This window comes from Papilio machaon, chromosome 27, assembly GCF_912999745.1.
Source record: "Papilio machaon chromosome 27, ilPapMach1.1, whole genome shotgun sequence".
Taxonomy (NCBI): domain Eukaryota; kingdom Metazoa; phylum Arthropoda; class Insecta; order Lepidoptera; family Papilionidae; genus Papilio; species Papilio machaon.
In genome coordinates, this window is record NC_060012.1 from 1,948,368 (window position 1) to 2,092,546 (window position 144,179).

Below are 144,179 nucleotides of genomic sequence, written 5' to 3' on the forward strand. Positions count from 1 at the left end.
GAGTCTGTACAAGAAAAGGTAGGACAGTGGTAAACGACTAATTGCTTTTTACTATTATGCCGTGGATTACGCAACTCACAGCTACCTAATTGAATTTTTTTTTAAGGAGTAGAGTTTGTCTTGTTCCAAGGAACAATTCAATTATTCTGTAAGTGAAACACCACGATTGGTCCTGACTGTACAATGGTTTGTTTTTTTTGCAAACAAACTCTTCAATTAAATTTAATTATTATGATAGAAATTTTTGATTTTAACTAAAAATTGACTTAGCTATCGCTGAGAACAAAGTAAGTGTGTTAGTAAGTGGGGATTTCTAGTCTTGAATATAAATTGCGTATTAAAACTTGTCTGTAAGATTAAAGGATTATATGAATTAAGGATTTAGTATTATATATGCAGGAGAATTCATATAATAGGATGGAATTTACATTGGGAAAGTTATGTTATCAATATTTTTAGATGTTGTCTACAGAGGTTGCCTGAATAAATTAATCTACGACGACATAGATTGACCGTTACACGACTGGTCACTTTTTAAGTCAATTAATTTTAAATACATATTAAAATTAATAAATGTCCAAAACTAGTAAATGTGGAAATATTATCAAAATTTATAGGGCAAAATAGAGTTAATGATAGGGTCAATGTTGTCTTTTTAGTGCAAATTAGAGCTTAACTTGGATCAAGTCACTAAAAATGATTAGAAATCTCATATCACTTTTATTAAACCTAAATACATTAAAATAAAGAATCCGAGTAAATCAGAGAATTAAAAAAAAAAAACTTATTTCGTAGCCTATGTATTCTTCCAGACTACGTTCTACATTTGTACCATCTGTCGTTCTGAAGATACTTTCTAGCAAACATCCGTCCATCCATCTATACATTTACATTTATATTTGTAAGATTGTATTTCGATAAAATGTTTTCATGTTTACTGTAAGGTATTTGTCGGGTATGCGCTTGCACTCAATAAATCAGTTCGTTACCTACCGCGTGGTTTTATTGACGTCTCACTGGCGACGAGTACGGGATTAATATATATATTTTTTCTTTTGTGGTAATAAGTTTGTGTGCAAAATGCCGATAGGTAAAATTGAAGCATTTTCGTTAAGTTCAAAACAGTGGCCGGCATATATACGCCGCGTTAATCAATATATTTTGCTGAATGAAATACGCGACGAGTTGAAGGTGCCTACTTTAATAACGGTTGTTGGTGAAGAAACTTATGCTTTAATGTGCGATTTGTGTGCGCCGGCTTTCCCAGAAGACAAGACGTACGAGCAATTAGTACGGCTAGTGACAGAGCACTTGGAGCCGCAGCGCTCTGAGATCGCGGAGCGACACGTGTTCCGGCTGCGACGTCAACGGCCCGGCGAGTCGCTCACCGACTATTTACAAGCGCTGAAACATCTCGCGGCCACCTGCAATTTCGGCAAGTGCAACACATGCTCGACCATCGAGGAGAACTTACGCGACCAGTTCGTATCAGGTCTGGCTAGTGATGCGATGCGTGCAAGAATATTTGCTGAAAAGAAGATTCAGTACAAGGAGGCGGTGGAGCTCGCACTGGCACTCGAGGCAGCAGAACGGCATGCTGAGGTCAGTGGCAGCACAGGAGCTTCGGTGACGGACTCATCTCCAGCAGCGGCCGATGGGAGCTCGGCCGAGGGGCTGCATTACACGCGCCCGGGCAGCGGGGGACGCGGCGTGCGGGGCACGCAATCTCTGCGGTCGGCCCGGGCGGGGAGTACGGCGGGAGGCTCGGCGAACGACGCGCCGAGCGGAACGGCAACAGGACCGAGCGGAGCGGCAACGGGGCCGAGCGGAGCGGCAACGAGTGTCCGCGCGTGTTGGCGTTGCGGGAAAGCTCACGCGGCGGCTGGGTGCCGATTCAAAACATACACTTGTGATAAGTGCGGCCAGCGAGGCCATATTAAAGTGATGTGTAAAGTGCGGGGCAGTGTTGGCCTACAGAATTACGTGAGTGAGGAGTCGGACGACGGTCTATATGAGATCGACGAAGACGAGAGTTTGTACGAGGTAGCAGCGAAAGGTACCAAACCATACTTTATTAATTTATTGATCGATAACAAGATTTTGAAATGTGAAATAGACACCGGTAGTCGTATCTCGGCGATCGCGGAGGAGTGCTACCGTAGCATGTTTTCGCATAAAAAAATTAATAAAGATAATATTTGTCTACGTTCGTACTCTGGTTCACGGATTGAGTCTCTCGGTTACATCGAGGTGAATGTTAAGTTAGGGAATAAGCATTGTGACTCATTGCATTTGTATGTTATAAAAGGCGGCGCACGGCCGTTATTAGGTCGAGAGTGGATGCAGGCTTTAAATTTAAAACAAATATCACTCAATGTAATCCGAGACGACGATTTTGTGAATCAGTTATGTAAAGAATTTCCGGAAGTATTTAGTGATAAGCTAGGCACATGCAAGCGGACCATTCGATTACAGCTCGTTGACAAGGAACCGGTTTATTTGCGCGCGCGGCCACTACCGCTTGCGCTGCGGGCGCGGGTTGAGCGGGAGCTCGCTCGTCTTGAGGCGGACGGCGCCATCTATCGCGTCGAATATTCAGACTACGGCACGCCCATTGTGCCGGTCGTTAAGAGTAACGGGGACATAAGAATTTGTGGGGATTATAAAATGACAATTAACCCCAAATTAAAAAGAGATTTTTATCCGTTACCTCGTATTGAGGAATTGTTTGCGAGTCTGAGGGGAGGTGAAAAATTTACAAAAATTGATTTAAGGCACGCTTATGAGCAGTGTCTTCTTTCCGAGGACTCGCAGCCATGCACCGCCATCACCACGCACATGGGGACTTTTGCCTATCGACGCACTCCGTATGGTCTGTCCTGTATACCTGAGAAGTTTCAAAAATTAATGGAGGAGACATTACGCGGGGTGGCGGGGTGTGTTGTATTTTTAGATGACATATGTGTAACGGGGTCGAATCAAAGTGAACACATAAGAAATGTAAGAGCTGTACTCGAACGGTTACGCGACATGGGACTTACAGTGAAGTTTGACAAATGTAAATTCTTGCAGGACAGTGTAAAATATTTGGGCTTTATTATTAACAAGGATGGGCTGCGACCCGATCCGGAGAAATTGGAAGCCATTGCCAGCGCACCCACACCGGAGAACGTCACTCAATTAAAAAGTTTCTTAGGGTTATTAAATTATTATGGACGATTTATTTCGAATTTAAGTACAATTTTACATCCTTTGCATAATCTGCTAAAAAAGGGGGTCGGCTGGAAGTGGGATTCCGAATGTAAAAAAGCCTTCAACGAGGCGAAGCGATCACTTCTTAGCGAACGGGTACTGGCGCATTACGAGGAGGGGCGGGAACTTGTAATATCGGTGGACAGCAGTGCGTATGGGTTGGGCGCTGTGCTCGCGCACCGCTACGACGACGGCAGCGAGCGCCCCGTTAGCTGCGCCTCGCGCACGCTTAACGCGGCCGAGCGCAACTACAGCCAGCTCGATAAAGAGGCGTTAGCTATTTTATTTGGCATCACCAAACACCATCAGTACCTTTTCGGGAGACGGTTCACGTTGCGCACCGATCACCAGCCCCTAACATACATTTTTGGAGGCAAGGGTAGTATCCCCCAGACGGCCGCGAGTCGGCTGCAGCGTTGGGCGGCACGCTTGGCCGCATACGATTTTAAAGTCGAATTCGTTCGATCGGCGGACAACGGTCCGGCCGATGCATTGTCTCGCCTACCCTTGGCTAAGGAGGGTCGCTCCGTGGACTCGGTCGATTATTTAGACTTAGTAGAGGATTCGGTACCCGTTGGTTATAAGGACGTCGCGAGGGAGACCGAACGCGACGCGTTATTATGTAAAATTAAGCGTTATGTTATGTTCGGCTGGCCGACGGCCCCGAGTTGCGATGAGGAAAGACCTTATTTTGCTAGGAAACAGGATTTCGCAATTGAACACGGCTGTTTGATTTATAAATATAGGATTGTAATTCCTACTGTCTTACAACAAAAAGTTTTGGAGGAAATTCATGATGGCCACCTTGGTATGAATAAAATGAAATGCTTGTCTAGAAGTTATGTGTACTGGGCCACCATGGATAGAGACATAGAGGAGACGTGCAGGGCGTGCGCGGCGTGCCGCACCGTGCGGGACGCGCCGCCGCGTGCGCCGCTGCACCCCTGGGAGTTCCCGCTGCACCCGTGGTTGCGCATCCACGCTGACTTCGCTGAGTGCGGCGGTAAGCGCTATCTAATTATTATAGACGCACATTCGAAATGGTTAGAGGCGATCCCGATGCGCAACACGAGTGCAGAGAGTACTATAAAAGTTTTCAGAAGTGTGTTTTCACGTTTCGGGCTCCCATCGCAGCTCGTGACCGATAACGGGCCACCATTCTTCTCGCAGGATTTTAAAGTCTTTTGTGAAAACAATTGCATAAAGCACATCACCTCGGCCCCTTACCGACCTCAGGCGAACGGTGCCGCGGAGAATGCCGTTAAAACAATTAAAAAAGCAATTAAAAAAGCACTACACGAGGGCAAGGATGTGAACACGGCACTGACTAAATTTTTGTTTAAATACCGCAACTGTGAACACGCCACGACGGGCGTGTCGCCGGCCGTGGCGCTGCTGGGTCGGCGGATGCGCAGCCGGCTAGACGCGCTGCGGCCGGACACCGCAGCGACTGTGCGCGACAAGCAGGAGCGGCAGGCGGCCCGCGCCGCCGGCCATCTCAGAGAGTTTAGCGTGGGGGAGACTGTACTCGCGCGCGACTATGCATCGAAGGGGAACAAATGGGCCGAAGCCACGGTGGTCAAAAGGACCGGGCCGGTTTCCTATAAGGTAGCCTTGGGCAATGGTGTGGAATGGCGTAGACACGCGGACCAGGTGGTCCCAGCCAAGGGACGGTTTTCGTTGTCCCGTACCAGCCACACGTCTACGGGTAACGGGTTAGAGTTACAGACCGAGGAGTCCGAGGTCGGTGCGGAGTCGGGAGGACAGCCTATGGATGAGGCATCCAGCGGTGGCGAGTCCCCGGCGGCGTCGCCCCGCGCAGCGACCGAGTTATCTCCGAGGCAGCCGGGGGCTACGCCACCCCAGATGTCTGCCCGCGCACTGCGTGCTTTAAAGCGGGCCAAATTTAATGTATTAGCTTAGTGGGGAGAGATGTAAGGTATTTGTCGGGTATGCGCTTGCACTCAATAAATCAGTTCGTTTCCTACCGCGTGGTTTTATTGACGTCTCATAGACAAGCAGAATTTAATTCATTTTGTGCGCATTCATATCTGAAACCGAAACGTGATAGGAATTTTAATTGGACAACATTTAACAAGCTTAAACATTAATGTTCTAAAATGCCACGACTTCGTTCGCGCGGAATTAAAAAAATAGTAATAAAATAGCCTATGTTTCTTAGGGATAGTGTGGCTTCCTAGGGATAGAGAGAAAGAATTTTTAAATCACGAACAAATAAACAATCATATCTTTTTTGTCTATAATATTAGTAATAAGAATAAATAATTCAACTGCAATAATTATATTTGTATAAAGAAGGAATAAATCATATTACTTATTACGTCATTTTGCACAACAGTTATCTACCACCGAAGAAAACTTTCAAGATATTACTAGTGTCGGTTTTTTTGCTGTTACATTCCTTCTTCAACTTTTGAACTCTCAACGCCTTCGTACTTCGCCATCAGGTCTTTCATATACTCCACGGAATCCATCTGCATAACTTTGAGAATCACTGGTGTAATATTAATACGGTCCTTGATTTACAAAACAAAACAAACAACAAATTCAAAGTTGTAACAGTATGGAGACTTGCTAACTAGTGTGAATAACGAACTTCATTTCTCGAGTTTCCCTGTCTTAGTTAATTTAGGCCCTTCGTACACAAGGGAACGTTAATCTTCGAACCTGGCGATTTTATTGGCTAAGCGACTTACGCGATATAATGTCATAGAGGTACGTACACAACGCGCATCGCCACGCTATCTACAAGGCATGCCTTTTAAGTTCTGTCGTTTCAATATTTCCCGGAAATTTTGAATTTGGAACTGTTTTATATTTGAATGTGTTTACATTTTGAATCTTAAAACAGTTGAAAGTATTAAGATTAATGCTATTGTTTAGTCACAGTGTCGATTTGAATCTGCCAGGTTACGTACGAAAATGAATCTTTCTAAGGAAAATGTTCGTGCAAAAATTTTCTACAACTTTAAAAGAGGCCTGACACGGCTTCAGTGTTTTGAAGAGCTAACATCTGTGTTCATTGATGAAGCCCCATGTCTGCGGACTGTCAAACGCTGGTACTTAGAATTCCAGCGTGGACATACTAGTGTTAGTGACAAATCTCGCGAAGGACGTCCAAAATCCGCCTTCACCGAAGATAACATCATTGCTGTGAGACAACTAATTCTCGAAGATCGTCATGTGACGTATCGAGAGATAGAGGTTCTATTAGGCATCTCAGGGACAACCATTCAGAAGATCTTGCATCAAGCGCTTAGTGTGAGAAAGCTAGTTTGCCGTTGGATACCGCATCTGCTTTCAGACGATCACAAGGCGGCCCGCGTCATATGGTGTAAGAAAACTCTGCAAAGGTTCAACCGAGGAGAGTCAAACCACGTCTACGACATCATCAGTGGTGACGAATCTTGGATCTATGCCTACGATCCTGATTCCAAACAACAATCTACAATCTGGGTCTTTCAAGACGAGCCAAAGCCGACTAAAGTTGTTCGTTCGCGAAGCACTTCAAAGAAGATGGCGGCCATCTTCGTTGGAAAAAAAGGCCATGCTACGACTATTGCACTTGAAGATCGTAGAACGGTGAATGCGGAGTGGTATACCACAGTTTGTTTACCACAAGTCATCGCCGAAATGCGAAAATCTAACTCAAAGCGACGCATCATCCTGCACCGCGACAACGCAAGCTCACACAGCGCTCGTCAAACGATTGAGTATTTGAAGCAGGAAAAAGTAGAAATTCTTGGCCATCCTCCATACAGTCCTGACCTAAGCCCTAACGATTTCTTTACATTTCCTAAAATTAAGAAAAGTCTTCGTGGTCAAAGGTTCCAGCCCGGTGAAGAAGCAGTCGACGCTTTCAAGTGAGCCATTTTCAACACCCCCACTTTAGAGTGGAATAAATGTTATAATAACTGGTTTGAGCGAATGGAAAAGTGTATTAAGCTACGTGGTGAATACTTTGAAAAACAATAAAAAGTACTGTAAGATTCTAGTTGTGTTTTTTTCTTCAAACGACAAAACTTAAAAGGCATCCCTCGTATCATCGCCAAAGAAAGTCGCTCGCAACCAGTTTGTTTGCCGGCGTCAGTTTTTCCATCCAAGTACGATGTGGGGGCCTTCAAGAGTAGAGTGAATAGGCATTTACAAAGCTAGTGCGTACCATCTTTAGACCTCATCATCACTTAATCGGGTGGGATCGTGGTCAGATGCTAGCTTTTAAAAAAATCGCTGTAATATTCAAGATGGCGGAGCAAACTATACAGTTGAGATCTAGTCGCTATGTACTTACTAAATAGATAACCCAAGGCGATGTTTCAACGTTTTGTGTACACACTACATATATAGTCTATTTGTATATTAGATTCGACGATTTGCCTTGTGTACACAGGGCCTTACTGTCAATTATAAAGTTCGCCTCGACTTTGATTATGTTGGAAGCCATATTCGCGCCGTTGACTCGACCACTTGGATAGCAAATGGAATGTTTATAGATAATAAATTCTATTGAAACGAAATGTTAATTTTTATAATGAATTTATTACGTTGGTATTTACTAAACTCATCTATACATCTATTTCATTGTAATTAAATATTTGTATTGTGTTTTGTGAATCTTTTTAGCCTTAAAAATTATAAAATATATAACATTGGTGTCATTTCTATTTATCAAAGTTTAATACCTGTTAATTACTAATTTAATACTTTTGTACTAGCACTAAATATTTATACTGTCAAAAATTTGGTACAAAAACATATTTCTATCTTGATTAAGTTATTAAAATTACGTGAGGTCTAATTATAGTTGACGTTTTAACTCACGTGTATGTCTGTCTATTGACCGACTAGTTTCAGACCCGTCGAGAATGGATGTACGTCAGTAGTTAGAAGAAGGACCCCGAACGGGTCTGAAACTAGTCGGTTTTAACTTTGACAGTGATAGACGCATCAAAAATGAATATAAGACAATCAAAATCTACAGCTTTTCTTTCTTCTAACGTATGTAAAGAAATGAGTTTATGAAGTTAATTAAAAGAGCCATCGAAAAAGAAAAATAAAATTATCGACAACGAACTGAATATTACACGATAGTTATCTTTTTTTATTAAATTAACCGAATTTTAAAGAAAAAAATACGATATGAAATTGTGCCGACGCGATCATTGAAGTTGAAAAAGGTCGAGCGATGGTTTCCGCATCGATGCAACTAATTGGTACATAATTTTGAAATAAATTGCTTTTCAAATATGTATCCGGGAATGACGTGTATAACGGAGTACCACAGATTCCTTGGTCGAAAATATGACGATTTAACCCAACTTAGCTGTATCCAAAGTTAATATATTAATTTAATATATTTTTCGGTTTAAAATAAGAGCTACAGATTCTGCATAATAAATAAATTGGTTAAACTTTCGATTACGTAACGTCAAGTTGGCGGTTGCAACTTTTATGGCGAATTTTTTAAATAAAACTGTCAAAATCATGTCAAAAGTACTGAAAAATCTAACCTAAAATACGATTTTATTTATTCAATAACTAAAAATCTACGAGTTTCCGCAACTCTTAACTTTGGCTAGTAAGTCCTTAGATATAACTGTGTTCGCCATGAAAAATTGCAGTCGCCAATTTGACGGTACGTAATCTAAAGTTTAGCCAATAAATTATATACTATAATATCGACTTTTTTATATATATATATATATATATTTTTTACAGTACGATAGAAACGAGTAAGCGGTCACCTGAAATCGCTATAACAGCGAATTGACCGCTACCCATAGAGATCCGCAGTAATTTTTCAGATGCCTACATTTAATGAACAGGCTAGAGGATAAAAATAAAAAGAACATTTCTTCTTTCTTAAACATCCCCTTTCCTGCTAAATCCCCTCCACTTTCCCATGGTTTCCTTATTAGAAAATTCTGGGAGAAGTGGACTAGAACTTAGCCTTCGATAAACACTCATCACACGAAAGGCAGAATTTCACGACAATTTTAAGTGTAGTTTTGTTATAATTTGCTAAAGTTTTTGTTTCAACACTTTAAGTTCAAGATTTTTATTAGATTAATTTCTTTGAATTAGACAGTATAGTTATTAAGAAAGGTTTACATATCAAGAATACGTAGCTTAAGGTAAACATCTTCATACATCAGTCTATCTGAATCTCGTGTATTTACATACATAATTAATTACGCTCTGGTACTGGGATTATGTCAGAATTTAATTTACGAATACCTATTCTATTCATAAATAAACCAAAGCCAAAAACATGAGTTCAACAATTTTCGTTGCGTTCTAATTAAAATTTTGTTAAAATTACTAAATAATTTACCTCAGATATTCTTAGGTAGATATCTATATATATATAAAAGAAAGTCGTGTTAGTTACACTATTTATAACTCAAGAACGGCTGAATTGATTTGACTGAAAATTGATGGGGAGGTAGCTTAGAACCAGGAAACGGACATAGGATAATTTTTACCCCGTTTTATATTTTTTTCCGCGCGGACGGAGTCGCGGGTAAAAGCTAGTATAAAATCAAATCAAATTTAATTTTTTAATGAATTTACCAGCGCTTGACCAGGCTTGACCTGATGTTAAGTGATGTGGTCACAAGGTATAGTACTTTTCAAATATCTTTGCGGTCCAAGGTTAATGGCGCTCTGCACAGGGAGCTGCACCTAAATTGCGTTCTGCACAGCGACTCGCGTGAAGTTAAGCGCTGCCAAGATATCTGTCAACTACTATACACGCTGGTTTTCTAAGTACCACCACTCTTCAAGGTCCAAACAATGCTTGCAACTTATTCCTTTCCTTTGTATGCGTGAGTTAAAATAAATAAAAAAATACCATCGTAATATATAATACCCGCGTAAAACAACTCTTAACTTTAACTTCTTTAAGCTGTTTATATCCATCCTAAAAGCGTTATACTTACGTAACAGAATGACTTAAGTTCACTTTACAGACTTAGTGAAAGTTGGGAGACTTACCTGTTTTGTGAAAGGTTTTAGTGATTCTTTCTTGGAATGTTATTTTTATTGGAACGAAGTTCCTTATCGCGCGTTGTGAAAGGGGGCTAGACGGAAAAAATTCTTACAAAAAGTTGTCACGACACTTTTTCCTATAGTATGTATGTTAATGACGAATGAGCGCTACTTCACCATGGCAACGACGTGACAATATATAACGAAAATTCATAGAAATAAAATGTACTTCTTGTGAAGACTTAAGTTTTTTATTCATAGAATAAACATTGGTTCCTTCACTAATTAATAGAAAAGAACTTCGTTCCATCCGGGTGTCCCAACACACCTCTCAAGTTTTTTTTTTACTCATGACACTTTGGAGATAAATATTTTACGAGCACATTATCTGTGTTTATGACTGTCACTTCTATTATAACAGATGTGAAAGAGACAAAGATATAATTCAGATGCGGAAAACAAGATGGCGGATGAATATATGAGACAATTGCAAAAAAGTCAATACGTTTTATTAAAAAACAAAAAAATAGGAAAATGCATTACAAAATACTTGATGTCTAGCATATTCATCATCTCCTAGGCTTTATCCCACTCACGTGGGGTCGACGCACATGTTTTTATAAACCTTAAAATTTTTGCTTAATTTTTTACGGCCGGCCGCTTTCCTGTCGCCAACTATACTTGGGAGGAATGTTTTAAAATCAATAAAAAAGAAAGTGGTGTTAGTTACACTATTTATAACTCAAGATCGGTAGAATTGATTTAGCTGAAAATTGATGGGGAGGAGCTTAGAACTAGGAGACGGACATAGGAAATTTTTTATCTTGTGTGCATATTTTTATTCCGCGCGGACGGAGTCGCGGGTAAAAGCTAGTTAAATGTAATAGCTTAATAATTCAAAATACTTTTAAAAATTGATTCCTAGCATATTGTAAGGTAATAAACATAGGAATAGTATAAATTATGACGACAAACAATATAAGTATTTAATTTCGTATCATATGTAAAAGTATAATAATAATTAAAGAAGTATACAAAATCCTCTTGTATTTGTTCCAGTACAATTTGTATATGTAACTAAAACTATAATTGCACTGAGTCCCAAGAGATCTCATAGTTGCATTACATTACTCAGTTATTAAGTCTAGACAAGTTCACAGCAGTATGTTAGTACTGAGTAGAATTTAAATTACAATTTACTTTGTAAAGTCTTATAAGGTTATAATATCTTGTATCTTTAATTAAAAACTGGCCCCGACATGAATCACAATGCCATAAAAAAACAAAAAAAAGTTGCTTTTTATAGGATAAGTGCAAACGAGGTGCTAATCGTTTAATTAATCTGATGTCCGTTGACATCTGCAACGCAGGAGGAAACGCAGATGATTTGCCAGCCTTTATGGGACTGACACAGGACCGGGCATTGTGGCAATCGATGGGGGAGGCCTACGTCCAGCAGTTGACAAATCCAGGCTGATAATGATGGGAATGAAGCCCTTAAATCGTAACTATTTGAAAATATCTCTGAGGATTGTATGCCAAAACGTGGCTGTATGAGGAAGGAAAATAACGTGAAACCCTCACCGTTGTTGAATTCCAACCATCGAGTAGGAAAAGATGGAACTTAGCGCTTTATTGAATCGTGCGACGAAACTCATCTGCAGGGATGGTTCCAAACAATTCTTCGGAACAGTCACTGGTAACTACGGTAATTGCAAAGAACTAACGTTCCTCTACAGGGCCAGTGGTCAAGCCGAAAACACTTTTTTCGTTGCACGAAACTTTCGAAAAAATCACAGTTTGCTAGGTTTTTATCTTCGAAACAAGCAATCTTTATCTCTATTATAATTGTATGAACAAATTTTTATTATAATTTTAAGATATCTGTATTAATACAATATACATATTGGCATACCTTTCCCTCTCTTAAATAAAACAGAGACAATAAGTTACTACAGTTGAAACTTATAGTAACAACTAGTATAATAAAAATTTGATAGTAAATCCGTTCAGAATAGAATAAAGAATTCGCTTTGCTAACTTTTACTATAGAACTTTGTAAACTATTGAATAATTCAACAAAACCATCGTGATTTATTACCATCAATATCGGGTTTTCTTTCGGAATCGGGTATGATTTACTTTCCACTGAAGTTCGAATAAGTATCTTGTTTGTTTGAGAAATGATTTTGTGATTTATTTACGGTTGTTGTACTCGTAATAAAAATCTACATAAAAATACTGGACAGTCAGATACAATTTTATACAAAACATTTATCATTAGATAATAATAAATTAAGATCATCCTCGGTGACATTGTAAGAAGTAAAAGCATTGCGATTTTTTTTTTGTGACTGACGAGCCACTGTTTTCCTTGAAGAGGTATTTACAGTTCCACCGGGCTTGAGGTGGCCGAACGCAGATGGCGCTTAGCCTTAACCTCGTTTATTAGCAACTAAGCTCGAGGGTTCCCTCAGTAGCCTCGGCTCGGGCCGTTACTTCAATATTGTAACCGGATTGGGAAAGCATTGCGAGACATAAGACAGATCTAATATGTAAGCAGCCGTCAGTGGGGCAGTTATTAAGCGCTTATCTAGACTGGGCATAAATATAAAACTCCAGATTCGATCACTGTCATGTACCAATTTGATATTTATAAGAGAATGATAACAATACAGAAAAGAGAAGAAATAAGAAGGATTAAACATATTTTGTATGCGTGTTCCGGCAGTGGAAACCTAATACATGTATGATAATAAACACTACGACCACAACATAAGACTAAGATTCATAATAAGTAATAAAATCGAATAGCATTTTGTCGTTTTTATATTTGAGTGAAAAGACAAAAGTTTCACTTCCAAGCTACGAAATATATTTCATTGTATCACACGTTCCTTTGTGAAGGTAAATTTAGTTTCATACGAGGGTGGAACAGACATGCATAGCAGTACTGTTATTTCTTGATAGCGTACACTGACAAAACACAACTGTCCCAAGACAAAGTAACATTGCTAACTAATATTATATAGTCGCGTCGCAAGAATGATGTAGCACGCGATCGTACACACAACGTTGAATCGTCGACGCGAGTCGTCGATATGGTCAGTACTGGCATAGCGACTGCATGTCAACTGTACAGATTTGCTCCGTCATCTTGAAAATCAAAGCGACTTTTTTTTTACGACGATCTTGACAAAAAAGTCGCTTAACGATTAAAATCGCCGGGTTTCAAAGATTTATGTTGCTTTATGTACGAAAGGGCTTACGTTATCTATCCTGTCTCAGCATATGCTTTAAAACAATTGCAATACTGCAAAGTCTACTGCTCTGTCTGACTATCCGTGTATGAAACTAATGTTACAAAAATCCAATAGTTGTGTCTACCTTACTCACATTACTTTCGGCCTTATTGCTTGGTCTGTGTACAATTGTTTGTCTGTTTTACTCGTATTGTAACAGAAGGTAATCTAAATTACATTAAATACTACAGAAAATGTATTATTTAGGGCTAATTTCTTAGATAAATTAAGGTCTTTGTAATCTAATTAAGGTAGAAAACAAAACAACTGTATCTCTTATTGATAGAGCAGAAAATCGTGAATTCATTTTTTTTTTTATTAGAGAAGGGGGCAAACGAGCAGCGGGAACACCAAGGTGTTCGTCGACGCGCATGGACATCTGCAATACCAGAGTAACCACAGATGCGTTGCCGGCCTTTGAGATGGTGATACGCTCGCTTCTTGAAGGACCCTAAGTCGTAACGGTTTGGAAATACCGCCGAGGACAGACCATTCCACAACGCGGCTGTACGCGGTAGAAAACTACGCGAAAACCGCACGGTTGTGGATTGCCAGCTATCGAGATGGTGTGGATGGAACTTGGCGGAAAATATATTGGATAAGGGAAAGCTATATCATATTTGTCATTTATTTGCCTTAGTATTCCCTGTACTTGCTAGCAGTTGCCTGCGACTTCGTCTGCAGGGAATTATAAAACTTGTAATAAATATAGCTTATGTCACCCGAGGATAGTGTAACTTTATTACACCTTCACTGAAAGAAAAAACAAACATATCTTTCCTCTTTAATTATAAACTAATATTAATTAGTATAGATGTATCCAGATTGGTTATGCTTGCAGTCTAATTTTCAGTATGACTGTCCGACTAACCGTGGGTTTCTGAAACCAAAAAATCTGTATAAAACTTATCGTCACCTAAATCATTATCTTTGACAGAGATAATGAAATATTTCACTCCTTTAAAATATATTATTGGTCGATTCTACGATTTTGGTCTCAGAAACCTAAGATAAATGACTTAAACGATTTGGACGCTTGAGGTATAATATTCTACTTTTGTCAGTTATGTTTTTTTAATTACTTGATAGTATGTTTTTTATAAAAGGATTTTAACAATTCCTTCAAAAAAGTTTTTACTTTATTGAAGTAACAAAAACAAACACATCATTTTATATTTTTATAACCTTCGTAAACCAGATTGTGTCAGTTTTGTTTTCATTGTGGTTATCAAGAAAAGTTGTTTTTATTACTGTTGCATAAATATCAAAAGCAGATGTTGCCTTGTTTTATTATTCGAGTTTTGACTCGGTATAAAAACTTGAAGAAATTTCTTTTATATTTATGTAACAATATTACTTAACTATCTCGTGTCTCTTGTCTTGCTTAATTTTTTTGTCGGAAATTTCGAAAAAAATATGAGGTTATAAAAAATCCGAGTGTCTTAAATATGGTATTTAATAAACTATATTATTGTTTTAATTCAGTTCAGATGAATATAAATTTCATTTTTATTATAAAAGCCGAATGCTTAGTTAGCCATACAGAAATCCGTTATCTCTGCCCGTGACTGTGGATTATGTGCGTGAATATACAAGTAGTAGTTTTTCTCAAAATCTTCGTAATGTACAGTCTTATTTATAAAAGTTATTTTACCATAAAAAGCTGAAAGTGGCTATATTTTATTCGTTTTCCCTACGGCCATTTTGTTTACATTATTGTATAAAATATAACACAAAAATGCTAGTATTCCGGCCCTGGTATTATATCAAGAAATATAGAGCCGAATACACGGTAAACAAAATGTAGGAAACAGTAAATTTGTGTTACGTTGAAGTTTTACTACCTGTATAGTGTTACGAAACAAGTCTCTACATATACGCTTTGTTTATAATATTTCTGAAGGAAATTATGACAAAAACATTAGAACAATTATAACGATAAAGAACACACTAACGTCAAATTACATACATGGCGGCCATCTTACTAATATTATAAATAGTATTTTTTTTATATATGGAAAGGTGGCAAACGAGCAAACGGTCACCTGAATTCGCCGAAATAACGAGGCGATCGTTGCCCATAGACATCCGCAAATGCAGATGCGTTGCCTCCGTTTAATCAACGGAGAAGGGGACGCACAGAAAGAGGACATTCCCCATCCTATGCGACCCCTCTTCCTCCAAATCCACTTCCCCTTTTCATCATTTCCTAATAAGAAAATATTGTGAAGGGGAAGAGGACTAAAATTAGGCCTCCAGCACCAACTAATGTTTGGGTATATGGATGAACGGATGGATGGATCGATAGATGTATGTTTGTTTGTTAGAAGGTATCTATAAAACGGCTTCTGATTTCTAACATAGATGCAGAACATAGTCTGGAAGAACAGATAGGATTTATCGCGTGGAAGGAGTCGCAAGGAATAACTAATTACATATATTTTGCTGAAGTTAAGATAGAGTGATATAAATTTTATATTAGGAATAGTTTCACAGTTTTACATAACTTTGGAAATTCATTGCCGAAATATCAATACAAAAGCATATTGTTATCTTATTTTTTTAACTATCAAAAGAAATAAAATTGTATCCTAGAAACGGTTTCGTAGTAAACGTGAACTTGTTTCTTACAAGATTCGGTCCTTATAAATTTTTATTTGACAAGGGTTCGGTTTTCGACCGCCTTTACGTCACTTCGGCGAAGTAATTTTGTCCTACTTAAATAGGACTCACGCCTACCACTGAATGACAATGATATACTACCTCTTTCAATGTTAAAGGATAGACAGAAACTACAAAAGTTTTTTCCTTTTAATTATCCTGCCAAAGTAAAGCTTTCTTACCCAATAGCCTCTAAACATCGATGGCTCCTATGAATAATGGCCATTGTGCAAATTGACAACTATTCAGGAGTTTTTTTTATAACATAAGGGGACAAACGAGCAGCGGGAATACCAAGGTGTTCATCGTCGACCATGGTCATCTGCAATACCAGAGGAACCGCAGATGCGTTGCTGGCCTTTGACATGGGGTTACAATCGCTTCTTGAAAAACCCCAAGTCGCAGCGATTTCGAGATGCTCTCGAAGTTTCCAAAAAATAACCTTGACTTCTGTAAATGTGTATTTTGTTTAATGCATGTTGTTAATTAAACTAAGAAGTAGCTTTTAACATAAAAAAGTAAAAATCATCAATTTGTTACTTTGGCCCTTATACATAGGACGAATCGACATGGACAGGTTATAAGTCGTTGTATTTTGTTTCTATTTGAGTTCCGCCATTTTGGCGCTGACTGTCTCGGTTGGTGGCGGTGGTGAAAATTCAAACTAATAATAGAGATAGAATGATCTGTCAGTCACATCAACAGGCACGTTTAAGTAGGAACTAAGATTGTTTCTACTGCACTGAAATGTCGCTATGTGGTCCATAGCATAGACTTAATATGATAAATTTACACGTAGGGTCTGTGTTAATGAACGTTTCTGAAAGTGACAAATTTTTAAAAATAAATCATAGAAGGTTTGCGACATTTGTTTTTTTGGAACGAAGTTCCTTATTGCGCGTTGTGAAAGGGGGCTAGACGGAAAAAATTCTTACGAAAAGTTGTCACGACACTTTGCTATAGAAGAATAAGCGCTTCTTCACCATGGCAACGACGTGACAATATATAACGAAAATTCATAGAAATAAAATGTACTTCTTGTGAAGACTTAAGTTTTTTATTCATAGAATAAACATTGGTTCCTTCACTAATTAATCGAAAGGAACTTCGTTCCATCCGGGTGTCCCAACACACCTCTCAAGTTTTTTTTGTTAATTATAAAATTAATTTCGATTAAAAAAATATCTCATCCCATTAATCCCACCCGTTAACACGTTAACTGCGGATTGAGGCAGAACAGGCCCAAAGCGTGACTTCTCGCTGGTGCGGCAGTCAAAATCGGGTTGTTTCGCTCTGTGCGGGAGGCTACTAGATCAGTATTTCTATGAGTACGACAGAGTCAAATATATAGAAATGTTTCTCTTGCGATATCTAGCCCAATGGCGTAATTAGATAAAAATGAGGTCCTACAGGCCCCAAACGCACTGAAAAGAAATTAAATACGCCTAGTGCGGATTGAGGTCAAATCTATCTCAAAATTTGTAGGCCTCATGGCCGCACTGCACGAAGCGCGGGCGGCGCGGGCGCCGCGCATCCTAGCTTAGTGTTGTGAAAAGTTTCGATAACGTTTCGAGTTTCGAGGACGCTTTGGCAGGATTTATTAAAGATTGAGCGTAGAACTTTATTTTAAAATCCTTAACGTTTTAAACCAATAATACCAAATAAGTCAGATGAAGTACTCATCTGACTTATTTGAAAATGTTTATTGGAGTTATGAGAAACTATATTGACCTCGGTAAAAATTTTACTTATACCATACAAAACCTAAATTACTGCAACTTTGAATTTTAAGGGGGTGGCCTATGTCTATGATGAACCAAAAGTGCATAAATCGGACACAGAATGTATTTACGAGCCAGAAACACAACACTAATAGCCAAGCTACTATTAACTAATTCTACTTAAATAGCACGATTAATACGTCTTATACTTAATATAATATTCGCACGCACGCACATTCACCACTAACAATACTCAATTATCATCATTATTTTGTTTTGCACATGGGTGTTGCCTTAAAATGTGAGCTCAGTTGTGGATTATTCTTCACTGTTATTTTAAGCAAGTCACAGTTCCATTCGAAGTTTAGTCCATAGTGGCAATTTTTACCATTGTGTGCTGATCATCGTTTTTGTACAGAGAACGTTGAATGTTTTTGCTGATTATTCGCTGAGACGAGAGCAAAAGCTTGCTCTCGTCACACCATGACTAAAATCCAATATTTCAATAACAAAAATCCCCTTTGCAATTTTGCCCTTTTTTAAGTGTGGATTGTTTTGCTAATGCTGCAGCATGGAACTTGATGTACCTATTACTCATATATTTTAATGTTATATTTATATTTCTGGTTTACAATTCCAGATTCCTTAATAGTAGGAAGTCTTATCTTCTTTTGGAAAGTTCGAGTTGTTTCTTCGGTGGCCACGACTGCTATACTGAAATTAGTAAGACTAGGTACATACATACATACACACAGACCCACACTCTCACATATGTACTACGCGGTAACGTAAACGCAAACAAGACATATATTAGTATGTTATGCTACTAGGTAGCAAAGTTGATTATTGCGTGCGAGGTGGCATTGTTCAAAGGCGACCTCTACAAGAAAACCGAGCGACCAACAATCATCATGCTCCCTCATACGATGTTTTTCAACACACTTGTGAGTAAAAAAAAGAAGAAGTAAACGCAAAAACACTTACGAAATCCAAAATAAACAACAAAACTCAAATTAAAAAAAAAAAAGGAAATTTCCTTTCCTTTCAGGTATAGTAAAATAACTACGCGCTAGGGCATAATTTGTACCATATATGCCTAAAATCGATGAACGGATAAGTACACGCACAGACAAAGCCACGCACACACACACACAAACACACACGCAGACACACGCGCACGCACAAACACACACACACACACACGCACGCACACACACACGCACGCACACACACACACAAGAGATCTAAAATATATATTTTATTTCAAGATTTCCTATCGGCAGATGTGCTGATAATTTGTTCCAAAGAGGTGGTCAAAGAAAGCACTGCGTAGGTTGCTACGAAAAATTAAGATTGACATTGAATGGCACGCAAGCTGCTAAGAAAACTAAAAAAATTGTGACTTTTTGTGTCCAATGTGACAAATCTTTTTGTTTACCATGTTTTAATGAAAAACATTTTCAGTGATTAATACTCAATAAACATTTATCGTAACTACGACTCTCTTTTAATCCCATCACTAGTCGATGCATTAATTGACCTTCCTTTCAGTGCGATTTGAGGCAGAACCGATGACAAATTTTTAATTTTACTTTATTCATTAACGAAACGTCCTAACTCCAGGCGAAGCTAGATTCATATTATGCACATATTTAAGTTCATAATAGTGAAGTTTCAAGCAAATATCGTCTAATTTGGATTTTTTAAAAATGTTTTTCGAAAACATAATTTTGTGAGGTAGGAGAGGCCTCAATAGCACTGGAAAAAAGTTCAACTTTGCCACGAACAGACCTCAAACGCACTGGCTGAAAGTTCCGCCAAAATGGCCTCGCAGCTAACGTGTTAATGTCTACATATACAAAAAAAAACAGATACGTTTTTTGGTTTTTAAAAGTATTTTGACTGCTGAAACTAACCATATTTCCATAAGAGACATAAAACTACACATATTATGCATGCTATTAACATTATTTTGATTTACATTGATTAGCACTTTCGACACCATAAAGTATCTTGTAGAGGTTAGTGTAAGATTTCAAAACACCAATTTGAAAATTATTTCAAACTTGAAACATCAACAATATTTTTAAAATCGGAGATTCCATTGTCTCTTATATTTTCGGGAGTTTTTATCACGTTTTTTTTAGGTCTATTTTAATGGAACCAGGTGCGCACATTGGGTAAAACACATTTACCTAGCATGATAAATTAAAAGGGACACTAAAGATCTATCGTCGGTACATTGAATTAAGGTTTGTGGAAAATGTACTCGCTAAATAAGGGTAGCAAACCGTTGTCAGATTTCACGGAAAGGTAATACTTAGGTATAATTTAAAAGGGTTAAGTGCGGTCCGGTCTACGCATGGTTAAAATAAATTTAATGATTGACTATTTTTTATTATAAAATTTACATTATTACGCGACTCGTGAGGGTCAGTCGCGTAATATTGTAAATTTTACGCGACATTATGTAAGTAGGGACCTTTTTGGCCCTGTAGCTTATATGACTGATCCAATTTTGACGATTGGGGTCAATAAATTCGTATTTTTCCTCCTAATGTCAGGAAAATTACATTTTTTTTTAACGAGGCAAAAAAATCACAATATGAAACAGCCTGTTAAAAGGTTCGTCCGAAAACTTCTTCAATAACGAACTGATAAAGAATACGACCATTGTGATCTGTCCCGAGTGGATTATTATTTACATCTCTATCTATTCCTTAACATTGGATAAGGACAGCAGTCCCGTAATATATTTTACCAAAAATTTGTACATTAAAAGACATGCTTTTTACGTTTAGATTTTTTTTAACTGCTATTTCATTTAATAAAAATTTTGCCATAAATTTAATTGGAAAGGAAAGATTAATATTTTCTTAGGATTGAATGTTAACGTTGAATAAAAGAACAATTTTATATAATTCTGAAATGAATTAAAATTTAGCTTGGCATAAGAATCTTTCGTGAGTAAAATTCGGTCCTTTTTGTGGTTTGATTTTCAATCTACTAGACAGACGTGACCGATGTTTATTGGAATTTTTACTGAATTCTTATAATATTTTGAGACATATATAAAAACTAGAAGTTACCCGCGATTTCATCCGAGCGGAATTAAAAAAAATCAAGTTATAAATATAGCCTTTGTAACCCTTGGATAAAGTAGCTGCCCAAAATCTCTTCAAAAATGTTTTCAAATTGGTTCAGCAGTTTCGGCTCTTATTCAATGCAAAATAGACAGTAAAATCTTTCATCTTTAATAGGCAAAATAAACGACGCAAAGAAAATTACCGCGTGACAGGTGAAAAAACAATGTAATATCTTTTTACAACGGAAGAAATACGACAGAAAAAATACAGTGCTTAATTAACTTAAGTGAGATACTTTTTATAACTTGATAAATTAAAATTAATTTGAACAGATTCGTTTATCTCTACTTATGAAAAAAAATAATATCAAATTTTCGCTGAGAACTTTAAAAGAAATGTCTTTAGTACATAATTAAAATTGTTATCTTTGTTAAAGCAAAGATGGATATAATTAAAAAGTTATTTGCCTTCGTTTTTTAAATGCAAAATGGCGACTGTGAATTTTCACTTTCACAACTAAAGTATTATTTAATTAAATATTTTTTTTAATTTTCAACTTTTATACATTTCATTTTTACTTGAAATAGAGATCGAAAAAAGTAGTAGGTTTTTTTAATATTATAAGGTGGCAAAAGAGCAAGCGACTTATTGGATTCGCCGAAATAGCGAAGCGACCACTGCCCGCAGACATCCGCAATTGCAGATGCGTTGCCTACCTTTAATCTATAGAGGAGGGGACGCATAAGAAGAGGATATATCCTTTTTCTGTGAGTCCCCTCATCTGTCAAATCCACATCCCCTTCCCATCCATTCCTTATAAAAACGGCGATTTTCTCAGCTAACAATTAGACAGATCATTTATAACTTTCTATATTCTATGCTTTAATATTTAACTTTGACGAGGTATAGATTTTAGAAGACCTTTAATGCATTTCTGACACCACTGTATAACCATAGTATTATTAAATAATTGACCTAAAATTCAACATTTCCAAATGATTAATAATACAAATGAATAGTAATTTGCATTTCGTTTATATTTGCCGTGGATTTATTGAACACAGTCATCGATAACAAGGTCGAATAGTACGTGCCGGATACCGATATTTGTTGACATACAAACCTACAGATTTATGTATAACTACTATTATTAATGTCAATCAGTACTAGCTCTAATAAATAGCTTATACTGTAGAGCTAGCAGTGACTTTACTACTAGCTTTATCAATTATGCTTCAGCTTCACCCTTTACTGTCTGACACGCGGCTGTTCCATACTGAAGTAACAACGTTAATTAAAAACCAATAAACCCAACCGACTGTCTTAGAAGATGAAAATAAATCGAACGACTCTTCACTTGTCAAAATAGAAATGACACAACAACCATTACCTTATTAACTGTGGGTTTCTGAGACCATGTGGTATCGACCAGCCGATGACGATTCATCATTATAAAGGTAATGACAGGGATGACGATACCGAGATACGAATTTCTAAAGAAAAAACAAAGACAAGATTATGTTTTAAATGGACTCATGCTCTCAGAAACCCACAGTAAGTAAGTCGGATAATATTATTCAGGTCATCCTATCACTCACCGTTGCAAAAACCCATGTATCTTTCAGTTAAACGTGCCTCTTCTACGTGTATATTTCAATCCATCCGTCCTGTTTCAAAGATAATTGGATAAAAGCGAACACTAATACAACGAAACATCGACACCGAAATTGGAATGCACAAAATTAGTAACAAAATAGGTTCTGAAACGACACAGACGAAAATGAAAATCGATATATAAATCTCGACTGAAATACGTGGACTCGATTTTCGATGCCTTGAACTGAAATAACACTAACTTGTTACCCACGACTTTGTCCGTGCGGATTTTTTTTTTTATATTGGAGTGGCAAACGAGCAAGCGGCCACTATTCATGGCTATCTGCAACTGCAAATCCGTTGCCTACCTTTAATCAACGGTGGAGGGGAACCAGAGGTCGAGAACATTTCCCCTTCCTATGAGTCCACTCCTCCACAAAATCCACTTCCCCATCCCATCATTTCCTTATAAGAAAAATATGAGATGTGTTAGACCACCGGCACGCGAACTCATCAAACGAAACGCGGAATTGCTTCCATTTGACACTTGTCTTCTGTGTGGTCGTGGTAATTCACTGGTCGATCAGGCCTACTGGTGCACAAAACAAATATTTTTGTTTCGGGATCTTTCACTGCTATTATAATTTCAACTATTTTTAACTCGATAAGTTTGCAAACAAATTTACTCATATAAATTCAAAGAAATTTATACTTATATATATAAACTAGCTGTCGCCCGCGACTCCGTCCGCGCGCAGTTAAAAAAAAAACTTAATAGCGGTATGAAAATTAGATGTTGGCCAATTCTCAGACCTACCCAATATGCACACAAAATTTCATGAGAATCGGTCAAGCCGTTTCGGAGGAGTTTAACCACAAACGCCGCGACACGAGAATTTTATATATTAGATTTCTTTGCAGACTTATCGAGTATAATATTTAATATTTATGGCACAGGAACCGTTCATATTTCTGTGATAAAAGGAGATACGCTGTTCCATACTGCAATCTCATCTGTGTATCAAACATTAATCCATCCATACAAAATTTCACAATTGTGAGTTTCAAAATTAAGATTTTCTAAAGATATCTGATTGTATCTATACAATATAGTTTTTCTTTTAAAATAATTTCAAAAGTAAAATAAAATTTAACTTTAAAACTACGAACTTAATAACTTCACAAATAAGATTTTGTTATTACAAAAACTCTACCAAGAAAAGTTATAAATATTTATATGCACTCCTTTGCACAAACATTTCATTTCCATAATGTGAAATTGCAGGAAGTATATGCAGTTTCTGTATATTACATTTTTCTTAAGAAAAATATAAATATAGTTTTCAGAAAAACTCACGTCTAATAAATATGTAGAGTAGAGCACTAAAGTCTACAGTCCAAGATCAACATTCGTTTTTTTGTATGATTGTAAAATTGGAAGCATTTGGAAGGTAAAGAAGGTCGAGATATTGGAAGATTAAAAAGTAGGGCTGTTGAATGTTGGAAGATTGGAAGAGGATGAATTAGAACAGGGATTCCCAAAGTGGTGGATATCTAACTTAAAGCATTGCTAATTCTCACTCTGTCTTCTTCTATTGATCTAAGTCAGAATGAAAAAAAAAGAATTTTAAAGTAGGTTATTTGGCCATGGTGGTCTGAGGTAACAGTTTATTTTGGAAAAGGGGTCACTTTTCCAATAGTAATAGTAAAAGAGGGAAGTTGTGTAGTGAAAGAGTTAAAAAGGGTAGAGGGGTAGACAAATGTTTAAAACAATTCTACGAAGTTGAAAAGTCGAGTACAATATGTTGCAATTAAAATTTCCCGCAACAAATTCACTTCTTCGAGTACATTTACTTTACCCTACCTACAGAAGGCTGTTGTGCCAGGATAAGGAAAATCGTATTATATCGTGGAGAACCTCTGACACTATATTTCGCCGGATCTCATCTCTGTATTTTATAATATCACCCCCGGAGCTCAGTTAGGTGCGCGCTTTCGTTGTGAGCGGACGTCTGGAGTTACGGAAGATTTCGGGCATTAATTTTCATTACGAACACCAGTTAATATTAATAATCTACTATTCTAATATACACAACAGTATTTATTAATTGGTAGATCAACATATTAAACTTTTTTGTTAATTTTATTTGTTGTTAATTTATTTGAAAGGGGTAGGACATTCTGTTTTTGCTGTGGTTTATAGTGGATTTATTCTTGCGTGGTATAAAAATAATATTTTGGAATTTTAATTGCGCGTTAATTTTGTTTTAAAATCGTCGAAATTTATTTTAAACATTTATATACAATACTATTCAAATAACTACAACATTTTAATGTAATAGTGAAAAAACATGTGACATTATAATTGAAAGTTTTACTTAGTCACGATGAAAATTTGAAGGATAATAAAGGTACGTATATTTTTAATAATATTAGACGTGAATGTATGAAGTTATGTATGTATGTATGAAGGACACGTTTCTTATAAAGCGACGTATTTCAGGTGTAAAAACATTGATTATTTTGACCCTTAGACATTATATATTACATATATTTAGAGTACATTATTATAAACTAATATAGTTTTAATAATTTAATACTTTATTATACATTATTTTTTAATAAAAAGGAACCGATTATTATCAAAATTACTACTAAATTACGGAGAAACTCTGCATTGCTCAGAGTCTTAGTCTTCCTTAGTTATAGGTTTAGTATGTGAAATCTACACTAAGCACTGATATCTTTGCATAGATGGGTTTTTGCTTGGAAATGACAGCTCTTTATTTCTACTTAAACGAACCTGTTAATGTTATTAACAGTTTATTTTGTATCTATTATTAATTCAAATTCGCACCACCGTTACCAACCGCAAACTTCAGCGCTAATATGGCGAAAATCAAATAGGCACAAAATAGCACGGCTTAAAGCCTTTCCATGCATAGAGGTGAGTTACACTAAGGGGCTTTCTTAAAAAACAATAAATATCTCTTACTAACGACAGATATTACAAGAATGCCTTGATCTTGTCTTGTTTAATTGGCGGCGTAAAGAAACTTATATCAGCCATAATTTTGGATTACGAAATTATGTCCTCAAATACTTTATTCTGTCCAGTGTCGTAGGTAGAGATTTTCGCCGCAACCTTTTCTTACCATATCACCCCAAAACAAGCAAGGTAGCAAGGTAACAGGGTATTGTGAGACTGTGTAATTCGGAGATCTGCAGCGCACCTTTCCGTCCAGAGCCCTGGGCCGTCGCCCAAACGCTCTAAACTAATTCCGGCACAGTGTAATTTCTAGTTAGTTCTCTGTCTACCGTCTCGTCATACTACCAACCAGGTATAAGACGAGTGACCGATTAGCAGTTGGTTTCTGAGACCAAATGTCTGTATGAAAATATCGTCATAGCTGTCATTATCTTTGACAAAATAAAGATAATAGTAACAATTAAACGAGAATTTTGGTTTCAAAAACCCACAGTAAGTATCACTATTATACTTCTGGCTATTATCATAGAAATAGAGTCGTATTTCTTAGTTTTCTTTTTCGATAATCGAGCAACAAGTCCATAGACAGATATCAAACGTATCAAAGGCAGTAAAATGGCACCCTTGTGCGAAACAAGGGCGCGCTTGATTACACGCGATAAGAAATAAATGACCCAAAACTCCGCGACGCCATGCCCGCCCCAAAATAAATTATTACACAACATATAAAGTTAGGTAAAGAAAACGTATCTGTTATTATGTAGAGTGTTATATAATTATTAATTATATAGATTGTCCTTCTATATAAATAAAAATCAAAGTTTTTATGTCTGTCCTTCACTCCATTATTAAAAATCGTGATGAAATTTTCGTCTTTGTACTCTGAGAATTTTCAAAGAAAACCTACAGTTTATAAATTTTTAGCATTGAAAATATATATATATATATATATATATTTCGTTTTACACTAATTTTACACATTGTCATGATCATCATCAGCTCAGTACATGTCCCCACTCTCAGGGCTCAGAACCTACCCTAAGTTAGGGATGGATAGGCCTTAGTCAACCACGCTGGCCAAGTGCGGGATGGTTGACTTCACATATATCTTTGAATTTCTTCTTAGATATGTGCCAGGTTGCATCACTATGATTTTCTTCACCGTAAAAACGTCGGATAAATGTACATATGTAAACCAAACATCGAAAAACACATTAGTACATGGCGGGATTCGAACCTAGGACCTGCAGTTATAGGTCAAGTGCTTAACCCCTGAGTCACGGATTCTCGCACAATTTGTCACAATTTAATGCACTATAATTCTAGAGTATTTAAAAAAAAATATTTTGGAGGCGTTGGTATGAATAAATAAACCTAAGTAATTACTAGTGCCTCATCCGTCTGGCCGCGTCTAAACTAACGGCAAATTTCATTAAGCTAGCGCCACACCAACTGCCTTATACGAAATAAACGATGATAACACAGTCGAGGACGTTTATTTCCTACCCATTTCGATGAATTTTTAGTTGTAGTCATAATGCAATGTTCGAACACTTGTCATGACATAAAGAGTGCTTTAAGCTCTAAGGGCGCCGTTTAATTATTTCGTATACTTATAGTTCATTTTGTTCCTACCTAAAGTTCTAAAGTGGGTGAAAGTTTTCATAGCGAGATATTTTTCCTAGAGCAGAGACTCTTGAAAATTGATCTAAGCACTTTTCTCAACAATACAAGGTTTTTTGAAAATTCATGCTCCATACAGAAGTCGTGAGCGATTTTTTTTTTTCATTAATATTACCTAAGTAACTAGGATTTATTATGTTACCGTGCGTGTTGCACCTTAATAAAGCCTATTAGGTTTATATTTTCTAACATTTCTTGTAACTTAATGTAAAAATCTCCAGGCAAGTAATAAAATAATTATGTTCGACGCTGGAGGGAGAATTTTTCCAGCCCTAATATAATAAGTGGGGCAAATCTCTCATTTGAAATTATGATGGTTATAAAATACGACTGACTTCGTATAGTTGTAACTCACGAACGTTCCAGTTGTGACTGTGTTCACATTGACAAAACATTTACAAAAACTAGTGTTCACGATTTTATGTTTCGAACTATGTTCGCATTGTCATTTAACATATTGTATATCAAATGCAATGGCATAAATACGTTAGTTTTTAGTTTTATAACAATTTTAGAAACTTATCGTAATCTTGGGTACAAAAAAATTGATTTAATCCTTACTAATCCTTACTAATATTATAAATGCGAAAGTAACTCTGTCTGTCTGTCTGTCTCGCTTTCACTCCAAAACTACAGAACCGATTTAAATGAAATTTTGTACACAGATAGTCTAGAGCCTTAGGAATGACATAGGCTACATTTTAACACGAAAAAAGGGTTGTAAGGGATTGAAAGTGGGGGTGAAAGTTTGTATGAAATTATCGTCATTTTTACAGGTAGAAGCTTGAAACTTATTTTTAAGGCTGCTTATTTGATATAGATAAATATAAAATTAAATTTTTGTAAAAATTTTACCCCCAAGGGTGCTAAATAACAATAGGGGATGAAATTTTGTTTGGCAATATGTTCGGTTTTGGTGAATGTATTGTTTGATATGTTTTGCTGTAACCCTTACCAATATTTAGTTTAAAGCCTGAGGATAGACGTAGGCTATATTTTAACGCGAAAAGGGGATTGTAAGGGGTTGAAGTGAGTGGAGGTGAAAGTTTATATGGAATTATCGTAATTTTTACAGTTAGAAGCTTGAAACTTATTTTTAAGGCTGCTAGTATAAAATATTAAGTCAGAAAAGAAGTAATAATAACGTATATAACTTCAAACTTTCGTGGTTTTTACTAATATAATGTTCGTAAGAAACGGGATTCTTAGAAAGGTAAGGTAAGAGAAGCGATTGAAATTGCTAAATGCAAAAACTTCAATCGCGAAGATGGGTTTAAATTGTCGAGTGCCTGGAATCCAGTGATTCAGTATTACAACAAGACTGGACAGCAACCGACTTCGAGTACGCGCACAAATGTGGACACAGTGACTGTAGTTTGTCGACAAACAAAACTAACATCGAGTGCGGACTTAATGTGCAGTGAGAACGCGGACAGTGGTAGTGGTCGCCGAATCAGGAAGAAGGTAGACCGATACGGCTATCTTTAACATTTTTTACACTACCGCACAACACCAGTCAACCCGTGAACATGGCGCATGCAACTGTGCCGAAATATCGGGAGCTCAAACAGCCTAATCGTGGTAAGAATCCCGTTTCTTACGAACATTATATTAATAATAACGTATTTTTTTTTTCATTCCATCACATATTTTGTTGAATGCCTTTTTCTACAAAAGCACATAATTACATAAAAAAACATATTTTTTTATCTGATAGTTTCCTGACTATCACTTGGCCCTATTTCTGTCCCATGGGAAGACTAGAGTGGAATAAAATCTACCAATTTCCCTTTACGTAACGTATCTGAGCAATAAATGGAACAGAAGTAGGATTTTATTGAAACTGTCGAGACACTTTGCATTTATTACGCGACAAAAGAAACTTATTTCTTATAATGTTACTTTTACTATAGTAAAATGTAGAAGTATATATATATATATATATATATATATATATATATATATATATATATATATATATATATATAAGAAAGTCGTGTTAGTTACACTATTTATAACTCAAGATCGGTCGAACTGATTTAGCTGAAAATTGATGGGGAGGTAGCTTAGAACCAGGAAACGGACATAGGATAATTTTTACCCCGTTTTCTATTTTTTATTCCGCGCGGACGAAGTCGTGGGTAAAAGCTGGTATATAATAAAAATTAAGGACTCGCTCACCAAAAATATTTTTTTTTTTTTAAATGTCAACAGAGTAAAATTAATTTGCAGTAAGTCAACAGTTGGTATTTGCTGATATTGTCAGATTAACTTCGTGACTCTACACAAAATTGAAAGATCTATTTTTATAAATTGCTTTTGTTGTATATTATTGTTCGGTCGTCAGAACCAATGTTAAAGTGCGGTTTGACTTGAACTTTTATCTTTGAATTTCTTTGTGCCGATTGCATCACGTTGTTTTTTATTAAAAACGTCTGTTAAATACATATATATGATACTCGAAAATAAAAAAAAACAAATCGTACATGGCGGGAATAGAACCAGGACATATAGACTCCGGTACAGTACGGTCATGCGCTTAACAACTGCGCTAACGATAATATTTATTTTTGTTGGTATTTTTTAAGCAACTTTTACTCGTAGACCAAACCAACAAAAATATTGTAAAAACCGAAATGCTCAGATTTTTCAACAGATTTTTCTTCATTAAAATATAATTTTGAAAACATTTTTGCGTCTTACATAAATAGACGTTTGTTTTTTTATTTCGCGTTACATCATACTCTTTGAACAAACACAAGGAGGTCAAGATTTCAGGTCACCAAAGTTATACAAATACATTTTATTATGAAAGAGAGATCACTTCTGGTTGTAAAAATAAACTTGGACATAGAATGGAATATTTTCATATAATTTTTCAAGTACTTGTAACGAACTTTGAAACAGATGCGTACAGAAAAAATGCTTAATTGATTTTAATTCTATTAATAGGAAAGATTTAACTTTTAAATTAATACTTGAATTCTTGTAAATTCATAGGCAATAACTTTTAAATTTACAGTCAAGGATGTTTTTTCCTACCCATTTCTATAATATGTCATTAAGTCGCCGGTAAGAGGGCGCTTAGATCTGTCAGAAAATTTGTAAAACCTACATAGACACAAAAAAACAATTATTTTCCGGCCAGTTATAACGTGGGTGTCTATAATAGTAAGGTGAATAAGTATTTACTAAGTTAGTGCGTACTATCCTTCGATCATATAGCTACTTACCATCAAGTGTGTTTGTGGAGAAGCACTAGCTTATTTAATATTAAAAAAACTTGAGAGGTGTCAATTGACACCCGGATGGAACGAAGTTCCTTTCAATTAATTAGTGAAGGAATTGTAATAATTTTTTTTTTATTTTTTTTAAGTCGCAACACCACACTGTTCAATGCGAAATAGAAATGAAAATATCTGGCTTGCTTTCTATAAGAGAAAGAGAGAGAGACAGACAGAGAAACATGCGACGCCGCACAGCTTACTATAGCAAAAAGTGTCGTGACAACTATTCGTAAGATTTTTTTCCGTCTAGCCCCCTTTCACAACGCGCGATAAGGAACTTCGTTCCAAAAAGTAAAAGAATTAACATGATAAGACAGCTATAAGGACAAAAAACTTATGACACTTTTTAGACATTGACACGGCGCTGATGAGCTATTAAAATTTAGTTTAAGTTATGCCCACCGGGTCAGATAACTTTATCAGTCTATAGGTCGAAAACTTACGTACGTACCTCTGAATAGTTCTTATGCAGTTTAATATACTATATTTGAAACTAAGTGAGAACCAAGCTTTTTTTTAAATGTTTCATTAAAGACCCTACGTTCACAAGGAAACGTAAATCATCGAAACTTACATTGTATACTTGCGTCGCGAGTATCGCGTAGCGCGCGTTCTGTACATAAGTCGTTTATTCGGTCGTCGCGTCGTCCAGTCGTTTATTTGGTAAGTACAGACTAGCCATGGGTAAAACAACTAAAATTGATGACCTGCAGATCAGCTCAAAATTCACATGTGTAAAGCAAATCAGCTCAATTTGTATCTGTATAGATTTACGATAGATCTCTCGTCTATTGCGACAAAATTTCGGCAACACTTGTGTGTGTACGAACATGTACGTCATCGCTTACCAACTAGAATCACTGGGTTTTGAAGATTAATTTGACTTGTATTCAAAAGGCCTAATTTACTCTTTAGTAGTTGAAATTAGAGGTACTCCTAGTAATATCTGTTATATAGTATCTCCTAATATCTGTTATATCTGTTAGGTACATCTTGAGTTCTCATGACAATCCAATAATGTATGAAAAAAGTCGTTTAACGTTTAAACATTTTTGTACGTATTTATTTAACTGTACATTTAAGAAAGTAGGTTATATTAGATGATCGTAATCTACAACAACGTTTAAACCTTGCATGTCGCATAGGTAAGTTGTTTTCTCAAGTCACATGCAAACCCTTTGAAACGCAAACAGGTCAAGCTTGTAGGTCACCAGTGCTTAGGAGTCTCATTTGTGTAGTTTTAAATTTTTATTTCATACATTTCATGAGCAGGCTTTTATACTTTTGAATGATTTAACCGTGCTATTGCGTTGTTTATATCTCGTATGTGTCACCTGTCAGTTGTGTATTTGGTCATATTTAGATTAGTTTCCGTCTCATTGATGTACCGTTGGTTTCTGAGGTTAAAAGTTCTGTATAAATCATACAGTCATCCTTGTCATTATCTTGGACAAACCAGAGATAATCTTATATATAAAATTCTCGTGTCACAGTTTTCGTTCCCGTACTCCTCCGAAACGGCTTGACCGATTCTCATGAAATTTTGTGAGCATATTCAGTAGGTCTGAGAATCGGCCAACATCTATTTTTCATTTTTTTTTTAACTGCTCGCGGTCGGAGTCACGGGCGACAGCTAGTAATCTCTAAAAGTCTAAATCGTAATTTATCCGATTTAAAATTGATTGTATTCTCTTTTTTTCTTTTGTTTTCTTTGATTTTTAATACTAATAGATATTGGGTAATTTTCAAATACTTTTTAAATTACAAGATTAATGTATTCATACAATTGAAAAAGAAAAAAATTACATAACAAAATTATCCATGTACAAACTAGAAAAAGTGTTAATTTGTTGTGAAAGATAATCTCGTGTTGTGCGCTCGGACTACGAACTAGTCCGTAATTTGTCCTTGCAGTTTCAAACTAATTATGAAGTAATAAGAGAAAATTGTACTGTAGTAAAAATACAGGCCGCAAACTAAACTCTAAGAACAAAGTATAGGTAATAAAGAGAAAAATTATTTTATTTTGGTTCAACATAATAACTACTGAAAGTAACATATTTAATTATAGATCTTGTGATCTAAATGGGAAGGGAATTAAATTCTTTCATTGGAATTATGTATCGACGCCTCAAGGTTACGGGGGTAAGAGTTTATTTATTTATAATAGCGTTTGCCACGTCCGCGCGGAATTAAAAAAACTTAGTAAGTAGCCTATGTGTGCTTGCAGATAATTTCCAACATCTGTACCAAATCTCATCGAGATCCGTTTAGCCCTTCTTCGATACCTTCTAATAAATATCCATCCAAACATTAGTAACAGTAAGATAATTGGTGTATATCTTTATAAAAGAAGTGAAATGAAAACAAATTTTTACGCGTGGTGTACTAATACGTGAAGTTGAAGTAATTCTACGTTTCGTCTGAGGACTGTATGTAATGGAGGCTAAATTTTAATCCTCTTCCCTCATCAACCTGTTCGTAAAAAGAATGGGAAGGGAAGGTAGATTAAGTGGAGGAGTGAAAATGTCCTCTTTGTGTGTGTTTGTGTGCCCTTCTCCTGCCGTTAATGGTAACACATCTGCAAATGTGAATGGATAGGTAGCGGTCACATCACTATTTTAGTGAATTCAGGTGGCTGCTTGATCGTTTGCGTCTTTTTATAAAAAAAAATAATGTTGAATAGACAAAGAAAATACAAGCTGAATCGTCTTTGACTGTCTTTTCCATTTCAAGGGACATACAAAATGCAGTAGCGATGAATCAAAGTATTCTTACATATTCTATTCAGAATGTCTTTTGAAATGAAATTGTGATTCTTTTGTATTTTGCTTTTAGTTTCATTTCATGCAAATAAATAGAAGAATGATATGCAATACTGTTTTCATATGAAATAGTTTCTATAATGTTGTTTGTAATTTTAAATCTTGCTTATTTTTGATTTATTCTTAACTAGCTATACCCCGCGACTCCGTCTTAAATAAGTAGCCTATGTACTCTTCCAGACTCATCATCATTATCATCAACCTGCCCTTATCCCTATGGAGTGTCGGCACAGTATGTACTACTCCTCCATACATCTCTCTTAGCCGTCATATCTGAATTTACCCCCTTCTTACGCATATCCTCTTTCACACAATCCATCCATACTTTCTTTGGTCTTCCTCTACCTTTATAGCCTACATTCAATCTCATTACTTTTTTGTTTATATGATTATCATCCCTCCGCATAATATGTCCAAACCACGCTAAACTTCTGCTCCGCAATTTCTCGGTAACTGGCGCTACTTTCAAACTTTCTCTGTACTCTTCCAGACTATGTTCTACATTTGTGTCAAATTTCATCAAGATGCGACGTTCTGGAGTTACCTTCAAACAAACATCCATCCATCTAAATATTCACATTTATAATATTAGTAACATTTGAGTCTAATTACCTTTCGTATTTTTATTGTAAAGTATTTTTAATGTTTCTTTTACAATAATTGCTTTACGTTTTTAATTAATACAAGACTATCTTAAAGTTATAAATACAAAATCAGAATTACATTATTATCTTGAATACATTTAAATTTTTATATCAAATGTAACGTTTCCTTCCTTCATTAATACTCTGCCTAAATTTAAAAATATTCAATCACTTTTATAGCCTTGCTAACTGTTAATTGAACCTTGACATTTTTTCTAAGAAGTTCCAATTTTATTTGGTCACAATTCAGCATGATTTATTTATTATCATATTTATGTAAATTTCTTTACTACTATGAACTAATAATAAAAAAACCTTAACGGTATTTTTTTTAACTCTCGATATCTATTTTACGATATACAGGGAATATTTTACGCTTTTTTTCAAATTCTGCGCTGAAGAAGTCGTAAATGACGTCGTAAAAAATTGCCTCAGTTGTGTTGTTATTTTGTACTTAATTTCGTAATATTTTTACATTCGATATTTGCTTGATCATAATAAGTAACTATTTCCACGTTGTTTTATTATAAACGCTTTACATTGCGCGTTGAAATTTTATTAGAATAGTTTTTCTGTATCGTTATTCTTCAATGTATACTAAGAAAATTTTATAGTCATTGTTGTGCATGCAATATGACATTTATACAGGTGCAGGCTGTAGGCCGCATCATATACTAAAAAGTTTTCCAAATTTAATTAAGCTCTCTTTACGTAAGTTTAGGTGCATTATGAAATGTATTTCTAAACTCAAATATTCTTAAGAATTTTTGAATTTCGATTCGAACTAAAAAATGTTAAAAAGTTTGGAATTTATTTCATGTTTTAAAAATATATTTAGCTCTAATAGAAACTACAGTTATTAATAGAATTGAAACGGTAAATAAATTACATTTAAAAACACAAATGTGTATAATTATATACAAACACAAATAAAATTACGAAGTTCAACATACTCACCAAAATAACTTATTTTCTTACGAAAACGTAATCATGATTGCTGGCAGTACTTTAACGTATTTTGAAAGTAAATTTCTACCAGAAAAGTAAGTTGTGTGTAAACTTGTACGGAAATAAAGTTTAAAGTAAGGTTAGAGAGAAGTTTGCAGTACTTATTCAAAATGTAACTTGCCTCAGCTGAGAAGAAACGTTATAAGTTTTGAAATGCGCAAAACTCCTTTCATTTCAACCTTTGTTCGGTATTCGTTAAAGATATTGAAGATTTTGTCGCGATGGAGCTATGAATGCATAATATATTTTATCTGTTATGTACTATATTTTGTAATATTTGAATGGCTAATATCATTAGTGCAGTGACTCCTAAAGTGGTTCAGGTTGACCCCAGGGAGACTACGAAATTCCCGGCGTCGGTTATGACGGGAAGAAATGAAAAGGTGCACAAGTTTTCTGTAATGTAGCGAGCAGGGAGTTCGAATATTGAGAAACTAGAAATATTGTAATACCTTTATTTAGTTAAAATGTGTATGTAAATATTTTTAAATTATTTTAAAAATAGATAATAATATTTTATAAGAAAATAATGATGGAACGTTTTTTTACGACTCTGATAAAAGGTGTCTGTCTACCTTAGTTAAGATTAATAGCTCGAGTTTAAATACAATTCCGAGAAAAACATTTAAATTCACAAACAGTGATTGATGCGATATTTTAACGTGTTACAAACAAATTAAAACAGAACACGGCAAGCTTGATATATGCTTTCCACCCACTGAACATTTTGATATAATCTAAACACATTTGCAAAATGTTTTACTACTCTGAATATTGTTGAACAGCGGTAGAGTCTGATGAATCTTTCACTCGCCCGTTGCAATACCACGATTACAGATGAGGCACGCCTCAAGTGCGAAGAAATTCCGCGTTCTTTTTTTTTTTTTTTTTTTTTTTTTTTGTGACTGAGTCGTCACTGTTTGCCTTGAAGAGGCATTTACAGCTTCACCGGGCTTGAGGTGGCCGGGCGCAGATGGCGCTTAGCCTAAACCTCGTTTATGAGTAACTGGGCTCGAGGGCTCCCTCAGGAGCCTCGGCTCGGGCTGTTACTTCGTTATTATTACCGGATTGGGAGGTCACCGAGCTCTTAGGTCGCTTCGGTGGACGCTCCATGGAGTGACTGGACGCAAGGGCCCCCGAGAGGGGACCTCGGCTTGGGCTGTCACTCATTACGCGTTTAGCATTCCGATTCAAGGGTGCCCGAGAGGGCCGAACCTCGGCTTGATCGGTTGCTATTATCTGATTGCTATTATTAATACAGCTAACATTACTACCACTTCGGAAAGCGTTAGCGCTGGGAGAAGAAGTGGCGGAAGAAACTCCAGCAACGCTTCTACTATTAATAGGTGAAAACCTGCCTGCTATGAGGCCGTATCGCGAGAATGATTGTCGCAGCCGACAGCGACTGCGGCGTGTGATCTGTTTGTGATGTTTGAGCTTAGCCTGGGCGATAGTAATTGCATCGTCTTGAAAGTCAAGAACGTGCCTAGGTCTGCGATAATCCCGACGAAACTTACCGAGCGCGATTGGATTGTAGGTGGCGGCACCTACAACTAGCGGATTTGGATGACCGACGGCAGAGTCAAAATAACGACGCGACGCCAACTTCAGGTGTTGGGCAATGGTGGGCAAGTCCAAGTCTATATGAAGATTGCTGTTGCGCATGTACCACGGGGCTCCCGTGGCTCTGCGCAAGAATCTATTCTGAATCACCTGAAGTCGATGTATTTGTTTCGGGGCGATGTGCGCGAATACCGGACTAGCATACGTCATGACGGGACGAACTACTGATTTATAAAGTGTCACCTTGTTCCGAAGGGACATTTTACTCGTTCTATTAATTAACGCGGAAAGACGACCTAGGATGAAAGCCGCGCGGTTCCTGACCCGGGTCACGTGAGCGGAGAAGTTAAGTTTAGTGTCAAGTGTGACACCTAAGTATTTAACTTGGTCTTCCCAAGGTATTGGGCTGTCCATGAGTTTAATGGACGGAAGAGCAGCACCTTTCTGGCGTGAAAAGTATAGTGCCGCGCTTTTGCTAGGATTAATTTCGATCCTCCATTTCCGAAACCAAGCACCTAACGTGTTGGCAGCGGTTTGGAGACGTCGACATATAGCATCGGGGGAACGACCAGATGTGTATACGCAGGTGTCATCGGCGAATAGAGCTAGCTCTACACCGTGTACGCGGGGAATGTCATTGGTGTATAGGGTAAAGAGAACTGGCCCTAACACCGAACCTTGGGGCACCCCGGCTCGAACGGGGTGCAATTGTGAGCACACTCCCTCGACGCGGTAGCGAAACGTGCGATTACTTAGGAAGTCTCGTATTATGCATACGAGACGGTCGGGTACTCCGTACTCATATAGCTTGTATATAAGCCCGTTGTGCCATACTTTATCGAACGCTTTCGCTACGTCGAGGAAGATAGCTCCGGTGCTAAGGCCACGTTGGCGTTTGACAAGTATGTGCTCCGTGATGCGGTGCACTTGATTGGTGCATGAATGTTTGGCGCGAAAGCCAAACTGTTCTGCAATAGGCATGCCTTTTGTGTCCATAAAGGTGCGAAGGCGTGCTAATATTAATCGTTCATAAATCTTCCCAAAGGTTTTGAGAAGGCTTATGGGGCGATAAGACGTGGGATTGGAAGGCGGCTTTGAGGGTTTGAGGAACCCTATGACTTCAGCGTCCTTCCACTCGCTGGGAAAGACGCCTTTGGTCATTGCCGCATTATAAATGGCTACGAGAAGTTGTATAATGGCAATTGGAAATAGTTTCGCCACCCTATTGGTGATGCCATCTGAGCCGGGAGCTTTACGTGGACGTAGATTTTTAATTATTTTCTCGACTTCGTCGCTAGTAACCGGAGGAATTGAGTCGAGAAGGGGTTCGTTTCTCCTCCGGTCGACCTCGCTGTCCACCCGCCGTAGGTGGTCAGGGTCGACCGGTAGGCTACTGGGGGAACACTGGGCCTCGAGGCTGTCTGCAAGACATTCGGCTTTCTCTTCGTCCAGCATAGCTGGTGTTGTATTTGGGCGCGACAATGGCGGCATCGTTGAGTACGTGTCGCCTTTAAGTGACTTGGGAAGCTTCCAGAATGCTAAATGTGATGGCTTTATATTTCGAAGCGTTGAATCCCATCGTTCGTTCCGGATGGCAGCTATGCGTGTTTTTACTTCACGCTGTAATTTACGTAGCTGTTTTCGGTTCGATTCAGTGGGATACAAATCGTGAGCTCGGGTAGCCGCGTTCTTGCGTCTCAACAAGTCTCTGGCATCTGGTGGTAGTGCCCAGCGTTGATTGTCTGACTCTGGCATTTGCCTTGAGCAGTCCTTGATGGCGGTTTGGATATGACTTGTTAGAGAGCCGATCGCGACGTCCATATCGTTATCAGAATTAATTATGTCGGGGATGTCGTTTAGATGTGGGGAGTTAATATCTTTGAGCCTGGCACTAAGTTTGTGCCAGTCAACGACAGTCCTCATTGGGGGGTCAGCCGGTGCAGAGGGCCCTAGCTGTAGCAAAACTGGTCGGTGATCTGAGTGAAGCTCATGTATCACCTCAATATTACGTAAGGTTAGGTTAATATTCTTGATGATTGCAATATCAAGCACATCCGGAGTGTGCCCCAGTATGTGGGGGTAGTGAGTGGGCTCTAGTGGCGCTATGATTTCAAAATCAAGTAAGTCCGACAGTGAGTCAAGCTCACGGCCGCGTTTACTGATTCTGGTAGAGTTCCATCGAATGTGTTTGCTATTGAAATCACCAGCAAGGATGGTGGCTCCTCCGATAGATAGAAGCGATTCAAAGTCGGAGCGTATGATGGTTGAGCTTGATCTACAAGGAAGGTAGACCGAAGCTATCGTAATGGGGGCATGGCCAGTCATGGCTAGCTGACAGATCGAGGCCTCTAAGTGCGTTAACGCGGGCGTGTCAATCGGTACACAATGCAGGGATTTTTTATAGTAAATGACAGTGCCACCGCCTGGGGCGCCGGTCCTATCATTTCTAACGATATTGTAATTAGAGACTTTCGGGTCCCTCATAGCCGGTTTGAGAAAGGTTTCCTGCACGAGTAACACGTCGACTTGATGATCGCGAAGGAAGTTATGAATTTCGTCGCGTTGTTTTCTAACACCGTTCGAGTTAAAAAAAGCTACGATAATTGAACGCGGTTTGACTCTGCCATTATTATGCGCGAGGGGCGGATGACTACAATTGCTTAACGCGTTTGCAGCCATCGGAAAGCCTAATTGTGTTCGAGAGCACTGACGATGTGCTTGTACTTCTTAATCAAGTACAGTCGGGTGCCTATATTTCCTGACGCCTTTTCGTATTCGTCGGCGAACGTTAAGACTTCCTCCATGTTGAGGCCTGAAAGACGATTGAGGGATTCAAACGGATTCCCTGTCGTTTTAGGTGGCGTAGGCATTGACACCGGCTTGACCGGTACCGGTTTAGCAATGGGCGCGGTAGATGTATTGTACGCGGGTGCGCTAGCGGTGGGCCTGTTACTGCCCCATGCGGGGGTGTTAGTTTTCCACGATGGTTGAAGAGGTGGAAATTCGTTGGCTGACGGTATCGGAAGCGTTAGACGTCGCGACGGTCGCTGGGGTTGCGATTGGATTCGCTTTGGTGCCTTCGGGCATCCGTGATAGTTAGCGGTATGATCACCGCGGCAAAGGACGCATGCAGGCTTCCCGAAAGCCTCTAATAATGATTTGTCTTTCGGCCTTGTACAATCCGACGTTCCATGATCGCCCAAGCACTTAACGCACCTAGGGCGGGCGAAGCAGTTGCGGGCAGAATGCCCGTACAACTGGCATTTGTGGCACTGTCCGGGTAGGCCATTCTTGCGTGGCGGTTCAACTATGAGCCCGCTAAGGCCACAGATTGACTTAACGTCAAAAATGGCCTTCCCTTCGGGCGACAGGTCTAGATGTACCTGTACCAAGTCCATAGGCGATTTTGTACGCCTATTTGTCATGCGGAAGACGCTTATTACTGGATACTTTTGATCCTTGAGGGACTGGACTATGTCTTCTACCGGGAAATTCCGCGTTCCAACTAATATTTTTTTTTATATCATAAGGTGGCAAACGAGCAAACGGCCACCTGGATTCGCCACAATAGCGAGGCGACCGTTGCCCATAGACATCCATAAATGCAGATGCGTTGCCTACCTTTAATCAACGGAGAAGGGGACGCACAGAAAGAGAATATTTCTCCTTCCTATGCGTCCCCTCTTCCTCCAAATCGACTTCCCCTTCCCATCCTTTCCTATTAAGAAAGGATGGGAAGGGAAAGAGAACTAAAATTAGGCCTCCGGTACCACACTCATCAGACGAAACGCGGAATTGCTTGCACGTCACGCCTGTCTTCTGTGTGGTCGTGGTATTGCACCGGCCGACCCGGCCAATTCGTGCACCCAACAAATATTGTTGTTGCGGGATCTACCACTGTTAAATTGTGTTAATATGTGTGCCGGATGCAGGCTGAGAAGTACAAATCCAATCCTCTCCTACTTCACAGCCTTTTCTTATGAGTAAAGGAAAGCAACTTCTCTACTACTCTTTGCGTCCCTCCTCTCTCCATTTAAGTTAAGGAATCGACAATTTGGAAATGTCTATTTGCGGTCGCTTTGCTATTTTGCGATATCATGTGACCGTTTGCTTGTTCTCCATCTGACACTATTAAAAAAAAAACTTGAGAGGTGTCAAGGGACACCCGGATGGAACGAAGTTCCTTTCAATTAATTAGTGAAGGAACCAATGTTTATTCTATGCATAAAAAACTTAAGTCTTCACAAGAAGTACATTTTATTTCTATGAATTTTCGTTATATATTGTCACGTCGTTGCCATGGTGATATAGCAAAAAGTGTCGTGACAACTTTTCGTAAGAATTTTTTCCGTCTAGCCCCCTTTCACAACGCGCGATAAGGAACTTCGTTCCAAAACCTTTGTAAAAAGGCTATGTAAGGTCTTATATTTGCAAGGTAAAATATTTTAACGCAAAACTTTAATATCATTAAGCCTCATTATTCACTGGAGGCATTAAACAAAGCTGTGTTTTATTTACGCTCCAACGAAGATCATATATTCAAGAATTACACGGGAATTAAAATAAGATTTATATACCTTTATACAAGGACTAGCATTCCGCGCGAAATTAAAAAAGAACTTAATAAGTAGCCTGTATTCTTTCAGACTATGTTCTACATCTGTGACAAATTTCATCAAGATCCGTTGAATTGTTCCGGAGATATATTCAAACATCCATCCATCTAAACATTCGTATTTATAATACTAGTAAGATATTAAAAGTGTTGTTATGAATACGTATTTAATTAAAATCTATCTATATATTCAAATTTATTTACATTTAAACCATTTCTACTCTACTCTTTTTTCTCATCTTTTAAAAAGATATTGTCAATCCTTTAATTATGTTTGAATAAAAAACATAACAATTTTAACACCAATAAAACTTGATACTTGGACAAATAATAGTTTTAAACCTGTATACTTAATTTTCATGTTCTATCTAAGTACCTAAATACTATAACAAAAATGTCGCTCGCGATTCCGTCCGCGCGGATTTACAAAAAAGAAAGAAAAACTTAAAACAGTAGTATATATGTTCTTCTAGATCTAGACTATGTTCTACATCTAATGTCAAATTTCATCGAGTTCCGTTCCGTTCTGGAGATACGTAATAACGAACACCCGTCCATCCATTCGCGCATCCATTTCAACTTTCGCATTAATAATATTACTAAGATTAGAAAGATAAATATTACGCAAGATAAAGCTTATAACAAACAAAGTCACAGACGAGCATTAGTTACATAAATCTTCAGTAAAGGAACGTCCACAAACAAAGCATTTGATTAACTTGGGATATAAATACTTTGCCTTTGATAGTTACAATGAAGACTGAGTTAAGTAAGTTGTTTTGAGATTTTGTTTTAGTTTTAATGGCTCCTTTTTTATTACATTATTTATTTTTGTGTAAGAATTAGGTCTAGACAGCATATAACTCTATTTTTGATTTCTCACACCAAAATAACCCGACCAGAAACATATAACTTCGCCATATTCCAGAAAAATATTACACTTATTTCTTTGCATACATTAAAAAATGAAGTAAAGAAGCTGATTGAAGCGCCCTTGGTCGGGTTTCTTATATTCTTGGTTAAACTTTACACTAAATTAATCTTGCTAAAGTTAGCTAGTTAAACCTAGTTTCGTAAATACGTAACTTTGGGTATTAATACAAGGAGAAATATGCCTTATGGTATTTCTTCGTTCATTTTCCAACAATCAAACTCTAATGTTGAACAATGTCTTTGAACGTAAGTAAGGAGGTCAAGTGTTACGTACTCAGCTGTTGTTTTTTTTTTTGACAACGGTTCAAAGACTTTTTCTGTTATATATTTAGCACTATATTTTTTGTTTATATCAGCTTAAATTATATAAATAAAGGCAATTGAAATTAAATAAATATCGCCCATTATGCTATTTGATTTTTACAATTACTTTTTAAGAATCATATTGTTGTAATAAAGGTATTACGACAGTCTAAACTCTACAAAGACAAGATTTATATAGGATCCATATTTGACAAGGGAACAAACGCCTGCTATTATAGCAGTATAATTTCAACGAGGTGTAATAGATAGCGTGTCATGTCGATACAATGGATCCAAAAGGAATCCCTTCACGTGGAACTAATCTAATTTGTATCATAACCAGTAGATAATGATCATTTTCTCATTGTCTTTGGTTAAACATTTTATACAATAGTACTTTCTCATTGTACCTAAAATAATTTGCAAATCTTATCAGATATTAAAGTCTTAAATTACCTGCAACTAATAACATAGTAACTTAAGCTTTATTCCAGACTGTTAATATATCTCTGTTCCAAATTTCGTTCAAGTCCATTCAATTGTTCTGAAGTTACTTGACAACAAAGGTATATCAAAACTTTCGCATTTCTTAACAGTGGTAGACGCCAGCAACAACAAAATATGTTGCACGAATGGGTCCGCTAAACCACACAGAAGCTTGAAGTGGAAGTAATTCCGCGTTTCCACTGCAGTGTGCGAACCGAAGGCCTAATTTTGGACCTGTTTTCCTTCCCACTCCCTTCGTACAAGAAAAGGACGCGAAGGGGAAGTAGATTTTGCAGAGGGCACGCATAGGTGGGAGAAATATCCTCTTTTGGAGCGTCCCCTCCTCCAACAAATAGAGGTATGCATCTGTAAATGCGCCATTTTAGAGAATTCCGGTGGCTTCTTGCTCGTTTGTTATTGCAATATTAGTAAAAATTAATTTAAAGATTGTGTGTAACGAATGCTCTCAATAAAAATATATTAAAGAGTTTCAGTTCATCGTTAGAGGCAATTTGTTCATAGTTCCATTTAATTAAAGACGCCCTGCCGTTACGCCGTATTTATGTTGTACTATTAATTTATAGGCCGCCTTGACCGTTCATATTGTATTGGCTAATGTTTTCATTTAATTCACAAACAATAGTCCAGTAATAGTTAATTTTTATGTTTAATAATTGACATTAATATTTTTTTCATTGAATAATAGCTGTCACCCGTGACTCTATTCACGCGGAATTAAAAAAATTACTGAAGATACCTTACACCAAACATCCATTCATCCAAACATCTATACATCTAAACATTCGCATTTATAATATTAATAAAACCAGTTTCTAACATTTAATTAAAAAAATTACATGCTCAGTGAGAGAAGCCGTTGAAAATAATACATAAAAAAGCTCGATTTCAAGAATATTCATACAGACTTTTCAAATAACTGGCAAATTTATTCGTCCGTCAATATTCGACAAAGGGTCTTGTGGCTTTTATCAGATGCCTACCGATAACCACTCAAGTGATCAAATATCCAGTCAATTCATAGATGAATTGATTCGAAATCGAACGTTCTAGATATCTGTAGAAACTTAGATAGAATCTACCGCAGACTTTAGCTCTTGAAATTAATTCGTTCGGTGAAAGAATTTTAATTGCATTTAGATTTTGACTTATTCTTCAAATGTTAAAGCAAAAACTAAAAGTATGTACAAAATCATCTTATAGAGATTATACCTAAGTCTTTTTTTAAATGTATTTGTGATCAGCAAAAATATTATTTATAAAGCACTCAAAATTTTAATAAAACATTCATAAGTTAAAGAACTTTGACATGAAAAGATTGACACGCGAAATGTTTGCAATAAAAAAAACTCAACATTTTGTAAGAAATCTAAATTTGAAACACCTGAATATAAACATATAATATCTATTTTTTAAAGAGATTGAAAGGTCACATTTACTGTAGAGGTTTTTCTTCATCGGTAATAGAAATAAAGAAGAACGTAAGAAACACAACATATTTATAACGTACATTTAAAAAAAATAAAGTATAAAAAATATGAAGTATAATTGTTGTTCATTCCATACTTGTATGACTATCTCTATCTATTCTTCGTCTATGTCGTATCTTTTTTCTCACTCATGTAACGAAACGTCTGGTTTTAATACATAAAAGTAAAACTTCACGTAATATTAATTTTATATTAACCAATACATATTCTAATTATTTTAAAATAATCCAAAAGTTTCACCTTTTATTAAACGAAGGTTTATATTTCCAATTAGTTTGAAGGATCTCTCACATTTTAAGGTAAATTTATAGATAAAGTTTTAAATTCAAAGTACTAGTCAATTGAGCTTAAAATTTATAGTTAATTAAATAGTTTAGTTGTTTGTAACGCTTACGTTATTATATTATCGTGTAAAATACTTAAATTAATGATTCTTCAGAAATAATCCACTTTTTCTAAACATTTTAACAATATCATACAAGTTCTACACACGAAAAAAGTGTAATGGCCGCCATATATGGACTTTAACCTTCCTCTATTCATTTAAAGGATTGAAGTGGTAATCACATCATATACCTACGCCCTAGTTCCTTAAAAGACAACCGAAAACTGTCTTCAGTAGTCACAATGGACTATAATATATTTGCCAAAATTATGATCATATTAGAGAATACGGAACATCAAGAATACAATGTAGGCAAGCAAACAATGGCAAATACAAGCCAATATAAGCCAACTCGGTATGATATATCACAATCATTTTGAGAGAACGTAAGCTAACCTATGCAAATGTCTCTATTAAGCTAAAGTATTTATGTATATGCAAATTAAATTATCCCTTTGTTTGTTTAGCATATTATTACTAGATGGTTTTATACTTTAACATTTAACATATGCTATAAACACTATAACATTGCTTTCGCTAGGTTAATGAGAGAAATCTAAAGGAAAATGTTTTTTTAATTTCATTGAACCCAATGGACTGGTGAATTTAGCCAGTTTCGAGGCCGAAACACCGGAAACGTTTACACCATTCCCGCTGTCATGCTAGGTAAGGGAGTAACTCAGAATCTTAACTCTTCGACTTAATGGGAGCCACTGAAGCTCTCGTAAACTTATTTAATGGATGATAATTATTAAAAAAATAAATAAAGTCGAATTACTATATACTATTATGATACTTCAGGGTCATTACAAATCTAATGATAAACCTCTTTTCAGAATCAATCATGCCTTTTACAAGATATCACAAAGTAACAGACCCTGTCCCTGTCAGTCGAGTAGAAATCGAGTTGATAGAAAAAAGTCCCTCGCTAAATCAAGGGCGTTTGATTATCTCCTATAAACGGATTACCCTTGAGACGGTGTCTGGATAGGGTCAAGTTAATTATAAAGATAAAATTTACGCTTCTTTTTATTGTTTATCCATTTACAATTGACGTACCCAACCTAGTAACGGCGGACATAAAATATATTTTTTTAAATCTTAGTTATGCGCAATTACAAATGTTTAAATTTCGATTACATATTTCTTATAATAAAGATCATCGAACGTCTTTACAATGTTGCGTCAACCCTTTATCTTTTTAGCCGACTTCAAAAAGAAGGAGATTATCAATTCGACAGTATTTTTTATGTGTGTTACCGCGATGCTCCGCCCCTGGTGGTCCGATTTTGGTAAAAATTATTTTAATCGAAAGGAAGTGCTTGCAGATGGGTCCCATTGTTTTGATTTTTTTTAATTAACTAGAATACTAATAGATTTTGAATTTAGCTTCAAAATGTGTTACGAAAATTAGGGACATTTTTGCTTTCAGCGCTTCTAAACACCAAGGATGTTACAAAAAATCAAACTAACGATGTTTAATAAATACCTGATTTCGATTCATGTATGTTTGAATTCAGTTTCGATTCATTCGCTCTAATTGATGTTCTTATCAGGATACATTACAATGAAGGCAAAATGTAAAATGTGGCCAACTAAAATAACTCAACAATAGGAGTTATTTATTGTCCTATTCATGTAAACTAATTGACATATTGCGTGTATTGAATTTATTTTTTTATACTATGGTCCTTATAGCTGTGCTTATTCTTGTGATTTCAGTCACCATTCTCTTCTTAAATCATGTCATATAACACACAATCCATCCATCTCTTCTTAGGCCTATCCTTTCCAAAATATACAATCAAATATGATATCGAATTTTTTAAAGACAATTTACATTTTATAATTCGACTCAATTCATTTAATTAACATTTTAACAATTATCATATTACATTGTAATTATAATTAAGCAAGTTAATTGGTCGTAAAACAAACAACAGATGTCTCTGGCATACTTCTAAGAACACCAGCCTGTTTTTATTACTGTCGTGGTGAGGTAATAATTTAATTCATTTTTATTATTTCTATATTATTTGCCGCTTTTCTCTTATCACGTGTTAATATAGATGTATGGAAGCTGAATGAAAATGTATGGATGTAAAGAAATATACTCAGAACTTGGTTTTAATCAACACTAATCTAATGGTCTAACACTAATCTATAGATCTGGCGGCCATCGATTCGTATCAAGACACTCGAACCAAATCCTAGCACAAACTTTGAGCTTTTTGAATACATCATGCAGATGTCCGCGACTACGTCAGGGCGGAATTTAAAAAAAGTAGCTAAAGTTACTCTTGCACAAATAGCCTAACTTCCAGTAAAAGTCACGTCAAAATGGATCCACCCGTTTCTAAGATTACCCGATACAAAAGCGGATTTGCGGACAGACAAGAATTAAAAAAAATCGTTATAAAAACCGAAAACACATCATGATCATGCAATGTGTTTTTTTTTCAATATCACATACAGCCTCCACATTACTTTTATCTGCTAAAAAATAAAGAAAAAAAAATGACTATTCTTTGCTTCTCTACACATTCTTAACTACCTAGATACTAATTTATGCTTTAGTATTGAAAATAAAAATTGTATTAAAGAGGTTTTACTGTGAGCTTTAAAAAGAGATGTGACGTCACATTTCACTTTTGACTTCACAAACGGGATCTCTTTGAAGTGATCAAAGGTTACATCGTATTAGTACTGCTTCACTCTATATTTAGACGATATTTAGTATACGAGTACATATGGTATAAATTAAAATGATAGGTAAATTCTTGTTTCAGTATGTGATCATTTTCGTATAATTTAATTTTTTTTAAAGTTATACTAAACCTGGCAGACATTTTTTTAAAATTTTGAAGACATTTTTAGGACATGAACTCTGTTTGTAGTCCTAGGTAAATCCTACCAAAACATCATAAAAATTGTTTCATATTTTCAAAGCATCGGCATTGTGGGAAGAGCATATTATAAATGTTCATGTTTCCATTGTCAGATTTTTGTGGAATTTGGTGAACAGTTTTTGTCCTGATGACAATGCAATTTTTTTTTATTTATTGTCAGAAAATGGCGCCTGAAATATTTGTATACAACCACCCTAACATGGGTATCAAATGAAAATATTCGAGTAATAAAACAACGTGATAAAATCTATTTCAAAACTATCACTAAAAACTTAGAAATGATTTGCTAAATGAAGGAATTGGCTGAAAAACATTTTGAAATACATAGAGGTGTCTTATAAAAAATGTTTTATAAAGTAAACTGAAAGTTTTCACTGTCACACCCTGTATAAAAATTATCGTTGTCTCACTCATTCCCTTTGAAAATGCAGAGATAAATATTTTACATCAGATCAAAGATAAAAGCTGTACTTTATAAGCTCGATAAAGCTTAAAGCTTCATAAAAGTACAACGAGTTTACGAACAAAGGAGGTTTTATTCAGATAGCTAAGATTAAACGTAATCAATGTTAGAATTTACAACAGACTGAATATAACATTACACCTGAAACTGTTATTAAAAGAACGACATTAAATTTTATAACTAAATCAACAGTAACATTTTAATTAAATCCTATTTGATGTTTTATTTGATAGACGTTAAAGTGTTTAATAGAATTATGTTTGGTGACGTGTAAAATGACTATAACTGATTAATTATTCTACTACACTTCGTTTGTGTGCAGTTTAAAGACCCCTAATACACAAGGCAACGTAAATCTTTTAAACTGTAAATTTTAGGCGCTAAGCTTATACAATATCAGAGCACGCGTCGCAAACATTTTGTTCTTCGCCAAAACTAGTAACTTTTGTCAAGATCGTTTTGGGAAAAGTTGCTGCTATTATTAAGATGGCAGAACAAATCTAAACAGTTGATCGTTACGTCTTCACTGCTAAATAGCGCGATAGAGCGCGCAACGCGATACTCGCAAGAACACAATATTAGTTTCGAGTTTTTTTTTTTATATCATAATGTGGCAATCGAGCAAACGGCCACCTGGATTCGCCACAATAGCGAGGCGACCGTTACCCATAGACATCCGCAAATGCAGATGCGTTGCCTACCTTTAATCAACGAAGAAGAGGACGCACAGAAAGAGGATATTTCTCCCACCAATGCGTCCCCTCTTCCGCCAAATCCACTTCCTTACTAGGAAAGGATAGGAAGGGAAAGAGGACTAAAATTAGGCCTCCGGTACCACACTCATCAGACGAAACGCGGAATTGCTTCCACTTCACGCCTGTATTCTGTGTGGTCGTGGTATTTCACCGGTCGACCCGGCCAATTCGTGCACCCAACAAATATTGTTGTTGCGGGATCTACCACTGTTAAACGTACGTTTCCTTGCGTTCACAGAGCCTAAAGTAATCAGTTTCGAGTTTAAATATTGAATTCCCATCGTCAAAAACATGTTGTTGATATAATTATCTAACATATATAAAAATATTGAACTATAGATATATGGGAAGAGAAGAAATTTGTTTTATATAAATAATAGAGTTACAAAATTAACTGTTCAAATATTTACTTGTAGTATATCTTTATAGCTCTGTGGAAATTTACATTCAAGGTATGAATTATAGATTGTAGTAAAGATACGAAAATACATTCGCTTTCCAGCCACTCACACTTAAATAATCAAATACTCTGCGTTTGGAAAATCATTTCGTAAACATAGATGTAGATTTTATTTATTGTTTCAAGTTGTTTATTCCTAATGTTAAGAATACAGAACGAATAACATAACCTAAACTTAATTAGGAAAAAAAACCGACTGACTGACGATCTAGTACATATTTTCCGTAAATAATGATCTAAAGTATTGGCTTCTAAAAAAACGTAAAACTTTGCTACAAAACAAATGCAACTTTAAAAAAATGAGTAAGCACATGAAATCAAGTTCGCTTTCATCCATACTAGCTATTGTCCTCGACTTTGTTCGCGTTTAATAAAATCAGGAAAACCAATATCAACCATTTTAATGAACTTTTCCGAAAAAAATCCTTCCTTAAAAGTAAGACTATTTAATAATTTAAGTAATTACTTTATTTTATCTTCAAAAAGAGTAACCTTTTCATTGTTCTCAAATTAGTAATTACATTTAAGAGCTTTATATAACATTATACAATTTTCTATTTAGCTAAGCCTCTTACTTCTACTTAAAATAAACTTACGGGTTAAGCACCAACGTATAAATCTATAAATATTTTGTATTTTGTAGTATTCCTTTAAAAACTTGTGTAAAATATTATTAGTATCTCTACAATGCAATAAATTCAGACGTATTATTAACTAGCAGTCGCCTACGACTTCGTCAGCGCAGAATTGTAAATAAGTAACCTATAAACACCCACGTGCATCAGCTACCTCCCCGTCAAAATCAGTTCAGCCGTTTCGCAGATGACCTGGAACAAACGCGGCTTTGCAAACAGTGATACAGACAGACAGTTACAGATTTTTCATTATTAGCAACGTAAACACATCATATGTAAGAAATGTGATTTTTTATATGACACACAGACACTCCTATTTTATTAATATATATCATCATCATCATCATCATCATCTGAGGCGCTACAGCCGCGGGTGGGCCTGGGCCTGGTCAAGTAAATTCCTCCACACTGGTCTACTTTGTGCTGTTTGAGTCTAGCTCTTAATGCCGATATTTTCAAGATCGCGTTCGACGTCATCTCGCCATCTCAACTTCGGCCTACCACGTGCTCTACGTCCATCCGGTTTACTCTCCATCAAGCGTTTAGGAACTCTGCAATCATCCATACGTGCGACGTGTCCCGCCCACCGTAGTCGTCCAATTTTGATATTCTTGACGATGTTTGGCTCTTTATACATTTGGTACAGTTCGTGGTTGTATCGTATCCGCCATTGATTATCGATGAAAACAGCAACATAAATGCGACGCAGTATTTTTCGCTCAAACACTAGTAAGCGCTCCTCATTAATATTATATATATGGATGTGGTTAATTTAAAGGATATCATAAGCCATTTGTACAATTACATGTATATATTTAATACTTTAAACATGAATGGATGGGTTACCACCGGTAGGGGTAGGCCTAGGAAGAGTTTGATGGATTGCGTGAAATGTGACATGATCAAGAAAGGAATAACGAGATGATGGAATGGATGGATGGATGAGATGATGGAAAATAGATCGAACTGGATGACGATGGTGCGCCGACCCTAAACGAGTGGGATGAGGTAGGGAGATGATGATGTCATTGATACAGAGACAATCAGGTTATATTTTGATCATTTCTACATTTTAAATAAATAAATCTTTGTGCATAAATTTAGTTGAATTAATGTTTACCTAATTAATATGAGGATCCATCCTAAACAAACTTTAAGCCACCTCTGAATAAATTATATATTTTGATATTATATTGGACTAGCTGTCGCCCGCGACTCCGTCCGCGCGGAATTAAAAGACTAAACAAGTAGCCTATATGTTCTTAAAGACTACGTTCTACATCTGTGCAAAATTTCATCAAGATCCGTTGAGCCGTTCCTGAGATAGCTTCAAACAAATATCCATCCATCCATCCATCTAAACATTCGCATCTATATATATAAAAGAAAGTCGTCTTAGTTACACTATTTATAACTCAAGAACGGCTGAATCGATTTGGCTGAAAATTGGTGGGCAGGTAGCTTAGAACTAGGAAAAGGACATAGGATAATTTTTACCCCGTTTTCTATTTTTTATTCCACGCGGACGGAGTCGCGGGTAAAAGCTAGTTTATAATATTAGTAAGAAGTAAGATAGTAAGATAGAATTTATAATATACTACACGTCAAGAACTTTTTCAAGAAACTGCTTAAGAGAAGTACCCATTCACTATCTGTGTTACCCTTAATCTACAGATGTCAGCTAAGTTTAAAAAAAAACTTTAAAAAAACTTTATTTGTTATCATAAAACATTTTTAATTAATTACTCTGGCATAAGTACTTATATTATTTTAATCCATTGATATTTTAACATTTTATATTCGGTTCTTTACTTACGTAACTTTAGCGAAGTATAGAGCGAGCAATAATCCACAGGAACGTAATGCGCCATTAGCACAAAACAAACAACCTTCGCAGCTAACAATGGACAACTATGGATACCTATATACAATGGATATCTCTAACATAGAATAATAAGACCGCGTTTATATAGTTTTGCAGAATAGTAATTACAGTTGGAATTATAGTTTCTATTGTATATTTTTTCCCGACTGACAGAATTATTTTTCGACATAAATAAGTAAGTTGATATTTATTTTTAGCAATGTTTATAACATTAAAATTCGTCTTCATATAATATACTAGCTTTTGCCCGCGACTCCGTCCGCGCGGAATAAAAAATAGAAAACGGGGTAAAAATTATCCTATGTCCGTTTCCTGGTTCTAAGCTAGCTGCCCACCAATTTTCAGTCAAATCGAATCAGCCGTTCTTGAGTTATAAATAGTGTAACTAACACGAATTTCTTTTATGTATATAGAAGATATACATATGTATATATATTTTATTTGTGGCCATTATAAGGGGGGGGGACGCAGCGTGGGCAGGCCTCCCGCAAGATGGACCGATGAGATCATCGGTCCATCTTGCGATCTGGTCAAGGTTGCGAGAGTATCCTGGATGCGGGTTGCACAGGACCGATCATCGTGGCGATCTTTGGGGGAGGCCTATGCCCAGCAGTGGGCGTAACGAGGCTGAATGGATATATATTTATTAAAACTACACAACACTGGTCCTTTGTTATAAAAGCTTACCATGTGCTGTCGGCCACACACGTAACTCTAGTCGATTAGCGTTTGATGGGTACCACTCATTTTTAAGTTTAGAAAAAAAACTATGATTTATATTTAACGGTTAGACAACAAGGATGCTGCAAGAGCAATAACAGCAGGTGCGACAATAAAAAAAAAAACATTAAAATTAGTCTGTAGTAATTTGACACTATTTGAAATAGCCTACCCTAGCCTATTAAAACTTGACACAATCACAATTTAACAAGGATAACGGGGTTTAAGACCTCAATTAAACCAAACTGATTACACTCAAATATTTCAAGTAGCCCTTCTGGACCCTTCATTTGTCTTAAATGCGGGTAAAATGGTTTAAAACAAGAGACTACCATAATACCTTAAGGCTAAAATACACGGACTACTTCAAACAGTCGGAATCGATACTTTCAAGAGGTCAGCGTACAGCTGGAATTTTTAGCTGTAATTTGGGGTCCGTGTACTGCGGTCGTCAATTAATGACCAATGCAAACTAATTCGAGGTATCGACTGCCTGAAGTTATCCGTGTACATCTCTTTAATACAAAAAATATTGTGGCTAACAAATGTTTGTAACTACAAAAAATCTATGTTAAAAGCCATTAGTGAAGTGACTAGTTACAGTTAGGAGATTAACTATGGATTTCTGAGACGAAAATCCTCGTTTAAAACATATCGTTATCTCTGTTTCGTCAAAAATAATGACAGCGATGACAATATGTATTACATAGAGACTAGCTGTCGCCCGCGACTCCGTCCGCGCGCAGTTAAAAAATGGGGGGGGGTTATGAAAAATAGATGTTGGCCGATTCACAGACCTACTGAATATGCTCACAAAATTTCATGAGAATCGGTCAAGCCGTTTCGGAGGAGTACGGTGACGAAAACTGTGACACGAGAATTTTATATATTAGGTTTTGGTCCCAGAAACCGACGGCAAATAACACTAATCAACCAATAATATTTATTATGCGTTCCAAAATAGATGTACAGAAATGGATACAATAATGATAAATGCATTTGGCAGCCGTGTCTGTTGAATATATCGATTAAACCAATAGACGTAATAAGGTGGGGCGATGTGTTTGAACGAACGAAGTATTTGATTGCTTTATACTGACTTTATGTGACTGGTAATACAACCGGACCTAATAATCGATACGAAGATTGTTTTACTATGTGTATGGGAGCTAGTAATAATACATTAATCTTACTAATGTGTAGATGGATGGATGTTTGAAGGTAGAGGTTCTCCAGAACGGCTCAATGAATTTAGATGAAATTTGGCATAGAAGTAGAGCATAGTCTGGAAGAACAAGTAGACTACTTTTTAAGTTTTGGAACGAAGTTCCTTATCGCGCGTTGTGAAAGGGGTATAGACGGAAAAAATTCTTACGAAAAGTTGTCACGACACTTTTTGCTGTCTGTCTCTCTCTCACTTATAGAACACGACACTCTGTCTGTCTCTCTCTCTCTCTTATAGAAAGCAAGCCAGATATTTTCATTTCTATTTCGCATTGAACAATGTGGTGTCGCGACTTAAAAAAAAAATTATTACGATTCCTTCACTAATTAATCGAAAGGACACCTCTCAAGTTTTTTTTTTTATTTCGCACGGACGGAGTCTCGGGCGATAGCTAGTCATGCTATAAACTAGAAATTAGGTTTTGTAATTGCTAATAAGATAGATCGGGTAACTAATGTTAAAAAAAGTTCTGAAATAAACCACGAATGAATACACATTATAGGACAGTATAGAGTTCTCTTCGCTCCTGATAAAAAAATGTACCTACGAAGTAGCTATTTTAATTAAGCTCAGCTATAAACAGATTATTCCTGAGGCAAAGTCGCCGAGAATTGATCAAAGGCTATTACGCGAAGGATAATTTTATTTGAGGAATAATTAACTAGATCAAGCGAAGCGAAACTAGTTGTGAGCGAGATTGACTACGACTAAGTTCATTTATTATTTAAGATTGATATACTATGATTATGTTGGTAACAATCCTACCAATATAATAAATGCGAATGTTAAATAGATGTTTAGTAGAAGGTATCTGCTCAGAGGCTCAACGCATTTCGATGTAATTTGGCATAGATGTAGAACATAGTCTGGAAGAACACATAGACAACTTATTAAGTTTTGGAACGAAGTTCCTTATCGCGCGTTGTGAAAGGGGGCTAGACGGTAAAAATTCTTACGAAAAGTTGTCACGACACTTTTTACTATAGTAAGTATGTTAACAACGAATGAGCGCTACTTCACCATGGCAACGACGTGACAATATATAACGAAAATTCATAGAAATAAAATGTACTTCTTGTGAAGACTTAAGTTTTTTATTCATAGAATAAACATTGGTTCCTTCACTAATCAATTGAAAGGAACTTCGTTCCATCCGGGTGTCCCTTGACACCTCTCAAGTTTTTTTAATTCCTCACGGACAGCTAGTGGAATAAATATAACTTCTTTCTCATATTACAAATGCAAAACTTTGGATGTATGGATGTAAAGATTTTATTGCCACGTAACACCAGAACTGGAATAACGTAGAGGATACCTACTAAGTCGATCTTTTTTAATCTAAGTAGAGAAAAAGCCGCGGGCGACAGTTAGTATTTTGTAATGAGAATTAAACAGTTTAATTGGAATCCGCCATTTTGTCGCGGCGGCCATCTTAGATTTACAATGACATCGGATGTATTTAATTATGTTGTGAAATAATACCGTTTTAATACTTACATGAAAGTTTAGAAACATTTTTCCTTCAGAACAGAATTAGTCGGAGAAAATTTAGAATTATCTCCAAATGGAATAAATTTGTAAGTAGATAATCATTAGTTTTTCTTGTTTTACTGAAACAAATTAAACTTTGTACTTACAAATTTTATAACAAGGGTTTCGTTTACTCTATCGAGATTTGGTAATTAGTATTTCAATTTCGTTATATTATTCTTATTAAAAGTTTTGAATATAGGAATACTTTAAAGACTTTTTATAAAATAAGTATAATTTACTTTATTTAAATTACAATGTGCTTTGACTAGTTTTAGCCCGTGACTTCGTCCGCGTCCGCAAATTACAAAGACAGTCTTATTGCTCTTTTTGTTCCCAGTAAAATACCTACATTAAATCTGTGTCAAATTTCAGCCAGAATTATGTAATGTAGCCTTTTTGAATATAGTTGCTAACAAACATCCATCCGTACATCTATCCATACATCCATCTAAACTTTCACATTTATAAAATTAAACAAATTAGTAAAAATTTGATATTACATATGTAGATAAGAAGCAGCATACAATATTGTATTGCAACGAAACATGTCTATTTTTTTAAAAGAATGAGAAGGGCAGCAAAATGTTTTTGAAAACGTTTCGGGGGTGAAAACCCTCAACAATAAGGTTTAATAATTCCAACTGAAACATTGTAACTTATTCAATAAAACTTAAGTACAGTAACTTTCACAAGTTATAGCAAATTAAAGCGTTTGATTCACTTAAAATGGGACTTTCGAATGTGTTTTCAAATAACTTAGATTTAAGTTATGTTAATCTTTTTTATTTTTAGATCAGTATTTAAAATCTTTTATAGAAGCAACTAAAAGTGAAACTTATTCACTAATAATATAAATGCAAAAGTTTTATTGTAACTCGAAAACAAGTGAACAGAGATGGCTTAGAGCGGGATAGTGGCTACATAGTTTTTAGGTATTTACGCGGACGAAATCGCAATTAGAAAAGACATTAGAAATTATATTTAGTTACCTGGTTGAAGTCAGGGCGGGTTGCTAGTTGTGAATTACATATAGCTATAGAAACTGTCCTATTAATCTTAGTGTACCTCTCCTGTCCTACTAGGTTGGCCGAGCTTGCCCACAGATATATGTCATGTATAAGCTTTAATTGTTTGTTGTAATGTAAGCAATAAAGTGTTATTAAATCTTACTTCTTACTGAAATTATAAATGCGAATGTTTGGATGGATGGATGTTTGTTAGAGGTATCTCCAGAACGGATCTCAATGTTTGACATAGATGTAGATCATAGTCTGGAACAATATATAGGCTATTATGTTTTTTCCGCGCGGACGGAGTCGCGGTCAACAGCTAGTAAATAAATAATTAGAACCACTGCAATGATATTAATAATCCCTTTCAATTTCTTTGATAAATCAGAGATAAAAATGCGTATTTATACAAGTGTGACCGCAGTCGAATTCTACGTCATGTGTGGATTTTCGGGTAAATTGAATGGCGGAAAACGGATGCCTATAGGAACCGGAGATGGAAGCTTTCCCGTCGTGTAATGAGCCCTTTGGTTAATCCATTGTCTTGTAGATAAAAAATAAGGCATTATCTTAAATGAATGTTTAATACAATGTTTCCAGTTGGTTTCCACTCACGAAATACCTGCACAAAAACTCTATTATCCCTGACTTAAAAAAAAAAATTTAATGTGTGTTACGAAAAAGAAATTCTAATTGGTCCAATTGATTCTATGGACCCAAACGGTCCAATGGTAAAAATACACCAATAGGCCTAATGGGAACCTCTTCTTTAATACATAAATATTGACCTAAATTCTACAAAGAGTAGCCGGCTTGTATTTTGCATTTCGAGGTTTTACCCTCCGATTTAGTGCTGCTAATTAAGGATGCTAATTACGGCCCTGGTAAAAGAGATAAGCGAGCAGGTGAAGAGACTTGATGGGGTCTTATTACAGAAAATGCTTTTAGCTTTGTTTTTTAAATATAAAGGATTAACCCATTTTTTTATTAACGATATTGTAGGTACTTAAAAGGCGAGGAGTCAGAGTAAATACCACTGATCGATTTTGTATCTTGTTAATTTATTATCCCACTGGTAGTCGGTTTCTGAGGTCAAAATCCATGTGTAAATCATACCGTCATTCTGCTCATTATCTTTGACAAAACAAAGATAGCAATATGTTTTATGACCTCAGAAAAAAAAGATGAATGTTGTAGCGATAACATATAGAGAGTCACAGTCACAGTCATTTCTATAATTTTTTAACTCTCGGTGACAAATTGTGGACAATCTATAATAGAATTCAATCGAAGTAAGAATTTATAACAATTCTATGTAAACAAATTCACCTTTATAAGGCTGTAATCGCAAACTTATTAAAGACATGTTTCATATCATAAAAATCATTGAAATTATACAAAATAAATCCATAGACAATAAATAACAATGTCAGCCAGTGACATATGTATATATAATTTTTAATTTCCATCGAATACAACTACCCACTTATATTTTGTATTTTTTATAACATAGGCTGTATTTAATATTTCTATACAATGTTTAAAAAATAATTGTCCACTTGTACGAAGCCGGGATTAGCATTTAGTAAAATCAAACTTACACAATTATGTATTGTCAGGTATAAAATGACATGAAAATAATACAGTACAGTTTTCTTTTTTTTATACTATACAAATAATTGACCTATGCTGAAAGTCATAAAAACCTTTCACCTCGTTTCTTAAAAAAAAAAACTTCCACGCTAAATGTGCCACAGAGTTTCATCCGTCAGTCAGATACGGGCGTCCAACGGGATTGGTTGTGTTTCGTTTAATACGTTCCATCCTACGTAGTGCTTTTACATTAGTGTTTTATGTCGCTGTTTTATTATTCTTCTTAAAACTATAAAATTATTCAATGCTTCGCCATTTTTTTTAATCAAAACTGTTTTTTTTATTAAAAAAACTGACTATTTCCGTGTTAATAGTTTTTTGTGAAAGTGTATAAAGATTTTTTAATTGCTTAAATGCCGTAGCAGAAATAAGGTAACTGTTTTTTTCTATGTTTGATATAAAATGGAAAGTGAAAATATCATTCTTCTCTCATGCGGTTAAGATAAATACAAGGAAAAACCCAATATGATTTTATAATTCGACAGATTAAAAATGAGAAAAAGCTTTTTAATTAGAGTATAATGGAAAATCTAGCTTACAGAATTTCATACAATATTATCTGTACTAACTACTAATCATTGTTGAAAATTCATTTCAACAGACAAATGATAGATTCAAACCCACGGCCACATGTTTTAGTTAATATTTATTTTAACTTTATTATTTTATTCTATATTTACCGCTGCCTAAAAACTTTTTGAACATTCGATAGTTAATTCTTTTGATACTTAATTTTAACCACACTGGCTCTGGCAGTATTAATGTCTTTGCATTAATCTCTGATCACACAAAAACAGCGATCTGTGTACAAGTGAGTGGCCGATTTTGCGATAGTTTCACATACAATAGAGCTAGGGTTGCCAGGTTGCCAAACCTTCTAGCCGGACAGCCCAGCCAGTTTGGCCGGACATTTGGCTAGAAAGGTCGGACACCCTATATTATTTAGGATTTTGTCTCAGTATTAATAGGTACACTCTCGTTTTGGATATGTAAAAAGCCTAACAAAAGCCGGAAAACCGTTTATTTTGGCCGGACACGCAATCTAAAAGCCTACCTATGTCCAGCTTTATCCGGACGCCTGGCAACGCTAAATAGGGCTGACACATTTACGAGTATTGTGTGGTTAAATAACGTTAATCAGAAATTAATATTTTTGACAGTATTTTTATCTAGGCTAGTAAATTATCTATCTAAATAAATAGAAGTCATAACAATATAAATGTCTAACAGTTGCAAGGGACTTTGTCCGCGCGCAATTAAAAAATCTAGTAATAAATATAGACTTTGGTCACCCGAGGATAGTGTCGACAACAATGCAAGAATTTTTCAAATCGTTTCAGTAGTTTCGGAGCCTATTCAATGCTATCAAGCAAACAAACAAACAAATCTTTCCTCTTAAGTATAGATACACAACATATGTTTTAATTCTGGAAGACTTAATTATGAATTTAAAAAGATAAAAAAAAGAAATAAAAGGTGTGAGTTTCCATAAACATCTTATACTTAGTAACAGAAAGGACATTCGTATAATGTGTAAAATGTATTTAATTTCAATGAGTAGACATGACATCGTTGCTTTAAGAGCCATTGCGTTTTAAAAAATGTAAAAAGGGTGAAATTCTAAAGATTGACAACCCTAAAGTAACTTGATATCTTATCTTTTTGTTTGTATACGCGCGCCTGGACACCTTTATTGATTGCTCACTCTACCACGAATATATTAATATCCAAAACGTTTTAGTATAAAGCCACTTTAAATTCATATATCTCATTCCATTTGAACGCCTAATCGTTGGTTTCCGAGACCAAAACGCCTGTATAAAACATATTATTGTTATCTCTATTTTATGAATTTTGCTCTCAGAAACGAACGATTAGTTATAATACAAACAAGGAACATCAAATTCCATACATAGCAGCCGTTGTTGAAATATTTTGTGAAATTTGCAAGATAAAGTGAAGGGATATCGTATAAGGATGGCTTACATTTAATCTTACTTCTTACTAATATTATAAACTAGCTTTTACCCGCGACTCCGTCCGCGCGGAATAAAAAATAGAAAACGGGGTAAAAATTATCCTATGTCCGTTTCCTGATTCTAAGCTACCTGCCCACCAACTTTCAGTCAAATCGAATATGCCGTTCTCGAGTTATAAATAGTGTAACTAACACGACTTTCTTTTATATATATAGATATAGATAAGATGCGAATGCTTAGATTGATGTTTGTTTGAAGTTATCTTCGGAACGGCGCAACTTATTTAGATGAAATTTAGCACAAACGTAAAAAATATTCTGAAAGAACACATAGGCTACTTATTAAGTTTTTGAATTCCGCGCGGACGGAGTCGCTGGCGACAGCTATTATTTAATATATAGTAAAAAGAAGGCAGCTTGTAAAACAAAAATATGTCTGACTGAAAAACGGGGAAGGTATGAGAAAATCGTGCGCTAGTAAGAAAAAATATTTTTATGAAAAATAATTAACCCCTTTTTTTATTTACAGGTAATTTCCAGTTTGCTGCGTTTTCTTTCATACGTTGGTACGTTTAGGTAATTTTTGTTTTCTACCAATAAATATTATTAAATTTAAACTTTCTACCTAAAACTACGCGTTTGTTCCGGGTAATCTCCGGAACTGTTGGACCGATTTCGACGGGACTTTGACGGGAAGGTAGCTGATGCACGCCAGAATATTTATTGTAACCCCGGAGTCCACGCAACCCGGGGCCACACAATTTTATAGGCTACTTTCTTTAAATTTCATGCTGACGAAATCGCGGGTAACCGCTAAATGATAGTTAAAATATAATAAAATAGATATGCAATTCTATTAAACAAGAAATTCATCAGATGAAACGCGGAATTGCTTCCACTCACGCCTGTCTTCCGTGTGATCGTGGTTCACCGGTCGACACGGCCAATTCGTGCACCCAACAAATATTGTTGTTGCGAGATCTAACCACTGTTGATCTATTCAAATATAACCATTATCGATATTGTTATATTCTTCAAGAAACGTTTATAAGACATACTTCAGGCTTTTATTTGAACAAATTCCAAGCAACAAGTATCTAGATAAAAATAAAAAGCGTTTATCTTCGAGCAGTAACGCCCTCCTGTGGCACAAGGGCGCGTCTGATTAAACGAAAGCTATAAACGAATTACACCCATGATATAAACATCAAGATCGGGTCAAATAAAATTACGTGCGCTATTTTCGCTGCTGGACTTTTTTTACGTTTATCAATTTATCTTAATATTGTGTTAAATATATTACATCATTCTTTGATGTTTGAAGAATTACTTGATTGTGTAGAGAAAAATACGGTAATTGAATTTATGATATAACGAACTACGCGGCGAACTAAATTAGTTTGACAAGGTAATCATCATTTCAAATATAAGTAAACTAAATGTACAATACTAAAACGAGCAAAATCTATATATATATATATAAAAGAAAGTTGTGTTAGTTACACCATTTATAACTCAAGAACGGCTGAATCGATTTGACTGAAAATTGGTGGGCAGGCAGCTTAGAACCAGGAATAGGACATAGGATAATTTTTACCCCGTTTTTTATTTTATTTTTTTATTCTGCGCGGACGGAGTCGCGGGAAAAAGCTAGTCTATTTATATAAAAGAAAGTCGTGTTAGTTACACTATTTATAACTCAAGAACGGCTAAATCGATTTGACTGAAAATTGGTAGTGGTTGGATAATTTTTACCCCGTTTTCTATTTTTTATTCCGCGCGGACGGAGTCGCGGGTAAAAGCTAGTATTTTAATAAACTGATTAAATATCAGCTTAACGTTAGCCATTAGGTACTGACTGACTCAATCCTGTTGGTGGCCTCACCTTTTTTGTTTGTCACAAAAGCGAATGAAATTAACCACAACTTTACTTTCTTTGCCAATATGAAGTGTCTATTGACATCCTTAAGCGCAATTTGTTGTGTATTTTTCGAAATATGAAATTACAGTCAAAATCTGTTATAACGACATCGAAGGGACTACTCATATTGAGTCGTAAAAACCGATAGTTGTAACAACCGGTGACAGGTATTAATAGGAAAGATATGTAATAACATTCAGCTAGGACCTTTGATTTTGGTCAATTTAACCGGTATGTTGTTCTAAACGATGTCGCTATAAACGGTTTTGACTGTATATTATAATTCCCTCATCTAGTGGTTATACATCTTTGTCTCGACTACGCCCTGCCTCTAAACTAACCACGAACTTTATTAACCTTGTTTCGACACTTTATGGTGACGTAAAAGTATACGTTAGTCAGTTTGTGTTTCTTTATTCTTGTGGCACGAAGAAAATTGCAAACCTCGTATATAATCCGTACACTAAACATTTTTATTCTACAAGTAAAATGTTCGGTGGACATTTTATATCTTTGATATCAAGTCAAGGTTAGTCTTAATTAAAAGTTGTACTAAAGTTATCCTTTTCTTTCATTCGTCATTCATTACAACTCTAGAAAAACAGTAATACCGACACTAGCTTTTGCCCGCAAATTCGTCCGCCCGGAATTAAAACAAAATTTGTAAGTAGCCTATGTATATATTATAACAAACATCTATCCATTTAAACTTTCACATTTTTTATTACAGTCGAACCTGGATAAGCGAGAAACCACTATAAGTGAGAGACAATTCAGGTCCCATCAGACGACCTCCTAAAGCAACAAATTCGGGTCAGAAACCTATATAGCGAGAAAAATATTGCGGTCCCTTCAACTCGCTTCTCGTTTCAACTGTATTAGTAATAAAGATAGATAAGATATAAGATGATGAAATATATAACATATATGACGGACGGTATGAGTTTGATTCCATGGAAGATGGGTCGGGTGCTGGTATGGGATGCAACCTGTTCAGACACACTGGCCCCTTCCCATCTACATGGAACAAACAACAGAGCTGGTGCGGCTTGTGAAGCGGCTGAAAAAGCTAAAGCTTGCAAATACAGGGGTCTGGGCACCGAATATGAATTTGTCCCATTCGGTGTCGAGACCCTTGGTCCGTGGGGTCCTAGCGCTAGAAAGCTTTTTAAGGAAATAGCAAAAAGGTTAGTCGACATCACAGGAGACCGAAGAGCTGGCAGCTACCTCGGACAAAGAATTAGTTTAGCTATTCAAAGGGGGAACGCTGCCAGTATCTTCGGAACCTTGCCTAAAGGGACTCCTTTTAATGATATATTTTAGCTTTTATATTATATTTAAGATAGTTGATTACATTAAATATATTATATTGTAGATTAACATATAACATACATATATTTCATATATGAATCAGCAACCGCTTGAGTTCTGAAACTATTACCGCAAAGTGGTATAATGATGGATCGGACGGCTCACCTTCACCCGATTAAATGTTACATTACAAGATGTATAACTTGCAAACATATTCTCTTGCTCTAGTATAAAATTTTAATAATAATTTTAAAATAGTAATTTAATAATTAGTCAATATTTGTAATGCCTGAATTATTATATTGATCAATTGATCAGGACATATATAAATTGTCAGTCTGTTCACAGGAATGAATAGAATAGACAAAGTGAAATAATTAAAATTGGACAAAACATCGAAATCTTATATATATAAAAGAAAGTCGTGTTAGTTACACTATTTATAACTCAAGAACGGCTGAATCGATTTGACTGAAAATTGGTGGGCAGGTAGCTTAGAACCAGGAAACGGACATAGGATAATTTTTACCACGTTTTCTATTTTTTCATTCCGCGCGGACTGAGTCGCGGGTAAAAGCTATGTCTAATATTTTCGGACATTACCGGTATCTTTAATTTAAAACTTTTTTACCAACATTTTCACTTAGGAATTTTTTTTCAAATAAAAAAAAACATTCGCAAATTTTAAAAAATGTATTCTGTAGTACGTGAATAAAAATATACAACTAAAAAGTCGTACGAAGCAGTGCTACGAAATTAATTTTTCAAACATTTCCCGCACATTTAAAGAAAAACATTCGACATTTTTTTACACTTTGAAATTTAAACGAAGAGCTGTAATTAAAATGGAAATTCAATATTTTTAATTAAACGAAACACATTTGAACATTTCTGAAGGACGTGACACGAAGTGTTTAATTTCTATTTGTTTCACGAGAACACTACTTGTTTTGGTTATATCTATGTATTATAATATTTGAAATTGTGTTTTAGAAATATTAATAACTAGCTTTTACCCGCGACTCCGTCCGCGCGGAATAAAAAAATAGAAAACGGGGTAAAAATTATCCTATGTCCGTTTCCTGGTTCTAAGCCGATTCAGCCGTTCTTGAGTTATAAATAGTGTAACTAACACGACTTTCTTTTATATGTATAGATTGTGTTTTAAAAAGTTTTATTCTTTTATAATTAGAAAAATAAAAGTTTAATCGCCGGTTGAATATACCACAGTGAACTTTTATAGGTTCTTTAGAACTGACACTATTGTTATCTTATACTAATAAATGTGAATTTAGATGGATTGATGTTTGTTTGAAGGTATCTCCGAAACGATTAAACAGATCTTGACGAAATTTGGCACAGATGTAGAACATAGTTTGGAAGAACATATAGGCTACTTATTAACTTTATTTTAATTCCACGGACGGAGTCGCGGACGACAGCTGGTATTGTATATAACAAACTGAGACGTTCTTGGGTATTTTCGAAATACGTTATCTAGAGATGTCCAATTTATATATAACTAGCTGTCGCCTGAAACTCTGACTACGCGGCCTTAAAAAAAAACTTAATAAATAGCCTATGCAACACAGACTATGTTCTACATCTGTACCAAATTTCATCATGATCCGTTGAGCTTTTCCGGAGATACCTTCAAGCAAACATCCATCCATCCATTTAAACATTCGCATTTATAATATTAGTAAGATTAAAACAAAATACGTACGTTTTTCCTTGAAAATCTCTCAGTAAAGATTACATTTATCATCGAAAATTCCATATGAATTACAAGGGAAGTAAACGACAAAGTTCAACGGTTCACACAGATAGTATACCAAGCAATCATGAAACTTGTCCCATATCCTCGCATCTAATAGAATTATCGATAAGATATAGGTTAACGTTAACATTGGTATAAATTTTTTCAATTTTAATTATAAGTGGCAAAATTAAAGGATCAAGAAATTATTTTAGTGTACTTACTCTACTACACTATAATGTAACTGCGTTAATGGTTACAATAACCTTAAAACAATAAGGAATAGGTAATGAAAATTTGTATGGGAATATTTTAAGTTTACGTGAATGTTTTCTAAGTTTAATCTAATATATAAAATTCTCGTGTCACAGTTTTCGTTCCCGTACTCCTCCGAAACGGCTTGACCGATTCTCAAGAAATTTTGTGAGCATATTCAGTGGGTCTGAGAATCGGCCAACATCTATTTTTCAAACCCCCCCCCCCCCCATTTAGTTTTTTTTAACTGCGCGCGGACGGAGTCGCGGGCGACTGCTAGTAATTTATAATTTTAGTAAAATAACAAACTTAAGTCATTAAAAATTCTACCCGAAGAAAGTATTTCACGACGAAGTATAAATTTTTCCAACATATTTTTATGTAATCACGCTGTCATGTTTGTCGTTGCACGGTCGTGTTCTAGAATGAACGTTATTAAAGCCGTCATTCACTCGCTACGTGATCGGTGAATGAATGATATCACTCGATTATTTTCTAGCCTTGAGTATGCAGATGACACATAACATTTATAATTTGCATCGAAGATAAACTAGATTTGTATCAACTTTATGTGTTCTTTTTAAATTATGTTCAGAAAGAAAATTAAAATAACCTTGTAAAGGTTGAATAGTGTGTAGTGGACCTTATTTATTACGGATATATTACTCGGATATTAAACGTAAAGCGAGATTGTGTATTCCTTTTTCAAAGAAATATTGCGAACAAATTAACGTGAAATTTGACGAGGTTTAAATTAATGTGGAGAAGTGAATAAATCTATTTTTAATTAAAAGTAAAACATATTTGTTTATGAATTATAATCGAAATTTGAAGATTGGTTGATCGAATTAAAGGAATGATTGAAGAGAGACCAAGGTCATTGACAGTGTTAGGGACGTTTTCAACACACTTTTATCGACAGATAAAACCTCACCTTTTTCAGGGAAAATGAGCGAGATGTCACTATGTTTTTCTTCGAGAGTTTCGGCCGTGAAAAACCACTGTTATATGAAAAGACGTTTTTAAACCCTATCGTACACAAGCCAACATAAATCTTTGAAACATAAATTGTATATCGCGAGTATCGAGTAGCGTGTGCTCCGTACACAAAATGATGACTCGTCGACGCGAGTTGTCTATAGGGTCAGTATAGGCATAGCGATTACATGGCTGACGTGTATTTAAGAAACGTCAACTGTATAGTTTTGCACCGCCATCTTGAAAATCGCAGTGATTTTTCTTGCGACGATTTTGGTAAACACTATATACGAACCCTTATGATATTGGATTGGCGCTAAGGCGATAAGGCGCAGTCGCTACATTGTATCGTCTTGCATACAAAGGGCCTGAGACTTCCCGATTCAAGAATGTTAGTTTAAATAAAATTAAACATTGTGCCCCTGCCACGATAGATGAAAATTAGTTTTCTCTGAGTACCTTTTTTTGGCGTTGTATTTTTATCATATCTGTTTTTAATTAGTTTTCGGTTCTGTATTCAAGTTAATCGGATATTAACGATCGGATGGTTTATTTCACTGATACATCAAACATTTATGCTTACATCTGTTTTCTACATTTATCTCATTACGTGCCTTGTACGATTTACAACGTTTACAAATTTATAAAATAAATTCAAACGTCAACCTCACAATAGAGGTTATAAAAAAGTTTTCGTGATATAGAATTAAGTACTTACTAAGACTATATAATAATATCGGATTTAACTAGTCCAAACTGGTCAAAAACTGGATTACTAGTTCAATTCTCCACTTCTCTTATCTGTAATTGTCACTTAACTAGTGCTTTGATTCCCCACTAAAACGTCATTCTGTAAGCCTCAAACTAAGCGAAGATTTAATCCAGTTGCAACGAACTTACGAACCACTTAATAACTCATTTCACTTCGATATCAACTAACTATGCAACTTCCATCAAAACAAGCTCACAACTTTAACTTTGTTAATGCTTCAATATTCTTTAAGTATTACTCAAGATTACTTCGAATTTAATCTTCTACTGATGACCTATTGGCCACCAGGTTTCACTAAAACATACAAGAACTTACTGTTATCCTATTTAAGGTTTCATTGAAAACCGCCGCTGCGGTATCTACTGCAGCACATGCCGAAACACCTTTACTTCTTAATTAATGAATTTCTTTCTTTCAAATTAAAAGTCTGAGATGCATTGTTTACTTTTAAAACACAAAGAAAGATCTGCCTCACTAAAACCTCTGCCTATTCCATCCTTTCATTTTAAAGTTTGACCTTTTTAGAATTTGACCTCGAGCAAACATCATCATGGTTCACGCCTATCTTCTATGTGCCCGTAGTACCTATTTATTTATGTTATGATCCTACATATAGACAAATAGATCTTTTTAATTTAAAACATGTTTTTTTCCTTAAGCAGTAAAAAAGATATTGTCAGATTTATAAACATTCGTTTATCTGTACACGGTCCGTATCCAACTCCAAACCATTATCTTAATCGCCTTTCATTCGTATCACAATGAGCTATTGAAATCACGACCCAAAAGCCTTTCATTTCGTTGATGGATACATTTTAACAATCACGAAAGTGTTTATTAAAAGAAAAAATGATTTAATGTTATATCATTAAAGTTGCTTTTAAATATGTTTAAAGTTTAAGGAAAAAGTGTGATGGATATAGTTTTTAAAAACATTATGATTCTTGAACTTAATACGAGGCGGGGCGGTTTTAAGAGCACCCGAAACCGGCGAGCATATTTGCATTTGTATGTATGTGGAAGAGCCTATAGAAGTATGCCAGGACCGCGCCTAATGGTAACCCATAATCTCTGCCTACAACTATGGGTTACAGGCTTGCGTGTATGAAAAATTTTCTTTTTAACTAGTGGACGTTTAAATTTAAAATATATAGACTGAATCTATACCATGGAAAACATCGTAGAACTCGATAGTATTAGATGGAACAATGTAGCGAACGTGCTTTTGGCAGGTCTATTTTAAATGCCACGCACGTCTGAAATAGGGTGTCACATGGGTATACAAAAATTGCGTTACAGTACGTGGTTTTGCATTTATTATTCATTGTTAGAACTTTATAGGGATATATTTATGCTCAAACGAATAGCAGTTTAAATATCACACTATAGTTATAATAGGAATCGCATGTGATCTTGTTTTTACTTTAAATTACAAAGTAAGACACATTCATCTATATCAAATAATAAAATGGTGGTTGGCAGTCGGGAAAATGGTCTGTTTAAATCACGTTTTGTTGATGTTGAAATTTGACTTAGGAATTCATCGAATAGTTTGATAAGATAACTAAATAAAAAAACATTTCTTTCCTTCTTGCGGTCCAATTACAACATTGATTTATTTTTTCATTTATTAAAAAAAAAACATATATAATATAATAGAGTCGAATCTTGATTCGGATATTTTCTGCCAATTATTAACATCTAGTGTGTGATCTAGTGAGTGTATGACTTTATCATTACAAATTAAAATGAAATGTAAAAAGTTTGACTGTTAATTAATTTTGTTAATAGCGATAGAATTGTATACAGTATGTCGCTAGTATTTAATATACGTATAATAAAACAGATGCTCAATTTATCAGTTATAATTACAAAAAGTCTCGCGTCACTCGTGATAAATTAGTCCTTCTATGGAGGGCAAATTTTTCATCGTCTACGTGAGAGGTGAAGTGTCAATAAATCAAAATGCTCAGGTGATATTATGCAGAGTATTGTTCGGAGATCAAAATAGTCCCTTTTTTGTAATTACGGTCAAATATGATAAACCTTTGAGCATCAGCGATGATGAATTAAAGACACGACATCTACAAGTCCTGTTTCAATGCCTGGCATGTTACTGTCTTCTAATTTTTTAATTTCATATGTACATTTATCTGACGTTACGGTGAAGGAAAATGTGATGCAATGTACACATATCTGTGAAGAAATTCAGACGTGTGTGAAATCACTCTACCTGTACAAAGCCAGTGTGGTTAACTATGAACTAATCACTTACTTCTCTCTCTCTCTCTAGGTGCCTCTCCATTAATGGAGGTTGGCCGTCACCTCAGTGAACTTTTGCCGGTCTTGTGCCAAGCGAAATAAATGTTCCACGCTGGCAATATTCGTCCACTCCTTGATATTACGCAGCCACGATTTCTTTCTTCGTCCAGTGCGTCTTGTGCCTGCAATTTTGCCCATCATTATAAGTTGGAGAAGGTCGTATTCCTTGTGCCGCAAAACATGTCCTAGATAGGCGACTTTTCTCTTTTTGATAGTCTGCAATAGTTCACGGCACATGCCGACGCGCTGGAGTACCCGTAAATTGGAAACCTTCTGCGTCCAACTAATGCGTAGCATTCTTCACTTACTTACTTAGACTTACTTAGAGAGTCGTTAATACGATTAATATGAGGTTTGCTGCAAATATTAAAGAGAGAAATGCAAATAAGAAATACACTATTCGAAACACGCAACATAAACGATTCCTTGGTGAATTCGCATGTCTAGTTCTAGATAACCCGAAATGTAAAACCTCAATCACAATGCAATTGTTGAGTACGGGTTTATTATTATGCAAATGTCCATTGGAAAATAACGAGGTTCAGGAATCCACCAGAAAAGTTCGTATTTACAATATGAGATAATACCGTCTACTGCTTCGTTGGAAGTATCGACTTAAATGATGGAAGATAGATCAATATGGAGCATCAAAACTTGTTGCCCTCACACAGAATGGACTAGACAGATGGAATAGATAAGGTGGGAGATGATTACGTCAAAATTATCTTCAAAAAATGGCTTATTGAAATCTGAATATACTAATCTGTAGTTATATTAAATTCAAACGATAACTTAACAAAGTCTAGAACAAAAAGTTAATATAATAATTAAATAAAAAATAAAAATAGCGTTAAGTCGTGTATACTAGAAGTCACTAACTTCTAACATTTAACCGCAAATTCTATAATAGAGACAAACATAAGATGTTATAGTTTTCTTTATCTGCAATTAATTAAATTGAGGCGGGGACTTGGCAAAACAAAATCGCATCAGATTAGTCTGTTATGACGTCTAGACAGACACAGCAAATATACTCAATTGTGGTATTTAAACTTAACTACCATTAGACATGTCAAAGTTAGATTTATATCAGGGAATTGTTACTTGTCAAGACTGAAATTCTCATAGTCTTTTAATGATAGTTCAAACATATTTAATCTGTGTTAAGAGTAATATTATTTAGACATTGAAATTAATGTAATCTGTTTCAAAATGAGATCTAAAACATTGAACTACCAAACGTCATTGCCTGAAAATGGCGGCTTTAATGTAGTCACCAGTGTAATCTATACCAATAATATAAAGAGAAAATATTTCATTGTTTATAACTTCGAACTTTCGTGGTTTTACTAGTATACTTTTCGTAAGAATCAGAAAGAAGGTAGACCGATACGGCTATTTTTGACATTTTTTACACTACCGCACAACACCAGTCAACCCGTGAACATGGCGCATGCAACTGAAGCCGAAATATCGGGAGCTCAAACAGCCTAATCATGGTAAGAATTCCGTTTCTTACGAACAGTATATTTCATTGTTTGCTTGCATTGTATTGAGCTGTGAAATTACTGAACCGATTTGAAAAATACTTTCAATGATACATTAAACCCGATGATTGTGTAAAAAAAATTGTCTTTATTTATTAACATTTTTTTAATTCCGCGCAGACGAAGTCGCGGGCAAAAGCTAGTAATTTACATTTTCATCGAAATTATTGTTTTAATTGTGAAAATTGATCGATTACGTACGATATTTACTTGTTAATTCCCTCAAAAATAAGAACTTCCATTATTATCTTATTTTCTATTATACCTAAGTCATAATAGAGTCACGAAAATTCAATGACAAGGCAAAAAAATACACGACAATCATGATAAGAATACGTAATTGGGGAATTTCTATTGCCATGTCCCTAAAGGCAGTATTCACGCGTCCCTTGGATTTAGTTAATCCACAACTGTCAGTCTCACACGAGCGAGATGAATTGTAATACGTCCTCAAGTACTTTAAGATAAAGTAAGGTATAAGACCTTAAGACGATAAGATGTGAACCTATTTTTCATAGCCACTTAAACAAGAGTTATTAGTTTAATAAAACCTCTTTTCCACTAGGGCAATAAGCATTGTAGTGCCATTTTCACTAGCGTGACAGCAATTACTGTTAAAAATAGTTGTCGCACTGACACAGCCACGTAAAGCTAATGTCTCATTGTAAAGTATCTAAGGATGTACGTAGCAATAGAACATTGCAATTTGTGGTGTAGACTTTTTTGGAACGAAGTTCCTTATCGCGCGTTGTGAAAGGGGGCTAGACGGAAAAAATTCTTACGAAAAGTTGTCACGACACTTTTTGCTATAGTAAGTATGTTAACGACGAATGAGCGCTACTTCACCATGGCAACGACGTGACAATATATAACGAAAATTCATAGAAATAAAATGTACTTCTTGTGAAGACTTAAGTTTTTTATTCATAGAATAAACATTGGTTCCTTCACTAATTAATAGAAAGGAACTTCGTTCCATCCGGGTGTCCCTTGACACCTCTCAAGTTTTTCATTTAATTTAAAGTAGTTGAGTATGTACATTAAACACACATTTAAAAAATCGGTATCCCAAGGTATAAAAATATTACAAACATAACATGAATGTAGTATTATTAAGTAACTGGACGCACGCAAATAAAAAAATCCTTATTAGTAGCTTATGTATTCTTCCAGACTATGTTCTACAGCCATGCAAAATTTCATTGAGATCCGTTCAGCCGTTCCGGAGATACCTTCTTACAAAAATCCACTATCCATTAGAAAGTAAGGTAACTTAATAAAATATTAGTCGAATCTCTTTTGGTGAGTTCCAAAACACTGTAATTTTGACATTCAAAATTATTTTTACTACGCATTTTTATATCGTGCAAGTTATTTACGATCCTTTTACATGAACATCAACAAATAATGAAACATCAATCTTGAATATAAACATCACGCGGCGAACGAAAGCTTTTAAGGAGCTTATACATAGGTACTTAAGCAATGAAAACTTCCAACAAATGAAGAACTACTTTGTTATTACTCTTACTTAGATTCATAATTCTATGTTACAGGGAATATCTGTATATATGTATCTAATAAAGAAATGTACACTATAGAAGAATACTTTAAAAATTCAAAACAATTTAACCTCTAACTAAATCCTAACGAGAATGCACAAATAAGGCAATAAATAGGTAACGTATATTAAATGTATTTCTTTCTTTCTAGTGTAATAGTATAGTAATTCCTAGTAATAAGTAATTTGTTATTGTATTGTATGTTAAAAAAATTATATGTAACGACGCCTGGAAAAGGCAAAATGTTCAAAAAAATAAAAATTAAATTGTTGGTTTAAAATTTTATTTAAAATAGAACATATCTATATATATATATATATATATATATTTATATAGATTTAAACTAGCTATCGCCCGCGACTCCGTCCTCGAGGAATTAAAAAAAAATTAACAAATATCCTATGTGTTACACACTATGTTCTACATCTGTGCGAAATTTCATTAAGATCCATTGAACCGCTCCGGAGATACCTTCAAACAAACATCCATCCATCTAAACATTCGCATTTATAATATTAGTAAGATATACTTATTATACACTGATTTCTATAATGGACAGGCTATAAAGGATGATATTTTGTGCCTATTTGATCTTTTCCATTTGCAGGTACATTTAAATCAGAACGGCGCAAAACCTATCATTTTCAAGCAATGACCTTATCCAATTTTAGAGGTCAGTGTTACCATACGATATCTCTTTAGTTTTTTTTTTTAAATCGTAATGGCTGCCCTGTATGTAATTTGACATTTTTCTGTTTACTAACTAAATGTAAAACAAAATAAAAACTTTTTTATTTGTTCTTTTAAACTTATAAAAAAAGAACACGCAAAGCTGTCGTGATTGTTCTAGAAATACTTAGATATTACAAAGGATTAAATTCCGCTAAAAGAATCCAACAATGAAGGGTGGAATCCATTCTAGCCGTTTCTTTGTTCTTCAAATAATTAAGAAGAATAAGCGAATAAGTGTGTGAAAACATTTTTCAGAGAAAATATCAGTAGAATGGTTGCCCTAAGAGCCAGAGTAAGGATTTTTTCAAGCACAAAACGTGATAACAGTTAACTTTCACTAATAAACCAAACTTTATTATGATTTACTAGATGACGTTAATTGTATAATAAGAAAGACGTTCAATCAATTGAATATGTTGTTGTACTAGCTGCGCCCGCGACTTTGGCTGCTTGAAATGCTGTTTTCGGGTAGCATTTCTAATGACTTAGGATAATTATATTACGTAAAATTAAAACAAATTAAATTTACAAAAAAAAATTATATAATCATTACATATTCCTGTACAACATATCATCCCTTATTCCCTTTTGTTATTTTATACCCTTAAGGGTAAAACTTTTACAAACTTTGAATGTCATATTTATTTATGTCAAAGTTTCAAACTTGTAACTGTAAAAGTACCGTCAGTACTTTCATATTAATTTCCTTTCTCAGGCTCTAGACTATCTGTGTACCAAATTTAATTTAAATCGGTTCAGTAGTTATGGCGACAAAGCAAGATAGACAGTAAGAGTTAATTTCCCATTTGTAATATTAGTAAGGATTAAAGTTGGCAAATAAATAAGTCGTAAAACAAACAGACAGATCAAACTACAAACTATATAAAATAAAAAATACTAATCGCAACTCTAGCTTCCAGAAATTTAATTAAAATTTTGCTAGAAAGAATACAATAAACGCCATCACTTCGCCTCATTGCCCTGGGGAAGCGTCGTAGAGGCGTGCCCGTTACTTATTTTTATTTTTTCAACGTCAACCGCAGATACATTCTAAACGAGTCGACCTCTTAATGGCCGCAATCCAAGGAACGCTGGCGTTTATTTAGAAATTCCCAGCTAAATTCTACCTTAGTTCTTGAAATTAAATGTTTAATATTTTTATACCTTTTTTATTTACTTTGTTTATACGTTCTTAAATCTAAAAAAAAAAAATTAAGCTAATAAAAGTTTAACGTTTATAAAGGTAGAGAAAAAATTTAGTTTGTCGACAAAGCGAATATAAGAAGGTAATAAATTCAGATGACTCATAGCATATAGTGTAATTTCTTTTAACCAGCGTAAAAAGACAGAAGAAATAAACTTATTTAACAGAAGATAATTTTAGAAGCATATTATCTTGTTATCATTAATTTTTATCTTCAAATAATTGAGGGCATCAAATTGTTTCATCGCAAGCTTTCTTTGAGGAAATTGTCCATTAATTGGACTAAGATGAAATTGTTTTGATTAAAGAAGGCGAGGGATGTGGCTGCGAATAAAAATCCCCTTATCCCCCCCGGGCACTCACTCCCGCATCACTCTAGTTCATAATGGACAAACATTTCACCTTACAGTCTTTAAATGTCAAACGCAGAATTGTCAGAGGTAGCCTTTGTCTCAATAGCTCTGTACTGAGCAGTAAACTACGCTATCCCTTATCTGTTGTTGAAAATAGGAAACTGATTGAATTTACTTTTTGTCAAAGAGATGTTTCTAAACTTAAAAAACCGGCCAAGAGCGAGTCGGATTCGCGCACCGAGGGTTCCGTACAAACCCGTTCACGGGAAGTACCCTCTAAGTTTTGATTCCCTTGTGAGTGTCGACACTTTGAGGGAATTTGCGGCATAAACTATCTTTTGTCTACGTTTGTTTAGAATTTCGTTTACAGCTCCAAGATAGATATAAATTCCATCTTGAGTCCTCACGTGCTCCTGAGAAAAGGGGGCTTTGACACAGACGGACGGACGGACAATAAAGTGATCTTATAAGGGTTTTTCCTTTCGAGGTACGGAACCAGAAGAAATGAATTTATTTATTTACGTTAGCATAAATAATTTCATTATAATGCGTCGCGATTCTTTATCCAATTTGTTATTGATAACCTTTTGTAACGCTCAAAGTCAAAACTCAATTCACAAAATTGTATACAAGGGGTGCAAACCATCCTCCATTTTCGAGAAAATGCATTTACCACCATAACATAGAAAGCTATTCACGGCGCTAATATTCGTTCACTAAGTTACATGTAGACATCACTTAAACATGAGCTTAGTAACTAACTTAACTTGACTTCCTGCGCTTTGAGGCTTGAACTTAATTACGTTGATTTAACATGAACTAGGCTTATGTTTTTGACATTTACCCGTCTTCTATTTATACCAAGCCATTTACGGTCTAAATCAATATTCATACTCGAACCATTTTTTTTTTATTCATTGTTCAATCGTAAAACCTAATCTATTGTTTAACAAACGAATAATTTTTGTTAACCAATTTATGCAGTGATTAAAATGTTCAATTAATTCTTAAGCATCATATATTGATATCGGCAGTTAGGCGATCCCAATGAGATCTGCATAATACTATTTTATTAGCTACGAATACTGGCTGTCGAACTCCATTTGCGCAGAAAAAAAATAATAATTAGTAGCCTATTTGTTCTTCCAAACTATGTTCTACATCTTTGCCAAATTTCAGCTAGATCCATGCTGCTGTTCTGAAGATACCTTCAAACAAACATAAGTCCATTCATCCATCCATCCAAACATTCCTATCTTACTAATATTATATATGCGAATGTTTGGATGGATGGATGGATGTTTGTTTGAAGGTATCTCCAAAACGGCTGCTTAAATCTTGATGAAATTTGGCATAGATCATAGACTGGAAGAACACATAGGCAAGGCTATTTTTTAATACCGCGCGAACGGAGTCGCGAGCCACAGCTCTTTTATAATATTAATAAGATGGAACATACAAACATGTGTGACAACATACAAATATGTATGTACGAAGTCCCTTAAGGGAGGGGAGTATTCAATAAACTCACGTAAACGAGTTATGGAGCTAAAGCGATCATAAAGTATGCACTTCATATCCCTGATACCCCTCATATTAAATCCTAACACAATAAAAGGTTATGCGCATACATTACTGCCCTAGAAGACGAATATAAAATGTGACATTACCTTCAAGTAAGTGTTACTATCGAGTGAGAAACTATAAGGTCTTTCGTACGCAAGGCAACGTAAATCTTCGAAACCCGGCGATTTTACGCAATAATTTTACGCAAGAGGTTCGTACATAGGCATGCGTCGCCGACATTTGTTCTTTAGTCGCTAAAACTGTTCGCAATCAAGATTGTAATCGTTTTAATTTTCTTAAGAAACCGGATTCCTCCCACAATTAGTCTGTTTGAGCTTCCGATATTAAAGTTAGATCGATTCGTCAATCTTTAACAGTTTTTCACACTACGGCAGTCAGTCTGTGACCAGTGAGGAAATACCGGGAGTTCAAGTTCCGTTTCTTACGCACATTATTTAACATAAATAGATAAGTTAAACGACAATAACAATTTCAAAGCTGTTAAATAATCCATTGGTGTTAATTTATTAATGTATTACTTTTCAAGCATCAAGGTCTGGTTCTTTGAATGGTAATATTGGTTTTAGGTAAACTTTGTGACCGATTTCAAAAGTATCCTTCGATTCGTATACTTCAACAAATTGTTACAGTTACAGTTATGATTATTAAGTTTTTTTTTTTATTTGTTTAAGTATTTCATCCTACTTCTTACTTATATTATAAAAGCGAAAGTTTAGATGTATAAATGGATGGATGGATATAATGTTCGTAAGAAACGGGATTCTTACCACGATTAACACGTTAACTGCGAGGCCATTTTGGCGGAACTTTCAGCCAGTGCGTTTGAGGCCTGTTCGTGGCAAAGTTGAACTTTTTTCCAGTGCTATTGAGGCCTCTCCTGCCTCACAAAATTATGTTTTCGAAAAACATTTTTAAAAAGTCCAAATTAGACGATATTTGCTTGAAACTTCACTCTTATGAACTTAAATATGTGCATAATATGAATCTAGCTTCGCCTGGAGTTAGGACGTTTCGTTAATGAATAAAGTAAAATTAAAAATTTGTCATCGGTTCTGCCTCAAATCGCACTGAAAGGAAGGTCAATTAATGCCTCGACTAGTGATGGGATTAAAAGAGAGTTGTAGTTACGATAAATGTTTATTGAGTATTAATCACAGAAAATGTTTTTCATTAAAACATAGTAAACAAAAAGATTTGTCACACTGGACACAAAAAGTCACAATTTTTTTAGTTTTCTTAGCAGCTTGCGTGCCATTAAATGTTAATCTTAATTTTTCGTAGCAACCTACGCAGCGCTTTCTTTGACCACCTCTTTGGAACAAATGATCAGCACATCTGCCGATAGGAAATCTTGGAATAAAATATATATTTTAGATCATCAGCAAAAACATTCAACGTTCTCTGTACATAAACGATGATCAGCACACAATGGTAAAAATTGCCACTATGGACTAAACTTCGAATGGAACTGTGACTTGCTTAAAATAACAGTGAAGAATAATCCACAACTGAGCACACATTTTAAGGCAACACCCATGTGCAAAACAAAATAATGATGATAATTGAGTATTGTTAGTGGTGAATGTGCGAGCGTGCGAATATTATATTAAGTATAAGACGTATTAATCGTGCTATTTAAGTAGAATTAGTTAATAGTAGCTTGGCTTTTAGTGTTGTGTTTCTGGCTCGTAAATACATTCTGTGTCCGATTTATGCACTTTTGGTTCATCATAGACACAGGCCACCCCCTTAAAATTCAAAGTTGCAGTAATTTAGGTTTTGTATGGTATAAGTAAAATTTTTACCGAGGTCAACATAGTTTCTCATAACTCCAATAAACATTTTCAAATAAGTCAGATGAAGTACCATTATTGGTTTAAAACGTTAAGGATTTTAAAATAAAGTTCTACGCTTAATCTTTAATAAATCCTGCCAAAACGTCCTCGAAACTCGAAACGTTATCGAAACTTTCCACAACACTAAGCTAGGATGCGCGGCGCCCGCGCCGCCCGCGCTTCGTGCAGTGCGGCCATGAGGCCTACAAATTTTGAGATAGATTTGACCTCAATCCGCACTAGGCGTAATTTATTTCTTTTCAGTGCGTTTGGGGCCTGTGGGACCTCATTTTTATCTAATTACGCTATTGGGCTAGATATCGCAAGAGAAACATTTCTATATATTTGTCTCTGTCGTACTCATAGAAATACTGATCTAGTAGCCTCCCGCACAGAGCGAAACAACCCGATTTTGACTGCCGCACCAGCGAGAAGTCACGCTTTGGGCCTATCCTGCCTCAATCCGCAGTTAACGTGTTAAGCTGTTTGAGCTCCCGATATTTCGGCACAGTTGCATGCGCCATGTTCACGGGTTGACTGGTGTTGTGCGGTAGTGTAAAAAATGTTAAAGGTAGCCGTATCGGTCTACCTTCTTTCTGATTCGGCGACCACTACCACTGTCCGCGTTCTCACTGCACATTAAGTCCGCACTCGATGTTATTTTTGTTTGTCGACAAACTACACTCACTGTGTCCACATTTGTGCGCGTACTCGAAGTCGGTTGCTGTCCAGTCTTGTTGTAATACTGGATCACTGGATTCCAGGCACTCGACAATTTAAACCCATCTTCGCGATTGAAATTTTTGCATTTAGCAATTTCAATCGCTTCTCTTACCAATCTTGGTATGTAGTGGCGTTCTGTCGATAGTACCCGGGGACTATGAAGTTCAATCCAGTGATTGGTGGAGGGGTCCAAAAGGTGTTCAGCTATTGCCGACTTCTGAGGATCGTTGTTTTTAACAGCTCGTATATGTTCCTTTATGCGACTGGTGATGGTGCGCTTGGTTTGTCCTATATACGAGCTGCCGCAGCTGCAGTTGATTTTGTAGACACCGGGTGTTTCAAACGGAATACGGTCTTTGGGCGATCGCAGTTTTTGTGCTATCTTACTGTCAGGGGTAAAAATAGTTTTTATTGCGTATTTGTTCAAAATTTTCGACAGTTTGTCAGTTACCCCTCTGACGTACGGCAGAAAAGCAGGCTGTCTCGCCACCTCCATCGGCCTGTTCCGTTTGTGTCGTCGTGCTTTTAGCTTTCCATCATATCCATTCCAAATATCGGGAGCTCAAACAGCTTAATCGTGGTAAGAATCCCGTTTCTTACGAACATTATATTTGTAAAAACCACGAAAGTTTGAAGTTATATATGGATGGATGGATGTTTGTTAGATGGTATCTCAAGAACGTTTCAACGGATGTCGCAGAAATTTGGAACATTTGTAGAAAATAGCCTGAATGAAAAAATAGGCTACTTACTAAGATTTTTTAATACATCGCGACCCGAGTCGATGGCGACAGCTATTCTGTTTATATTTCAGCTTTTTAACTGTACCAAAAATGTATTAAACTGTTACCTACAAAACCTTCTAAAGCCACAAAAGAAAGTCGAGAGGGTAAACAAAATTAAACAAATTTCTACGTAACAAAAACTGGGTCAACTTAATTAATGACTTTGTTTTGAATGTAATGATCTCTACAACTTTAGTCCTGTTTTAAAAGTTTACAACTTTGTCAAATTAATGTCGGTGACAAAAAAGTTTTAAGATGTAGGGTAAACCTGTCAAAGATATTTTTGTTACATAATAGCAACAACATTATTTAAAACAAAAAAAAAACAGAAAGAATAATCTCACTAATGTTATAAGTGCGAATGTTTAGATGGATGGATGGATGGATATTTGTTTGAAGGTATCTCCGAAACGGTTCAACGGATCTAGATGAAATTTTGCATAGATGTAGAACATAGTCTGGCAGAACACATAGGTTACTTACGTTTTTCCGCACGGATGGAGTCGCGGACGACACCCAGTGTTTTTATATATCTGCAGGTATATACCTGCAACCTTCTTAAACATCGAAGCCTTGGCTATATAGCCAAGCTTCATTCGGAAGAGAAAGGAACTGAAAAAGTGTTTCTCCTTTCCATCCTAATAAGCATTACCTTTTATGTCTGAACCACCAAAGCTTACCAAATCTAAATATTTCGTTTCTTCTTTCCAACCAACACGTCACTTCCTTGATATCTTTGAAGCGGTATAATTTGTAGTGTATTCAGTTAACAGTCGCTCGTGTCGGGCGATGTCATGAATCATTCAAGCAATACGCCCACATGCAAACATAGTAATTGCTGTGACGTCACCCGAACGTACTAAATAAAATTTACATTTATTTAACGATATATACAACGTTTGCAAGATTGAATTAGATCGATTCCATTTTTAAATATTCTATCTTTGTGTTAACGTGTTTAATTTAAGCAATGACTGTTTTACTAGAGCCAATACGAAATGCAGTAATTCATCAATACAATGTAAATAGGAACACACCCTAATAATATGCTATATGTGTTTCATACAAAATTAACGTCTAATCGACGCGATTTGCGAAATTTCATTGTGTAAAACACTGAGGAAATTTACCCCGACATAATTCCTTCAAAGACCTTTTTTCGCCTCACTTTTATGCTATGAATTAAGTATTAATAAGTTTCAAATGTGTGAAGTTATAATTAAAAAAAACTCATATTTCTAAATCGGATGAGCATTATGGACGGAAAAGTCTTCTGTGACAATTATGCCTCACACTTGGTAAATGGTTATTTAAACATCGATTAGGATCGTTACGAGAACCCTTTAGTGTCGACTTATAGACTCCGAGTGTGACATTAAGTGTTTTCTTGCAGTGAAATAAGATCAATTACTTTTTTTTCAATTTAGTTTATAGAAATTTCTAGCCTAAAATCTCGCCAATCGCCAATCGCCAATCGCCATATCGCCAATTTTAATCCGCGTAAATAAGAACCTTGAATAACAAACTTTTACCTTATACTTGTGACGTAACTCTTAAGTCAAAACTAACTCGCTAACCGGGTCAAACTGGATCAAACCGGTAACGGCCGGGTCGATACATCGACTTCCGAGTCAATCCTGCGGCTTCCTTTTGTAATCTAGAACTAGACAATTGAGAAAGCTATACAGAACCATTTAGATATCATTATGACACGTAATCCGAACAATTTAGAGATTTTTAGTTGTACCTTTTGATGCAATGACTAGCTGAAGTTTAAAAACAACAAAACGTTTACTATAAACAACTTCAACTATCAAAATTCTATATAAACATATTATCAAAGTTTACGTATAATATTTACAGCACAATACATTATCTACTTAGATGGAATCCTTACAAAGGTGTTGAATATAAGAGAACACATAGTTTCTAATTAAGTTTTTTTTTTAATTCAGCGCGTACAGTCGAACTAGTACTAAAATATATATATGGTCACAATAACTTATTAATATATGTAATCGCCAAAAAATGCTTTTTATTTTGGTCATATATACATTTCTTTAATTTAATTTTTTTTTCATATATCGAGTGTTTCAGATTTTAATAGTGCCTTCAAGATTTCTTAATAATTTAATTGCTTGTCCTTTAAAGTAATGAAATTCCATTTATCATATTCTGATCTATGGCCACAAATATATAGTTTCGTATATAATTTGCTAACATTATATCCGAAACTAAATACCTTAGATTATGACACTAGAGATGGGACCTTACACACAAAGCAAGTAATTGAGTACTCACAAGACCTCTCATGTTAGCACCTGGGTACTAATTCGTACGAATTAGTACTAACTAACGGAGTGTAGGATTAATATAAATACATAAATTCGAATCTCAGCTAATTTGTATTATATTTTTCTTTTTCTTATATTTTGTTAAGACTATTATAGTTGAAGGCAGCAATGCCAAATTTTTTGGTGTCCTCAGAACATTCTACTAAAGTTTAATCAAAATCAATTTCGTAATTTAGTATCGTTTATGATTCGAAATGCAATAAAACTATGCTAAAGTTAACCTTAATGGGTAAAGAACAAGAGATTATCGTAGTAGAGATTTTTTTCCCAACACTAGGTTATACAAATAAAGAAAAAGCTTTGTTTTATCGCCAGTGAAATGTTACAAAAGAGTTATATATTTAGTACAATACACTTGCAAAGAAAATTTTTAGTAGACGGGGGATCTTAAAACATTTTTCATCAACACATTTTATTTCAAGAAAGCTTTTACGTATCCATATTGTTAGCACAAAGTTTGTTATCATTCCCTTGAAACCGAAGTTTTGTGAACAAAATAACAGGATTTCTTTTACTCAAAGAGATATCCTTAGAGATTTAAACATGAAAGCGAAATCATACGAAACAAATGGCTAATATTTTTATAACCAAAGGAACTTACATACTTTCGAAAAAAGATAATATAAAAGGATGAAAAGTCTGGCCAAAAATATAACAAATCTTGTCACGAGGGCGCCACAATCTTCATTGATGTTGCAACACTTTTCATCTAACAAACTAATGTCATTAAAAAATTAAATCCACTATTTCCAACTTATTTTAATTGCCTTTACATTTTTCTTTGCCACCATACGATAACATATCAAATTATAACAAACTCAAAAATTGCACCGCGTTTATAATAAAATGCTTTGACAACTCTACGACAATAAACAGTGTTTTGTTATTGATTGACTTGACGAAATTAAGTAAACAGAGGGATTAACACAAAAATTTGCGACACGCGCCTTCGTAACGTCATCTGAAAAATATGTCAAAATTTGTATGAGATTTGTTGTTGTACTTTACGCCCGATAATGCAATACATGCAAGCTATACAAATTTTGTCGATAACGTAACGAAAACGTTCTCCACAAGAGTCGACTGTAACACTAATTCACTTTTTCAGTTACTTATTAAATTGTGCGATAAATTTAAATGATATTGTAAAAAAAGGTTTACAAGCTTTAGGTTTCTGAGACCATAATCTCCATTTATAAGATATGTTAGATCTGTTTTGTCAAAGATAATGACAAGGATGACATTATGCAGAGATTTTCGTCACAGAAACCAATAGCAAATGTTTTATATTTATTTCAGTAAAATTGTTTTTGCACACACGTATTCAATACACTTTGGTAAATCGTAATTTATTTGAAATTGAATTTGTATTAAAAGATTTATAAAGGGTTGAAATAATGAAAAACTGGGATTAATTAAAAAATTCTATTAAACAATAATGACTGTGTAGTTATTTGAATTCTGTGAATTTAGGCATTTCATTTGATAGATTTCACGTCTAATAACATGTCAAATAGATTAAATACCGTGTTGTATTATTTATTATTAAATATGTAATATGAAATGTTCCACGATCTTATAATCCAATAAACTGAAGCACCCGTAGCTAGTAGTAGTAGTAGGTAGTCACGGATTCGAAGTTAGCTTATTTGGAAAATTTACAAGACTATTTCGATGGCTCTTACGAATAAGGGTCAATGTACAAATTGACAACTTTACAGGAGAGACTTTTTAAATTTCAACCATTTAGGAAAAGATGCTGCATAGACACTTTTACTTTAGTAAAAAAACACGTTTATACCTTTAAACGTCTATTTGTAAAAGCTAAACTAAGACGTAGATTAACAAAAAAAAGTAAAAATCATCAATTTGTTACTTTGGCCCTTATACATAGGACCGATCGATTTGAGTAAATCAATAATCTTTCCGCATTTCAACTAAAAAAATCGTAAGCGAATAAATTTAAACATCTTACAATAATACAAATCTCTGTTTCCGCGAAAATTATTATCAACTAGCTTTTACCCGCGACTCCGTCCGCGCGGAATAAAAAAATAGAAAACGGGGTAAAAATGACCCTATGTCCGTTTCCTGGTTCTAAGCTACCTGCCCACCAATTTTCAGTCAAATCGACTCAGCCGTTCTTGAGTTATAAATAGTGTAACTAACACGACTTTCTTTTATATATTAAGATTTTACTTTCTTTTATTTTACTTAGAACTTAATTTACTTCCCTTCTAAAAAATTTATACTCGTAATGGTTTGAAACAATAATTGAAATAACTTCTTTGATAATTTCATGTAATTGAATTTTTATTTGTCGTAAACCTTTACTGTAAAGAAAAACAAATTGAAAACAAAAGAAATTATGTCTTTTGAAGTGTTTTCAATTTTAAGGTTAGTTTCCACTCGTCGAAATATCTGTACGTAAATTTATTGCTGTCCCTCTTTTGTGAAAGAGAATGAAAGGGAGGAAAATATGTTTGAATAAGGAAGTTAGAGCAGTGAAAGCCCACAGCTACAATCTCTCTGGTAACGTTAATAAAGCGTTTTAAGAGATACCCTTTTTATGATCGTAGCAATTTTTTTTACCATTAAAATATCTCAAAGTGAAATGGATTACGAAATGTTTCGACTTTTTTTTGTCAATTTCTTTCAAGTTTCTCTTTGTTTAAATTAATAATTGCTTTTATAATACATAAAGCTAAAATTTATTTTGTCTTTTTAAGACATTTGGATTTTGTTTCAAAATAAAGACTTTTTAAATAAATCACAGAATAATATTCCATAAATAATTAAAATATTTTTTTGATAAAGGATTATAAACTGAAAATCGGTTGAAATACAAAAACGAACAAAATCCTGATCCAAACGAAACTCGCTCTTCAATCACAAAGCGGAAATTTCTCCGAGTCTTTACTATGAAAAGCGGCTAAGCGACCGATCTCGATGTAAATTGATCAGTTCTATAGAATATTTTCATGGTAAAGGACATGAATCTTAGAAAAACAACCATCCGTTTGCAAATACGCGAATTCGAGAAATGTATCCTCGAATTCGCGTATTTGATAACATCAAATTTTATATCCCGATTATCTCAGAAATGAATTTAAACGCTCTTTAAGCCTAGCACGTATATTTGTGACTATTATCTTCGCTTTATCTTTATCAATAACTAACTTTTACCCGCGACTCCGTCCGTGCGGAATAATAAATAGAAAACGGGGTAAAAATTATCCTACGTCCGTTTCCTGGTTCTAAGCTACCTGCCCACCAATTTTCAGTCAAATCGTTTCAGCCGTTCTTGAGTTATAAATAGTGTAACTAACACGACTTTCTTTTATATATATAGATATATAGGTAAATATCAAAATTAGTAAATTTTACGACATATAGTGCGCTTCGACGATGATACGAAAGCGATTGTATTTGATTCGTGTTAGGCCCACTGTTCTTTTTTAATCACGCAACTCTGATTCAGTCGTCAGAATGTCAGTCATTTTGACTTGCTGTAGTCTAAACGACTGAACCGATTTTGTCGCGTAATGTATAATTCTATTCGTATATGTCCCTTGAATGTCATAGTGTCATAATCAGTCGGTATTTTTTGTTTTTATTTAGTAAATAATGTTTATTAAATATGAAGTATGAGTGAAACAATAAAACTTTTAAAGCTTTACGGCGCAGAGTTAATTTTAAATCAACTCACAAAGGCTTAATTAAAGTCGACAGGCGGAAAGCCCATGCGTCAGAGCCCTTTAATGACACTTATAGTTATTCATATCTTGTTAATGTTACAACATCCTTTATTTATTTATTTAAATTATTTACTTATGTCTTACGCCATAACACTGCTATTATTTATCTTTTTGCTGTCTATTAACCGTTGGTTTCTGAGACGACAAAATCTCTGTATAAAATCTCTGTCAATAACAATAAGTTTTAAACGAAGATTTTAGTCTCAGAGACCCACGATAAGTGTGCGTCCCGGAGGCAAATTCTAGTCTTCTTAACCTTGCAACCTTTTCTTAAGAAGCAGGGATAGGAAGGGGATTGATTTGATGAGATAGGGGAATTATTATATTTTTGTACATCCCCTCTTCTGTTAGTTAAAGGTAAATTGCAACGCATTGTAATCATTGTATTTAAACTGCGCTTACATCGATTTTTTTAATCCAGCATAGTATACAAAAACCCCATTAGTGATTAAACTTTTACGTCTGAAATTATTCGGTATATTTTAAAAGAATGACTTTATCTGTATACGGCATAAGGTAAAAGCTCTATCCATCACTGGCAGCTTAAAGCAAAGCCGCACGACATCTGACGCCCCTATCGCCGGGCAACCTGTGCCCGTTTAACCATATTTTATGTGTGAAATATTTTCGATTTCGTATTTTTTATGCGTATAAAATAATGCAAGTTGACCCAAGAATAGGGTACTTTATTTCATCATTATAGTGTTGGAATAATGTCTAAACTTTTTAAATTATAATCTCGTTACGACCGAATTACAATCGAACTTGGATTTTAAAAGACCGTGATATTTTTCTCGTTTATAGAGGATTCTCACTTATCTAGGTTCGACTGCATAACATTTATGCATCATCAACTGCTATCAGTATTTTAAACAATTCTATTTCTTCCACAGATTGTGATGATGTAAATTGAAGAAAGTTGAAACTTATGAACCAAGAAACATGTCATATATCAAGAGATAGCTGAATATAAACAAAATGGCCGACGATAAAGATTTGTTGGATTACATATCTCCAGTATCACAGAATCTAACAAATATAATGACGATAGACAATGGAATAAATGAAATAAATGAAGTCAAACATACAAACTACAGTTTATACGATAATGAAACTGGTTTTCTAGAATATTCCAACTTTACAACAGACGATTATTGTTCGTCGAATCATTCTCATGTATACCTAAACGTCACATGTGAGTTTCCGATCAACTACGCGGAACCGATGTATGGGTAAGTTGACTTCATTAAATTTAATTGGCTATAAATTTGAATGATCGAATATTCATATATATTTAATAGCAAAATTGTAATAATTAACGTTGAGGTAATTTGTTAATGCTTCGATAGTCGAAAACTATGGATACCAGACTATTAAAAGGGAATTAATGAGTTCATTCCAATAATACAAAGCAATAGTGTTTGAACACGGTAATCTCAGAAACTATAATACATTTTTAAATAATTAATTTATAATTTAAAAGCCACATTATTAACGAAAGTATGTAAAACATCATAGTACTACCATTAGGAGCTAACAGAAATCATTTTCTCATTTCAGATACATCGCACCGTTTCTCCTCGCCACAACAACGGTTGCTAACACTTTGATAGTCGTGGTGCTATCTCGTCGTCATATGAGAACACCTACAAATGTAGTGCTAATGGCTATGGCACTCTGTGATATGTTTACTATGTTATTCCCGGCGCCATGGCTATTTTATATGTATACATTCGGCAATCATTACAAGCCGCTAAGTCCAGTGCAGGCGTGTCAAGCTTGGAATTATATGAATGAGGTAAGTTGGTTACAAGTTGGAAAAAAGACAACACGAAACTATACTTAATTAAAGTTATTTAATGATAATCTTATTTATAAAATTTCCATGTCACAATGTTAGTTTTACCATACTCCTCCGAAACGGCTTTACAGATTTTTACCAAATTTTATATGCGTATTCAGTAGGTCTGAGAATCGGCTACTATCTATTTTTCATACCCCTTTTAAGTTTTTTTTAACTGTGCGCAGACGGAGTCGCAGACGACAGCTAGTCTGTTTATAAAAGAATTGTTGGAAAAAGAAACATTTAATGCTACGGAAAATGTTTCATACCTAAATCTCATCAAAATATAACCAGCCTCGTAGTTAAAGTTAACTAGATATTTCCACATGGCCGAGTTTATCTCTACACTGTGTTTGATGATACACTTTAACACAGTACACTGGATAATGCAATAACGTTTTATTGAGCCATGTTTGGACTAGCTGTAAACACCCAAGTTATACTGCCCTAGTAATTTTCAGTTCCTATATCTAAGTAAACGCCTGTTTTTATAAAAATACCTGGCTGACATTTATTGTCTTTGATTACTCTAGTATAACCGGTAGAGAAAATAGACCAGAATAAAAAAATGGTTATTGTGAGAAAACTATAAAAGATAGATATATGCTTCTGTCTCTAATTTTCGCAACAAATTTTGAAGCTATATTCAAAATCTACTAGTCTTCTAGTTATTTAAAAAAAAAAACAAAAAAATGGGACCCACCTGCAAGCACTTCCTTTCGATTAAAATATTTTTCATCAAAATCGGACCACCAGGGGCGGAGTTTGCGGTAACACACATAAAAAAAAAATACAGTCGAATTGATAACCTCCTTCTTTTTGAAGTCGGCTAAAAAGAATAAAAAATCTGTATTTTAATTTGGAATAACAGTGGGTGCCCATGTCGCCCAAAAGCCCAACTTTCCCCTATCTCCCCTACTACACCGTTAATGTAGTTAAATCAAACAAATTTCATTAGACTAATCAATATAAGAAACATAAAGCTTAAGATGACATTACAGTCTAGAATTGAATGTTTAAGTCGTATACTCAACGTCCAAAATAAATAGTACACTTTTGCAATTCCCAAAATTTTAACATTTTAGGCGTAATTAGGATTTTAAAACCTGTACTACTTAGTTCTGATGTTAAGTGTAATTAAATAGTGATAATTTATTCTAAACAATTTACTAACTAAATTTCTTTGTAGTAAATATACTAGAAGAAACCTTTAGAGTGACAGCAAAAAGTTTTTCTAGTTCCTTTCATAGCCATTTAACTTTTTCTTATCGTCGAATAGTTTTCCAACTTTTATCTACCTTAATTACTTTTGAAGAATACGTAAAGATAAAGTTTTACCGTCAATACAGATAAGATTTGATTGAAGAATGTCAAGGAATATTTTGTGTTTTCTTTTTAATAGAAGAAGTCTCATAAAGAAAGATAGTGACTTAAATATAGATTTTATTTAACACAATTAAGCTTTGGTTAACTTCTACGTATACAAAAACAGATAGATCACAATTGAACAGACCAACCATAAAAACTGTCAGTCAAAACAAAAAAAATAACAATATTTCGTTTGTAGTGGCCAGTGCTTTCAGTCTAATCGATTTAAATTTCGAATATTCCGTGTCAAAGGGAGTATGTTAGCACAAACACTGGCCTCCTTTACGTGCTCAGTTCCCGCTCACGTCAGCGAAACGTTTTCAAACTGCACAATTTCCTTCGTGGAAACACGTTGTCTGTGAAACGCGGAGGAAATAAATGGCATTCGAGTAGAGTTGTTCACTCACTTACAAATCGATTTTGCTATTCTCGAAAATGCGAACTTGCAAGAAATTTAATGTCGATTTCAATTTTTGAAAATGGAACACCGTCGAATGAACATAAAAAATTAAAATTGAATTTATTGCATTATAGACTAAGATCCCGTGGTCGTCAAACTTATATAATTTTAGTAAAGCCGAAATTTCACCAGATTATCCTTTCAATAGAGGCTGAATATCAAGTTAAAGTTCTATAGTTTTAAGCTCTTAAACTATAAAATTCAATATGTACTGTACAGGTGATACCAGCGATGTTCCACACAGCCAGCATCTGGTTGACACTCGCGTTGGCCGTGCAGCGATACATCTACGTCTGCCACGCACCCGTCGCAAGGACTTGGTAAGTACATTACACATACAGCGTGTTCACAAATATATAGTGATCACAAATACTTCACCATAGCATAACGCAAAGCATAGCATGGCATATTTTAAAGCAATATTAATCATGTACAGTCTCACATATACAGGTTGTTACAAAATTCTGAATACATGAACATGTTTTCAAATAGAAAATAAAGTACGTATTTATAAATACCAAATTAAAAGCATAGCAAAACCGATCATTATCACATATATACTCATATATTATCTCATTACTGATTTAATTATACTTTCTTTAAATTTATTTTAATTTTATTTATCACAACTTATTTACTTTTATTTTATTAAAATTTTTGATCCCACAGTCAAATTATTTTATATAATTTTGTGGGACATAGTTCTATTTTAGGTTATCATTATTTTATAAATAAATAAATAAATAATAGTTAAATTAATATCTGTTTTCTTTACTTCGATAATACTATAATTCATTTTGCAACTCTATATACGTAGTGAATTCACGACCTTTCAAAATAAACATCCTAAAATCTATTAAGATGAAGATACAGAATGTCAATATTCTGGAGCGACGTATTAAGTGAATTATAAGATCGTGCGCTTTAGAACGTTTACACAAGGCCCGGCATTAACGAGACTGTATATTGTGAATGTAAACTTCGAATAATACTATTAATGTAACGTGTATTTTACACAGCTACTTGCAATATGAAGCATTATTTTGTAGGGCATACTCTTTGCCTAATAACATAGAAATCTATATTCGATCCAGAAGATCGATCCGAATATAATCGTTGTGCGGATATTGTTCCTACATAATAGAACTAAAACAACCAAATATAAATACTCACAAAAAAAGATTTAGTTGTTTAATGTATAATTTAAAAAAAATTACTTTCTGTTATCCTAATATACTTTTTCATTTACTTTCTAATATTACAAAATAATCATAAAATTGCTCACTGGCTTAATTCAAGCGAAACAAATTCGCTCCAAAAAAAAAGTAAACAAGGAAAACTTTTCACATATTTTATGATTCAGCAAACTGAAACTGACAGATTGACAGGAGATCGGGAATGTTTATTTTGGGGGTCTATTATTTTTATTTCGTTAATGTTAAATATAATTTTTTCAAACATGTCACACTAGTAATACAATTACGTAAACGAGGCTTTACACGCTTTGTTTTTTCTGCGCTGATTTTTTTCTCTCATTTAATTTTACTAAAGGTAAAGGTTACTTGTATTAGCATAGCAATCGATTTTCTAACGTTATCTTACACTTAAAAATCGAATAAAATAAATAAATGCGAATGTTTGGATGGATGGATGGATGGATGTTTGTTTGAAGGTATCTCCAGAACGGCTAAACGGATGTTGATAAAATTTGGTACATATGTAGAACATAGTCTGGCAGAACACATAGACTACTTATTAAGTTTTTTTTTTCGAGCGGACAGAGTCGCGGGCGACAGCTAATCATTAATATATATGTTCCATTAAGACATGTAGCCTAAATAGCTTGGCTGATATTGCGTCATACGTCATTCAATTCGTATTCATTACCAGAATGTCATAAAGATAAGTATATTGTTTCAAATAAATTGCTATTGTATTTATAAACAATATTATATTCAATAGCGAATGCCCAAAATTAATTAACTCCTGCACCATTATCGAAAAATTTGGAGCTTTGTTTGTACATTGATAAGAGTTATGGGACCAAACATTAGTGATATCCAACTGATATCGTCTGTTAAGTGCTACTATGACGCACGCGTATACAGAAATTGCATCGAGATTACAACGTGGCCATAAATTATAGAGATATATCTAAGAACATGGAGTAAGTTGTGCCAAAATTATCTATACGGTTATTAATGTAACATCTAGTAGAGTCATTCACCTTTGCTGCCAACTGCATGTTAAAAGACATTTTTAAACACTTTCCATAGAAATATGTTGGTAACATGAAACTCGTGGATAGACTATAATCAAAAAAAGATATCTGAGCCGATAAAAGAGGCGCTGCTGTCGCGGTTTATTCCGTCAGAACATATATAAAACCTACATGGCCATAGAGAATGGCATAAAAGAAAAAAAACTTGAGAGGTGTCAGACACCCGGATGGAACGAAGATCCTTTCGATTAATCAGTGAAGGAACCAATGTTTATTCAATGAATAAAAAACTTAAGTCTTCACAAGAAGTACATTTTATTTCTATGAATTTTCGTTATATATTGTCACGTCGTTGCCATGGTGAAGTAGCGCTCATTCGTCGTTAACATACTTACTATAGCAAAAAGTGTCGTGACAACTTTTCGTAAGAATTTTTTCCGTCTAGCCCCCTTTCACAACGCGCGATAAGGAACTTCGTTCCAAAAACATGACATGACAGCTACACTACAAGAAAAGGTTCTTGTGGCACCTTTTTGACGTTGACAGGGGGCGCTACTGAGTTATCATAAATTACTTTGACTCATGCCCACCAGGTGAGATATCGTTGTTGGTTTATACAGTTATCCAACCCGCTAGGCATAAGTCAAACTAAATTATAACAGCAGCTAGCGCCATCCTGCCAATACTAAAAAAGTGTAACAAAATCCTTGTTTTTCTGTAACTGTCCTGTGTTTTTTTTTCTTTTAGGTTTTGTATATTTTATGACAGAACTAACCGCGATTTTGTCTGTCTTCCTTTCTTATTTTTTGATACAATTTTTTGACAAAATTTCAATAAAAAAAAAAAACAAGTCAGCTATAGTACAACAAAAATCTCGTGACACTTTTTTGACATTGACAAGGTGGCGCTAGTGGGGTGTCATAAATTAGTTAGACTTATACCCACCGGGTCAAACATCCTTGTCAGTTACGTACGTACGATACGTTATTAATCTATATCTATATACTCGTATATAAAAGAAAGTTGTGTTAGTTACACCATTTATAACTCAAGAACGGCTGAATCGATTTGACTGAAAATTGGTGGGCAGGTAGCTTAGAACCAGGAATAGGACATAGGATAATTTTTACCCCGTTTTCTTTTTTTTTTATTCTGCGCGGACGGAGTCGCGGGTAAAAGCTAGTATTTACATAAAGAAAATAAATCGTTTAAAAAACCTTTCTCATTCAATATTTACATTAAAATTTCATCAAAAATGTTAAACGTGTTAAGTCTTAAATAAATATGCAAATAATTTTTCCATGAAATAAATTCGATGACTAAAGAATTTCCTTGAAGCAGTTAAAAATTTCGTTTAATGTTTATCCAAAACATTTTCCTCACATGTTTGTAAGCCAGTTGGTTTTATTTCGCAGATCCTGGCTTGTAATAACATCATAAAAATGTTTATGTTAATGTATCCGACTTGGCTTGTTTATGAGAATTAATTCTGTTTATTTATTCCCCAATGAATCCTTATACATACCGTTGTGTGTGCGTAATAAATAGAAATACTACATTTTAATCGATTTGTACGATTAAATTATTTAAACTTTCATGAGACATTATAATAAGGAAACTAGTCGGTGACGTCACCGGAAGATCACATGTCAGTTAAGTCGTTCTTAATTAATTGTTTTGTACGATACTTATTACCTATCCTTATCACTTAATTTAAAAATTAGATTTTAAGCTATTTTATTAGTCAAAAAAAAATAACTTTTTCATTTATCTCACATTGTTTTTATAATCTTTATATTATTAAAAAATACATAATTTAAATCTTACTAAAGCGTCGGCGGCTCAAGAATTAAGCACTTGACATGCAATCTGTAGGTCCTGGGTCCGAATCCCGCCATGTACCGATGTGTTTTTCAATTTACGATTTACATATTTACTCGATATTCTTACGATGAAGGAAAACATCCTGATGCAACCTGCTATCTGAGAAGAAATTCAGTGATATGTGTGAAGTCAACCCGCACTCGGCCAGCGTGGTTGACCATGGCCTAGTCACCCCTAATTTATGGAGGGCTCCGAGCCCCTCGCTGGGTGAGTTGTGTGCTGATGATGATGAAGATTCCCCACAGACAAAGTGACAGACAAAAGCTATCTATAATAATACAGATGACATTATATTTACGTAACATTTACAAATATTTTATTATATCAAATAACATAACAATTTATTAAAATTAATGATATTAACCCAGAATAATAGAAATTCTTCCAACGTATATGTTCAATACGCAAACACATTTGGCAATCGTTTGGCAGAAATTAATCAAAACCTCATTTAAAATCAATCATAGAGCGCATCAATAACGGACTCGTACACTTTAATTATTTTTTCTCGCGCTCTATTTTTCTATAAATTAATGCGTGTATCGGAAACTTCTTCACAGAGCTGTGATTGATTGAAGCGGAAACCAGTAACCTAGTTTCAAATATCAAGTCTTTAATCAACTAAAAGTTGGAATTCAAACATACGTATATTTGGAACACAGTAAAATTTATTGCTCTACATTTTATTATGTTACCTTGTTAACTAGCTCGCATCATCATAAGATTTCACTGATAACTTAGTGATGAATATTTTTAATTATTATAAAATAGTAAACGATCAAGCGGCCACCTGAATTCGCCGAAATAGCGAAGCGACCGCTGCCCATAGACATCAGCAAATGCAAATGCGTTGCCTACTTTTAATCAACGTAGGAGAGAATGCACGTAAAAAGAATATTTCCTCTTCTTATAATTCCCCTCCTCTGTCAAACCTATTCATATCCTTTCATTATAAGAAAATAATGGGAAGCGAAAGAGGACCAAAATAAAGACTTCGGTACGCACTCATCGGACTGTACTTGACTGACCACTTGAATCGTGTTTTATGTGTGGTCGTGATATGGCAACGTTTGAGTCGGTTTCACATTCGTGAAATAAATATTGTTCAGCCTGGCGTCTACAACTGTTAAAAGGTAGTCGAAACGAACAAAATTTTTGTTTTTATTGCAAAGTTATGAGATCCTAGTCCCTATAATTGATGGCGAAGTGAGCATAACCAAAGGATATAAATTAAACAATAAAAATATAAACGAAATATTAAACAACGAAACGAGAGCACTCATTCGCTTGTTCAGTTCACACGTTTATTTAGTACTTGTTAACAGGCTAGCTGCGGCTAAAGTTTGCGGTCCACATAGATATTGTACATGTTAGTAGTTTGTTACTCTATATTTTGAATCCACGTGGTTTATCTATAATAATAATACTATAAAAAGGCAAGATTTGATAGTTTGTTTGTATTGAATAGGCTTCGAAACTACTGAACCAATTTGAAAAATTCCTTCACTATTGGTAGCCAGCCGCACTATGCCCGGTTGGTATTATACTATATAATACTAGCTTTTACCCGCGACTCCGTCCGCGCGGAATAAAAAAATAGAAAACGGGGTAAAAATTATATATGTCCGTTTCCTGGTTCTAAGCTACCTGCCCACCATTTTTTTTTTTATAAGAGAAGGGGGCAAACGAGCAGCGGGAACACCAAGGTGTTCATCGACGCCCATGGACATCTGCAATACCAGAGGAATCGCAAATGCGTTGCCGACCTTTGAGATGGTGATACGCTCGCTTCTTGAAGGACCCTAAGTCGTAGTGGTCAATTTTCAGTCAAATCGATTCAGCCGTTCTTGAGTGTAACTAACATGACTTTCTTTTATATATATAGATATTATAAATGCGAAAGTTTAGATGGATGGATGTTTGTTTGAAGGTATATCTGGAACGGCTCAGCGGATCTTGATAAAATTTGGCACAGATATGGAACATAGTTTGATAGAGCACATAGGTTACTTGTCAAGTATTATTTAATTCCGCGCGACGGAGTCGCAGGCGCCAGCTAGTAGTCTATATTTTCTGCTTTTTTTAATTCCGCATGAACCAATCCGTGCGTAACAGCTAGTTCATTATAAAAATAGTTTTTACTTTTTATAATAACCTCAGTATCTCAAGGTAAGGGAAAGCGATAACAAAATGTTTTCTAGTACGTATTTCGATAGTGAAAAAACGTCGTAAAACAACACACTACAGTCCTCAAATAAACCTATAATTCTGATCCAATTATTCTTGGTATCGACTAATGATAACGAGTTCAGATACAATTTCAGCAAAAACTAAAAGCATTCTCTATCCCATCGCTTAGAAAGCAGTAACATTTTATGATACGCAATAAAACTTCGGTCAGAAAAAACATATCCGTGACGTATTTCACGTAGCAATGGTACGATTTTACGACTTTCAACGCATACGTAGTTACCACAATACTCTTGTATAGTGTGTTTTACAAATTCAAATTCATTCAAGCCTTACAAGTGTTTGAAATGGTTATTGCTTCGAACACGGCAAAAAAGACTACTGTACTTTAATTTAAGACGATTACATATTCCCAAATGAAATAACGCTTTAGATTCGCTGGAATAAACACAAAAAACCTCAAACTTTTCCTCTTGGATAACATTAAATCAATCATTAAACCAGTAAGCGTTGAAAGATCAAAAGCCTATGCCGATTTACTCGTTTATAAGCCATAAAACGTTAACAGTAGACTTGTTAAAAGACGGCGTGTTCTCGACAAACAGAATCCGTACCAATATCGTCTTAACACGAAATTAATTAACTGCCCTCGAAAATGTTTGGAATTTAAGATGTTTTTGATTGGTATCAACTTGTACAGTGGCCTTTATTTGCAGTGTTATTGTTAAAAAATCCTTATATCTCGTAAGGAATCTGAACACCACCACTCCTGATAAATAAATCAATTAGGACGCTACCGATGTGGTCAAAATAGAAAATTAAATAATTACTATAATTACGGACCTTTACTACCTCAAGGCGCACAAGACATTCAAACAATGTCGCCTTTAAGGTGGAACACCGCGAACGACGGTGACTGTACTTTTGTTCGGAAGTCTTTCCAGAAAAATACCTAGCGATAAATAGTAAAACTAACAGTTTTTAAAATTAGCCAAAGCAATTAAATTAGATTTTTTTTAGTGAAAACTTTACACAAGAAATTACTCTTTGAACCAAAGTTTAACACAATACAATTTTTTATTTATATCACCATATGAATATTTCCTAGGATTCTTAGATCAATAGGAAGACTACAGAAGTCAGAGGAAGACCACATAAAGTATGGATGGATTGTGTGAACGAATATATGCGTAAGAAGAGAGTCAATTCAGATGACAGCTGATAGAGATGTATGGAAGTGTAGTAAATAATGTAACATCACAAAGAGTACTACAGTTTAACGATAACTACGATCACGGGAAAAAGAATTTGTCAAAATAATTCCTTGATAAATAAAGATGGTTCCAAAAACTCCATCATTATCAGTCGCTCCATGAATATGGAATTGATACGAAGTGGGAAATTCTTTGTAATGTTAATATTTATCACATCTTGAATAACATCATCGCAGGCATAAAAGAAAGATAGTTTAGGTTTATTTTTTTTTTCTTTTTAAATAAAGAATTTAATTAGAGAATTCAATCAGTTCTTGTTCTTTATTGTCGAATGTATTTCTTTATGCCAATAGCATTGTAGCATTAGGAATAGGTTTTACAATGTACCAAATTCAAAACCCTTAAACGGTCAACCCTAAAATATATCACGTGTCTTTCAAGTGCGGGTCGACATTTTTACTTGTTTCACGTAACGATCTATTCTTACGAGAAGAGGATATGAGGAAAGTTTCTATTGTATTTTCGATACGAAAGTATCAAACAAAACATTTTCTGAATAACGACTTTGAAACAAATTATCTACGGATTTAATTTCCCTTTCTTGGTTTTCCTCTACATTTTATTCAGTTTAATTATAGTGTAAAACATTTACGTATAATAAGATGTGATGGGGAAAGCTGATTTGGCTAGGGAAGGAGAGATAGAGAAATGTTTTTTTTCTGCACATCTACGCTGCTTATTAAAAGCATTTAAATGGAAGTCCATGACCTGTTAACAAATCAAGCCTAACCTAAGTTAAGGTTCACGAGACATTAGTCGTCCAAAGTGGCCCAGTGTGAATTAACATGTTTGGTTATGTACTAAATGGTATTTTTCCTCAGGTGCACAATGCCGAGGGTGATGAAGTGTCTGATCTACATCGGTATTGCGGCCTTCTTACATCAACTTCCTCGCTTCCTAGATCGTCAATATGTCCCGCATATCACTGTATGGCGTGGTCACTTCGAGGAAGTCTGCAGGGTATGATATCAACATTGTTTATTCAAATAAAAAGTTCATTTCATATCAAGTAATGTATGAAACGTTGGTACATGTGAACACAGATTTTTTTAGTTAATACAATATTTTTTTCGTATAAAGGTTAACGGTCTTCTGACAAAAGCAACGTAAATCTTCGAAAACCGGTGATTTTAGTCCTTCAACTACATCTTTCATGACCAAAAACAATTGCTGGTAACCTAATTGTCTAAATCGTCGTGAAAAAAGTAGCTGCGATATTCAAGATAGCAGAACAAATCAATACAGTTGACATGTAATCGCTATGCCTTTACTGACCGAATAGACGACGCGCGTAGAGCATTCTATTCACATTGTGTACGGAGGACTTTGTGTTCGGCCACGCGATACTCGCACAAGGATACAATTTTAGTTTCGAAGATTTACGTTCCCTTGTGTACGAAGGGGCTAACTCGCTTGCCGAGTCGTGTTACTGTTAAAATAACCTCCTTCTTTTTGAAGTTGGCTAAAAATAAGCTACTACAATGGATACGAATCCAATGTTTCAAAATCCGTTTAGGCTACAGGATATTATGTTCAGAAATACATACATACAAGTAATAAATATTACCCTCGTGATAGTCTACATTCATTCAAAATGCAAATTTTAGTAAATTTATTGCAATATAGATTTTTCTTACATCAACAATATTAATATAAGCACATGTAGCATTAGTATAAAAAAAACTTAGATCTGTTCCATTAAAAATACATGAAAAATTCTGAAATCAGTAGTGAAAATATTGAGAGTGTTATAAAATAAAAACGTAAGTCAATTCTTTACGATTTTTAAAAGTGAATTAACAAATTATATGTGCCATTGAATGTTTTCGCTTAAATAATATAACACATATCAACATATAGCTTTCGCTTTACTGTTATGCACTAATATATGTCTATGTACTTTAAAACATAATACTTTTATTAAAAATATATACGTATTATGTAATCTATATATATAAAAGAAAGTCGTGTTACTTACACTGTTTATAACTCAAGAACGGCTGAATCGATTTGACTGAAAATTGGTGGGCAGGTAGCTTAGAACCAGGAAACGGACATAGGATAATTTTTACCCCGTTTTCTATTTTTTGTTCCGCGCGGACGGAGTCGCGGGTAAAAGCTAGTTAAATATATATAGCTTGTTAAAATCCCATTTTAAATGCCAATATTTGGCTATCTCTAAAACTGCTCGGCGGATCTCGATAAAATTTGACATAGATATAGAGCATAGTCTAATTAAGATTGTTTTTCCAATTCCGACGGCAGTCGAGTGGCAGACGTCATCTAGTCTACATTTATAAAATCTGCATACATTTTCTGTTCTGAAAACTTATTTTATACAAGTATAAAAGAGGCCTAAATATTTATCACTGTAATAAATTATGTATAAATTAAATATATATAAACTTGTCTGCTTTTACACAAAATGCTATTATGACTACAGACACTTATCTATGTTTGCAAGCAAACCCGTGTGTGTACTAACTCAATGTGTGCTTTTTTTGATGATATAATTCTAAAAAATGTTTTCGTATTTCAGATAGAGATGGCGCCGTGGGTTCACGCATTATCGCTCGACGGTTATTTCATAACGTATTTCGGATTTCGAGTTTTATTCGTACATTTGATACCTTGTACATCACTAGTCGTTCTCAACGTTTTACTGTTTAGAGCAATGAAAGCCGCTCAGATAAATAGACAGAAATTATTTAAAGAGAATAGAAAATCTGAATGTAAAAGATTACGAGATTCCAATTGTACAACATTAATGCTAATCGTTGTTGTAACGGTTTTCCTTTTAGTTGAAATACCAGTAGCTGTGGTAACTATTTTACATATAATATCTAGTACTATAGTTGATTTCTTGGACTACCATATTGCGAATATATTAATTCTAGTCACTAATTTCTTTATTATTGTCTCTTATCCTATTAATTTTGCGATTTACTGCGGCATGTCGCGACAATTTCGTGAGACTTTTAAAGAGCTTTTTATTAGAGGAGCGGTTACTAGTAGAAATGGAGGTTCCAGTAGATATTCTTTAGTGAACGGACCTCGAACTTGTACTAACGAGACTGTACTTTAATTACCGTTAGTTTACATCAACGAAACTACATTAAAACATATCATGTCTGTTATCAAAGATAAGGGATGATATGTTTTTTTGTGTTGCTTAATCAATGGAAACACACGATTTTAGTATTTTAGAGGTAATTTGTATCTTAGTAGACATATCATTTTGTTTAATATTGTACATTTAATTTACTTGCGATGTTTTAATAATAAAGTTTGCCATTTTTTTTACATTACTAAAAACATAATTAAAACAAATGAAATTAATTACTGAAAATAAATAATAATACGATTTAGTGGATTTATAAATGCTAAGGTAACATTTCGATCGAATATTTTGGCAAAAAGTGTACAAAGTTGGCCCTGATGGGCAAAAATGGAATTAAAGTATCCATCTTGTCTTAAATGTCATCTACACCGTATCCCTGATATGTTTTTACTGGCAACACTAACCGCGACACTAGTGACAATCTATTGCTTGATTAGTTGACGTGACTTTATTTTTCTAGCAGTTAAACCTACTTGTAATAACTATTGTAATAAGCTTTTTATGTATATTAGAGTTTATAATATTAATAATAATTACGAAATAGAAGTGTTTCAATAATTTATTAATAAATCGGTACTTTTTCGGCTTCGTGGTCACGAAATCATTAATATTGATTAGATAATTAAAAAAAAATAGTGATTTTTATTATCTATGATTGATTGATCACTTAGCCTTTAAATGAAGAGCCCTCATTTAGAAAAAGTACCGAATTTTTATCATAATTTAAATTTATATAAATTATTTGAGTAAAATTATTATTAAATATGTATATATTTGTAACAATTGTAAATTTTGTACACTAAAATATATTCTATAGAGAAAAAAAGTTTAATATAAAAGTAGTTATTGTTTTTCATTAAAATATTTTACTTATAAAATCAATATAAGCTTTCTGATGAAATCTTTTGCATAGTTATTTATTGTATAAAAATGTTAAAATACCATAAAACCAGGAATACAAAAAAACACATTGCGAAAAAATAAAAAAATAATTTTTGTGCGCACATTAGTAAGCGATGTAATAAAGACGATTGAAACGCTTATTACTAGGTTTTTAATATTCTTGGTTAGCCTATAACTGTTGTTTTATATATATAAAGAACCATGGCGAATTAGATAGTTAGGCATATTATTTCTTTAATAAATAAATATGAATTAAATGAGTAAGTCATTTCTTCTTTCCTTCTGTAACATACACGGACTATTTCAAGCAGTCGGCATATAGTTACCATTCGTGTACGGCAATTAACTGCTAGACCGTGTATGTTGACCTTTAATATTACACCGACTTAAACTAACTAAAGAATGATAAAAATAAATCGAAAGAAATACTACGACCTCATATTTTAAGACGGATAAAAAAATTTAAGTCAATATTACGGTGATTCGGGTAAGACAAATAGATTCTGACCACTGATAGGTGGTACAAGTATCAGAGAAGTGGAATTACACATTCGCTGCCGTAAAACTCATATTTACTTTTTATTTCATTAATTCAATTACTGTAGTTATAATAAAATTGTACTTTCATTTTAAGGTGAATATACACTAGAGCAATTTCTCAAGTATTTCTATGTAATGTAACGTTTTAACAAATGATATGATACAGGTAAAAACATAGTTTCCAAAGCACGTCTGGTTCGTGAAAGGGTGCTGCACAACAACATATCATAGAGCGGCTTGTTGTGTTGTTACAAGTAAATACTCTAGTCTATACCTACCTTTAATTTAATGAGTGAGTAATAAAAATATATTTTTGTTCACAGGTTGAATTCTCTCCATGGGTGAACAAAGTATCTCTAGACGCATACTTCAGTACATATTTTGGATTCAGAGTTATATTCGTTCATTTAGTACCTTGTACTTCATTGGTTGTACTAAATGTACTACTCTTCAAAGCTATGAGACAAGCACAAATGAATCGACGTAGACTATTCAAAGAGAATCCTAAAAACGAATGTAAAAAACTACGAGATTCAAACTGTACAACTCTCATGTTAATAGTAGTGGTAACAGTTTTCTTGGTTGTAGAAATACCATTAGCTGTTGTAACTATATTACATATAATATCAAGTACTATCGTTGAATTCTTAGACTATCGTATAGCTAATATTCTTATATTAATAACAAATTTCTTTATCATGGCATCGTATCCGATAAATTTCGCTATATATTGTGGTATGTCGAGACAGTTTCGTGAAACTTTTAAAGAGTTATTCATCAGGAGTGTCGTTTCGAGTAGGAATGGTACTTCGAGTAGATATTCTCTAGTCAATGGTCCAAGAACTTGTACCAATGAAACTGTACTTTAGATAACAAATGTTTGCACATAGATATGTAACCAGTAGGTAACCTAATCTTAAGCACAAAAGTGAGGTGAAAAATAAAACCTTCGGAGATCTTTTGCTGGGATAAATTTCCTCAGTGTACATTGGACAAAATCTACATTTAAATTAAAATCTATACGACCTCCTTTCTTATGTAAAAAAATTATTTAATTAAAAATTGTCATTGAAATCTTTAAATTGGATTAAAAATTGTTAGATATTTGATGCAAAAGTATTTTAAAAGAAATAAACTAACAGCGAAATAGTGAATTTAACTCTACTTCTAAATAATCCTCGCAATAGTATAAATTCAAACCGAACGTAAGTAAACAAAAATGTAACAAGAATGTCAGACGTTCCGCAATGACGGATGGAGAGAGACTGCCTCGAGCAGCAGCGCACGCTTCCTTATAAAACCTTTTGTGAGACTACCCTCAACAGTCTGTTAGATATTTGACATGTCTAGTGCTGCGCCGATACACCGGCACAGTGTTGATTTTTGTCTCTAACAGTTCGGCCATCCTGCATTTCCTTCGTCCTCGAAGGAGTATTGATCCTTGCTGCATCGTTTTACACGCTGTCCCAAGCGCCATGAAGAGCCAGAACACCTCCAAGAAAAAGGACCTAAAAGCAAATCAGCCCCGTAGGCAGAAAATATAGCCCCGTAGGCAAACATATAGCCCCGTAGGCAAACATACAGCCCCGTAGGCAAAACATATAGCCCCGTAGGCAAACATATAGCCCCGTAGGCACAACTTAGCCCCGTAGGCAAAACATATAGCCCCGTAGGCAAAACATATAGCCCCGTAGGCACAACTTAGCCCCGTAGGCAAAACATATAGCCCCGTAGGCAAAACACAGCCCGGAGGCAAACATATAGCCCCGTAGGCAAACATATAGCCCCGTAGGCACAACTTAGCCCCGTAGGCAAAACATATAGCACATTTTGTATCAACCATGTATCTGAAATAAAACTAATAATAATTGTTATTAAACATACGCCCGGAGGCTAAACATACGCCTCATAGGCAATCTTTGATTTTCTTTTATCAATCATGTGTCTGAAATAAAAGTTTTATTAATCATACGCCCCATAGGCAAAACATACGCCCGGAGGCAACATATACGCCCTGAGGCTAAACATACGCCCCATAGGCAATCTTTGATTTTCTTTTATCAATCATGTGTCTGAAATAAAAGTTTTATTAATCATACGCCCCATAGGCAAAACATACGCCCGGAGGCAACATATACGCCCTGAGGCTAAACATACGCCCCATAGGCAATCTTTGATTTTCTTTTATCAATCATGTGTCTGAAATAAAAGTTTTATTAATCATACGCCCCATAGGCAAAACATACGCCCGGAGGCAACATATACGCCCTGAGGCTAAACATACGCCCCATAGGCAATCTTTGATTTTCTTTTATCAATCATGTGTCTGAAATAAAAGTTTTATTAATCATACGCCCCATAGGCAAAACATACGCCCGGAGGCAACATATACGCCCTGAGGCTAAACATACGCCCCATAGGCAATCTTTGATTTTCTTTTATTAATCATGTGTCTGAAATAAAAGTTTTATTAACGATTATCACGGTAACGTTCTGACATTTTTCTCTTAGCCTTTATTTTCACGAAAATACAAACACAACCACAGAGTGAGCAAAGTGGATAGAATCACGCGGATCCTATCCCACTTCTGATGTTAGATATTTGATGCAAAAGTATTTTAAAAGAAATAAACTAACAGCGAAATAGTGAATTTAACTCTACTTCTAAATAATCCTCGCAATAGTATAAATTCAAACCGAACGTAAGTAAACAAAAATGTAACAAGAATGTCAGACGTTCCGCAATGACGGATGGAGAGAGACTGCCTCGAGCAGCAGCGCACGCTTCCTTATAAAACCTTTTGTGAGACTACCCTCAACAGTCTGTTAGATATTTGACATGTCTAGTGCTGCGCCGATACACCGGCACAGTGTTGATTTTTGTCTCTAACAAAATGTTAATTAAAAATATCTCAGATATGCAAAAAAAGGTTTGAGGTGGAAAATTTATTTCAACCGCTAGTCGTTTTTATATTAGGCTAGAGATGTGAGTTTTCACTGTCATAACATATACATAAACACATATTAGGTCTGTTTTGTGAGATAGATCGGTTTGGTGGACGAAACCTGGTGCACCTACCCTACGAGAGGGATAAGAACGCATATGTTGATATCTGTTTTTTCAGTGAATGAGAGGGATGAAAATATGTTTTTATACTTGTGCTATTACACTGGAAATTCACTGAAGTAGATAAAATTAATATTGTACGTATATGGAAAAACTAATTGTATTTATAAATATACTATATTTTTTATAAAAACATCAACGAAATTTTACACATTTAAAGTTTTTTTTTTGTTTTTAACACTGATTTTCTTTACATAAATTGAAAAGTATTTTAGACTCAAGCGAGTGATGGTAAAAACTGGTGAAAACTGCGGAGCCCTTAGAAATAATTACTTTATTGTATTTATTTTTTTGCCTTGTAGTTTTTACTTATATACTTTTCACGAACATGTAATTATCTTCTCTTTAAATACCAGAATATAAATAGATAACACAGGACAACAAAATCAAACTTTTTTTTTGTTGCATGAAGTTTTTCTACTGTTGTTTACTAATTTGGGTGCGCTGATTTCAAATCTATCCTCAGATTTTTTGTAGCAGCTCTAGTTAGTGAGATACAGGTACCGTCTTAAATTTACATAAGTAGTCGGTTGTTTCTATCCATAGCAGTGTAATTAACTAGTTCCTTTATAAATTTCATTATGTCTTCCTCAAGAAGGACGTGTTTAATAATCCTGATTGTTTTTGTGTTATTTGTGGAGAATATTTGTTCCAAAAATTTCGTTTAAATGTGTCGGACTTTGTGAAAAAGGCATACTTCGACTACTTTTGGTTTCCATTGCCGTCAAACGCCAAACCTTGGATACCAAGTTTGGTATGCAAAAGTTGTGTTGAATCTTTGCGACTGTGGGGAAACAAAAAAAGACCCACTTTTAAGTACAAAGCTCCTATGATTTGACGTGAACCATCCAAACATCATGATGACTGTTATTTCTGTTTAACGAAAATCATAGAAATAAACCACAAAAATTGCTCTAAGTGGATATATCCAAACTTAAAATCTGCCATACGAACAGTCTTGAGTATTAGTGACACATCAACATCACAGCATGCATATAAAACTGGGGTTGATAAAACAGTTCGTAAAAGCTCTTAACAAAGATGGCGAATGTTTCAAATACATTGAAAGTGTTTCCAAAATTGAGTAGTGAGAAAATCAAAGGTGGTATTTTCGATGGCCCACAAATCAGGAAGTTGATAGATGATAAAAAAAATTATCAACCATATGACGGCTGTCGAGAAATGTGGATGGGAAGAGTTTGCTTGGGCAGTGAGAAAATTTTTGGGCACTAGGATTTCTGACGGCTACATTCAGCACGTTTAACAGTTGCTGATACACTTCCAGCGGCTTGGATGCAACACGAGTATCAAGCTTCACTACCTTCACAGCCATCTTGACTATTTTCCTGAAAATCTCGGTGACCTGAGCGAGGAACAAGGAGAGCGCTTTCACAAGGATATTCGCACTATGGAGGAGTGATATCAGGGGTACTGGAATGAACATATGATGGCTGATTGTTGTTGAAGCATCCAAAATAGTACTCCTAATACATCTCACTCTAGATAATCCAAAAAAAAAGGAAATTTTGTTCGGAATAAATATATTTAATAAATTTTTTATACTTAAACTATGTGCATTTTCAATGAAAAACCCTGTCACTTCGTAACTCCAAAACTAGAGCTGCTTCATAAAAACGGCATATATTTTTGAAATCAGCCTGGAAAAACTATTCAGATTCATGTAAAAAATCTCATGCAACAGACATGCTGTAATCCAGTGTAATTATTTTGTAAATCTTCAAATTGTGAAATAGAATATTAATTTATATTTTATTTATTTTGAACACTTTGTAAATTAAATTTCCTTAAAATGTATTACTAGTATACTTTATATTTTCTGTTAATTTATTTGTATCTGTAACTTTTTTACTATGTAAAGAATTCTGTAAATAATAACACAAAATACACATATATATATATATAATAGTTATTTATAAGAAAACGTGAGTATATTTTATATTAAACTAAATTATTAAATAAAATATTGAACAAATAAAATGTGTAATATGAATTACTTTAACAAATATAAATTATTATATTACTTATTCTTTTATTTTAATATCAAAGTATCAATTTTAATAATTATAAAATGCCACAGTATTACGTAAATTTCATCATGCCCTTTTTGGTATGGAGGGTCGGCAGTGTATCTCTATCAGCTGTCATATCTGAATTCATTCCTTTCATACACATATCCAAACACACTCCATTCATACTTTTCAAACATAATATACGATTACGATACAAAACAAAGTAATTATCGGTTATTTACAAACTTTACTTCTCCAGTTGGACCAAACTATGATATAGGTAAGTTAAGGTGATGGTACACTAGTGTAGCTATTAATACGCTGTTCCAAGATTTAGGTTATGACATCACCGAAGATAACCACGTGTAAACAGTAGAGCAGCAGATATGACGAAATGTTTACGTACTCCCATTAGGATGTGGTTACATTAAAATGTATTTAAAAGTTTATAAATAGACATAGAAGCAGCTATTCGTGAATTAAAAGGGGGACTTCCTACTGGAAAGAAGTTAATTAAGAGAAAAAAATGAACACGACTGTTTTGAACTGTCTAAAGTGTGTACAAAAAACATATTCGTACGATTATTACAAAGATGACAATCAGTTTTCTTCTAATGTCACGCCGGAACAATATTTATGAGTCGATTGAAGTAAAGGATGTACTTCTATTGCTGTGTAAACACCACACAATACATTGCGTTCACTTTAACAGTATTTGACAAATCTAATACTAAACAAATTCAGAATGCAGACAACTCAATGAATACGTTCGGCACGAATCATTCCGCGTGTTCTCAACAACCATAAAAACAATTTAGGTGTGGTTTTTGGAAATTAAAACAAATTATTTCCCTTAAGTCGTATTATTTTGCATATAACAACGACACCGTACAATAAGGCCTAGCACGAATATTTGTGAAAAGCGCCATCGTATCATCATCGATAAAATATGTTAAAATTTGTGCAATATGCCCCAATCGGATGTAAAGTATAACAAATATCTTATACTAACTTTAACGACAGTGATACGAAGGCGCTTGTCGCAAATATTTGTTCCAAGTTCACAGAATAGATTTCAAGACCGAACCAAATGATTCCCAATTTTACATCTTTCGCTTTGGTTTCTTCGCTACTGGTTGTGCACTAAAGGAATTATTGCGCGTTAACAAGACATAGTCTATCTCAATGTACCTCCCACACAACAATTAAAAGTATCTTAGTAAAGGTTTTAAGTAAAGTTTTCATCTTTCAACAACTTGCACATCAACAACACGAAGTTGTTTGATCTTCAACTGTTTGAAAGTTTTATTATTATGAATGTGTTGTAAATCTATCGAGAGCAGAATAAAAGGCAGTGTGGGTGTGCACTTTGATAAAATACATGTGTTAAGATGCACAAATAAATTGAAAATAAAAGAAAGTTTTTTTTGTTTAATTTGTTTTCTACGAAACACTCTTATGCTTGTGGAGTAGTTAGGTGATCGATTTGAAAAAAAATATCGCGTGACAAAAACATAATTTTTATCAAACGTCACTTAAAAATATATATTTCTATTTCGTCAATGACAGGGATAATTATGTGTTACAACCAATATCAAACCAAATAAGATGAATCAACCGATGAAATATCATGACTTCACGAAGGAATCACACTAGTTCTATAAAACTCTGGGGAAAGATTACTACATAAAAAAAAATACATATGCATTAAATGTGTATTGTACACGTAAAATAGAATTAACACAGATACCATAAATTTACACAAAAAAATGTATCAAAAGGAGCATGCTCTGTGCAAACAGGAACGGACTTAACCGTCCCTGTGCAGGTTTTCAGCTGGCTCCTTTGTGCTCAACTGAGTTCTTACACATACACGAATAAGGTAACTGAGACAAGTACTTAAAGGTAATTGTTATGAGCTATTTAAATCAAAAGCTTCAAATAGCATGAAAAGAAACAAAACAAAAAGATATATGTATAATAATCATATAAAAAAAGCCTAGCCTAGCTAGCCATTCAAAGGGGGAACGCTGCCAGTATCTTCGGAACCTTGCCTAAAGGGACACCTGTTAATGACATATTTTAGTTTTTATGTATTATATTTAACCTAGATGAATTATACTATGTATATTATCGATATTAAACGAAAACATAGTTTAATATTGAAGAAAAAGCCTATAAAAGTGAAGTGGGTATATTCATACAGACATACATATCCGCGCTATATACTATACAACCGTTCATGGAGTAAATAATTAAATAAATACATAACATTAAATGTTTAAAAAAGTATAACTGAAAACATGTTTAGTATAGAACATTAAACGTTCTCGAATTTTCTCCGAACTATTTGTCCAACTATATTTTTCATGTGACTTTAATATATGGCCTCGTAAATCAGCTTTCGGAAACAGTTTTTTGTGATCTCGAATTAACTGCAGACGCGTGTTGTGTTTAGACAATAATACAAAAAACGCTAGTTTTTATAATTTTATTAAACAAAGGAACTTTTAAATATATATTTAAATAACAAGTTATTACATTTGATTAATAAATGTTTTTGTGGCTGCAAAAACGACTGATTTCACATTCTGTAAATCATTCAATCTTTCCCGCGCATTTCTCAAAAATTTTTTACCTGTCTTTTTTATATCAAATGGTGACCAACGTTCAAAATTCCACCAGGATTCGTCGAAATAAAGAGGCGACTGTTGCCCATAGACCTTCGCAAATGCAATATCTTTTTTTTTTAATCTACAAAGTTCTTTGTGGCCAAAGCGATACATCAAATACCACCATTTTAAATTAACTTTAGCATATTAACATCAAAAGAAGTTATTGCTGAATTTAAAATTAAATCCGTGGGAATTTTTTAATTTTCACCTGTCAATTTCTTTTAAATTATTTCCCCTGCAACTTCAATTGAGAAGCAAAAATTTGAATTTTCCGTCGGCGGAACTTTTAACGAGATCAATTCATAAAAGAAAAATGCAATTCAACCTCAAAATTTACACGTTCATTATTTTGATATCGTAAAAAAGAAAACTTCAATCAAAACATTAAATTACAAATAGAAAGAAATGTTTCTAACAATTTTCAATATTGCAATAATTCTACTGAGTGTTTCCGTATTCTGTAAGCTTTGTTTATTTCCGCCATCTTTGATTTAAAGTCAACACAACTGATACTTTCGTTTGCTACGAGTAATGCGATAATGTAAAGATACAAAAACGTACTTTTTTATTATTCTTCTCACTTTATAACATTTTAATAATATATAAAAAAACAATAGTCAGCTTATCTTACTCAGCCATAATGTAACAATATAAAACTGAAAGAGATTTAAAAATCTATGCAGTAGTTTTTGAGTTTATTTGTTGCAGACAAACAAAAATAGAAATCTTTACCAACATTGTATTAATATTACATTATTTCAAATACTTTTTTTAAATATAATAATGCCCAAAACCTTGGTAGACATATTATTATTTATGTTCTTTAGGAAACAAGATACATGATAATATTTATAGTTAGTAATGTGTCTGCGTCTGTATGTTATAAATATAAAAAATAAAATATATATAAATCATTTGTCTGTATTTCCGTGTACGCAAGGTATACACGTACGGTATACAAACGCAAGTCTGCGACTGTATACCGTAATCTCCGAAACGGTTGGACCGATTTTGACTAAACTTTTAATGAAAGGTAGCTGTTGGGATGGATTAATATGGGCTATTTTAATTCCACACTGACCAAGTCCCGGGCTACAGTTAGTATTTTTATACAAATACTAGCTGTCGCCCGCGACTCCGTCCACGCCCAATATAAAAAAAACTTGAGAGGTGTCAAGGGACACCCGGATGGAACGAAGTATAAAGTAGAAAGGATTCTATTAATTAGTGAAGGAACCAATGTTTATTCTATGAATAAAAAACTTAAGTCTTCACAAGAAGTACATTTTATTTCTATGAATTTTCGTTATATATTGTCACGTCGTTGCCATGGTGAAGTAGCGCTCATTCGTCTTTAACATACATACTTACTATAGCAAAAAGTGTCGTGACAACTTTTTGTAAGAATTTTTTCCATCTAGCCCCCTTTCACAACGCGCGATAAGGAACTTCGTTCCAAAAATGTAATAAGTAGCCTAAGTGTTCTTCCAGACTATGATCTACATCTATGACCTTTATTGAGATCCGTTGATCCGATTCTTGAGATATCTTCAAACATCCATCCATCCATCCATCCAAACATCCGCATTTATATTAGTAAGATTACATCAATGGAAACCGAGATTTATATCAGTCACTTGTAAGTCATCCAATCACCTTACACACTAGTAACTGTAACATTCAATGAAGCAAATGACGTCACCCAGACATCGTACTCCCAATCAGTAATAAAAATATGATATTTGTTCAATAAACAGAAATTTATGACTTATATTTTATTGGTGCCGAAGTTTTATTGCAGTCGTAAAGTATTTAGGTAATTCACAGTTATAGTTGTTAATAAACTAATATTATTTAGCTTATATTGTTCATTTTAACTGTTATATTCGTCGTCGTTCGAATCTAGAACTGTAAAATTGTGATCTCTGAGTAATAATAATTACAATCATTTTATCCTGATACTATTAATGTAACATAATTATGAAGTTTATGAATTAATTTGTGGTAGACGTTAGAAACAACAACTTCAGTTGCACGAATGGATCGACTCGTCCGGTGCAATATCAAGACCACACAGACAGGCGGTGGATAGGAAGTCTTACGTCTGATGAGTGTGCGTGCCAGAGGCCTTAATTTTACTCCTCTTTCTCTTCCCATCCATCTTATAAGGAAAGGAAGGGAAGAGAAAGAAGATTTTACGGATGGGGTCGCAATTGAGGGGAACATATTCTGTTCCTGTGTCGATCAAATGTCGTGTATAGGCAGCGGTCGCTTCGCCATTTCGGCGAATCCAGGTGGCCGCTTACTCTTTTGCTCTTTTGATTTAAAAAAAATGTTAATATTTTTTTAAACAATAAATTACTGTTCCAACATTTGGAAATTCATGTTAAAAGTTCCTCCAATTACGTCAGTCAGTTAGTTATTCCATATATTTAATTAAAATATTAATGAAAACATGCCACTGACATCTGGCGAATACTGGTCATGATGAATAGCGTCTCGAAATACTAATTAAAATTGTACTCCGTCACTTTTTTAATTATAACTGATATCAAGTATCTACATATATAAAAGAAAGTCGTGTTAGTTACACTATTTATAACTCAAGAACGGCTGAATTGATTTGACTGAAAATTGGTGGGCAGGTAGCTTAGAACCAGGAAACGGACATAGGATCATTTTTACCCCGTTTTCTATTTTTTATTCCGCGCGGACGGAGTCGCGGGTAAAAGCTAGTTTATATATATAAAAGAAAGTCGTATTAGTTACACTATTTATAACTCAAGAACGGCTGAATCGATTTGACTGAAAATTGGTGGGCAGGTAGCTTAGAACCAGGAAACGGACATAGGATAATTTTTACTCCGTTTTCTATTTTTTATTCCGCGCGGACGGAGTCGCGGGTAAAAGCTAGTAGTCTATATTGATTACTGGATTTTTTTAATCCCAATAGATTAAAGATAAAGTCTCGAGAAAGTGTTAAATAAAGATTTTTCTTTACACGTTTTAGGTTTTACATTAAAATTATATCAATCATACTAATATTATAAATGCGAATGTTTAGATGGATGGATGTTTGTTTGAAGGTATCTCCTTACCGGCTCAACGGATCTCTTTGAAATTTGGCATACATGTAGAATAAGGTCTAGAAGAACACATAGGCTATTTAATAAGCTTTTTAATTCCGTGCGGACATAGTTGCGGGCGACAGCTAGTACATCATATATTTAGGTTGACTATATTTTGGTAAAATTCCGTTGAATTTGATAACATGGTTGTTTAATGATATACGCTAATTATCGTCCATTTACTTAATTGTATATTTATATCATTAAGGGCCTCCGTACCCGAACTAGACCGACATCTTCATTATGGATTTCGCCTCCAAAGTATTAACACATTGTCATACCTAACTATATCTTTGGTAAAACGTGTCACAGCTGTCGAAACCCACACTTAAGCAGCTGGCGTGTATCTAGCGAAAAACATAAACCAAGATCCCGTGGACGCCAGACTTACGTCATTTCAACAGAGCCTTTACTTTAGCAGCTGAAAACTTTTAATTTCAATAGCGAGGCAACCGGACCGACATCCGCAAATGCAGATGCGTTGCCTACCTTTAATCAACGGAGAAGGGGACGCACAGTAAGAGGATATTTCTCCTTACTATGCGTCCCTTCTTCCGCCAAATCCACTTCCCCTAATAAGAAAAGGGTGGGAAGGGAAAGAGGACTAAAATTAGGCCTCCGGTACCACACTCATCAGACGAAACGCAGAATTGATTCTACTTCACGCCTGTCTTCTGTGTGGTCGTGGTATTGCACCGGCCGACCCGACCAATTCGTGCACCCAACAAATATTGTTGTTGCGGGATCTAACACTGTAAAATCATCACCATTGATTTGATTTATTTGACCTTGACCAACTCTTTGAGGGCTTTCTGCTAAGTCCCAGCTTTCCTATCTTGCTGAGGACTGAATACAAGACTACTATTGCTACCTTTTTTTTTTCAAAAATAATGACAAGGTTGGCTATATTCGTAAATCAGGTGGGATCGTGTTTATACTTCAGTTATTATATTAAAAGACATGTCTTACGCGATAGCCTAAATACACTAGAAGTGTTTTTAACTTTCGAAATTGCCACTGTATTTATTTAAACTATCCGTGTACAGCTGCCCTTAGTTCTTTATAGGGCTTATGTAACGTTGGACAAATTAATGTTAGTAGAATACGCATTAGGTTAATAAAGCGAATAGTCTCGCTAAATATACGAGCTATATAGCAGTGGGGCGCAAATTGATCACACCACGACGTCTCTGTCAATTACTTACTTAGTACTTTCTCTTATTCAATTGGGAGTTTTTTTTTATAAGAGAGGGTGGAAAACAACATCTGCAATACCAGAGGAATCGCAGATGCGTTGCCGACCTTTGAGTATAGGCATACATAAGTAGTAAGAAAAGAATTTAGTACATGATATTGAAAATACTAGCTGTAAAACTGTAATTTTAATTAGAAAACCTAAAAATCCTGACTTATTTTATCCTGATGTTTCGTAGACATTGATGAGACGAATATGAATCGAATGACAGCCTCACTCGTCAAAATCGATTCTCTTACGCCCTTCTACACCAGGATATGTAAATCTTCGAAATCAATATATACTTGCGTCGCGAGTATCGCGTAGCGCACGCTCTGTCCATACAACGTGTCATCTAGTCGGTCAATACAGGCATAACGAATTTACAAAATGTCAACTGCATTGTTTTGCTCTTCCACCTTGATAATTGTAACGATCTTGTTCATGACGATATCGACAAAAAGTTGCCTTTTTTTTTTTTTTTTTTTTTAAAGTCAGGAAATGCGTTTACGCACGCCTACGCCGGGCTTGTGCAATGGCGTAGGGAGTGTGGGACTCGCCGGTCACAGAAGGTGGCCGGAATACCCACTAAAACCTGACTGTCCTCTAACGCATTATGGCGGGCGCCACGGGAACGCTTTATAATAATAATAATAATAAGATTTTATTAAGAAAAATATATAAAATTAAACAAGAAATAAATATGTGGAATAATAATAATAATAATAAACTCATTTAATCCATTCAGAAAGCAAACAATAATTGGGAAGTAAACACTAATAATGTAAAAAAAATAAATAAAAAAATAACAAAACATGCTGAAGGAAGGGAAAAACACAAAAGCTATATATAAAAAAGCAACAGGCATGTACATATTAACAGGTATAAAAAATTAAAATTCCTACTAGATTTGCAATGCTGAATGGATAAGGCCTTTACTCAGCATTGTGCTTATTACTTTTCAGAAATAAGCGCTGATATTCTGCAAAAGCCTTAGCATCAGTGCGTCAGTTACAGCAGTAAATAATTGTTAATTTTCATACATGTATAAGTGAAATAAGGTGATCCAAAAAAAAAGATGTACATATAATTACGAATTTAGGTTAGGTTGAGAGTAAAATAAAGTATAATTTGGAAAGGGCAAAAAATAATAATTGGGGAATCTTCCGATCATTGCTGAAAAACAAATGAGGGGTCTGTAGGTCTGATTACGCATTCACAACTCTTTTTGAATTTTCATCAAAAACGATCTCAATTTGCTTTTAAATGTAATTTTGGTGCGTGCGCTCTTAATCGGCGGCGGGATGTTGTTCCAACACTTTGTTGCCGCATACCGAAAGCTACCTCGGAACGCGGCGGACTTGTGACGTTGGGTGCACAATTGCGGAAAACGTCGCCCCTGTTCGGAGCCCCTGCTCCTTGTAAAAATCAGTTTATTGCTCAGGTATTTTGGAGCTTCTGTGTTTATAATCTCAAAGAGCAAGCATGCTAAGTGAAGTTTTCTGCGATAAGTGATTTTTAAGATGTTATGCTCATTTAGGAATTAGCTTTCTTCCGTGGCCCCGCCTGCAACAAAAAGTTGCCTGCGACTGGCTTTGGCAACAAAATGTCGACGACGCGTACCTCTGTACGAACCTCTATGATACGGGTGCGTAAGACGCTTAGTGACTAAAATCATCGGGTATGCAAGATTTATGTAGCCTTGTCTACGAAGGGTATTTTGCTACAAGTCACAATAGAATTACGCACGTATATAAACTATACTACATACGCTCTAAAAACAATTCTCTCCTGTGTCAATCAAGCAACATAATTGTTATAACTGTTTTTAATTTAGAGGTATAATATGTTTTTGTAAAAATTGTTTCGGTAATTGAAAACCAAGGTAACAAAATCTATATTAATATATCACAACGCACAGGTATCCAGTATATTCTTAGTGAGAAAACTTCGTTCATTATTCGTCGTGGAGTCGGCGGTTACGTGCAGGTATAAATTCGTGAGGATATGAGAAAACTTTACGCACGACCGCGTCCTGTGCACACAAGGTGAGATATCATTGTTTCGTATTTGCTAAGGTAGTTGCACAGTACATAAAACCTTGTAAATAGGACTTGTCTTATGAAAATTAAAATCTATAGAACAAATATGAAAAATGAAATGAAAATGAAATGAAAATGAAAATGAATAAATAATTTTTTTTATTATTGCACACTAAGTTTACAAAATTCAATGTTGCCTTGGCTCCTTAACAAATGAAAACTGTATTTAAGAAGCAAAGGACTTCCCTTATGTGAAATTACATTGTTCTTAGTGAAAACAATAGTCTTAATTAAGATTGAAAAATAGTTAAAACTATGTTTTTATCATAAGGTAAACTCGCCACATGAATTCGCCAAAATAGCGAAGTGACACTTGCCTATAGATATCCGCAATTGCAAATTGCCTTTAATCGAAGGAGGGGACGCACAGAAAAAGAAAAAATATATCCTCTTTCTACGCGTCCCCCTCCTCTGCCAAATCTACTTTCCTATCCTTTTCTTGTAAGAAAAGGGTGGGAAGGCAAAAGAATTACATTTAGGCGTCCGGCACGCACACTGTTTAGTGTGCTTTCGACTTTTCGTCTGTTTAGATGAAAAGTCGAATTGCTTCCACTTCACGCCTGTTTAGGGAAAACCGTATTTTAATCCGTTTCGTGGCTTAACAGAAAATAGAAGCCAAACAGAGGTCACGAAAAGCGACTTTATTTCGTAGAATTTTCAGAATTAAAAAAAACATTTTTGATAATAAAATTATCGCTACATACGATGAAAAATAAATTCATTTTCAAGACAGAATAAGTAAATTAAATATTTTTCCTGTGACAATGTTATCATAAAAAAAAGTTTGGAAATTACGCTACTCTGAACAATGTCTGATGAAATTTCAGTATCCGCATATCTGATTGTGTCCCAGGTGGATACGAGGTAACTATATTGTGTTCCTGCAGGTGTTTTATATATTATTTTACGAATAAATATTTCATTATAAAAATGTATTACACATTTTAAAAATTAATAAGTTTAAAACATTTAGGAGTTTTCATGCTTTTAAATATGACTCGACTGACCCAAAATGGGGGGAACAGTTTTCGGATGTTCAGTTCCGGTGACTGTCTATTTGAATTTAAAATTATTTTCAAGAGTCAGGTATCATTTGAATTATAATCATTGAGATAGAGAAGAATATCTGTTTCTTTATGCGTAAGTTTAATAAATTATAATAGCTCAATAGCGCCCTCCTGGCAATGTCAGAGTCAAATTATCACAATCTTCTTTTCGTACTGTAACTTACATGTCATGTTTTTTTTTTTTTATGCCATTTTCTATGCTCTCTTTCATAGGGCCAGATATCCTTGTTTAGCAAAACAAAAGCGGCAAAAGTCATAAAATCATTCGTTTTACAGTACTACGAGATTATCTGGCCCAGTAAGAGAGGCGCTATCGTGTTTAATTCTGACAGAAAATTTGTAAAACCAAAATAGATATACAAAATGACATAAAATAACATAATACAGCTACAATACGACAAGGATCTTGTGACTTTTAACTCTGACAGGGGGGCGCTATTGAGCTGTCATAATTTAATACGACTTATGTCCACCGGGTCAGATAACTTTGTCGGTCAAAAAGTCTACCTGTGACTTCCCATTATCAAAACACTTGTAATTGGAACGAAGTTCTTTATCGCGCGTTGTGAAAGGGGGCTAGACGGAAAAAATTCTTACGAAAAGTTGTCACGACACTTTTTGCTATAGTAAGTATGTTAACGACGAATGAGCGCTACTTCACCATGGCAACGACGTGACAATATATAACGAAAATTCATAGCAATAAAATGTACTTCTTGTGAAGACTTAAGTTTTTTATTCATAGAATAAACATTGGTTCCTTCACTAATTAATAGTAAGGAACTTCGTTCCATCCGGGTGTCCCTTGACACCTCTCAAGTTTTTTATTTATGTGTTTATACAAATGTTTCAGTAGTGAAAATTCAAATGTACATCTATAAAGTTAGCCATCAATCTCCAACAAAACCAGACCCGCATAGAACCTTCTCGCCAACAAGAAAAGCAAACAGGGGCATTAAAACTTTGTATAATAGGATATAGCTCGTTTGCGTCACAACTTACCGGCCTTTAATGGCCGCTCGCTTAGTGTTCAAAGTACTTTACAACTAGTATTTAGTAAGCATACATCGAATAATTACAATACATAAAATAATAACACATGTAAATGTCTCGCTTACGTTATCCCCTACATCTTAAATTTTACACAAATACTAGCTGTCGCCCGCGACTCCGTCCGCGCGCAGTTAAAAAAAATGAAAAATAGATGTTGGCCGATTCTCAGACCTACTGAATACGCTCACAAAATTTCATGAGAATCGGTCAAGCCGTTTCGGAGGAGTACGGTGACGAAAACTGTGACACGAGAATTTTATATATTAGATATATTGCAATCAGTAAAATAGTACATAACCATTCAACTATTACCCGAATTATGTTATTAAAATACATATGTACAATCTACATACTATGTTACATACATAACATACATTCTACATATATTCAATTCCAATGATCGTACTGGCCAAATGCTTAACGGTTCATGGATCAAAGCCAAATTACTAAATACCTCAGATATTGCTCAAATAAACATAACACAGCCTAGACTAGGAAATTATGTTAGGTACTGTATATACGAGTAACTGTTACTCGCAAAATTCAAAACTCAACCGAAGTGAACACCAAAAGATGTAAAATATGACCTGTTTTTTTTTAATTCAAAATCCGACCGAGGTAAATATTTGCTAGAATTTGGATCGTATTTCTGACATTTTTTTACACTGGTTGCACAGTGTTTATTGCAGTTTTAAAGGTATTTTTGCACATTAATTTTTGAAAAAAGAAATATTAATTATTCGAACGACAACGTAATTAAGGGTACGGACATCCGATAGCGTGGTCAAGAGTTCGAATCCCGATTTAACTATTATTGTGATTTTAGATCTTAGTTGGTATTCATTTACTAGCTATCGCCCGCGACTCCAGCGGCGCGGAATTAAAAAACTAACTTTATTGGTACCTTCTACATCCATGCCAAATTTCATCGTGATCCGTTGAGCAGTTCTAGAGATACCAAACAAACATCCATCTAAACTTTCGCATTTATAATTAAGGTAAGATATTTAAGTATATTTAAATATTTACAACGTAATTGAATGAGAACATCCATAATAAAACAGCGAACTTATAGTAAGTAAGCTGGTGGCAACAATTTTTAAATTGCATTAATAAAATTCCCAGCATCGTAATAAACGACGAGCGAAACGGTGATAGTAACCACTAATAAAGAGCGTCCTCTAGCGTTACAGCTCTGAAAATGAAACTTACGTGAAACGTGCTGGAAAATTCGAAGCTTAATAAAAAATTCGAGCTTAAATATTACCATATTCCTGAATACAATTTTTTTTATATATTACAAGGTGGCAAACGAGCAAGCGGCCACATGAATTCGCCGAAATGGCGAAGCGATCGCTGCCCATAGACATTCGCAATTGCAGATACGTTGCCTACCCTCAATCGACGAAGAAGGACACGCTCAAAAAGAGAATATTTAATCTTCCTATGCATCTCTTGCTCCATCAAATCCACCTCCCCTTCCCATTCCTTCCTTATAAGAAAAGGGTGGGAAGGGAAAGAGGACTAAAATTAGGCCTCCGGCACCACACTCATCAGACTGTACGCGGAATTACTTAATTCTAATAATAATCGCCTGATACTTGACTAAAACGATTAATATTTTCGTTTAAAAATATGTATATTCGTAGATACTACGTCGTAGCAAGTTCGTAGCACACACCTCTCATCGTAACTCAAAGAGTTAGGTAGAGACTACGGTTTTCTATTAGACGCAACCCTGGCTCACCTATTACCTTGTGTGTATAGAGCACGTGCAACGCGATTCTGGCACGCAACCATACAATAGTTTATAAGATTTACGGTGCCTTTTGTACGAAGGGACTTACAGATATTATATCAACAGATAAGTGAACATATTTGTTTTTGTACTACAAAATACTTTAACAAATAACAGATAAATAAAAGAATACGACTCAAGTAAATTGGTAACAGTTGTAAGTGAAGTAAAGTTTTACGTCTTGCAGTTGGCATGAACGGTTTTGAGATGAAGTTTTGTTCTCATGTTCAAAGTTTTAGAAGTCGTTCGTGAACTTTCTGAGGATAACACTCTATCTTACATCTTAGTGTTTGAAGTCTTCATGTTGTTGACGATCAACAAAAAATAGGTGGAACCAAATAATTTTCGTTATCCGACGACGTATGTCTACTATATATGTAACTCTTTTCGACAGAATCTCGTATCGTCACTATGACATATTAGAATTCATCCTATATGAAGTAGACTAGGGATACGTTTCCTTCTTCCAAATTTATGTATTCTCTGACATATGAAATTACGATTGACTTTTTTATATTACAAAGGAGCAAGCGGGCAACTTGAATTCGGTGAAATAGCAAACGCTGCCCATTGTCATCTGCAATTACAGATTCGTTGCCTACCTTTAATGGACGCACAGAAATAGGCTATAACTCCTTCCTATGCGTCCCCTCCACCGTCAAAACTACTTCCCATCATTTCTTATAAGAAAACGGTAGGAAGGGAACGTTTACTAAAATTAGGCCATATCAGACAAAACTCGGAATTGCTTCTCGCCTGTCTCACGTGAGATCGTGGTATTTCACCGGAAGATCCGGCCTATGCATGCATCAAACAAAATATGACTTAACAAGTATTTTTAGGATTTTTTTTATATTATAAGGTGGCAAACGACCACCTGGATTCGCCGCAATAGCGAGGCGACCGTTGCCCATAGACATCCGCAAATGCAGATGCGTTGCCTACCTTTAATCAACGGAGAAGGGGACGCACAGAAAGTGGATATTTCTCCTTCCTATGCGTCCCCTCTTCCGCCAAATCCACTTCCCCTTCCCATCCTTTCCTAATAAGAAAATGGTGGGAAGGGAAAGAGGACTAAAATTAGGCCTCCGGTACCACACTCATCAGACGAAACGCGGAATTGCTTCCACTTGACGCCTGTCTTCTGTGTGGTCGTGGTATTTCACCGGTCGACCCGGCCAATTCGTGCACCCAACAAATATTGTTGTTGTGGGATCTACCACTGTATAGGATTGATATTGTTACGTGCTAGGGTTCGATGGATTTGGAGAGAAAAACCTTCTGACTCTTTTGAAGACTTTATTGACTAACACTAGGTCCAAACACTAAGCACTGACAATGTCCTAGGTCGTAGCCAAGTAGTAGGTTTCCCTTGTATCGCTGGTTGTCGCTTCGAAGTCGCCTCGAAGGTAGCTCAAACTGAACTGACTCGCTCGCCTCCCTGCGGCTATTTATATAGGCCGAGTCGAGCCCCAAACCATTCCAGAAAGTTCCTTTCTCGAACGTTTCCAAAAGGCGCGAACGTCATCGACCGGTTTGGACGCTTCCGGAAAGATGACTCATTTCTCACGCTCGCGCGCCGCGGTATTCAAGATACTTCCAGTTTTATAATTTCACAACAGTACCTCTAACGCCATCTAGTGTTGAGTAAAGGATTTCACGTGACTTTGTACGTTCGTAACAATATTTTATAACAAATAAAATATAGTGAATGGAATACAGAACTGATTTCATAAGTCTTAATATTTGAAACACAATAAAATACTTAGTTGTTGACGTTAAGTTAGAAGCTACCTTTATAACTTTGTTATCTATTCAGTATAATGTGATCAAAAGTCAAACGTAAACAAACATGACTTGGGAAGCCGACGACTAATTGTATTTCTGTTTGTAACATTCCTCTCTAGTTTTGTTACAATTCGATTTAATTATACTCAATATCTATGGTTTAAGCCTAATACAGTGAAACCTGGTTAAGTGAGACATCAAGGGACCTGCAATGTCGTTTCACTTATAGAGGTATTCCACTTACCCAGTGTCTCAGATATACAGGTATAAATAAATATCTGTCACATTTACAGAGGGTTCCATTAATAGGGGTGAGAATACAGGTTATTTCAGTTTGACATTTTTCAAATAAACATCTGTATGATAGTAAAGCGAAACTAAAACTGAAGGTAATTGAAGCTCAAAATTCGAAGCTCAAAAAAAAAACAATGTTATCTCAGTTACAGAGGTTTATGCATATAAAATTTACTCGCTGTCTCAGTTATAGAGGTAACTATGATGATAAATCGAAAGAACAAATCCCAGATATAGAGGTTTACCTCGTCCCACTAACAGAGGTAATTCAGTGCCAAAGTGTTGGGACCTCAGCATGAGTTCCAGTTATGGAGGTTTCTCACTTATCCAGGTCCCACTTAACCAAGTTTCACTGTATATGTTTCGATTTTCAATTTAAACGGTTTTAACGTTTTCTTTTTTTATATCTAAAATAAAATGCCTTTAGATCTATAAAAAATCTCACAACATACTTAATTTGAGCTTAAATTAATATCGTTCGAAACACGCGCGCCATCTGTTATAACTTTGATACGTTTTGATTTTTAATTTCCGTGGACGAGAAAATATCAGGGGAACAGCATTTTCCAACATCGCTCGTTATAACAAACTGTCGTAACAGGATGACACGAAAGCTGTAGCAAATTACACTTCGCTTTTGTACTTTGTAGATTTTAATGATAGTTTGCGAAACGCTTGTTTTTTGTTCGATAATATTAGGATGTTATATTCACACAACATATTGTCTCTCATTTTTTTCTAATTAAACTGTGATATAAATGTTTGGTATAGTTGCAACAGTAAAAAGCACAGCATCTATTCGGCCATATGCGTGCCGGAGCAGTAATTTTAATCTCCTTTCCCTTCCCACTTTTCTTACAAGGAAAGGGAAGAGGAAGTGGATTTGATGAAGAGGACACATAGAAGGTGAAAACATCCTCTTTTTGTGCGTCCCTTCCTCCGTCGATTGAAGGTAAGCATCTGCAATTGCGGATGTCTATGGGCAGCGGTCGCTTTCAGGCGAATTCAGATGGCCGTCTGCTCGTTTGCCATCTTATGATACTGATAGTTATAGTTATAAAAATTACACCACAGACTAACCTTAAACCTTCATTTAATTTTGTATTGATAGAACGTGATTATCTCACATACACAATTACAATGTCTAGGACTAGTTATGAATGAGGATTACCAATGTTCAAGTGTACTAACATGTTCAATTACACTCACATTTGTTGCTATTCTTTTTTTTATATATCATAAGGTGGCAAACGAGTAAACGGCCACCTGAATTCGCCGCAATAGCGAGGCGACCGTTGCCCATAGACATCCGCAAATGCAGATGCGCTGCCTACCTTTAATCAACGGAGAAGAGGACGCACAGAAAGAGGATATTTCTCTTCCCTATGCGTCCCCTCCTCCGCCAAATCCACTTCCCCTTCCCATCCTTTCCTAATAAGAAAAGGGTGGGAAGGGAAAGAGGACTAAAATTAGGCCTCCGGTACCACACTCATCAGACGCAACGCGGAATTGCTTCCACTTGACGCCAGTCTTCTGTGTGGTCGTGGTATTGCACCGGTCGACCCGGCCAATTCGTGCACCCAGCAAATATTGTTGTTGCGGGATCTACCACTGTTAAATTTCATGTGGAATATTTGATTTAAGTAATATTAAAATCGTCACATAATCCCGTCTTTTACTCAAACTCAAAGTTAAATATTGTCTTTATAAAATTCTTCATACAAAAGAATAAAGCCGCGTTCACATTTGTCTGACGTGTTGTGTCGTGATGCTTTCTGTCGTGATGGCTACTGTTCACATCTATGTGATGCATTATGACGCATTTTTAATCAGTTCCGTTATAGCTCTCAGAGAGTTTACACATTCGCAATGTTTTTTCATGAATCATACGATTCAGATTCAGATTATGAAGAAGATATGCAGTTATTGGCACTGGCAACACTTCTAATAAAACAAAGAAAGAGAAGAAGATATTGGATACATCCAGTAAATACAAAAAGAGAAGTCTCTCTTTTGAGAATCATTTGACAATGAAACTCGCCTTTAGTCAAAGGCGAGTTTCATTGTCTCGTTAAAGAGCTTGAGAGTGATGCTGAAAAATTTCATCAGTATTTTAGAATGTCTAACTTCTGACGCGTCACAACACAACACGTGCGCGTGCACACTAGTCCGACCCGCTGTGTCGTGTCGCTGCGCCGTCCCCCGCACCTCACCCAACTGACGGGATCGCTACTGACGCGACACGACACAAGCCATCACGACACACTGCGTCAGAGAAGTGTGCACGCAACCATATTAATTGTATGAGACCGATACCTTTCTGACGCATCACGACACAACACGTCAGGCAAATGTGAATGCGGCTTAATAATGTACCGAAGAGATATTTCGTGTCTACACGCTTTGTTAAACTCTTGCATAAATAAAGCCTTGAGTGCGATGTTTTAAGAACTCTGTCAATTATGCAAAACAAACGCCACCGGTGTTCGGATACGGTTCGTATGTTTGTTGTGCTACGTTTTGGAATAACTTTTCCTGTGGTTTTTTTCATTAATTTCGTCGTAATAAAGACGTCTTTCAAATGCCAGTTTCGGTCGGTCTACAGAGATAAAAAATGCCATAAAATAAAAAATAAAAAAAAACTTGAGAGGTGTGTTGGGACACCCGGATGGAACGAAGTTCCTTTCGATTAATTAGTGAAGGAACCAATGTTTATTCTATGAATAAAAAACTTAAGTCTTCACAAGAAGTACATTTTATTTCTATGAATTTTCGTTATATATTGTCACGTCGTTGCCATGGTGAAGTAGCGCTCATTCGTCGTTAACATACTTACTATAGCAAAAAGTGTCGTGACAACTTTTCGTAAGAATTTTTTCCGTCTAGCCCCCTTTCACAAAGCGCGATAAGGAACTTCGTTCCAAAACGACAAGAATTTTGTGACACTATATAGCATTGACAGGGAAGGCTCTAGTGAGTTACTATCCAGTTTGACTTATGCATATCGGGCCAGATAACTTTGTCTGTCTATAATTAAGAAAATCAATAAGCCTCTAACGAAACTCCGATTCTGGAAACACCTTACTCTTCATAATTCCACCTTTCTGGGTGCAGGTCACAATGGTATACACATTTAAACATATCCTGTGAGTCAGGCAATTAAACAGATGAAAAAATGGCCACTATAATATATCTCGTATGCTTATCAATCGTCACTCGACGATATCTCGATACGTAGCACAAAAAAAAAGAACTCGATAACCCGGGCAGTTTTATCCGGGTAAAATGTCTAAGGGGAAATTGAATTTTCCTGATTTATGAATAATTTTCCCGTTTCTCCGTTTACCTGAATTGATAGTTTATTTGAGTAAAGATGACTTGAGATTTATTTGGTAAATATATGAATTACATTTTTGAAGAAAGTCTGGTAGTCAGATCTACTTATTTGATTATGTCAATTTTTTAAACGTATAATTGTAAAAAAGACAATCACCTAAGTTTTTATTTTTTTAATTATTTAAGTTTTTAATTTTGCTATACTAGAAAATAAAAATCAACAATGTGAAACCATCAACTGTATTTATCAATTAAATATACTCTTGGATTTTCTAATCTTTCTTAATCAGTACAAATTCGGTAAAATGTATTGTTTAAAAAAAATACAAATCATTTTTTTTTTCATGTATTAAATATACTGGATGATTACCTTTTTCTGAAGAATTATAAAATACCTTTGTCTTTTGTTTTCTCTTAAAAGCAGTTCATTAAAAACAAACTTACAAATTCTAAGAACTTTATGTAATTAAAACATTAACGAACGCTAAGAACCGAGACAAAATTTATAATCTTTGAAAGTCATTCTCTTGTTTTGAAGTTATATTTTCGTTCGGCATCGATAAGAAACAAGTATTTTAATTCCTTTAATTTGTTATTAAAGTTTAGTATAAACTTTATAACTTTAATAATATATATTAGCGCTTTTTTAAGCCGCAAAAAACCGGTATTAAGCGAAGGCCTTAAAATCACTCTTGTTTTCTTCGCCCAATGCTCAAAATGCTACACTGTGCGATAAAAAATCGCGCGTTTTAAAAGCGTTGCCGTATGAATGTCATGGAAACATTGGTGAATCTGAACGTGTTTTATTACGGCATTAAAAAGCGCCCGTGCGAACGAGGATTTGGAGAGACGCTACACTGTCGTAACTTTGGCAGACAAAATGATTAGCGATGCCACCTAGTGGCATATGTATTTCATTGTTTTCAAACCATCATTATCCCTGCCCTTATCCCTATGGAGGGTCGGCACAGTATGTACTACTCCTGCATACATCTCTATCAGCCGTCATATCTGAATTTACCCCCTTTTTACGCATATCCTCTTTCACACAATCCATCTATACTTTCTTTGGTCTCTACCTTTGTAGCCTACCTCTTCTTTCATTATTTATAAATAAAATATAATGCTTGTGCCGTACACGACGGGTTCGGGTCCCGCGGCACAACCTGCCTTAGACTACGTATCGCAATGGTTGGCGTAATATTGTAAATATATGAACTGGCACTCACCTACTCGATGCCCCGTTCACCGCCTGCAGGTGCCTGGTCACTCTGTCGGTGTCAGTCGAGTCAAATAAGTCACAGTCATACAGTCTAAGGCGCCAGCAATGCTGCACTCCTGATGCACCCGATGCACCGCTTCCCGTAAGCGCCCTATAGACGCGTCCTTATCCGAACCGAACGCGGAACCGTAAACTTAGCGACCCTGTACGCTAAATAATAGACACGTCCGATGTGCTATCCAACTGCCGACCACTTTTTATGCTGACTCGATGCGCTCTGTCGACTCACTCTTTCCCCGCACAAGCCCCCCGCAGGCCCCGCGCCCGTCCGTAGCGTAGAGGGATTTCCAACTACCCGCTTGTGCGGGAGAATAAAAATGAATCGACCTACCTTCTCTTACAATTAAAACCGCCAAATTCAAAAGTAGCGAACTACAGTGCAACTGTACCGAACAGTCCCCCGCCCCAGCCAGACGATATCTGGCTGCGTCTAAAACCGTAATTAGAAACCCAAAATTAAACAAGCTTGGGGAGAGTTGCCACTGCTCGCTTTACCACCAAGTGGCCTAATAAAATCCATGTAACCATCCAATTCGCATTACCTGTTCCGCGAATAAATCCGTAATCCGTACCCGGTCGATCCGCGACCGTAAATGTTCCACCGACCGTATTTAAACAATGCATCCCTATGAACCCGAGTCCAAAACCGCGCGCGTGGTTACCTATTTACTCCGAAGAGAACCGACGCGAACCTGAGCGGTGGACAGTGAAACCGTACTAAGCGATGAGATGCATTGCGATGGAAAAGTGGAACGAATTATCGTTCCTGCGAAGATTTATTTATATGTGGTGTGGAGGAAGGGCGATCCTGATCACTTATCACCTGATGATCCGATCGACACGGTCGGCGACGCTCCAACCGAGGCCAGTCCAAGAAGTGGAGTGGCGAGCGAGCGCCGGCCGCACCAGGCTCCTTTGCCGCAGCTTGAGAGGCGCTACAAGAATCACGCGGCCCCCCGCCCGTGCTCACTGGTGAACCCTGAACACGTTGCCGTTCGTGGTGTGCCCTAAGCCGTGGTGGAGACCTAACATCACGGCGACCTGATGTCCGCTGCATAGCTCCAGACCACTGTTCCCCCGCATTTTTACTACGAACAGGGGAAGTTACATGCCCCTGAGTGGTTGGCGAGTGCGAGCCGTTGCGGTTTCCACACAGCAGGAGATGATGCCTACCTCCACACTGACCGCACGCACGAGTGGACTGGCAGTGCGAGACAAGGTGGTCCCCCAAGCAGCAATAACACCAAAACCGTTGGCGAGCAATACCGCGCCGAGCTTGCCAACGTAGTTCCCGGAACTTGGGGCAACCCGTAACACCGTGTCCTGTATCCCGACAATAACTGCAGTGAATGTCCTGTGCCTGTCGTACCGCTGCGTTAAACATCCGCGGCCTACTATGCGCCCAAACCGGTGGACGGTGTTCTTTACCCGCGGGCCTCGCTCTAGGAGCAACTACGAGAGGCTCTGGAGGAGGAGGAGGGACATTCTCTGTTCGACGACACTCATCCTCCAGGAATAAAATTAGGTTGTCAAAGCTGGGAAGATGAGTGGCGGAGTCCCCGCCGTATTCCAGTTCAAATCTATGTTGTAAATCGTATGGTAATTTGGAAAGAATTATGTGCAATAATAAAAACGACCACGTGGACACAGGTAAATCCAAGCCCTTGAGACCGTTGACCGCTATTAACAAAGGATTTAGAAGTCGTGTGCGCAACGACTGCGTAACCGAAATCCTAGGTAGGCCTAGAATAGCAGCAACATGACTATCTGCTAATCGCCGAACATTCTGATACCTACGATTGAGTAAGTCCCGGGCGATATCATAATTACCGTCAACAAGACCTAAATGTTGGACAAGGCCCTTGGCCTCTCCCGTTAACGACGCCAACAAATAGGCAAGCTTCTGAGCAGGGGTCAAATCCCTACGACTGTGAACAATGCTTTCAAATAAATTGTTAAAAGCAACCCACTGTTCCAAGTCACCGTTAAATTGTGGCAAATCGAGCAGCGGCAATCTACTCATGAGCGCTGGTGACGCCTCCGACTCCGCAGCAACGCGCGCGTCAGCAGCGCTTGACCCCTTAAGGCAACCAACAGCCTGAATAATTTGATCAGCCAGGTCGTCGGCCTGATCAATGTCAGCATTAATCTTCGCCATGGCATCCGCTTCTAAGCCTAACTCTAGAATGCCACGGTACGCCGCATATAGATCCGCCATTTGATCGTCTAGAACCTGATATCTAGCCATAAGGGCTTGCGCACGGTCCGGCCTAGAAATATTCAAAACCGCTGAGCCGAGCCATCTCAGCACACCTGTTATCCTAGCGGTATATTTGCCGGCCATGATTAATAAAATGAAATTTCAAAAAAAATAAAAAAATAAAAGCGAAGGTAGAAAATTATCGATGCTTCCAGAAACCGCTTACTACAAATGGTCGTTAAAGGGAAAAAAAAATCTAAATGGTGGGTAGATAATTCTCGCCTTAACCAAATGTATGAAACCCGTTATAAAGAATTACCTAATAAAAAAAAAACAACCGTAATGAAAGCCGACCAACTTAAATTATCGACGGTAACATAAAAACTACCAAACGAAAAAAAATACTAAATTAAATTATTAACCGTAATATAAAAAAAAAACAAATTAAAAAATCACCAAATTATATTATGCACCGTAACATAAACTACAAAAAAAACCGTTACGTAAAAAGGCCCTAATTTAAATATGCTAGAAAAAACCGATTGAAATTACTAAATCAAAATATAAAAGTATAAGAAATCAATAAACGGAACCCTAATGGCCGATTAATATTACGTAGCAATCGTACAATAAAGAATTTAACGTAAACGACTCGATTAAAAACCTAATATTGTACGACGTAATATGTTATAATATTCTGTATTCCGTTGTATTCCGTTATATTCCGTTATATTCCGCGCGAGAAGGACGTTACAATATTTCGCCAAGCAATGCAAATACGTACCCGAAAAACACGTAACCCGAATATAACCACGCGGTTATAACCTACGTGTTAACCTAACCACGCTCTGCTACCATCGAATTGTGCCGTACACGACGGGTTCGGGTCCCGCGGCACAACCTGCCTTAGACTACGTATCGCAATGGTTGGCGTAATATTGTAAATATATGAACTGGCACTCACCTACTCGATGCCCCGTTCACCGCCTGCAGGTGCCTGATCACTCTGTCGGTGTCAGTCGAGTCAAATAAGTCACAGTCATACAGTCTAAGGCGCCAGCAATGCTGCACTCCTGATGCACCCGATGCACCGCTTCCCGTAAGCGCCCTATAGACGCGTCCTTATCCGAACCGAACGCGGAACCGTAAACTTAGCGACCCTGTACGCTAAATAATAGACACGTCCGATGTGCTATCCAACTGCCGACCACTTTTTATGCTGACTCGATGCGCTCTGTCGACTCACTCTTTCCCCGCACAAGCCCCCCGCAGGCCCCGCGCCCGTCCGTAGCGTAGAGGGATTTCCAACTACCCGCTTGTGCGGGAGAATAAAAATGAATCGACCTACCTTCTCTTACAATTAAAACCGCCAAATTCAAAAGTAGCGAACTACAGTGCAACTGTACCGAACAATGCTAAAGCATGTCTTAAAATATTTTTTGTCGTTTACATGTGGCAATAAATTAATATCATGTAAGTTAAGGTTAAGCTTAGGAAAAAGCTGGTAATATATTAGTGTAATATTAAATGATTTTTATTTATTAAAAGTGTGTAATATTAAGACAACATACAAATTGTAACATGTAATATAAAAACAAATTAATATCATGTAATGTATTATAGTAGTAGTACACGATATAGTTTAAGATATGTGTAAGAAACATCATATTTTTTATAAATAAGAAGAAATCTAAGGAAAAGTCCAATTTACAGATAGTTTGCTAACAAAATAAAAATAATGGATTGTATATTTATTTTTTAGCTAACTAACAAAAATCTTGTAACTGGAAACACTGACGTATATAATTTGTTACATTATAGCCATTCAAACGCAGTTGTACAAAGTTCCAAAGATTCCGGAATCTCTAACAAGGAACTGTCATGCTGTCAATCGGATATTCACCTTGTTATTGACATTCCGATTGACATCCAGTGTATTGGAATTTAATTTGCTCGTAGATCTCGTCAAAAGTTGAACAGTCACACACTAGTATTAACACATATTGTAGGTTCTGTTTGTCAATGAGAATCAAAGACATTGTATTATGTATTACTCGTAATAGACACATAACATTGTAGAAGGCCGAAGAGGCCATATAAAATTTTACGTAACGAAATAGTCATTTTATAAACAATAATAGGCTGTATTATATCATATTTTTTAATTAATACTAGCTGTCACTCAAGACTCCGTCCACGTGAATTAAAAAAAAACTTTATTAGTAGCCTATGTGTTCTTTCAGATTATGCTCTACATGTATGTTAAATTTCAACAATATCATCTATCTATATATATAAAAGAGAGTCGTGTTAGTTACACTATTTATAACTCAAGAACGGCTGAATCGATTTGAATGAAAATTGTTGGGCAGGTAGCTTAGAACCAGGAAACGGACATAGGATAATTTTTACCCCGTTTTCTATTTTTTATTTCGCGCGGACGGAGTCGCGGGTAAAAGCTAGTTGTTTAAAAAATGCATTGCAATAAAAATTCAAGTAACCAATTTCAATAAGAAAACAACCTTCATATTTTTAGCAAAGAAATAAAACAATGGGACTCTGTTATTGACATCTCAGCTAAGAAATGACGTACTACAAAAGTCGAAGTATGTCTGGAACATAATGGAAATATGAAACAAGCTATTATGAAAAATTTAAAGCAATAGACAGTAAATACGAATGTTAGGATAGATGGATGAATGGATGTTTGTTTGAAGATATCTCCAGAACGACTCAACGGATCTCTCGCTGTTTAGCATCGATGTAGAACATAGTCCGGAAGAATACGTAGGCTATTAAGTAAGTTTTTTTAACGAACGGAGCCGCAATTGATAGCTGGTACTAAAATAATCACAAAAAAAAACATTTTCCTACAGTCAGACAAAAAACTAACAATCAATTGCCTGTAAACCGGGCAAAAAAATCAAAATAGATTATGTAATAAATTCTAGTGAGAAATCCTTTTACTACTATTCATTAATTATAGTTTATTAATAAATTACGTCTTAAGGGTCTGTGGTACCTCCGGGTAAGATTCTTAAAAGCTTTGACATGTCTCCCTTAACCCTTCGTTCAATTAAGTGTTACACTATTCACTACTTCAAAACCGCAACCTGAAACGCTAATCTATCGAAATACTTCATCTTGTTGAAATTAAAAAAACATCGACAAGTTTAGGAAAAAAAATTGCATGTTTTTAATTACATAGATGGCATTTTATCACAGTTAAATTACGGATTTTGATTAATTAAAATAATATTTGATTTAGTTTAACTACTAATTATCAATACCTAAAATATTTCAAAGTATTACACTAACTGTGATCTTTCTACAAACTCTACATCGCCAGTAAATTTAGTAGGAGTTTGAAGTTGAAAATTAAAAAAAGACATATTTCCATTACTTCCATTCCATTCCACTTCCATACTTAGAAAAACAGAGAAAACAATATGTATTAACAAAAGTAAAATAAAATAAATCTTAATAAACAAAAACACAAAACAAAACTATCTAAGAAACAAAACAATAAGAACGTAATAAAAAGAAACATGACCACATAAATGACAAAGGCACTACTGTGGTTTTATTTCGACAAAAAAATTCTCGACTCACTAATTGAGGTAAAGCTTAACAAGTAATCTGACCAGGTCGGAATTTAACAAAGGGACTTTCATTAAAACTTGTACCTTGTACAATCGAGGAATCTAGCTGTGTCCCACCTAAAAATCTACAATCTTTTAAACGTTTCGTACACATTGAGATGACAATGAGGAACAATAACAATTGAATACAGCTTTTACATGTTTTGGTACGAAAAAAGGACAAGTAATACACGGTTAATTGCTTTTTATTGTTATCCCGTCGCTTGCGCAACTACCTAATTAGATGTTTATAAGAAGAGGAGGTGTTTGTCTCATTGATAGGAACAAGGTGAGACAATTGCAAAACCGCGGATTTCCGCGACTGTACCTAAATATGTCAAACGTGAACTTTGGTCTTTTTTTGCAATAAACGTGTTAACAAAGACATTTTTATAAAGAATTTCCACCGTTTCAAATGTAATTAAAATCTCGTACACCTACGGGCAAACGATGGCTATTAATGGACTTTTTTAGAAATAAAATTAAAATTACACTCATTTTCATAGCTGATTTCGTTTCTACGTATATCATACGGCTGAATATGGCTGTAATAAAAATTTTCATTATCTTCATACATCCCCACTGAGGGTCTCGAAGCCTTCCTAAATTAGGAGTGACTGGGCCACTGAATGTGACGAGAACTGATTTTGAATTTACGAACTGCTCTAAATTTTTATATAATTTTACAATATTGATAGACCGAAGACTGAACGTGTTCGTTCGATGTCACTTCGAAAGGATAATTGGAGGAGGAGAATAGGATATGTGTAAAGAGAAATGATTTGATTGTTTGCATTGTGTAGAACCCCGATACTACTGAAAAATTTTCTAAATTGAGAAGCTACACTATATCCGTGTGACATAAGCTATATTTATTACTACACTCTTTAAGAAAATCTTTTACCAATAGAAGATGTCCACAACAAGTAACATAAGAGTGTATTTTTATAACCATGCTAGCTGTCGTCCGCGACTCCGTCTGTGTGGATTTTAAAAAGTACTTAATTAGTAGCATATGTGTTCTTCCAGATTATGTTCTACAACCATGCCAAATTTCATCATGATCCGTTGAGCTGTTCTGGAGATAACTTCAAACAAACATCCATCCATCTAAACATTCATCTTACTATGAACTGTGTTTGTTTGAAGGTATCTCCAACACGGCTTAAGCTTAACGGATCTCGATAAAATTTGGTAAAGATTATGTATACATCATTATCTGGAAGAACACATAGGCTACTTACAAAGTTTTTTTTAGTGGCGCGGACATAGTCGCGGGCTACAGCTAGTTTTTAATGTTAGTAAGATTGTGTTACTGGTATAAAATAAAGAAAAAAATATGTAACGATTCATTTAATTCAATGGAAAAACATCGTTGATGTGACTTTGATAAATGGGGTCAGAGAAATAACTTATCCCGAATACATTCAGGAAAACAACCATTAAGATTTCCCCGCCTAATGATTTACTCTTAAAATAATTTTTTAGGCACAAGCTTTTATTGTTTTCAGCTTCTAATTCTGTTCCAGTGAAAAAATTGTTAAGACGAATGTAAAGGATGGCGGCGATGCAGCAGAAATGAAACACAGTTTTTCAAACATGGGTGCGCACAGTACGTTCGACGGACGACATTTGACTGCAAAAGTGCCGTCCACCCTCCAAATTCATTTTATTTTTATATTTAAAAACTACTAAATATTTTTACATCTACCTTGGTAGGTTACAGATAACAAATAGTATTTATGGAATTAATATAGTAGAATACAACAAAGAAATTAAACAAAATTATATGTTACAATATCAGTAAGGTTAAATCACAAATAAAAACATTATGACGGCTTTTAAGTTCTATCGTCAACACCGCCCCCTAGTGCTGACTCCTCAGCACTACAAACCTATACCTCAAGCAATGCTACTCTAGTTACTGGACGCTTTAAAACGCCCGTGCGCGTTTGCACATCAACGCAACGCACTCTGCCGTCCTCTCCGGCATGGGCCGCACTCACTACGCCATGCTTCCACGAACCGCGTTCTAACTGTGGGTCGACAATCAATACGTAATCACCTACTGATAATGCTTTTGCCTCGTCATTCCATTTTTGCCTAGGTAACAATGTTGGGAGATATTCTTTTAACCAACGACTCCAAAACAAATCCGTAAGCCTCTGTGCTACTCGCCAACGCTTGCCTAAATTACAAAGGTCACCGTTATCATACTTACCGTAAGGAGTTCCACTCGAAGAGGTACCTATTAGAAAATGGTTAGGTGTTAAAGCCTCTGGGTAATTAGGATCAGTAGAAACGTGAGTGATGGGTCGGCTATTGATTAAAGCTTCCACTTCGCACATCAGAGTAGACAAAGTATCGAAATGTGGTGCTCGTTCCTTAAGTACGACCTTTAATGCCGTTTTGACAGAGCGTACCAATCGCTCCCAGGCGCCACCCATTTCTGGAGCACCTGGAGGAATAAAACGCCATTCTATGCCTCTTACCAAACCGTCGTCCTGAAGGCGTACAAAATTCAGCTCCTGGAGACTGCGCTTAAGCTCGGCATCTGCACCTCTAAAGTTGGTTCCATTGTCAGAGTATAAGATCTCTGGGGCGTCCTCACGCGTGGCAATATCTGCTACGTTCAAGCCTGTTGGTACGTACCTCCATTCCATGACGCGAGTCAACTCGTCTATCTCGCCCAACCTGTGGGCGACGTACGGTTTGAACGTACGTGGATCGCTTCGAATCCATTGCAAGACAGTTTTAGAATCTGTCCAAAAATACCGTCTAGTCGGTGTGATGTCGGTGTGCTCCGTCCGGACCGTGCTCGCCAAACGTGCAGCTAGTCGTGCTGCTTGAAGTTCCAACCGGGGTACGGACACCGGTCGTAACGGGCTCACCCGACTTTTGCTAGTGACAAAACAAATGAACACCTTACCATCTGTGCGAATAAATCGCCAATAAACAACAGCTGCGTATGCCTTCAAGGAGGCATCGCAAAATATATGCATCTCGGTGTTGATTATTCGTTCAGGATCATCTGAATTTGTTTGGGGATAACAATCAGTCCACAAACCTGTGTTGTTGTACCAACGCGGGATACGAAGTTGTGCTAATAATTTTAAATCGTTAAGCCATTTTAAAAAACATTCATAATCTTTTATATGGATAGGGCAATTCCAGCTCACTCCACTCCTATGTACATTTTGTAAAATTATTTTACCCTTTATAGTTATAGGCGTTATAAATCCTTGCATGTCATATATAGACATAATTAAACTTAACATCTTAGCTTTGGTTGGTGGTTCACTTCCATTAAGTACATTATCCGATAAGCGGTTAAATGAAATGTTAAATAAAAATGTGTCATCTGAGGGATGCCACATCAAACCTAATGTGCGCTCGACTACATTTGTGGCTCCGTCTTTAAGTTGTATAGCGCTGCTAGCTAATGACTCATTGGGTAAACAATCAATTACCTGTTTACTGTTGCTCGTCCAACTTCGCATGTTAAAGCCGGCGTGCCCGTGAATTTCAGTAATAGTTTTTATTAATTTAATTGCTTCCTCTACAGAAGTCGTCGAATGTAAACAATCGTCCATGTAATGATTATTTAAAATAACTTTAACGGCCTCTGGATGTAAATGTTCGTACATGGATGCATTTTTATTTTTGACATATTGAGCTATAAAAGGTGAGCACGTCGCGCCAAATATTAAACACTGCATAACACATACCTTGATCGGAGCATCGTCACCAGCAGAGGGGTCTTTCCATAAAAAACGAAAGACATGTTGATTATCAGGGCTTATCTTTATACGTAAAAACATATCCTTTATGTCACCCATGATAACCACTGGATGAGTGCGGAACCGTAACATTATTCCAAACAAAGAATTATATAAGTCAGGACCTGTTAATAAAAAATCATTAAGACATAAACCACTGACCTTAGCTGCTGCGTCGAACACTAGTCTCAACTTCCCAGGCTTGTTAGGGTTCTGTACGCCAAAGTGTGGTAAATACCATACATGACTCGATGACTGCTCGCTGCTCCTAATTTCCCTCGCATAACCTTCGTCGAACAATTTTTTAATTTCTCTGCTGTACCTGTCAGCATAATCCCTATTGTTGTTAAATTTTTTGTTTAATGAAATCATTCGAGACAAAGCATTATCGTAGGAATCAGGCATAGTAAATTCGTCACTCTTAAATGGTAAACAAACTTCATATTGTTCATCTACTTTACAAAAAGATTTATCTAAAATGTCAACCGCACGAATGTGAGCTTTATTCTCACGACGTAACGGCGATATTCCAATCGAATCTATAGCGAAAGAATTTGTTATTAACTCATTAAGCTTCTCGCCGTGAGAGTGAGCGAGATGGAAGATACTACGCGCGGAGGGAGTGTGAGTGCGACCGCTGTAGCCGTGAATAGACCAACCTAACCTGCATCGAGTAGCATAAGGTTCATTTTTGCTCCCACAAATTATTTGTGAAGGTGCAATAACATGATAATTATCTTCGCCTATTAACAATTTCGGAATAACATTCTCTTTACAGACATAACCCTTTATACATGTTAAATGTTTACAATTAATGTTATTTATAACAGACAAATTTTGCATAGGTAAATTGAGCTTTGAAACTTTGCGAAATTGAATTTTACAATTATAAATATTATTACTATCGGTACTGCTAATGTCCACCGTAACCTTAGGCGTGTCCGCCTGATACACTTCTATACCGAACGCGTCGACGAATCTTACCGCACTAGATTCGCTAGCCACTAGGCCTAACTGGTCCGCTAAGTTCGCGTCTATCACTGACACCGAGGCACCATCGTCCAGTAAGGCATGCGATATAAATTCAATTCCGGACGGACCGCGTAATTTCACTCTCACCACTTTTAACAACACTTCGTCGTGCGGAGCACTGGAACCAGCGGCTAGATGGGCCACCGTGCCCACCGCGGCGGGCGACGGCGACTGCGCTGACAGGGACTCCGGCGCCGGCGGCGCGGGCGGTTCGCGCCCACTAGGCGGCGCGGGCGAACGCGAGCGATCAGCGGCTCGCGCGTCGGCCGGCGCGTGTACAGCTGCTTTATTAAAATGTAATAAGCGATGATGTTGAAGTCCGCAGTTATCGACGTCGCATGGCGGTGCATTACATTGTATGGCGGCGGTATGTCGTCGATGTTAACAAACAAAGCAAAGACCTTGCGATTTTACAAATTTCCATCTGTCCCGCCGTAATGCACGCCGAAATATTCGACAATCGGTTAATTTATGTACAGATTTATTACAAAATTTGCATATCTCATTAGCGTTATAGTCTGTAGTACTCAAATTAAATACATTGTGTATTTTTCGTGTCTTGTTTTCTGTCTGTTGACTATTATAATTATCCAATGGAATAGTTCCCACGCTTAGTAATATCTGCGATTCTTGTTTTAAAAATTCGGCTAATAATGTAAGCTTAGGTAAATTATCTAAGCGTTTACTGTAAGCATAGTCTGTCCATTTACTAAGCAAAGTGCTGGGCAATTTAAATATAACTGCATTTATTAACTCTGGACTTCTAAGATATTCTTCCTTATTTAATGCTCCTAATGTGGCAACTGAATTAATTATTTTAGTGGAAAATTCTATTAAGTTGCTTTGATAAAATAAGGGTAATGGTGGTAGCTTCTTTAGCTGTGTTGTGATTTTGTGTACAATAAAATCAGATCGTCCAAACCTCAGTTCCAGCGTGTCCATCACCTGCGAGGGCACCGTGTTGCCGATGAGCAGGTCTGCCACCGCCTCCTTGGCTGCGCCGCGAAGCGATCTTCTAAGCCGCCACAAGTTTTCACTGTCACTAAATTTACATATTTTCGTGGACTCCTCGTAAGCATTTTTGAAGTGAAGCCACTCAACATAGTCACCGTGAAATTCGGGAAGATCTCGTGGGGTGGCGAGGCGACTTAGGAGCCTGTCCTCTCGCTGTGAACTCGTTTGGGTCATCATCTCCTTCAGTACATGTGCCAGTTGTTGGACGTCAGATGTAGCCTCCCGTGAAGGCTGATCGGTGGTCAGGAACGTCGGATAGGTCCGAGCACGCGGCTCGAGTGCTGCACAAGGTTCCCCTTGGCTACGGTCCAACCATTCCCTTACACTTTCTCTCGTACGTTCGTCTGCAACAAACCGACTTTCGGTGACGTCATCAGCCACCTCCTCCTCTTCCAACTGTGCTAGATCTGCCTCCAGCTGCTTGTCTATGAGCTGCATTCTTATCTCGGCCTTCGCCTGTTCAGCTTTTAGTTCCAATTGCTTCCGTCTAGCGCTAGACGAAGATGAACACGATCTCCTTGCTGTTGCCGACCTGAACGTGTTTGCGCTGGGTGGCCTCTTCGGTGTCTCCTCCTTGGCAGCCTGGGTTCCTCGCGAAATTACAACATCGGCTCCACGAGAAGGCTGATGTGCTGCCTCCGGGGCAGGGTACGAAGCAGACGCTTGCTGCTGCCGCCGCGTAGTTGGCATCATTTACCGTTTTATCCACGCGAAATTAATAAACAATAAGCTCCACGGGAACAAACCAGTTCAAGATGCGGCTCGAAGTGACCAAAATTGTAAAGGATGGCGGCGATGCAGCAGAAATGAAACACAGTTTTTCAAACATGGGTGCGCACAGTACGTTCGACGGACGACATTTGACTGCAAAAGTGCCGTCCACCCTCCAAATTCATTTTATTTTTATATTTAAAAACTACTAAATATTTTTACATCTACCTTGGTAGGTTACAGATAACAAATAGTATTTATGGAATTAATATAGTAGAATACAACAAAGAAATTAAACAAAATTATATGTTACAATATCAGTAAGGTTAAATCACAAATAAAAACATTATGACGGCTTTTAAGTTCTATCGTCAACAACGAACATAAAACAACCTTTTAAGGTTTTATATTTATTAGGTTGAGATAAATTTTTTACCAATTTTTTTAGATCGGACCTCGACTTTATTAAAGGAAAACGCTGAGTTTGGGACCTTTTTTAATATCATTAAGCGACGGAACGAGTAGGATATTCACTCGAGAAAACATTACACGCTTCCGAGAATATTGACATCATTTTACAAAGCACCAGTCATAAACCGTCATATCATTAACACCAATGATAACTCTAGCTATACTATTTCATTTAGATGCAAGGTATTTTTTTTAGTATTATTAACCCAAACGAGCAAGCGGCCACGGTACCGTACACGGTACGGTACATCTGTAATTGCAGATGAGTTGTCAACAGTGATCAACAGAGGAAGTGGCGTATAGAAAGGGAATATTTTCCCTTCCGCTGCCAAATACACTTCCCCTCCCCATCATTCCCTTATAAGAAAAGGGTGGGAAGGAAACGTGGACTAAAATGAGGCCTCCGGAAATCTGACGTTCATCTGTTTTATTTCGATGTTGGGTTGAAATGAAATGTATATACGACCATTGCAGTATTATTGGATGTTCCCTGTTGGGCCGATCTATGGATTCTATCGGCTCATTTGAAAAATATTCCCATTGGACCGAATCGGTGGGCAGTGTACCCCAACAGGTAACGCTAGTATTGTTAAACGGTTGTATTTAATTTTCTTTATTTATTTATCTATAGTTATTTAATTTACATTAACTACCTGATGATACATTGATCTGAAATTTGGCTACAATTTTTTAATTCTGATGATTATGGAATAATAAGAAAAACCGTCAAGAATCAAAGATATTTTTTGGAACATCTTTAATAAAACTAGTATAATTATCAAGTACCTATGTTAAATTGAAGACGACAATTAATGGGTGTGTGCATTAGATGTCAGCGGGTAAACCCTGGAGTTTACAAGGCTCCTGATTAATGGACTGTAACGTCTGTAATTAATTGCAGACTTCCGTTATGCAGGTCATACACGTTAGGTTTTTCATGTTGGTTTTGACCTTACATTACCTACATCCAAACTGTAGCGTTAGTCAAAACTATACAAGATTGTAACTGTAAGGTTGAAACTGTCACGCACAACTGAACGTGTTTAGCCAGCATTAGATGTCCTGCGGCACATTTATTTATACTACAGTCCCATACATTTAATAGAAGTACTGAGAACTAAGCAAAACATTCACAATGTGATTTATGAAACACTTCGAAAACTACCAAACTACAATCTACAAAAAATCTAATAATAAACTAGCGGGTGCCCGCGACTTCGTCAGCGCAGAATTAAAACTAGCCTGCGTACCTGCGTGCATCAGCTACCTTCTCGTCAAAGTCCCGGCAAAATCAGTCCAACCGTTCCGAAAATTACCCGGAACAAACGCGGCCTCGCGAACACATACAGACAAACAAATAGCCAGACAAACATTTTACAAATTACTCTTTTGTGATCAAATGCGAATTTTTTTTTTTTTGGAAATTACATGCAGACTCTCGAATTGTATTAATAAACATTCTTCGCAATTTACAAATACTAAATAGCTTTAGTATATAATACAATTAACGCGGGCAATAGAACGCGGAATGTCCGATACTTGTGTAAGAATGTTGTCTATACATTCTTGTGAACTTCAAAACACAATTAATTAACAAATACACCGTCTAACCGTGAGTTTACACTGCTGAAGTTTCGTTTGTTTTATCTCTTTCCGTTATATTTCACATTTATTGTCTCAGTTTTTCAATGATAACAATGTTTTTGACAGTGGAAACCTTAATTGGTTGAACGAACCAGTGGTAGACGCCAGCAACAACAACATCAGTTGCACGAATTGGCCGGCTCGCCCGGTGAAATACCACGACCACACAGAAGACAGGCGTGAAGTGGAAGCAATTCCGCGTTTCGTCTGATGAGTGTGGTGCCAGAGGCCTAATTTTAGTCCTCTTTCCCCTCCCAACCCTTTTCTTATAAGGAAAGGATTGGAAGGATAGGTGGATTTGATGCATCTGCATAGGAAGGTTAAATATTTTCTTTTTGTGCGTCTCCTCCTTCGTCGATTGAGGGTAGGCAACGCATCTGCAATTGCGGATGTCTATGGGCAGCGGTCGCTTCGCCATTTCGGCGAATTCATGTGGTCGCTTGGTCGTTTGCCACCTTGTAATATAAAAAAATGAAATTGAACAATTTACGTAGGTTAGGTTACTTTTGGAGAGGATGCGCTGCCACGGGTGCGGCGCCGACGAGGACACGGCGCAGCACACACTCGAAGTGTGCTGCGCCTGGAGAGAAGAGCGCCGCACCCTAGTGGCGGCGATTGGCGGCGACCTCTCACTTCCCGGCGTTGTACGCGCCATGTTGGGAAGTGAGAGGTCTTGGAACGCGGTCTCCTCGTTCTGCGAAACAGTCATGTCGCAGAAGGAGGAGAGGGAGCGGGAGCGCGAAGGGGATCCCCTAGCGCCCCCGCTCCGGCAGAGAAGAGTGGGGAGAAGGAGGCGGCAATTCGCTGCTGCCCTTCTCCCCACGACTTAAACTTTGAGGGCCGTAGAGGCCAAACGCAGGCGGGGTCACGGAAGTAAGCTAACGCGTTCCCGTGGCCCCGCCGTAACGCGTGAGAGGGCAGTCTGGTTTTAGTGGGTATTCCGGTCGCCTTCTGCGGCCGGCGAGTCCCACACTCCCCTACGCCATTGCACAGCCCGGCGTAGGGGGTGCGTAAATGCATTTCCAGACTATAAAATAAAAAAAAAAAAAAAAAAAAAAAAAAAAAAAAAAAAGGTTAGGTTACTTTCATTCGATTTGTTATCACATGTTAATATTATAACCAGTCAGTAAATACGACTTCCAAATCTAATTTAAATTTAAGCAATTAAATAATGTATTGTTCTAGAATAATCTAAACATTTAAAAACGTATTTAATTCTCAAAGTACATTGTAAACGTGTTTATCTTTAAACCAAACATTTATAGGCTTTACGAAAATTGGCTTTCTTGCCTCAATCTTCATCCTTATTGTAATTTCAACTTACGTGCCAATCTTTGACTTTTAAATGGCAGGACTTAGTTTTTGTGTTGAGTAAGCATGTCTTCATAAAGGTGTTACAATATTACGTAAGTATGACACTCATATATGTAATTGTTATCTTTACCTCGCCACAAAAAGTTGTAGAATTTATTTATTACGAATTACCTCGGAAAAAAAACTAACAGTAAGTTCTGAAATTGATTGTGTACTCGTTTTAAGTGTAGGAAGTGAGTCTGTATATTGTCTAAAAGACGTTTAAATTCGACAGCGTCAGCATGAAATTATGTGTGATTGTCATCTTTACCAAATGCCCAAAATTGTTAGACTCTATTTAGAACAACGGCTTTGCTAAGTCCATTTCTCTACAGTCAAAGTACCCAATTATTCGAGCCTGGCTTGCTACTAGGCTTATATTGGGCTTATCAGTAATTCGCACTCGAAATTATATTATGTAAATAATATTATATTGCTTCATCGAAAACAGATTATCGTAATCGAATTTTGAATAACCACGAATACGATTTAATAAACAAGCACTTTGAGTTGGCCCTTAACAAACAAAAGTACTCCGACTAAGACGTGCCAACACAATCGGCGGGTGATGTTAATAAATGTTCATTCCTTTTAGAAATAATATAAAATTAATCACTTTATTACTTTGATGTTTATGTATTGACAGTAATACATTGGTACATCCTATTTTTAGCCGACTTCAAAAAGAAGGAGGTTATCAATTCGACTGAATTTTTTTTTTTTATGTGTGTTACCGCGAATCTCCGCCCCTGGTGGTCCGATTTTGATAAAAATTATTTTAATCGAAAGGAAGTGCTTGCAGGTGGGTCCCATTTTTTTGTTTTTTTTTTTTAAATAACTAGAAGACTAGTAGATTTTGAATAAGCTTCAAAATTTGTTGCGAAAATTAGGGACATTTTTGCGTTCAGCGCTTACGTAGGCTAAACTATAAGACCTACATCAAAATGACGTATGGCGAATTGTAGCTCTTTAAATGTGCTAAATAAAAGTCCGCGATAGCATATATCTATCTTTTATAGTTTTCTCACAATAACCATTCTTTTCTTTACGAAACATTAATTAAATTCTTGCCCTATTTCCGACGCTATTATTCAAGTTCAGTATTAACCCTTATGTAAATAAATATGTTCATTATCAAGAGAATTTAATGTAGATTATATTTGCAATTGAAACTATATCATTCTGTGTAATAGTTTAGGAGATATCGTAAGAATAAAATTACGCGGAAACGAAAAATGCTACATCGCGTTACAATGAATAGCACAAATTTGCTTTCTGGGCTTACGTAGGTCAAACTATATGACCTACATTAAAATGATGTATCGAGTAATTATAGATCCTTAAATTTGCTAAATAAAAGTCTCAGGTGGCATATATCTATCATCTATGGATGTCTCACAAAAACCATGTTATTATGAACAAACTTCGATTAAATTGCATACGAAAAACAGCGTCGTAAGCTTACGGCGCTATTATATTATATTCGATATGAATCCTTATCCAAATAAATATGTTTGATGGCTAGAGTATTAAATGCAGATTACATTAGCCTTTAAACTATGTAATTCTGATCAATAGTTTGGAAGATATTAAATTATTAAAAACTACGCGCATTCGAAAAATGCTACTGCGGCGCGCGGCTGGACAAAATTAAAGGCACGCTACGATGTATTAGTTCGTTAATTTTCAATTTGTATACCGATTTTGATAATTATTTCATTGTTTAAAGGATAAGTGGTTATCTGGTGTATTCTAAATTAGTTTTTGAATTGAA

The 144,179-nt window shown here is 35.6% G+C and overlaps 2 protein-coding genes across 4 annotated transcripts; both read left to right on the top strand.

The window, feature by feature from the left end:
* Positions 1 to 1,080: 1,080 nt before the first annotated feature.
* On the top strand, positions 1,081 to 5,175 carry LOC123722552 (uncharacterized protein K02A2.6-like). Its single transcript, XM_045684671.1, has one exon. The coding sequence runs from the start codon at positions 1,081 to 1,083 to the stop codon at positions 5,173 to 5,175; it is 4,095 nt and encodes a 1,364-aa protein (XP_045540627.1).
* Positions 5,176 to 24,962: 19,787 nt separating this feature from the next.
* On the top strand, positions 24,963 to 102,667 carry LOC106718356 (sex peptide receptor). 3 transcript variants are annotated; one of them, XM_045684740.1, is made up of 6 exons: positions 24,963 to 25,040; positions 86,736 to 87,074; positions 87,403 to 87,640; positions 89,733 to 89,833; positions 97,904 to 98,042; positions 101,970 to 102,667. In XM_045684740.1, the coding sequence occupies exons 2-6, from the start codon at positions 86,821 to 86,823 to the stop codon at positions 102,513 to 102,515; spliced, it is 1,278 nt and encodes a 425-aa protein (XP_045540696.1). In that variant the 5' UTR covers positions 24,963 to 25,040; positions 86,736 to 86,820; the 3' UTR covers positions 102,516 to 102,667. The 3 variants fall into 3 exon arrangements, with proteins under 3 accessions (XP_045540696.1, XP_045540695.1, XP_045540694.1); XM_045684739.1 differs by lacking the exon at positions 24,963 to 25,040 and adding an exon at positions 58,407 to 58,478; XM_045684738.1 differs by lacking the exons at positions 24,963 to 25,040; positions 101,970 to 102,667 and adding exons at positions 58,407 to 58,478; positions 99,622 to 100,346.
* Positions 102,668 to 144,179: the final 41,512 nt, after the last annotated feature.

Excerpts from the sequence above, each read along its gene's own strand:
- LOC123722552 (XM_045684671.1), top strand. The coding sequence starts at position 1,081 with ATGCCGATAGGTAAAATTGAAGCATTTTCGTTAAGTTCAAAACAGTGG.
- LOC106718356 (XM_045684740.1), top strand. The coding sequence starts at position 86,821 with ATGGCCGACGATAAAGATTTGTTGGATTACATATCTCCAGTATCACAG. Across the intron at positions 89,834-97,903 it reads GCACCCGTCGCAAGGACTTG|GTGCACAATGCCGAGGGTGA; the intron begins GTAAGTACATTA and ends ATTTTTCCTCAG. Across the intron at positions 98,043-101,969 it reads ACTTCGAGGAAGTCTGCAGG|GTTGAATTCTCTCCATGGGT; the intron begins GTATGATATCAA and ends TTTTGTTCACAG.